A 144179-nucleotide genomic window follows, 5' to 3' on the forward strand; every position below is an offset into this window, starting at 1 on the left:
TTCACCTCAAAACAATGTCACATAAAAACTCGTTAATTGTTGGTGTCGTTGAAGGGATTGAGATCACGAATGTGAATTGGTGTTAAATTGCTGCGATAAGGATGAAAGGTAAGTAGCCGACAAATGGCGTCACAGGCTTAAAAGATGGCTATATTCCACTTTTCACAAATGGTCTCTTTCCACTCACAAACCATCCTGTTTCTCCAAAACGTTGACTTGAATATCCCTGGCCTGCATGTGTGAACCTCATCTTTTAGTCTTGTCCAGAGGTGTCCCATCCCCTCTGTGCTGTGACAGCTATGACGTTCCTCATTACTGTACCACACTCTTCTTTCCCCTCAGGGTCCTGTACTGCAGGTCCTTCACTGCTAAGTCCTGGGAGTTCTGGATGTGACATTCCACGTTGCCAACTAATGGTGACAGGAGTGTGGCCAAGTGTTTCTAAGTGTTGTACGTGTAGGAGTTTAGGATACAGCTGACCTGCCTGTATGAACACTAAGAAGATTCCCTAGAAAAAGAAGTGGAAGTCTCAGTCAGTAGATTTTTCGGGTAGCACTTCAGTAAATACACATGGCATGCAAATGACCTAAAGACCTCCTGAATGATATATTATGAGCTACGTGTATTCACTGAGAGGGAAGAGTGAGCCCAGGGGCCCTTGTGAAATTGTGACGTGGCCCCATGTGGGTCACAGGGATTATAGACCCAGTTTCAAGTCAGCTCATGTGAATGTAGATTCACTGTGGAATGTTTTTTAGGCAACTTCTTCTTGGGCACGTGATATTGACATTTCAGTCTGAAATTGTAAAGAGAGAAAAGTAAGTCACGCTTCTATATAGTGCATTTATTTTTTCATTTGTACGGAAACTGTTTAAGATTCAAGAGTTATAATTTTCCTTTTTGCCTGCGGAGAGGAGAGACAGTTTTAAAAAAAAATCACATTTATCATTCAAACACATGTCTTCTGGACTGGATATAAAATTTCCCCTCATAAAAACTGGATACTCTGTATATTCATATTCAGTTGTGGACGGATTTTGTTGCTGGTCAAGTAGAATACCTGTCAAAAGACAAAAATCAGCTATCTAGTTCAATGATTATCAGCATACAGAAACAAGTCAAATACTTGTTCCAGATTAAATACAAGACTAAAGCAAACAATAATGTATTTTTGTGATCACGGCATGCGTTTGTTTTTTTCTGTCGTTGTATGAATTTATGCACATTATTACCAATATCTTTAAGCACATTTCCAGATCTCGAGTTGTGGTTTGGACAGTTGAATTGCAATAAAAACATGTTGTGGTTGAAGTAACATTTGGCTTTTCACACAGTTTTCTGTTTTGCCTTAGACAAATTAATACATTTAATGGGTGAACAGAAAGCTTTAAATGTAAAACTTTTCTGTTACCGCTAATATTAAAATGGTCACATCAACCAAAGTTGATCTGGATTAAAACACATAGCTAAATAACATTTCTTTAAAAAAAAACTGAAATGAAATGAAAATTAATTAATGATATATATATATATATATATATATTTACGTATATATCATTAATTCATTAATTTTCATTAATTTTCAGTTAAGTTTTTTAAGTTATATTTTCTTTCAGCTTTATTTTAATCACTGAAAACAAATTTTAATACATTTCGTTTGCATCTCGTTGCATATTTTTAAACTGGTTAAAATGCTCAGATGCATTGTGAGAAACCTCGTCTTGTGAGTTGTGGAGATGATGGAGAGGCAAATGGCAGCTGTGCATGGAGGCATATGCATTGGTATTGTGACATCTGTGTCTGGGGAGCTGCCAAATGATTCAAGAGACACATGTTTTTCCCAAGAGGAGCTCAATGTAGATGTTAATTTTTTCCTCCAGGGATAATGTCTCTCTCTGACCAGGTTATTATCAACCACTCGGTCTCAGTTTGACTGACTCGAAGGAGTTACTTTTGCATGGATATTGGACAAATTGGTCAAATTCAAAACAGCACATACCCAAAACACTTAAGAATGTGAGCCGAAAGGTGAACGTCATTTCACCAAGCACCACATGTTCCTGGATCAACATCTTTGCTGATCCTGGAACAACTTTCAGATCAACCAATCAGATTTGAGGGACAAGTTTACAGTTTATGTCAAGTTTAGGCTTAGAACCAGGGTAAGGTGCATCAACATCAGTGTTATTCACCTATTATTTCCCTCTGATTTTAGGGAAAAGTTATGGGTAGGGATTTTGGGACAGGAATGTTGTTCCAGGATCAACAAAATATGTCTTACTTGGCAAAATCACGGTGACCGTGAGGGAAACATGTTGCTAATGAATGAATGAGGCATTTATATAGCACTTTACAACTGTACACCCAAAGCGGTTTACAATCAGATCGGGGTCTCTCCTCAACCACCACCAGTGTGCAGCATCCACTAGGATATTGTGGAACGGCGCTAGTGTGCTCACCACACACCAGCTAGATGGAGAGCAGAGAGAGTGATGGAGCCAATTCAGGGAGTGGATGGAGTTTATTAGGAGGCCATGATTGATAAGGGCAAATGGAGGGAATTTTGGCCAGGACACCAGGGCCCTACTCTTTATGAGAGGTGCCATGGGATTTTTAATGACCACAGAGAGTCAGGACCTCGGTTTAACGTCTCATCCGAAGGACGGTGCTTTCTCACAGTATAGTGTCCCCATCACTTTACTGGGGCATTAGGAGCCGGACCCTCACAGACCACAGGGTGAGCACCCCATGCTGGCCTCACGTACACCTCTTCCAGCAGCAACCTGGTTTTCTCAGGAGGTCTCATCCAGGTACTGGCCAGGCTCAACCCTGCTTTGCTTTAGTTTAGTGGGACCACTGCAACCATGCAGTCTTGGGCTACAGGGTGATATGGCTGTGGCACGCAGTGAAATGATAAACCAGTTAATCAATGTTTTGTTACTCAATTTCTAAACTATAAAATTTAACTTTTTGCATTTAGCAGACTCTTTTATCCAAAGTGACTTTACAATAGAGAAATATATTCAGCCAAAAAAACTATAACAGCAGTCACAAGAACAGCCTCAAAATCATATTTATTAGAACAGAAGTTGAATCTAGAATAACACAATCATTTTCAGTAACTGGTCAGTTTTGGTTATCATCAACTAAAACTAAACTATTAAAAAAAATGTTTGTCAACTGAAATAAAAGCACAACATAAATATTAGATAATAAAACTAAAAAGGTAAACTATAAAATGAAAAAAGTCTTATTTTGCTTTGGCAACTAACCGAAATATTAAACTAAGATGTACATACATAGTAATAAAATAACACTTACTGATGCCATTGCAGAAATGCGCTGTTCACAGTTAGCAATGATTATCCATGCTCAGTTATAGGTATTGAGTAAAAGCAGTATTTGATTGATCATGTGATCTCAAGAGGGCATCCTGGTTATAGCTTTCAGAGCTTCAGATATGAATGCTTCTCTGGTCTACTGCATGCATTATGAACTCTTTCTCCTTTTTGTTATGTTAAAGCGCACAGCATGCTGGGAGAATGTGATTTGTTGACTCCCACACTGTTATTCAAGGAAATTTACAGCAGCCTGACCAGGTGATTCAGTTCAACAGCTCAAAGAGAAACAGTGAGATGAGATGCAGGACAAGCAGTCCACTTGAATTTATATATAAGCTCTATGGTGGGTGTTCAGTCACTGGACTGCAGAACTCTCCAACTGGAGCTTCAATCCCTTTCCAGGTTGGTCTGGGACGAGAGACAATGACAGCAATTTTAGAAACACTAGAAAAATATTTTATATAATAAGGATACATAATAATAATGAACAAATCTAGATTATGTGCTAATGTTAATAAGATGTTGCATTCATAAAATGGTTGGATTTTATTTTTTAATAGTCTTTTATGCTCACCAAGGCCGAATTTATTTGATCTAAAATATAGTAAAAACAGAAATATTGTGAAATAATCTATGGTAAAATCTTTAAATCAAAAAGGGTACAATGAGGTGAAATGCTGACATCTAGTGGTGTGATCACACACAACAGCTATTCATCAAATACACGTCCAGGCTGGACAGTACTGACCTTAGCTTTGAGAAAATGTCAGATTGCCAATATTACAATCAGCAACACAAAGAAAAATATATTTTTTTAGATGCAGTGTTTGTGCTAAAACATTTATCAGTGGAATCTACACCTCTGCCTTTAAAACAGACTGAAATACGCATGACTCTTTTCAGATCAGTCGAGTAATTGAGAGACAGTACACATTTGAGAGCAGTCACTATACTTTATTTGAGGGGAGTAGTAGCATAAAATTTAATCTGTACATTATGTAACAATTACGTCTGATCAGGCCCTGAATGCGTTAAATACTCGAGAGTAAGGTGGACAAAAATGGCATGTCCAGCACAACAGTAATACAGCTGCTCGCACCTAAAATAGAGAGTTTTGGTAAAGTGGAGACATTCACTCAATGAGAAGAAACATTGTCACTGAAGTGTGTCTGAGTGAAAAGACAAAGAGAAGCTGCTGGTCGAATCCCAGGAGCAATTTTTGCAACGCTGCACCATGTTGTCAGTCGTGCTACACTGTTTGTTCAATCTTCTTAACGCTGTGAGTGGAAGTCTGAGGTAAAGGATTGATTCTTTTGTAGTGTTTTATCTGACCAGTTTTAAAAACAGGGAAAGCATCACTTCTCATTTATCCAGAAAAGAAGAATGACAGTTGGGCCATGATATAAATTAATAAAACTAAGATACAGATGTACAAAATTAACATTAAAATATTTAATAATAATATCAATAAAGGATTTCTTTCTTTGTGACAAAAAAACCTCATGCTCTTTTCACAATCTTAAACAACATTCATATGTACATACGGTGCATTTTAAATTGAGTCTTCTACTAAACAGGGGGCTTTTTTTTTTAAAGTTTGGCTTTTCACCTTATTCAACCTTCTTCCCAGATTCCCTAAATAAAACACCAAAAACAGACAAGGGTACAGGACAATACCTAGTGAAAACACTCTACAGGCCAGCAACAGTCACTCAGGCTTAGTGAATCTTCTGTAGTGTTTACAGTCAAAAAGTCAAATTGCAAGAACCTCACAGGAGATGCTCTCAGACCAAGAGCACTCGTCCTCCTAACCCTATAACCTGCAAAGAACTTCAGTTCGGGCTTATAACCACCTGGCCTTCAATTTTGCACCAACAGAGTCCAACGGAAGGCCTTTGAAAGATGGCATGGGCCCTTATTACTTACCATTCTGACAGCAGTCAGATGAAGAACAACAAAATGAGCTGGCTGAGAATGCTACAGTAGAGAGAGATAGAAAGCTTTCATTGAAAGGGCTTGATTGCATACGGTTGTATGAACCTGAACATTGTCAAATGCATCACATGGGGTATCACGAAAGGTAATGAACCAAAATGTCAGAATTTGTTCAGACAAGCAACAGAAATCCGATTTTGTATCATACTCGAATCCGTCTAGATATACGTAGTGTGAATGGGTGAAAAAAACAAACAAACAAACAAACAAACAAGAAACGCAATATTTACAAACCGGATTCAAACCACATCCACATGTGGTTTGAAATCAGATTTTTATGCGTCAAGTCTGAATGGTCAGATCAGATCTCAATTAATTTTTTCACCATTCAGGATTTGACGTTATTAATATCAAAAGCAAAATGAACAAAATCACTGAGCGACTGAATCATATTTCAAGTTTTGTTCAGACAGCAGAAATCTGAATTAGTGTTGTTAGGAAAAACAACCCCACATAAAAATAAGATTTTTTTACAAGCCTGATTCAAATCAGACCCATATGTGGTTTGAAATCAGATTAATTGTAAAAAGATTTCAGGCAGATTTTTCATCATCTGGGATGCAATGTGATAGTAATGAACGACTTACATTGGGACAGATATTGACTACAATATTGACAACAAATGGATCAGATTTCTTGCAAAATGACAGTTGATCCTAAAAATTGGATTTGATAATCAAAATGGATTTAAGTGCAGTGTGAACAAAGTCTTAAGAGCAGCGGCAGAGAAGCTATTCATTTGAAAGACTGTCAGCCAGTCGGCAGAGAGTTACTGCATGTGTTCGGTCCCCATTACAGCATATTATTATCTTAATACTCTCAGATAACCAGGCATCATAACATATGCATAGCATGTCGTAAGCTTGACGTCAACTTCAGTTCATGATGTACATTATGGTTTAAGCAACCCGCTAGGCGCTTATATTTTGACCACACTGGAAGTGGCCTGTGAGCTGTGAAACAGTCCCTGCTTAGGATGTTATTGCACATAATATGACCACACTAATAAGGTGTTATATATTAAGGGCCCTTGCATACATAATACAACAAGGGTAACCAGAATGGCACCAGAGGGCTCAAAGCAAAGGGAAACGCTTCCTGAGACATACTGAGATACAGTTCTTGTAGAAGTGTGTAGAAGGTCGCCTGGCTGCTGATCTGAAACCAGTTTGAAGTGACAGACAGTGATCATAGAAGACTAGGATTGGAGGATTCCAAATGAAAATGGAAATGAGTGATGCCCTGAAGACAGGAAATACTTCAGATTAACAACTAATGAAGGGATTTCCATGACTGCTAACGGGATCTCATGCACAAGCTCCACGTGATAAAGGTTTGAAAAACAAAGGAAAAAAAAAATAAAAGAAAAAAAAATAACACGAGGCATGCACATACGTCAATGTTGTGAGGACACCGCAAACCTATATTGGTAAGTGCTTCTGTATTATTTTCACAAAATTCATATTTTCAGGGATTTTTTTCTTCTCAACAGGTCTCGATAAAGGTCAAAACGGTCACAATGCTAAAACAAAACAAAAACAAAAGTATCACATTTTAAACAGCAGGGCAACACAGAGAACGACTAAAAGAAAGAAGGCAGAACACTGGTTTATGAATGGCCATCGTTTCTTGGCATAATCTGTCATATAAAAAAACGTTTCCCCGTATTTAAAAAGCTTCCGTGCCAAATGGAGGTCATCGAAAAGCCTCTTTTTTAATATCATATAGTGTTACAAAACAAACGTATTATTAGGATGAGAAACTGAGGTATACCTTGTCGAGAGGTTGGTGGTTATCTGACAGAAACTCTGAAAGCTTTCAGAGAAAACACGTGTTGATTTGGGTTGTATCGTCACCCTTTCTGTTGATATCTGTACAGCAGCGTCACACTACACATTCAAAAAGCTGTTTCTTATTGGCATTACAATAGTCATTCATATGAACACATTAAATGTGTTTTTTTACATGGACGTTGCCCTTTTTTATACTGAAATGACACTAGCGCTGTGCGGCGGAGTCTTGTTTACTCCTTGAACGGGAAAGTTTCTTCTCCAAGCAGAGAAACGACAACAACGTTTTTGATGCCGGCTTATAATCTTCCGTCCTTGCCGGAGCACCCCGTGGTACTAGTTTATATATACACACATACATTAACATAGCTGGCTCCAGGTGTACCTGTATTAAACCCAGATTCGGCGCAAAATGTATAGTCTGCATTTGCTCCAGCCGAAAGTACAGGACAATCCTCCAGCATGTCTGAAACCGGCTGTCAGAACAGCTGTCCACCAACATTCCAGACGCGTGTTTTCTGTTCAGTCAGCCCGCAATTCACATGCTGATATCCTCTAGTCATAGACTGGACTCCTTAGGGGGATAGTCCACGTTGGTCACCATGGTTACGACGGTGACTATTTCCTCTGGGGCAGAGATGCTGGTCTGCCGCTGCATTTGGACCACACGTTCCTCGACACATCCCGCGGAGAGACGCGCCTCGGCCTCGTGGTCCCAACACTCCTCTATAGTCTCGCACAGCATGGCCAGACCCTGTGAGACAAATGAACGCGTTATATATCAAGCATAATATTCACTCAATGAAAATTTTTGGTGAGGTTTTAGGATTGACGTTATGTACCGGATGTTTCTGCCAGCACTCCCTGAGAGTGGGCCGAAGCTTTTTGTGGACCACCACCTCCTGCATGTCCTCTAGAGAGGGATGTTGGCCCACCTCCTCCTCAAACGGAAGCATGTACTCGTCAACTGGACCTTCAGAAAAAATGAACAAACATCTGCTCAGATCAGGAAGTCCAATCACTGAGGGTGTTTTCAAACTTGGTTCAGGGAGCTACAAGGGGTACACAGAAAATTTGCAAGACAAAAACAAAAAGTGAATTTTTCAGGTATATGAACCTAAATCATCTGTTTGGTTTTGATTATTATCATCTCTATCGTGGTCATGCTCACGTGACATTGCAGTTCTTCATCATCATGAATGTTTATTAACTGCATGCATTTTTAAGCCATAGCAGTCTAAACATCTGATATATGGTTTTCTAAACGCACAAATCCGAAGAAAAAGCAGACAGTTGGTCGGTTTGCATAACGGAGTCGGTTATGTCTGTGAACGTAAACAGCAAGTGAAGAAATCACATGTGTATATTAGATTTTGTTGCACACGTGTAAACATAAAAATCATTATTTTTCCGATCTGAGCCACTTCCAAACGTAGTTTTAAATCAGATACATATCCGATATCTGGACATCTAAACGTCTAAACGCATGTCCGATTCCTCTTTGAATTCCAAGCCAATACAAGGCAAGGATGACACGTTTATTCACAAATATAGCTTTTTAATGTTGTCTTATGAGGCAGACGTGCCTGTATGTGCTCGCTCACAGCTTTTTATTGAGGTGGGAACTTTATATTTATCTTTGTAAAGAAAAGAAATTGCGTGAACACAGAAACATTCAAGAGCTGGTTTTCAACCTCTGCCCGTGACTTTTATAAATAAAACAGCTTCACTACTAAAAGCTACATATCTCAGCAATCAGGTGAGAACTTTGCTGTAATTAATTAAACCAACAAGCTTCACTATTAGGTTACTCACTCGTGTACGTGCGCACACTCTCTCTCGCTCGCTGTTTCTCGCTGGTTAATTCATTCGAATTCATTTAAAAAAAATATATATATATTGGGCTTTATTTCACTTCAGAATTCTAGATCTGACCTGTAGATAAATGCTGGCAAATAATCATGACCACCCGACATGAATTATGTAAATTATTTTAATAGCACGGCCATTCAAAACCAGGGTCTATCATGTGCGTATTAAAAAGATCACCGAAAATCATTTTGGGCGGGAATTAATGTAAACACAGATATCGGATACCAGTCCTGTCTAAAGTTAATGTAAACAGGGAGGCCAAAAAATCGGATATGGTCAAAAGATCGTTTTTGTGCATTAAGACTTGCAGTGTAAATGCAGACATAGTGAAAGCAACATACTATACAGTACCTTCTATGCTAATAGAGCAGAGTCCGTCAGCAATAGTGGGCGGGGCCACAGCATATGTGACGTCACTGCTAGAATCTGCAAACGGCTTATTCTGAGACACTGCTTATAATTTACAGGGATTTAAAAAAATGAGTGGGTGGACCATTTACCACACTACCGACATACATTTATGTTCAAGCACCACGTGAAAGTGAATTTTGCATAATAGGTTTAACTATTTTGAAATGCAGTTTTTAGGAAATATAGATTTTTGGGGAAAATGTGTTCAGCTCTCCTTCCCAGCAATGTACATTCGTTTAACAATTGTTTGAATTTGTGTTGTATATTTCTAGGTAGTTTCTCAACACTGTCGACTCTATCTTTCTAACCGAGGGTTGTAGCGCAACATTCTCTGTAAAGAAGCCTTTTAACAATATATATATATAACAAAAAGTGCCACGCAAGTAAATTTAAATATAAATTTTTTTTTCCCCAGGGTTTATACATTCTTTTATTATTATTTGCTTAGGCTTTACTAGATTTACAACATTAAAGGTAATAATTTAATTAGTGAAACAAGGCTTAATATGTTTCTCCTACATAATAAGTGTGTCTGTATACACAAACATATATAGCTGTATTTAAATTTTAGAAAAGGGATAGCTAACACAGGTATTCACTCTGGTGAGAAGAAAGTATTATTATATTTAATCAACATTCTTTAGTGTTATACACAGAAAAGCAAAATAAACCAGGGAAGAGCTTTGGAGAAGAGGAAGTTGAACAGAATGACGTTTAACCACCTGATCTGCCATCACACTATCATCCATTCAATCCCATCATGTACTGAACTTAATGAGGTCGTCACACATGACGACCACTGTCACAACAGTCCCAGTCTGCTTCACCATCCACACCTGATCAATACTGTTCCATTATACCAGACAGCAATAATCAATAATGGCGAGCATACTGCACTTACAATGACAGGGTTATTCAGGAGCTCCAGTGGCAGTAAAACATACAGAAAATGTGTGTGTGTGTGTGTGATCACGGCGTGCTGCCAGACTGTTACAACTGTAATATCAATGAAATTATGGTTATTTTCGTCAGTAATGATTTGTTTAATCTGGTGTTTTGCACAGACACAAGAGAGAAAATAATGGAGTTATATTACATTTATTTGAATGAAATTTAACATTTATTTGAAAGAATTATTGAGAGGGAGCAAGAGAAAGAGACTGTGCGTTTGTGAATTTCCTGCGTCTGTGCAACGTCTTTCTACTAATATTGAAGCTTTGAGTTTAATTAATTCTAAAACAGCTATGTTACCATAACCATATCACCTTGTTGCTGATAAATATGATGCAGCGATTCAGTAGCAAAACTAATTCATTAATAAAAGTCACAGGGCCTTATTGCCAACAAATTTCTGTGCACCTGAATGTTTCTGTGTGTGTGCTGCGCGATCTCCGATCTCTATGTGCGAGTGATGAGTGTTTGCATGCTTCAATGAAGGCAGCATCTTAATACAGAATGTGATTAAACTGACTAGAACAACCTGTCCATTACATAGGGCTGGGATAAACGATTATTTTTTTAAACGATTAATCTAGCGATTATTTTTTCGATGCATCGATTAATCTAACGATTCATTTTTCGGCCCGATTCGAATCGATTATCTCCCCATTAATTGACTAATAGCGATTTTTACATGTTGATTTACATATCTGAATGAAAAAAACATGAATTCCTTAACATTGCAGTATTTGTTTATTGCTCTTAAAATTCCAAAATAAAAGACTATGCAAGTGCAAAGTAATGCATTCTTAGCCAGAGGTAGCATTCAATAAAACCTTGAAGCCTTGAAAACACATAGGCCTAGTTTCCTGAAAAAAACTGCAATCTGTCACGACACATAAAGATTATGGTTTAATTTTCTTTTACTGACCAAATTTGAAAGTTGAGACTTTATTAAATGTTACCTTCTTGGTCCTGTCTGTAAGCGCGTTGTCAGTGTCCTCTATGTATTTTTCACGACATTAATAGCTATAAGCGCATACTTGCAGCAGTCTCGCACGCGCTTAGAGCTCGTGTCAATTGCACGTATAGGGATCTCCCAGTCACGTGACCCCTAGCCGCGTGTCAGCCATTTTGACGGACTACATCCGTCAGCTACTCAGTGGCAATGTATCTCTTATTAGGGGTGGGCCACCCCTAATAATAGATCCATTGCCGTGGGTAATATATATTATTAGTATATTATTATACTAATAATATAATTACATAAAACGTTTTGACATTGGGCTACAGTGTGTTAGGTAAATGCATTTACCAGTAACGTTACTGACTATGAAGCTAACTGAGCAGTTTCACGGCTCTCTTCTCTACTCTTTACTACTACTTTAATACTGTTTCTAGCTAATGTTGGTAGGTTTTTTTTTCACTGCAACAAAAAAAAACGTTGAAAAATGTAGTCAACCCATACACCGTTAGAACCGTGAAAAAAATGCACAATAGTTCTATCATAAAGGGCGACAGCTAAGCGTTTGATTAACAAATGATTTTCTGTTTAAAGCAAAATATATATATACATATATCTATCTCGTAAAATTGGGAACCTGATGTCCGGCTAAGACAAGCTTATGTTATGCTGGATGGTAGTGCACACACACATTGCGGATTTCTATGGCAACAGTGGATTTATAACATTTGATCCCGAACTCCGAGAAAATCATTCATTAGCCTTCAAGGGGACAACTTACCTGATCCAAAATGAAGACTGCAAAGCTGTGTTGAGTTGGACTGTGTTGAGTTGGAAGCCAAACAGAAACACCGCCATCAGTGTTTTGCCTGTTTATTGCCGCCAACCACTTGTTTCTCCGTTTTGTTTCTTCTGGGATATGGTATAAAGATATTCCTTTTGTATGATCACGTATCTGATCGCATCCAACTGCACAGCATCGTTCGGGCATGATAGAAATATTTCACGACGAGCTGTATTTTCACCGGCGGTATAGCATTTTCTATTCCGTCAAAATGGCTGCTCCAAATGGCGTGACGTGGCGCGGGACGTCCCTATAAAATGAAGTTAAGAAACGCCACAGGTCGCTGCATTTCACTGCGCTTCATGAAATTTTTCCTTTTGTGTGAAGAAGCCATTCGCCGGAGATGTGTTAAAAGATAGCGGAGTGCATTCATGATTAGGCTTTTACGGTATAATAATCATCCTGGCGCCGGGTCTGAGTGAGTAATTTACTCTTTAAAATAAAATACTTTATTTTACTCATTTAAGACTGCTCTTATGAGGACACTCGACAATACGGACAGTTTGGCATAATTTGTGTGTGTATGGTTCGTTCAAGCCCGAAAGAGAACTCGATACTGACGCACATTTTTCTGTGGGTTGTGTGTGTGTGTGTGTGTACTTTAGAGGAACGAGTGCGTGCCACCTTGCACTTCTGATAGTTTGAGGAGCCACTCGTGTTGCTACTACTCTCCGCGCCGCAATCTTTGTTTTGGGTCTGACGAATCGACCCGCATATTTTGCGTCAACGTATTTTTTGCGTCAACGTCATCGATGACGTCGACGCGTTGTCCCAGCCCTACATGGTTTGAATGTACACTTTCCTGCCAATAAGAATTGAGTATTCAGAAAGACTGTGGTGTAATAACTCATACAACTGTACAGCTGAACAGCAGCTCACGCATTCGTACCATCAGATGCAGTGCAGCGGGCCGCCAGCTCCCACAGCACCAGCCCGACCGCATACATGTCTATCCTGAGGAAAGAGTCTCGCTGGAAGTTGATGGCCCCCTCCAACACCTCCGGGGCCATGTAACGCCTGGTTCCCACCTGGAGCGCACAGAGAGACCACCTTCTGATTAGCACAACAGTCAAAACAGTACATGTAAATGCATATAGTCTGCCTGAATGAGTAAAGCATAAGGGAATTGTGGGCTAGGATGCAGCTGCCAGAGCAAATTTTACATTAAAGTATATCTATGTATATGTAGAGGGGAACTAACTGTACTTCAGTACCGGCAAGTCATTACAATAAAAACAGTATTGATACAAGTCCTTCTACAATCTTTCTGCCAGCTTTGCAGTCAATTCAGTCATGGTTTCAATATGGATGGTCCAGACAGCCTAATAAACACTACTAGTGAATATCTTAAGGGTTGTACGTCTTGTAGAACACAAAAAAATAGATTACTTTTTTAATTTTATTCAATGACTGAATGTTTAGCAATACATTTCTAACATTTATAATGTGTTTAGATTTTTTTTTTAGAATTGCCTTTACAGGGACTTTAATACTTCAGACTGCTCTTAAAAACCTGAAAAACATCAACCATAATTAATTTGTATCAATTTTTTCTTGTTTTTAATTGTTATATTTGTTCGTGATTTTATTACCAGCTATTTACTTGAATAATTTCTTGGAAAAACATCAAGATGCGTTTACTTCATCGAGAAAAACTCCTGCTAAATGCCATGGTTATAATTGAATTTGTTATCATTTATATTAACATTTATATTATAATTTAACCTTTTACATAAAAGAGTGTGTTCAATTGCATATGTTTTTGTTGTGATATTGATAATGTAATTTCACAGCTCATTCGATATCAACTACTGACATTTTGGTCTATTATGTGGACAGCTGAGATACAGCCTCTGATACACCTCCACAGAATCATATTCATATTTAAACACACTTCACACCACCAACCCTCGCACAAAGGGCGGCACTTCAATCAGCACTGGCTCCAACACTTACCTGCCCATGCGTGTCCCCAGCTGACTTCCCTGCCTCAAACTTCAGAGCCAGACCAAAATCAGCTATACAAGCCGTCAGGTTTGTCTTCAGCAGAACGTTCTTGCTCTTAATATCCCTGTGCACGTATAATACAAGTTTAAATATGTAAAAATTGCTTCAATTGATCACAACAAAGAAATTTTTAAGACTGCTTCAGCAGTTTGTGTCTATACAACAAAAGTCAGTGGGGTCAAAAACAACACTGGACCTCATTGACTTCCACTGTATGGACAAAAAAACAGAGACCCATTTAAAAAAAATATTTTGTGCAATTAAGTCATACAGGTTTGAAACAACATGCGAGACAAGATTTAGACCAAATGTCTACCGTTCAGTATATCTAAGAACCACAATGGTTTTTAGATGGTTGTATATTTCTAACCTGTGTGCGATGGCCGGTTTGTGGCCATCTCTGTGTCCTGGGAAGTCAGAGTGCAAGTAAGCCAGTCCTCGAGCCATGGTCTGAGCGATGTGACACAGCTCATTCCACGTCACCACGTTGGCCTTCAGGTAGTCTGTCAGGGAGCCCTGCACACAGACAGCAGAGACGCGTGGATCAATCATGGCTGTGCTTCAGCCTGCAGTATAAACAACTAAAACTTTTTAACTCGCAATAAAAAGTATAAACTCAGCAATAACACAAAGACTTAACTGCTGATAAAGTAACTCGCTTTGAGCACTATTATAACACATATTGACTCAAAAATATTGAATCATCTTTTTATGAAAATCATTTCTTTAGTATAATTGGATCCTACCGGGCATCAACATGACTAATGAAAAACGTTTCTTTTGTAATGAATCTTTTGTCACTTCATTCTTTCTACCCCTTAAGAACATCTCAAGTAGAATACCTTCATAACAAAATGTTTTATAGACATAGCAAATTTACTGCATCAATGGCGTTCAAAAAATAGCCATGTGATGTATTAATTCTCTTTTCATTTATCACTCTTTTTTTGTCATGTTTATTTGAGTGTTCAGCTACTGGGATTGGTAATTTTAATGAGAAAAACTCAAGTCTGTAGTCTAAAGTTTTTTATATATCAAATAAATAAAAGACTTTAAATTGAATTAGCAATATAATGTAATCCCTGCTGATAATGATGGCAGAGAGATTTGTAAACTTTGAGAAACTAAAATATGGATCTAGAAATGTTCCTCCTTTTAAGTGCAGGCCAATGCTGTCCAGTCCCATTCAGTTCCAGACCTTTTCATGGTAAGCTGTGATGAGCCACAATTCAATGTCCAGGTTGCTTCCTCTCTTCTCGGCCCCGATGAAATGTAGAACGTTTTCATGCCTCATGCCAGGGAGATTGTAAATGTCATACTCATTCTGCCAAGACAGCTTGTCCTGAGAAAGACGCAAAGTACACAGTTATTACGACATACTGGCATGATGGCCAAATCCCTAAACACTGATCCACTGGTCAGTCGACATCAGTAGGGCTGCTAACTGACTTTTAAAACAATTGACACATCAAGTCTTAGCTGACATTTACAATCAACTCAGATTATTTAAGTAAGCAGTCATTTACCAGAGCAAATTATTACATGGTTAATTGATAGATGGAACATGATTTCACCAAGCAGCAAGCACCAAACTCCAAGCTGTAACTCTAAAGGGGGTCGCACACCGGACGAGAAGCACAGCGCCGCGCCGTGTCTAGGACAACTCGAGGTATCACACACCGGACGCGCACTTTCTCAGTTTATGGCCAGCAATATTGTTATGATTAAGGACATTATGGAATTAAGATAATGTCTGTACTATGTAATGATTGTACTGTACAATTAAATACAATCGTTGCTAAGTCTGCAGTCTGAACACACTTTACCTCAGAGTGTCCGTTAATTGAATGAATTGAGAATCTCGTCTGAAAATCATATAACATCAGCAATTTTCATTCAAGCAGCTGATTTCTGTAAATGAATGTAAAACTAAATGTATATTGCAGCACAGGGTGAAGTCAGTATATACATTAATGACAATTTGAGACAAATAAATGTAAATTTAATATAAAACTATGTAAATGGCGCTCTGTGGCGCGGCAGGGTTTTGAAAAAGGTCCTGAGCCGTAGCTGGGCGTCGCCGGTGTGTGTACACTCATAGAGAATAACTGTACGTTCACACCGCCGCCGACTTGAGCGTCAAAGAAGCTCTGTCCGCTCTGTCAAGGACGCTTGTCAAAAAGCACGGGGAAGCTCGTTGACGCTTTGGACGCTCTGACGTAGCAGGGAGAAGAGAAGTGTCACAACATGAAATGTAATAAACAGAAAAAAACAAGCAATACATTGAAGAAACCTTTTATAATGACAGCATTTTTATAACTGTTTTGGTCACTTTTGGTCGGGGAAAAAAATAATAATTAGCTATTATTATTATTATTATTTGCATTAGGCTATTATTTGCATTAGTGCAATTGGTCAAATCTTTGTCACCGTGAGCAAATGAATTGCATTCCCATGCCTCGTTCTTTTGTAACTGGTCCCTGTAAGCAAACAACGTCATGTCATATATGTTAGGAAACCCAGCAACAGCGATTATCAGCTTCTCCTCCATTTTCTCGGAACTAATGTTTTGGTAGGAACGAAAGTTCACATCGTATGTTTCTCCGGAATCAGCCAGAGTGAAGGACGTCTTTATTCTGATTGGTTTCTGGCGTTTTGCCGCTGCTTGCCGCTGAACCGCGTCATAGCTAATTACCATAAAGTTGAGCTTCTTTCAACTTTCTGATTGACGCTGAAAACGCCGAAAACGCCCAAAACGCGACGCCGAGGGATTTGACGCTCCTTGCAGCTGAGAGAAGCCAGCTTCCATTGAAAATGAATGACTTCCGGCCGCTTTGGAAGCTCAAGTCGGCGGCGGTGTGAACGCACCTTAATGTGTTCGAATTTTAAAGACATGGCGCTGCTCGACGCGACGTTGCGCTTCTCGTCCGGTGTGGGAACCCCTTAAGAGAGAGACAGCTCCTGTTAGGTGTTTTCCACTAAGGAATTTTCATTTCATTTCAAGAAATACATATTTATCTTTACATCATTTATGTATTGTGATTTAATTCATGTATATTTAACACTTTTCTATTGGAATATATTGTAAAAATTTAATTTATTCCTGTGAATTTTCAGCAGTCCTTTCTTCAGTGTCACATCCTTCAAAAATCATTCTAATATGCCTAATTTCTAAGATTATTTGATGAACAGAAATTTCAAATCCGCATTTATTTGAAATAGAAATGCTTTGTAACAATGTAATGTGTGCTTCACAGGCTGACACATGGCTCAGCTTCACGTTTGGCTGAGTAATTGGTTAAGCAGGTTAGATTAACTCATCAGCTTTAGAAGCTGATTCCCTGGCCTCGGGTCCACGTGGTACCTGAATGGGGAATATCTTCACTGCCACATAGTCATTAAGCAGCTGAGCCTTCCACACACAGCCAAAGCGCCCTCTAGCTTTGATTTCCAACAACTGCAGTGGCTTCTGAACCAGGGTGGGAGACGGCGGCATGGGTCCAGGGTCCTATAAAGACAACAAATAAGGAAGTGTAAGCAATAGGGTTGGTTAAACAGACTATCTGTAGGTGTGATAACTGCTGAAGACTTCATCACTATGGTGACCATCCACAAACAGCATGTTTCACAGCGACTCTCTAAATAACACTCTGGCTGTGCTGATTTATAAACACCCTATGCAGGGTTATTAGAGTGACATCATTAACCACCAAGGTCATTTCAAAAAGATGTGTGTACAGGGAAGGGCCATTCAAAATGATCTTTACAGATGGACACTGTCCGGAATTCAGACCCTGAAATTAACCCATGACTCTTATTGAAAACATCATCTCCGTTTTGTTGATTACTGGTTCCACAGGTGAATTGTCATTCCCACTTTAAAGGAGTTCAGGGTCGGTTCATGCTAGATTTTATTTTCAATTTTATGTACATGCAAACGCAAGAGAATGGGTACACAAGCACATGCAAAGAATTTGTCTTGACTAAACCCTGACCTGTTAATTAGCATAGAGAAAATATGTTTGACAAATAAGATTTAAAACATCCAGATTGAATTCTTGGATTATATTCAATCACGGAGGAAACTCACATTTTGGTAGTTTTAGGTCATGTTTTACATACATGACCATCCGAACGTTTGGGAACAGTTATATTTTTTGAAATTAGTCTCTAATGCTCATCAAAACTCAAATTTTTTATACATAATGTAAAAAATAGGAAATATTTTGAAAATGTTTTAATGTTTTAAAATACAATTCATTCCTCTTATGGTAAAAGCTAAACCTTTGATCAATTTACTGTGTCCTTCCTGAATAAAAGTATTAATTTCTTTCAAAAATAGATACAATCTTACCAACCCTGAACCTTTTAATGTTTGTGTAAGAGAAGTGAATAACACAAGCAACAGTTCAGAAGAGAAACTGCATGAATTTATAGTTCTAAAGCCAGTAATCACCAATACATTTTTAATCGAATCGTGAACCCATGAATGTTTATTTGAATCGTGTGATTCCAAAAGATTCCCACCCCTACTATTGTGCCAGATACCTTATATGAAATAACACATGCAAATAATACTAGCTGATTGCGGTGATGTGGTGGGGTAAAGGTGGACCCATGCCATGCAGCTGAGCTGCATAAAGCTTTGACAGAAGGGGCTTATGGGAGTTGAAGTTCAGAGCTTGTTAAACATAATCCACAGCTTCTGTAAGTGGACCACAGATGTGATAATCAGCTGACCTAGTTTGTGCGTGCTGTGAAATGCACTGGCATGCCATTACACCTAGAAGGATTGAACCTTTCTAAATATGCCCTACGTAGGCAGAGACCATTTAGCAGTTCATCTAAATGCATGAGTGTGCGCTGTCTACACCCGACATGACCTTTTCTGACCAATTATACTTTGTCAGCAAAACACAATAGGCTGTTTCCCGCTTATCAAATAAGCTAATCCCAGTTATTCAAGTGAATCAGTGTAGGAAAGCAATATAGATGGCATCTGTAGGCACGAACCCAAACCCTGCCGCTGTGATGGCTGAGCCTGCCATACTGCTCCCCTAATTCTCAACAAATTTCACATAAATAAATAAATTAATACTAGGAATAAAAATGACCAAGGGACATTCTTTACAGGTCATCAGAACAACCTACTTCTCAGTAGCCGCTTTTCCAATCTCGGGCCAGTGCGAGCCAGGGCTTTCAATGGGCCGGGCTAGGCTAATAACTAGTAGCACAGAGCCCAAAACTATGCTGCGTTCCCACCGTCAGGCCAGAAACTCCGCAGCGCTTCACTAAAACCCGCCCATAACCTCTGGAGGAACGTCACACAAACCCATCATTTCACCAACAAATGGACATTTTATCAGAAAACTAATCAGAAAGAAATCACTGGAAACTAGTGAGATTGCAAAACGAACATGATAAAAATGACCGTTTGTTGGCATTTTTGTTGTTTACTTAAAGATTTAAAACCCAAGCATTGATGTTTTACCATAGTTTTACAATAATAAGTGATACATTGATCATAAGGAATTAATTTGCCAAGATTGCAAATTAGTCAGAAATAAAATTGTATTTACCGTTATCACAAAAGAAAGAGGAAACACGTACTTGATCAGTCGCATCTCTTTCTGTATATTTGTAGTCACTGGACAGTATGTTTACATCACATTCAGAAAGAATGATCATTTCTACAAATTTTCCACCAAAAATACGACCTGAGGAGCTTTAGCACTCTCTCCAGTGACAGTTATATTTTCAGTCAGAGAAACAGAGGAAGCTCCTGAAAAAAAGGAGTTGCTTTATGTTATGACATATACAGAACTAAATATGGATCAGAGACTCCGGTATAAAGAGACGATTAGTACTGACAGTTAAAAAAAAATACACGATTGTAATAGCCTATGTGATATGTCTTGATTTCTTCAAGCGGTTGTATTTACCATGTTTACTATGGTAATTGTTAGTGTGCATAGTCTTTTGCATCGCATATAAATATTTCTGCCTTATACGGTGACCAGAATCCACATCGGATCACAAACAGAAGTTATTTCAAACACTCGCTGCTGTCTGAAAGTGAGTTTTGAGCTAAAATGATTTTAAAAGTCTTTAATGCTGATGTTAGCTGGTATATGAAATCATCCGCGCACTGCCATCACAGGCAAACTCCACCCCTGTTCATGACCACTCCTCAAGCCCAAACTGGCCCGCTTTGGGCCAAGGTATTTGGCGGGCCAAAAAACCCTGGCCATTGGCAACACAGTTAGTGTTAGTCTTAAGTGCTTGAACAGGGAAAAAACAGCTTAATTTGGCCTCCCTTAGAAACAAATGCTCAATAAGTAGGTAGGATAAAGAAAGGCTGTCCACAGAGCACCTGCTGAAATGTGTTTTGGAGTTCAGGCAAAAGTAGGACAAATGGAGAACAGGCATGTTTTTATATGTGGCCTACATTTCTACCAACTGGGGTGGGGGTGGGGGGGTGGGGGGAGAAGGCACCGATTGTTCTGAACAGAGACTCCTTAGCATATGGATCTGGGTTGTTAACTAACTTTTCTCCAAGTCCTCAAGGAAACAAATGCCGAAGAAAAGTACATCACATGACTGTGGGTGGGAGGAGACGAGGTTAAAGAACAGAACATCCATCATGCATGCAGAGAAGAAAACAAAAAACGGTCAGGGTGCAGGCGAGAAAGAGAATACTTCTGAGATGGCAATGCTTTGCTTTTACACAAACCGAGAGAGCTGACAAGTAATGAGGGAATATATAGGTAAGGGAGGGACTGAGCTCCTAAGGGGGACGTAACCCTCACCCTGACCTCACACACCTACACCCACACAGGTCAGGGTCATGTTTACTTTTCCATTTGCCCAAACGTCAGTCACTAAACAGAGACCACTCATAAACATGATGACAGTAGGGAAGTGTCTGCCCCTGGGGCAGCAGAAGTAGATGGAGGAAAAGGCTGGCATTTTTAAAGCATTCCTTTTCCAAAATAAAGTAAAATAAAGAACAACACAGGTAATTTAAGAGGGCTATCCATCTACCCAGATGCCTGTGGCAGATATAGTATTTCAGTGAGCAGGTTACTGGAGTTGTTTGGTCTCTTTATTTTCAGACTTTGAACAACACAGTGGAAAAAGTCCAACGGACACTTGTTATACGGGTGAAGCATTCATACATGTATTAAGTCTCAGTGACCACAGATGTCCCTAATTTTTATATCGTAAGCACCCGACACTTTGCATAGCTAGTTTTAAAAAAGATAACTCTTTTCTTTCTCATTTTAAACACATACATTCTGTAAAAATTCAATCAGTCAGTTTGTTTTTGCATTCAGCCCACAAGGACAGCTCACAGAAACACTAACCTTCATTATTATGTGGTACATCACATTCTCATCACATTCAATTCAGATGTATTAGCTGATTGAAATTTTTGATTGTTACATCTTGTCGATGCATGTCTGAATAGTTTTAATAGATTAAATTAATCTGATGCAAATAATGTTTTTATTGCACTCAAATCTTTAAGCATTGTTATTAAGTCTACTGTAAATTTTCTGTGTGGAAAAAATATTTGGATTTCTATAACAAAAAAGCCTCCCCATAATGTCCATGACTGTTTACCAAGACTAAACTTTTTGAAGAAAGCAAGTGCATTTGGGGGCTTTTGATCTCTTGTGAATTATTTACATACAGTTGTTCATTAGGAAGACACATTTAGACCAAAGCAATACACAGTAGGAATGCACCGAAATTAAAATTCTTGGCCGAAGCCGAATAATAATGAAACGCTTGGCAGAAGCCGAATAATAATGAAACGCTTGGCCGAAGGCCAAAGGCCGAATACCGAACGAGGTGTTTCACATTTTTTTCCATTTATTTTGCCAATTTTTTCACCATTGGATTTAATTAAATAGTAAAAATATGCTTTTTTACTATTTTGTCTTGCTTTTCAGAGAAAAAAATCAAATTGCAAAAATACAATTTATGTAACACTGAATTTTTTTTAACATTCCAGCAGATATTATTTAAACAAAGCACAATATAGCTTTAAATAAATAAATTAGTAAAATGAAAAATATATTTTTATTTGGCCATCTTTGAAGCCCCCCTTCTTGAATAGCCTATGTTAGGCCTATAACTGACTGCTGAAAGAATGTAACCAAAAAAGTGAAAAGTTTGAAAAGTACAAAAAAATGTGGATGAACCCACAACAAATTAATAACTGTCCTAGACATAAGCCTTCATTTGTGGTTTACATACACTTTATCGTGGGCGTTAACAGGTTTGCATGGATTCCCTTAGATCATTTGGGTTTCAATATAGCGCGCGCTCTCCGTGGCGATTAGCAGATAAGGAGTTGCCATGAGAACGACTGACATCTCTCTCTTTTCATACAGATTACATAAACAGAGAATATTTGTTTTCGTTTTGAATTAGATCATTTAAAAGTAGACAATTAAATGATTAAAAAGATAGATTGCCTTTGCCTGTGTGACTAGTATTGCCTGAGTTTTGTTTAAGTTTAGAGACGTGCTCCAGAAAAAAAGTTAACTGAGACAGAGGCAGAAAGCACACCCTGTTTATTTTCTTTATTTTACAAAAGCACAGTTTTGTTTTGATTGTAAGTGGACACAAGTAGACATTTAACAGTTTATTTTTTCATATTTCTTAAGTCTGCATTTAAGGGACAATAATTGACGGAGTATTTAAGTCTATTTTGCTGCTATGTGAAAAAAATCCAGCAAAACGCGGCGGCGCTTTTGTCAACTACAGAGGGTTAAAATACGCTTTAGTGCAGCAAGTAAGGGTACAACGTCTGCCACAGATGCATCAGATGAGCTTCTCTTTTGTTATCTGCTCAAAGGGGGCATGTTGGCTCCATTTATAAAGCGCACGCCTCTCACTCTACGCTGGTTGCTATTTGATCGCGTCATCAAAAACGTCATTGTTCGGTCAAATTTATTCGGTCTTTTTACTTATTTTTCTGTCTTTTAACCGAATAATTTCGGTTGCCGAACATTCGGTGCATCCCTAGTACACAGCATATGTAATGTATACAATGTAATGTAATGCAAAGCAAAATCCTTACAGAACTAAATAGATATATAAGTGCCAGAGTGCATCTTATCAGTTCTGACACAAGGATGGATAAAAGCATCAATGTGATGTTTTGTAATAAATCTTCAGAATGGACTAAATCTGTGGGGGTGGGGTGGGGGTGGGATCCAGTTTTAAAAGCAAGGCGCTTTTAATATTTTGCCATTTAGGTTTTTTATTTAGCTCATGTACGAACATCTGTCATGAAGAAGAACATCCATACAAATGTAAATAAAGCTCAGGACTCATTAGGGAATAATCTTGGTTCATTCCAGTTTTTAAGAGTTTTGCCTCTCTGGGAAAAACTACCACACAGATTGGCAAACGAGTGTTGCACAGGCCCACAGCTTCATATCCATTAAACTGATCAAACCACAGATTTTTCACGTGCAAATTGTGTGCTGAAAGAGAGAATGTCCAAGGAGTGACGTTGATGCAATATGACAGTTTGCTATGAATATTTCAATATGACTGCAAATGTTTCATATGTTAAGTACAATAAAAACACTTTAAGCTGTTCCCCATTCCCACATTCATAACATTCATCTTTGCATACATTTGCTGCATGCTTGGAGACGTGCATTCATCAATCTCAGTATTGCCGTTTTACCATGCACCTAAATCAAGGGATCTCTGCCTGAATCCCCTGAATCAGAGGGGATTTCGTTTTTGTTATCCGTGCACTGAAATTCAGAACATCACAGATTGATGAGGCAATGTGCAGGGATAAACGCAAAATAAAACCAGTGGGATATTATAGGAGAATGTGCTAACGAAAACAAAGGGGTGCTTTTGATAGCAATGAAAAAAAGGTTTAAAATGAGGTTCCAACATAATCTTGAAAAAAAAGATGAATGAATCAGGCTTCTCTTACCTCTATCATTATATGAAAGGCGTGCTAGTTGAGGAAGGAAAGAGGAAATCAAGCGTTAGTTTTAGTTTAACTTATATGAGATGGGGAACTTCATGGTTTCTGGAAGAACGAGTAAATCTGTTTCACTATTTCAGTAGGAACTTTTACTTGCTGTCCAACACAATATATTTTTACAGGTTAACCCAATTTTGTCTGTCCAAAATATTTAAGATTTATGTCAAGCCAAAAGATAGGAACAGGATTTTATTATAGTCTAAAATTCATAAAAATTAGTATTTAAAAAACTTTACTGTACAGAAACTAAAAGTAAGCCATTCAGAGGTTGACTTGTCTGAAAACGGGCCAACATAGCAACACTGACTGAACCAATGTCTTATGTTTGGGATGGGACAATCTGTTTGTCCAACCAATGATTTGGGGATTTTGTATTTTTGCAATTCTGTTTGGTGCAGCTTGTGCTGCAAAAAGCACATATTTCATCTTTAAGATGAAAGGGAATATGCTGGTTCAGACATGGGCCTCAAGTAGATATTCTGATTAAAAATCTTGCTTTATGTAGAAGAATTTCTGGCTTGTGTGCAATTTTAACTTAATGTAAGTGAATATAACTGGAAAGAATGAACCTTCTGCCCCAAGGCCACCACTCAACAGTTGCTGCTCACACCTGAGGCCAAATCTGCATTTTACAGCAACTGCCAGACTTCCACAAGATACTGAGAGACTTCTCCAAATAAAACAGAAAACTAGGAAAGTTTCCGAATCTCAAAAAAGAAAACACCAAAGATATAGTTTAAAGAAAAGGGGGCATGAATCGTTGTTCAGGGAGTACAACAGATCTCCCAGGATTCTCATTCAGAGACTTAATATTGTACCACACTCTTCTCGAAACAACCAACACTTAGCATACATTTTTGAAACTTAAATAGAAAATTATAGAGAATATAGTGTTTTCAGAGTCATAATGCAACAGTAAGCACATCCTCCCTATCCATACCAAATAATACTTTTTAAAAAGCTGCGCAAAATTTAGATGAGGACAGAAGTGGCACATGTAAAATAGGGCTGAACGATTATGGAAAATAATCTAATTGCGATTTTTTTAACCAATATTGCGATTGCGATTTAATATGCGATTACTTTAAGTTCTTTACCTTCTGTATTAGTCGACAAAGACAAGCAATAAATCATTGTACAGTAGGGATGGGAATCTTTAGGCAGCTCATGATCCGATCTAATTTTTTTCTTATTAATTAATCTTAATAACACTTAAAATATGTATATAATTACATGTGTAAATATACATACTTTAAATATATATATATAAACACATTTAATTAAACCAATTACATGTTAAGAATTTTAAATGGGCTATAAACTAATATAGCTTCAAAATATAAAAGCTAGTAAAGAAAGAGGAACAAAAAAAAAACATTACAAGCAATAAACAAAGAGTGCTTTCAGTATTTAAAAGTAGGCTGTCTGAACGTTTTCCATTCAAGAGCTGGAGTGATTTTCCCCCTATACGATAAATTGCATTCACACTAATGCACATATCTCTTTTGAAATTGTAAATTTGGTTTGTCCTGTTGGTTTAAGATATACCTGACCGTGTTTACATTAATTTCGCGTCAAAAGCATTTTGAGATGCAAGTACATTTACCCAATGAGTCACTCACAGCCGCATGCACGAGCACTCTTCACAAAGCGCGCGTATTTTAAAATGAAAGCAGCTTTCTCAGTGATTTTCATATTTTTAATATATAAGCCAACTGCATTCCAAAAGACATAAATAATGCCTTTGTGGAGCATTTGTAAGGAAAATTCCGGCGGCCAAGACCGCGCACTGCAAGAGTAACATAAAAGCGGCAAAACCTGTGCAATGAAGCCCGCGACTGTCCTTGTAATTCGCTTAAACCCCGAACTTTATGAAAGCTTATTTATCGGAAGGTTCGAGCGGTGTCGTGTGTGTGTGTGTGTGTGTGTGTGTGAGAGAGAGATAGAGAGTGAGAGAGAGAGTGAGAGAGAGAGAGAGAGAGAGAGAGAGAGAGAGAGAGAGAGAGAGAGAGAGAGAGAGAGAGAGAGAGAGATTAGAAGCAAGCAAAATACGGTTGTTTCTAAAGCACGCGCAGAGTCATCACGCATCTGTGTTTAAAAACTAAGCTCAGACTCGATTCTGAAATTCTCTGAATCGATCTAGAATTGTTGGAGAGAGAATAAATAACACAATATCACATACATAAAAAATAAACAGTTCTTTCCTGTATGCCAGACCTATGCGTAGCGTGCCAAGTTGATGCTTGATTTGCAGACTGCTTTTCTCTCGTGTGTCACATGACCAGTGTAATCGCAGCTTTTGCGGTTACAAAATCGCATTTCATCATATCGCGATATTATCGCAAATGCAATTAATCGTTCAGCCCTAATGTAAAATATTATTTACTGCCATAAACAACACCAAAATAAGTTTGTAGAAGAACGGAGCATTGTAATGCACAAGAGCTGAAACCTGAATATAAAGAAATAGAAATATAAAGGAACCAAGGCAATGAGTTGCACATGAATGCAGGAGCTGACCTCATGGACTTAAACACTGCAAAAGTGTGCAGTTGCCTGAATCTCCGTTCTTTCCTGAAACAAGAAATTCCCTTCCTCACCATGAAGCCAAGCACTTAATGCGGTTAAAGCACACTGTGCTCTCTCTCTTGAGGGGCATGTTGGGTCTTGGGCCCTTGTAAGAAAACTGTTAAATAAGCGTCTCTCTGCCTTCTAAATAAGTACGAGACTCTAAAGTGGAGGCTGGGGGCCAAACGTTTCAAACGAAGACATTATTTTTAACTACATGCTTTAAAATGGCCTGAGAATTGATGGAGGAATGTTTCAATCAGAGCTATTCAAAATAATGTTGATGACAACTGATAAGGGCATTATAAAATTATTATCATGTATGTTGATGCATACAGCATGCATTACATCCCATGTAAATGCATACAACAACCACCATCAGGCTACCATACAAATTTAAAGGTGGACCCATTTAAATTTAAATAATACAGTGCATTTAGGAGTTTCAGTGTAGATGTTTATAGAGATAATATCAGTGAGTGAATGTACTGAACAAGTTACAGGGAGACAAGAGAGTAGTATTTGACAAAAAATATATATAGTCAAAGTCAGGCAAATCTCGTGTTACTTACATTTACATATTTAAAACATTGTGAAAGTTATGCTCAAAGCTTCATATAAAACTCTAAAAAGGAGGGATGCTCCGATCGATCAGCTGCAGATCGGTTTTGGCTGATAATCACATTGTACGACATGATCGGTAGTCACTAAATTTGGCTGATCTTACAAACCGATCCCAATTTGATGTTGTAAAACACACAATGACGTCAAACTTTAGCGCCGCAGTTACCTGTCATGTTCTAAAGAAATATCACGTGGAGGAACAGTTGTTAAAGGATTTTAACAACTTTAAGGACATAACATTTTAAGGACAGTGACAAGGAAACTGAGTGTGTATGATTACCTAAGTCTGTCAATCTCAAGGTCAAGTCTTTCGTGAAAAAAATAAATGTGCCATTGGTTGTCAGAAGATGAATCTATCTTTGTCGTAGTATTCTTTCAATGTTTAAGGGGATTTCCCATGACTGGCGTCAGCACTGTTCAATGCCATTAATTCTATGAAGTGAAACCTTAACTTCAGTGTTACCTAGGTGACACGTTGCTCGTCGATTGAGCCTTGTAAAGTGGCGCTCAAAGTTAAATTAATCTGAATGAATTGTTAATAGTTCATTAATAATAAATCAGCAATTTTAAGTGTATTAGTTGAATGAACGGTTTAATGACTCACTCATAGAGACCGTCCCTTGGCACAACCTACTAGTGTAACAACGTAACAGAACTGACTGGCAGCCTGCAATTGTTCAGTTTTAAAGTCTTGTAGGCTCTTTAATAAGCCAAAGTATCCTAATATAAATAGTGTTTTGGGTAAGCTCTGTTTTTAAAGGCCTGTTAAAAGGTTCACTGTAAAATAAATATCTAGATCAGTATGGGCCGATCAAGATGACAAGAAATCGGGAGTCGATATCAGTATTGGCAGCAAAAATTCTAATCGGTGCATCCCAACTAGAAAGGAAGGTTGTAGCAGCAATATAATGCATCAATATCAAAATAAAGCACAATGTTATTTATTAACAGAAACTGAGCAAACTTTTGGAAGGTAATGGTTTCATCACTGAAGAATAAAGAGAACTTTAAAGTAGAGATCGACCGATTCATCGGTTTTGCCGATTAATCGACACCGATAGTTGTTTGGTGTAACTATCGGTATCGGTAAATATCCACACCGATAGTTTTTCCGGGTTGCGTCCGTTGCTGCAGCGGCTGAGAAGTGTGCGGAGTCATTACACAGTACGAGAGCGCTGAGAAGAGACTGCTGGCATACAGAGCGAGAGCGACCTCTAGAGGACAAATAACAAACTATCACTAGCTGAGTTGTTTACGTTAGCACTTGAGGCGCGCAGCACGGAGAGAACTTGGAGGACAGAGAGCCCTGACACTTCAGACGCGCATTTGAAACACCGACAGCGAAACGGTATGAATACTTAACACTAAAGTATATTGCCATATTATTATAAAGTAATTAATTTGTTGACTAGATGCTGCATCAGCAGAGAAAGAACAGAAGTATGTTTGCCGTCGAGGCTGAGAGGACTCTAACATTAGTTCCTCAGTCAAGTGGTTTAAACAATGTGACAAAAACATACGCAGACCTGACCCAAATGTTTTATGTTGCAATTGTTACCACCTATTTGCATTATTTTATATCCAGCTGGTCACTTTTATGCATTCATTAGGCGACGAAGTTACATATTTAAAACTAGTGACGTGATTGCTTTCTCAACATTGATATGTTAAGTTAGTCGACAGATACAAACAAATCAGAAACGCGTTCGATCTTTTTTTATCACTACAATACATCTTGTTATTTTGATTAGATAATCATCAAGTGTTCTAAAATAGAAGCAAATAAAGTGAGAGACCATACATAGGCTATATTACGTATACGTAATATAGGTCTTTATTAAATTTGAATGGCCACCTTTAAGCATGACTCTCTAAAATTATATGAAATGGTAACACTTTACAGTAAGATTAAATTTTTAGCATTAACTAAGGTTAATAAAAGTTGTAGAAGTATTATTCATTGTTAGTTTGTTAATTTCAACATGTACTAATGCATTTGAAATTGAGTTTTAATTCTTATTTGATCTGTTATTACCTTAGTTAATGTACTATGAACTAACATGAATGATAAAGGTTCAATTGTATATCTCATATTAATACATGCAGTAAAAACGTATATTGCATAATGCATATAGTTCATGAAAGCTAGCTAATACATCCTTGTTAACAAATGTGACTTGCAAAGTGTTACTTATGAAATGTACGTATGTTTCTAGGTTATAGCTAACGAAACTTGTAATATTTTAATGTTTAAATTATTTTCTATAAAGAGTTTGTTCTGTAGAACTTCTAATTTTAATATATTCATATTTATATATTTATTTAATTTAGCACATTTCAGTTCAGCACTGTTTTACTTGTGAGTGTTATGTTTGTTTTTAATCGAGTATCCATTTTAAAAAATATCTGTTGAATTATCGGTTATCGGCATTTATGGTCAAACCTAAATATCGGTATCGGTAAAATCCACTATCGGTCGACCTCTACTTTAAAGCCTTTTTCTGCACTCAAATGCGTAATTCAATGAAACAGATTTTCAAAGAAATTACATTTCTGAGCAATTCAAAACAAGCAGATTTCTTTGTGGCATTTTGCGAAATGTCACACTTTCCATTACAAAATCATTTCTGGCAATCTCCCAACGTTTGTGACGCAGTAGAGTGACAGCTTTGAGGCTTTAGACAATTCTGGAGGAAATGATCGAGCAAAACAAAAAGTAAATGAATATACTACCATTAAAAAATGTGGATTAAGATTTATTTACTCACAAAGGCTGCATGTATTTCATCAAACAGTTAAAATTAAAATATTGTTAAATAATATTTCAAAATAAATATCTGTTATCTATTTTAAATTAATTTCAAATGTAATTTATTCCTTTGTTTGATCAACATTTGTGATGGCAAAGTTGAATTTTCAGCAACTATTCATGTCACATGAATCATGATCCTTCAGAAATCATTCTAATATGCTCAATATTTTCAGGTTTTGTTGATGAATAGAACGTTTAAAAGAACAGCATTTATTTAAAATAGAAATCCTTTGTAACAATGTAAAATATTCAATGTGTCCTTTCTTTCAAAAAAAAAATTATATATATATTACTGACCCTAAACCTTTAAACAGAAGTGTAAATAAATAAATACGAAATAAAACTTTCTTCGCCTCCAAAACTATTTTCTTTTTCATCTGACATCACCAAACCTTATTTTCAAACACGTCCACAACCACCTGTCATATACAGACTGCTTTTTACAATCCATTTAAGAATTAAATTCCAACCATTTTAGTAGTTACAGAAAGGTTACCGTAAGTATATACCATTATGGAAGTTGCAAACAGTTTTATATTGACTAAAGCCTGTTTTATGCTTCTGCGTCGAATCAACGGCGTACCCCCGCAGACCCCTCTGCGTCGCCGCGAACCCCTCCGCCGTAGCTCGACGTGCACCTCCAAAAAATTGTAACAACGCGTCGAGGCGAAGCAGACCACAAGGGCTGTGATTGGTCAGATGCACCGCGATGCAGCTCAACCTGACGCAGAACCATAAAACGGCCACGACGCCGTAGCTACGCCGTGGAGTTGGCGCAGAAGCATAATGAGGCCTTAAGTGTTGTAATAGTCCCCGAAGACTTCTGCCTGCTGCATTAAGAACTAAAAAAGCTTACAACAAATAAAAAACAAGTTTGGGCGGATTATGATATTTGATATAAGCAGTACTGTGTGGATGGTTTATCTGTCAGATCTGACCTACATAACACTGAAACTCAATCGGGGAATTCCAAATGCTCACCTGACTCAAAGGTAACCCTTTGTGCTACCATATGGTCCCATAAATCATCCCAGCACACGCTTGTTAATGCATCTATTCTGACCTGCCAAAGATGTCCTACAATGCTCAGCAGTGAGGATTTTTTCCCACTGGCCCAGTAGTTCAGATTTTCACTTCATTGGCTGAATCTATTAAGCTCTATTGTGTAGTTCAGAAGTAGATGTGAATCTTAACACTAGTCACACACAGGGTGTAAAGGTCACCTGATTGCTCATGTCTTGTGTAATGTCATTTTGTTATCTTTTGTTTATTGTAAGAGAAGAGGGCATCGAAACAACAGTGTCCTGACAGATCTCGTTTGATTTCAGCTGACAGTGTGTTTGAGCTTGAGCTGGTGTGACATTAGCACATTAGATCCCTGAATTCACTGTCATTCACGTCAACAGGAGGTTCTGCCCAGGGGAAATAACAGCTCCCCGAACACACACACACACACACACACACACACACACACACACACACACACACACACACACACACACGCATGCACACGCACACACACACACACACACACACACACACACACACACACACACACACACACACACACACACACGCACACACACACACACACACACACACACACACGCACACACGCACACACTCACACAAATTAGACTTTTATTCTCATTTTATTAAAAGTGAATCAAAATACATGCATTGTATACGAAAAGTATCAGGTTACCTGGGTAGGCACCAGAACAGGTGGATACGCCAGCTTGTGATGCCGATACATCCAGAAGGACAGCAGGACAATGGCAGCGATGCCCATGATGGGCACGATGGAGTACAGGAGGGTGCTGAACAGTGGTGGCTTTTGGGTAAAGGGGTTGGATGTTGCTGGGGAGATAAAAAGAACGAGAGACATCAGTACCAATCAATACTTTTTTTGTACTTTTAATGTACTCTACCACTCAAAAATTTGGGGTCTGCAATTTAAAAAAAACAATGTTTTTCAACCAAGTCTTTTATGCTCACCTTAAACTGCATTTATTTGATCCAAATAAAGTAAAAACAGTAATGTAGTGAAATATTATTAGAGTTTAAAATATACATTTTCTATTTTATTATATTTTAAAATGCAATTAATTCCTGATATATATATATATATATATATATATATATATATATATATATATATATATATATGACCTTACTGATCCCAAACTTTTGAACAATAGTGTAATCTGTGACCAAAACTTTACTAACTAACTAGGAAATGACTATTCACACATTCTGTCATGAGCTCCATTTACATGTAGTCCTTTAGAAGACGTTTTAGCCATTGTGACTTACAAATCAATCACAAAATTACAAAAAATAAGGTAACATATGAAACATTAAAAATTCTCAAGACCCCTGTGTTTAATTCAATGTGCTTGTGTAAAGGCCTCCTCATATGCAAATACGGTTACACTTTATTTTAAGGTGACCTTGTTACAGTGTAATTAAACATTGAATAAGTAATATTAATTAACAACATCTACTTACTTATGTTTGGTTTAGGGTTAGATGCATTTGGTTATGCAAAAATTACAGTTATTATTACTATAGTAACTACATGTAACAAGTACACTGTAAAATAAAGTGGACCACTAGGGATGCTCCGATCAGGATTTTTGCAGCCGATAACGATTACCAATTTTATTTTTGTCATCACTATCGACCGATACAGATCCCGATCATTCAAGCTTTATATAAGTAATAATTAAGCTATCTGCTGAATGTCAGTGTTTTTTCCAAATAAGTAATACCACAGACATTATTTATAGCAATGCTATATATTGTTGTATTAATTTAGAATAAAATACATTTATTTTACAATGAGCATTTTAATAGGCCGTTAAAAACAGGGCTTATGCAAAACATCCATATGAGGATACTCTGACTTATTAAAGAGCCTACAAGACTTTGTCAAAATGAACATAATTACAACCCATAAGGTGTAATTAAACATTGCTCAATACGTGACTGAGGACACTGCAAACTCCTAAATTAACAAAATGAGTTGTCTGATACAAAAATGATCAGGAATATTTATTCAGCAACTGCTGAGTATTTGAGTTATTTCTTCCTACGCCCTACTTAAGTAGGTAAGGCAGGATTCTCTTTATAAATTTGAGCTTTTCTGCATTTTGGGGAGAGAGTCTATTCTGTAGTTGTACTGAATTGTCGCTCACCATCAACTCTGTAGTGCTAAACTTCAAGCTCTAAAAAGAGAAATACGACATAAATTGCAAAAAGTAACCAAATGTACAAAAACAGTGCATAATCTTCACAAAAGTGATTTAGTTAAGAGCAATGGGAGATAGTTTGATTAACATGAATGGCAAAGACGGCAGCAGCTTTATTAGCCCACTATTAGGCATTTTGACACACAAGTGTGTGTATTTGACTGTTCAAGCCCAGTAAGATAAGCTGTATGAGCAGCAGCTTTATGTGCGTACGTTCCAGGTGTGTGCGCTCAGAACCAGTCTCTCAGACAGCGCGCGAACATATCAGATGAGCACTGTTTCGCTGCCTACTGCCCGTGAGTGTTCAAATCACTTGTTCTTTACTCACAAGGCTTAAAATGCATTGTTTATTGAAGACAGTGTAATAACTGGTGATGACTGCGCCGCTTATGTCACCAATTTTCAATCAGTTGGTGGAATCAGCCTATTTTAGTGACTACCGATCAAATCATAGAATGTGATTATCGGCCGATACCGATCTGTGGCCGATCGATCAGAGCATCCCTAGTTACCACAAATACTTATGAGAAACAAATATGCTTGTTGTATTCTACTAGTTAAGACTGTTACAATATAGGCTACTGATTTGATATAGGTCATTATATTTGTACAGATACCATTTATGATCATCATGATCATATTTCATAAATTGAGAAAGTTACCATTTATAATTTGTCTGTAAAAAAAAAAAAGAAAGAAGCAAAGAGTCGGATCTCATGTATGCATATCCACATTCTAAGCTTTTACTATTATTATAAGCCTATCAAATTAACGGTTTTTAAATTTAGTGAACTGCTCCCACTGAAAGGGCTAAAAATTCAATAGATAATAGATAAATACAAATTAATAATAAAAAAAGTATATCAAATAAAATAAACAAAGGAATATCAGCATTTCCTTCCTTTTTAAAAAGTATATGGTCTTTTAAAACAGCTGAATACCACACTTCATTATTATTGGTTTAATAAGAGATATGAATGTGAAAGGTGATGATATCAGCATTACTAAGCAGAATCTCAGATTCTAATTCCCTCAAGAGGAACAGCACACGAACACAAGACAGATGTGAAGTCTAACATTCACCTTCTATACGTTGCATTAGCGAGATTCACAGTGTGCGTTGAGAATCTCTCACTGCATACTTATCTTAAGTCCCGCACCTTTTAAACTTGCTAATTACAATACTTACACGCCAGCCTTGTAATTCAAGGGTGGTTTGATTCCCTGAAGGCTACTGACGGATCCTGCCTTGTGCAAACAGTTTTATTTCCAATGCACATGCGTCTATGCAAATGCACATTCACGTTAAAAACGGTTCAACAGAACTGCATGAGTGTGCGCTTGAGGGAGAATAGCGTGTGTACTTAAGAGCACAGGGTGGTCTTTGGTTTCTCTGCATCTAGTGCCAGAGATCGGACTGGGCCGTGGATGTTCGCCAGAGATGCAGTGATCCCTCACCCTTGTGTTATGGCAGAGCATTTCCCATTCGCCTGGGTTGACTGTGGGATCAAACCACCCGGTCGAACTTCGGCTGAACCTGTATTAGCTTTGGTCCAGCAGAGATCCCATTCGTGATGCCATTTCTTCCCTCTCGTGCCGGCTATGGACTTGGAAGTGGGTTAAGGACTCTGGATTAATCCACGAGCAGAGGACAAAACTCATCCCCCCCCAACAAACCCACTCTCATCCGACCCTACTTCACCCTTCCCCCACTCAGCAGGCAAAATGGCCACATGCAGCCGCGGGACAAAAAAGTACCCAGTCACAAGGTCATGAAAAGCACACAGCTCCATGCTCGCAGAAAGCGTGTTCTGAGAAACTCCAGTGCGCTTTGTGCAACTCTCCGCGTCCTTGTGGGTTTTTGCATTTCATATCAAGATCATTCCATATTGAGTGAGTCAGTGCTGGAAATATACCCATTACATAAGCACAAGTGAGACCCCCCAAGCCCACCTCTGCTACTGAAGTACTGAAGACTCTTCTACCCACCACATTTGCACTGATACAGACAGTTGTTGTTTCAAAACTCATCAGGCGGAGCTCAACCAGTGCTGTATGCAACTAAATCGTGAATCTTTTAAAGCGGCCGCGGGTAGATGATAAATCACGATTGCTGAAACGTACAACAGCCCTCCTGCAGGGAGCTGAGAGCAGTGGCTCGCTGACATGCCTCCACCCCTCATTTAGTTAAGAGGATGTTGATGTCAGTGTTTACTCAGAAGAGATAAAGCGACCAGATCAGCCCCGGTAATCTAAAAGACACGCTCATCTCTGAAAGTTAAAAGCCTAAAGACAGCAAGCAAACAGGTACAACGAAAGCTCTGATGTCTTTATTACAGAATCACTCAATAGTAGTTGTTCAGGTTGTTAAATTCATGTATTTTTAAGGATCTACTGCAGTGGAGGAAGAGCTACACAGGCTAAAACTCTGTAATGTTAAGCTTAGTGAAGTTACCATGTGAAACAGAACAGTGTAAAATGAAAGTAGTGCTATTTCTTTCATATATTTCCAAAGAACTTAATATAACAATTTTTTAAATTGTATTTAGCACCAATTTGTGTTCCAATGTGATGCTGTCAAATTGATTGTGATTGTATTTGTGCACATTATAGGTCACCCTGTTCCCAACTTCCCAAACACACATTATGTCCCACAACACAGCTGTTTTAGCCGCACAATTTGGTCTATGCTAAACAGTAACAAGTACTATTGGAACATATGAATGTTGCTTTTCTTTTTTATAGAAAAAGAAAACAAAAAAACCTGTTGTTAACAAAACCTGTTGTATATCTTTAACAACACATTTTGAAATGATCAATAGCTAGGCATTTAGACTGATGTAATTCTCACAACCCTAAAGCTCACATCACAGCAATGATTCTCTGTAATTAACTAACACCTGTGTTGACATGTAGTTGTAACACTTTATACACAACTACATATCCACAGAAAGTTTTCCCAGTTGTTACCAATGATGGTCCCTATTGTTTGTCACATCTGCAGCATTTACGTCTGTTTAGCCAATTTTACATCAGCCACACTTATTTATTATATACTCTACCATTCAAACACTACCATTTTCAAAAGGAAAAAGAAATGTTTATTGAGCACCAAATCAGCATATTAGAATGGTTACTGAAGGATCATGTGACACTGAAGACTGGAGTTGTCAGGGTTCTGCCCTGGCAGCTTTGTCTCTTGAATCTTTGTTTAATATTTCCATATTTGTTTTGTGCTTGAGCACATGGCTTTGTCCTTGTTTATGTTGGCCATGTTCCCCTTGTCTTTCCTCCAAGTTTCCCCTTACCACGCCCCCTCGTTTAGTCCTTGTCTAGTCCTCATTCACTGATTGTGTTCACCTGGTCCTCGTTTGCTCCACTCCCTATATATTGTGCTTCTTGTCTTTGCTGGATTGTTGTTTTGTGTTCATGTCCAAGACCTTTCTCAAGTATCGTGTCATATCCAGGTGTGATTATCCAAAGCTCTCTCTGTACAGTAGCTTTTTGTATCCTTGCAGTTTTTCTAATACCTAGTAGAGCCCGACCGATATGGATTTTTGGGGGCCAATGCTGATACCGATATTAGGGAGTAAAAAAAGCCCGATACCGATATATCGGCCGATATTATTTATGTGTTTATTATAATACAGTAGCAATATTATATATGTGTATTATAGTACAGTACCAGTCAAAAGTTTGGACACTTTCCTATTGGTGTGTACAAACTTTTGATGGGTACTTTACACAGTAGCTATAAACAGAATAAATATATTTTATAAACACGTTTTGCAATGATCACTCAAATGTGGTAATCAAACACTTGTGTGACACAGATATGTAATGGAGGCAGGGGGAATGATAGAATGAGAATTATACAGCTGAGCTGTAACCAAACTAGTTTGCATTGCATGTTATATTATATTGTATTCTAAATACTGTTGCATAATCTTCACTAACGACGACTTTGTCTTTTAATTTAGTCATAACTTGTATCAATAAATATATAAAAAGTGTCACTGACAAAACCTTATTATCTTCTATTTTTACTCTTAATTCCTCTAATCTCTACCAGTGGAGGAAGAACTCAGATCTTTTTACTAAAGTAAAATGAATAATATCATAATGAAAACGTTTTTAATTACATATGTACAGTACTTTTATACTATTTTAAATAATTAGTAAGCAAAATGTACTAAACGTGAAACTAGGCTACTCTTAATGCAAAATGGCCCTATATAAAGTGTTATAATTATATACATTTTTGGAATATTGCTTGATGTTGTAACGTAGCGTTATCAGGCAGAATGAGCTTTAACACTGTGTCTACACCGGACGCGGCCGTTACTGCTCGCGTCGCAACAGCTGTTTACCCTAGACAAAGCAGAATCAGTTTACTGTCGGAGATCGCTCGCACCACGCATTTTAATCAATGTTTCATCAACCAATTGCCTTAATAAATAAGAAGAAGGCCTAAATATAGCAGACAATATAATCAGGACTTCTCAGCTGCGCGCTTGCAATAGTCACAAGCTCACACAATACGTGACAGAGGCTTGTAGCAGAGAAATCAATTCTGTGAATTACACTGCGCAAATCACAAGTAGGCTACTACCCACCGGATGAAGAAGGGTTGGCTCTCAGTCTCCACAGGCTACATAAAATATTCATTTTATTTTATTTTATTTTTCGTGTTTGCATTTATGAGGAAAAAACAATGTTACAGACTACGGACGTGAGCGCTCTGAAAGCGGCACTAATGCTTTGAAACTTTCACATAGACATCAAACAGAAAGCACAAAACCTTTCGTTTCAAAGTGAATTTCGTTTTGTATTAATTGTATCTTAATTTTAATCAATGTTTCATCAGCCATTTGCCTGGATTTAATTTATAAGAAGTAAATTTAGCAGACGATAGATAATCTCGACACGGAGGCGGCTGCGGGTGAACTGGAGCTCGTCTCATGAACCGAAACTCAGCGTATAGACCTGAGAATTGAAATATATCTATATTGAAATGTCTACTTTTAAACAGAACAATTCAAAACGAAAGACAGACAGACTCATGTAATCGTATGAAATGTGCATTTCTCTCTGGCGCGCGCTCACTGAAGATCGCGAGTCAGCATCGTCAACTTCATCTTTGGCTGACACTGACTGAAAACACTTGTTTATTAATAAACTATTAAAATGTCTCCTTGCTATATTTGTTGTATTCATAATCATTATTTTTGCCAGTTCTTGTGACAGCTTTTAGGTGCTTTATTGGCAGCGCCACCCTTACATGAATCACCGTACCCGCATTTTTTAAAATATTCATTTATCGGCCATTATAAATGCCGATACCGATAGTTAGGAAAATGCCTAAAATCGGCCGATAATATCGGCCCGCCGATATATCGGTCGGGCTCTAATACCTAGCTTTCTCCAGATGTGGACTTGTTTTACTTTAGTCATTTACTTTAGAGTTTTGTTAGTTTTCTTTTCTTATATGTAAAGGTTTAGATTTTCAGTTACTTAACTACAGTGTTTGCCCTGCCTTGTACTTATCTAATGTTTTAGTGGTTTTGTTCTTGTCTTGTTTCTCCTGTGTTGTGTGTCTGTGTGTGTTTGAGTCCTGTAATGCTCAGCCGGAGACTGCACTGACTGCTGGTTAGTGGGCTGCTCAATCCTGTGCCCGAGTCTCCTGTCTAGACCTCTGTTGTGGACTGTCTCTGGACTGTGCAGCTGTTACACCCTATTATTAATAAAAATAACCATTCACTGCTCCTCTCTGTGCTTGGGTCCAGTTATGTCCAGTGGTTCCTGACAGGAGAACTGAAAATTCAACTTTGCCTTCACAGGACCAAATTACATTTTAAAATAGAGATTAAGGTTTTTGTAATTGAATTGTAGTAATTAAGAATATTACCGTTTTTACTGTATTTCAATTAAACAACTGCAGCATTGGTGAGCTTAAGAGACTTCTTTCAAAAACATATAAACAAATCTTACCGACCCCAAACTTTTTCTGGTATAAATATTAATAATTACATATAAATTGATCAATTCAAGACCAATGCAATCTTTCTGCCTCTAAATACAAATTTTGAGAAGTTTTAGAGCTACTTCTTTATATATATAAAAAAGCTTAAGCCAGAAATTGAATGTTCATTTCTTGCCACTGCTTCAGCTCCATCCAATGCGTCTTAGCTTGTTCACACAAGCATGCCAAGTTTTTTTTTTCTTTTTTTTTCTGATGTCAAAAATCACCTGAATTTATAAAAGCCTCCGGTAGCAGCAACATCACAACGATCAAATTAAATTTTACAGAGGAATCTGCTGCTCTGAAAAGAACTTAAACTCCACTAAAGCAAAGCAAAGGTTATGAAAAATGAAAAAGCCAGATGAGCTGCATCAATAAGGTGACATATGAGACAGACAACAAGCTCTTCATTCAAAAGCGGAATAATCCACAGCCATAAAGCTGTGCAGTAGTCACGAGAAATTAAGATGTGTATAAGAGCCAACGCATGCAGCAATTAACAGAGCTTTTGTCAGTGGAGTTTTGGTGGCTTGGTCAATAAGCATATCAAAGCATACCTTTTGATCAAAGAAATAGAGAATTATCTGAACAAATGAATAAACATTACCAACATTATAAAAGTCCCTAATATCTGTAGCTTAAAAGCACATCTGTAATTAATTATTTCAAAAATCAAATGTTAAAGCTGTATTTTCTGCATTAACAAGTAAGGGACAATGGATTCACTGGAACTGTACAATAATGCAAAAGCAAAATTACAAACTCACGAGAAACTATCAAATCCAAAAAGCTCACAGAAACTGCACCTCATCAATGTCACTTAGCTACGTTTACATGGACAACTTTTGATTTACTATTAATGAGTCCAAATGTAGTGTTTACATGAACTCTAAATAAAGTGATGGGGTTGATGTGCGCATTTATATGTCACACGCTTCAAATCAGAATTGATTTATTTGGCATGCATTATATTTTATCACTGTTTGTGCATATTCTCCTAAATTGCTTCTTTTCAGGTCCTAATTAGGAGACAATGAGCACATGAACCGTTGTGGCTTGTCGCTTTTATTAAAAAAGCAGTAAAAACGCCCATTCCTGCAACCAAAACAAGGCGTCTGTGGATGAGAGTTCTAAACAAGGACTGGTGGGATGGACGTTTGTCTTGCTCCACTTCACAGACAATGAGTGGAAGGAGAATTTTAGAATGTCACGACAGTCACTTATGCCACTATTCAACATCAACAGCTCATTCCTTGCGTCATGCGTCATTATGCCATTTCTAGACATGTGCCGGTATTCGGTAATGCAATAAATCGCAGAAGGAGGAACGCTGCCTTCGATTTATCCCCCTTCTAAAAGTCAGGGCTGCCAAGACTATAGCAATCGACACTTTTTACACGCTCTCACGCCACACATCCATTTTTTCACGCAGAGAAAAATCACGGAGCAAAGAGGACACTGACACCAACAGACTAGACAGAGCAGGTTACTTTTGATATGAAAAAAACTCTCAGCTCTCAGGTTCTGTGCATTTTATTACGAAATTCAGACAATAAATACCATTTTGGCGCTTGTAAATGTGACGTGACAGATCGTTGTAGCGCCATCATTTCATGTAAATCGATCATCTGTTACTTTTTATTTAAAGGTACAGTACAACTTACCGATTGGTATATGCCTCATACATAATATCGATCAATTAGTGTTTTTCAACCATGGAAAGGGGTCAATAAAACTGCAGGAGAACAATATTGTCACAGAACGTTACATTTACCCCAGGAAAGCCATTTAATGACCAGCACCGGGTTGCAGGGGCCCTTTGCCATCATTTAAGCCAAACTGACCTTCCATCTCGTGTTGAACTGGATGTCATTCAAACCTCTTTTTTCGGCGGGGTTTCCTCGAATAAGTGGTGTAATTGACGGCACACATGTCAGAATTCAGGCGCCACGCACGCACGAAGATCAGTATGTGAACAGAAAAAATTACCATTCTGTTAATGTGCAGTTAGTGTGTGATCATCTGTGCAGAATAAGAAATGTCGTTGCATCGTGGCCAGGGAGTACACATGACTCTAGGATTTTGGCAGAGAGCAAGATCGGGAGAGATTTTGAAGCTGGAATGCACGGTGGTCTTCTGCTAGGAGACAGTGGTTACCCCTGCCGACCATGGTTCATGACGCCCTTCATGAATTGCCTTAACGCTACGCAGGCATGTATTTAATAATGTTACAGACAACTTAGGGACGGTTCGTTATTTATTTAAAGGGCCACCAGAGGAGTTTTGAGATCTGTAGTCAAAAAAGACTTGACCCTACCTTCGCCAGTAATACATTTTTCTATGACCCTCCAAAATGATTGTGAAAAAAGGCATGACCCTCCCCTTGAAAAAGGCATGACATCTTTGCGTTTGGCAAAGATGTACAGATAGCCATTGTTTTTTTTACAACCATGACAAACGACTAAACTCCTGCTTTCTCATCTTACTAAGGCTGTCACGATAGACCAAACCTAAAATTCGGTTCGTATCATAATTTTTTATTTTAGATTAAAATAAAAAATAAAATCATGTTTTCGGCGCTGATGCAGTGGTGACGGGTTCATGTAACAAGGGTGGCGCTGCCAATAAAGTATCTTAAAGCTGCCACAAAGAACCGGTAAAAGTAATGATTATGAATATGTCAAATAGCAGGGAGAGATTTTAATTGTTTATTAATAAACAAGTTTTTTCTGTGTCAGTATGTCGGCTTCAAGATAAAGTTGACGATGCTGACTCGCGATCTTTACAGTAACGCGCCAGAGAGAAGACGCCTGAAGTCCCACACTTAAGGGAAAAACTTGTGCTTTATGCAACCGGGCACTGCACGTTAGTTGTCTAGAAAAAAATAGCTATAGAGAGGAGTATTTTGCACTATGTGCACTATATTACATATTTATTATTTTAGTTGTGTCATTACATTTAATTTGTTATTTTTAACCTTTAATAATACCAGCTGATAGGGCTTTCTGTATGTTTACAGCATTATGTGAGATATATTTTTTCTTGAGAAAAAATCACTTGTAGGCTATCTACTGTAGCCTACCTAATATGTATCCAAATGAGTCAATATTCAATCAAAATTGAAATCAAATCAAGAATTGAACTGAAATCGTGAAAAGTGTGTTAAGCAATAATACAAACAGTAGCCTACCAGTCATTGTACCATGTAACATTGTGTTGCAATGTTGTCTGTTTAGTTACCAAATGTTTTGACAATCACAATTACACCTATTGTGATGCAAGTTGCTGTTTTTTTTTTTTTACATCCCCCAATCCATCCGTTTCACTTGTGCAATTAAACTATCGTGATAATAACGCATATCGTAATAAAAGCTCAATCAATTAATCGCAGCATGAAAATTTGATACATGCCTAGCCATTTCTACGTCATTGCACATGCGCAGTACTTTCAAGTTTTGGTTTTCAATCCGATCAAGTGTTTACATGTCCTCTCGATTGGATTACAAAAAGGTTTCAACCACCCCTACCAATCTGAATGAAATTTTAATAGGATTTGGCCAATTCATTACGATTGATGTGGTTAGACTGGTAATGTGTGACTTTTTTTTTTTGGACTGTGTCCGATTACAATCAGATTATTAGGGTCCATGTAAACACAGTAACAAGATATTAAAAATACATGCCAAAAAGCTAGCAGAAAAGATCTTCAGTTGCACCATATGCTTCCAACAGGAACTAATAATGCACATTCACACCACTGACAACACTTTGAACATGTCGAAAATAAAATTAGGCACACTAAAAAAACAGCACCTTCAAGACATCCAGTTGATTTAATATAAACGTCATAACAGTTATATGTTATGATGTTCTGGCAAAAAAAGAAAGTGGATGTTTATATTACATGTGTATAAACTATTCACAATGTTGTCTTCCTAATATGCAATTTTTTTACGTCCATAAATAACATGAAGCACAAAACACTGATGTACAGACTATCAAAGTAAGTGTCCATTATAACGCAACAAAAAAACAGTCGTTACAAGGCAGGTATGCACTGGATTGTGGTGCTAAAACGTGGCTACACAAACACACCTTATAATTTAGGATATGAAACATGAAAAAAACAATAAAAACAAAACAAAAATGGATTGTATGAGGATACGAAAAACACAGCAAGCCTATTGTGACTTTTGACATGAATAGTCATGAAAAAATGTCTGAGAGTTGCTTTTGAGGTAATCTGATGGTTTTGATGATGTGGTTATGAGGGAAAATAGGCTATGATGAGACAAAGACAGAAAGGAGAGCTTCACACCGACAGAATCAAACACCAGCACAATTACATCAAAGGAAGAGGTATAACTAAAGAACTTCCAATACCCTTAAAGACTTTGCTGTTTGTGTCGCTGAAGGGAGCCTTACTCTGAACTGGCTGTGTGTCGGGGTTGTAGAAGAACTTTTCGTTACACATGTTGCCCTCACAGCAGCAGAAGAACACATCTGGGTCCTCCTTCTTCTCCACACACTCGGTGCTGTAAGATAAAGAACAAGCAGAGCTGTCAGTCCACAACTGATGTTTCTAGAACACAACAAATATCAATATTTCAATATCTAATCCGTTCACCAAACAACACAAAGGTGCACAACAGTACATACTGATTACATACAATTCATTTGATTAATTAATTACATTTAAATGTAATTAATTTGATTATAAAAAAATAGATTGGCAGCACTTTTTCCCCAAATTTTTCCCAATAAAATAAAGATTGCATCACATTTGGGGATTATTGAGACATGCGTGCTGCAAGGTTTATTTGGATTTCGCTCGGGTTAGAGAGCAAACAAACGAATAAATGCACATGGGCGGAAAAAATGCCTGAGCCAAAGAGATACTTTTTAAAATCTGGCAGCCCACATCAAAGCAGAGCTCTCAGGTTGGCTTAAAGAAGATAAACAAAGCTTAGCAGCACACCAATAATCCTTAAGATACACACACAGGTGCAAATGAAAAAATAAAAGGGCAATGGATGACATTCCAGAGGCATTTAGTCAGAAAAGTGATTCGGTTACTGTCTTGCGACGCACACGCGCCATTAAGCGGTCGCAATACTTGCTCAACTACTTAAGGACTTGACATGGCAGAGCAATGTGCATGAAAAAACAAAAAAAAAAACATAAATCCTTCCAGCAAGGGAGGTAAACGGGTTCAGCAGCATGTTAGTACAGGAAAAGGACTGCTTCCTTTGCACGCTATCAAAACAGCTTCGTTCAGGAGAAGTACTTCCTGATCTACCAGCAGTGCTACCTGTCGCATAGAGGCAGATGCATTGATAAACCTGTTTTTAATATCTCCCCTTTTATGGCCGGAGGTTACAAGGTTCACAACCAAGCCTAAACATGGAAACACGTTTACACAAGACTTTATCTGAAATACTGTGAAATCTTGAGAAGGAAGTATTTGGTTAAATGAATGTGTGGCGTCTTCTCTCTGTAATGTGTAGAGCATTGAGCATGGGCAATTTAGAAGAAGTTAAATAATGCTTGAAAATGAAAAAAAAAGAAAAGTATACACTACTGTTCAAAAGTTTGGGGTCGGTAAGATTTAGTTTCTAATGCTCACCAAGGCTGGATTGATTTGATCAAATATTTAAATGTCATTCCTGTTATGACAAAGATGAATTTTCAGCAGCCATTACTCCAGTCTTCAGTGTCACTTCAGAAAGCATTCTAATAGAAACATTTCTTATTATAACCAATGTCGAAAACAGTTGTGCTGCTTTATAAACAAAAATTCAGGATTCTTTGACAAATAAAAACTTCAAAAGAACAAAATTTTCAAATAGATATCTTTTGTAACTTTCTAAATGTCTACTGTTCATGTACAATGTAATGAATCCTTGATATATAATAAAATTACTGTTTCTTTAAAAAAAAAAAAACAATCATACTGAGCCCCAAATTTTGAATGGTAGTGCCCCACACTGCAATATTTTTACAAAATGACAATACTTGTACAAATGCTGACGCAAAACAAATGAAAAACTGCATGTGAGCAGCACAAAAAACAAATCTATACTACAGTTACAGTGTTGGAAACTATGATATAGGCAAAAATGAATTCTGATCGCATGGTCAGTGCAGGAGGGTTTGACCACGCCTCTATAAGTTAAGTTAAATCAAAACAATCGCTATTCGGAGGGGAAGGCTGTGAAATATGACTACAGTTAGCACTGAACGTGACACTTAAAATTATGCTGATTAAAACTGACGGACGCTACCAGTCAAAAAGCCTCACAAACTGCTGGGTTATCTGTTTGAATCATTTTAACAAATCATTCAGAGCGAGCACCGAATAAACATACAAGATTCACTTACTTAAGCACAAGTCAATGTCTCTTTCATTTATATTTGGCTCAAAACGATTACCTGTCATAGCAGTTGACATCATCAAGCCAGCAGCCTTGCTTTACTATTTCAACTGATCCTGACACATTTCGCCAAGTTGCGAAGCAATGACGCCTCTTGTCCTTTTCTCCCACGCAAGACTCAATACCGCTGCGGTTTCCTCGGTTCTCCAAGCTGGGGTTGTAGTTGTAAAGGACACACTCTTGTGTCTCTGAGCGGCCGAGAATGGCACCTGGGGAAAAAAACCACAGGGGAAGCTGGTTAAGACATGGACTGCCTGCAGTGGAAACAGACACCTGCTGTACTGATCTCTCAGAAGACTTTAACCACAACAACCCAAAGTGTAAAGCTCAAACCCCAAACATCAGTCCGTCACTGATTAGCAGCTGAAAATCAATTAAAAATGACAGACATTGGAGGCAAATAATCGACACACAACTGTTTTAAAATAACCACAGATAGAATAATCCACAGATGGGACTTTTGTTTTCAGAAGCTACTCATGAGTTACCATATGGTTAAAAAAAGAAAGCAAAACACTGTGTTAAAGCAAGACATTGTGGTTAACCAAAAAAACAAAAAGAATTATAAGGTAGTGAGTGTGATTAACACAGAAGGGCCACTTTGAAACAGGATGTGGCGGAGGGCGGTTTCCTAACTTTTTCCTAAAACAACCGCAACACAGATCGTGTTTGAATGTGGCAGTGATGTGATGGTGTTAAGAAATTATCCAAAACACACCCCTTGTCATCACCATCACTTAACACACAAGACAAAAATCCAGAGGATTACATGAACAAAATAAAGAGCAAATAGTGGATTGAGATTCGAATCTAATTATTTACTTGCTAATCCTGATCAAAGACACTTGGGATCTCGTGCAGGTTATGCAAGTCTCTGTCTGTAGTCTGGACATTTACATAAGATGCGTTCTTGCACTCAAAAATTTTTAGATGGAAAGTAACAGAATAGAATAGAACAGAAAGTCAGGTGTTAGAAGTACTAGTTTGGCGGCATTCTTGCATCTACGGGAACATTGGTGATCCAGACATTTGGCTAAATTGGCTTGAGCTAATGTTCATATATTGTGCCACGAGGAACAGTTTATGCTTTGGGCCAAGTATTTGAGGACTGGTAGCACAGGTTTAGTGGCAGCACCATGCTGGATATATTTGAATGGAACACATTGCGCATAAAAACACAGCAATAAAGTGATTACAGGAACATCCTTCAAATGTCACGAACTGCACTTTAATATGCTCCAAAAACACATACCACTTCTTACAGAAAAAACAATTAATCATTAAGTAAGTGCATTTCACAACTACATACAAGTAGGGGTGGGCAGTATACCAGCATATGTTATATGCTTGTAATTAGTTTCTTTCTTTCTTTATCACTTTTTAATTGTCTTCAGTGAGCTTGAGTTTTTTTTTAACTTATAGTATTAGTTGTTTTGTGAATTATGAAATTTCAATGGTAACAAAATATTGATGTTATAAAAACCTTTTTTAAAGCAAAATCAATTTTATTGTGATTTATCATTAGCTAATGATAATAAATGTTTCTTGAGCACCAAATCAGCATATTAGAATGATTTCAAAAGGATTATGTGAGATGTGAGACAGTGAAGATATTGATGCTTAAAATTCAGCTTTTCCATCCCAAGAATGAATTACATTTTAAAGTGTACTAAAATAGAAAACAATTTTAACAATATTACTGTTTTTACTGTATTTTTGGTCAAGTAAATCCAGCCTTGGTGAGCATAGAGACTTCTTTGTGAAAAAACATGAAAAAAATCTTACCCTCCTCAAACATTATTTTGAACAGTAGTAGGGCTGAACGATTAATTGCATTTGCGATAATATCGCGATATGATGAAATGCGATTTTGTAACCGCAAAAGCTGCGATTACACTGGTCATGTGACTCGCGAGAGAAAAGCAGTCTGCAAATCAAGCATCAACTTGGCACGCTACGCATAGGTCTGGCATACAGGAAAGAACAGTTTATTTTTTATGTATGTGATATTGTGTTATTTATTCTCTCTCCAACAATTCTGGATTGATTCAGAGAATTTCAGAATCGAATCTGAGTTTAGTTTTTAAACACACATGCTTGATGACTCTGCGCGTGCTTTAGAAACAACCGTATTCTGCTTGCTTCTAATTTCTCTCTCTCTCTCGCTCTCTCTCTCTCACACACACACACACACACACACACACACGACACCGCTCGAACCTCCCGAAAAATAAGCTTTCATAAAGTTCGTGGTTTAAGCGAATTACAAGGACAGTCGCGGGCTTCATTGCACAGGTTTTGCCGCTTTTATGTTACTCTTGCAGTGCGCGGTTTTGGCCGCCGGAATTTTCCTTACAAATGCTCCACAAAGGCATTATGTCTTTTGGAATGCAGTTGGCTTATATATTTAAATTATGAAAATCACTGAGAAAGCTGCTTTCATTTTAAAATACTTACGCGCGCTTTGTTAAGAGTGCTCGTGCATGCGGCTGTGAGCGACTCATTGGGTAAATGTACTTGCATCTCAAAATGCTTTTGACGCGAAATTAATGTAAACACGGTCAGGTATATCTTAAACCAATAGGACAAACTACATTTACAATTTCAAAAGAGATATGTGCATTAGTGTGAATGCAATTTATCGTATAGGGGGAAAATCACTCCAGCTCTTGAATGGAAAACGTTCAGACAGCCTACTTTTAAATACTGAAAGCACTCTTTGTTTATTGCTTGTAATGTTTTTTTTTGTTCCTCTTTATTTACTAGCTTTTATATGTTGAAGCTATCTTAACATGTAATTGGTTTAATTAATATATATATATAATGTATGTATATTTACACATGTAATTAAATACATAGTTTAAGTATTATTAAGATTAATTAATAAGAAAAAAATTAGATCGGATCATGAGCTGCCTAAAGATTCCCATCCCTACAGTACAATGATTTATTGCTTGTCTTTGTCGACTAATACAGAAGGTAAAGAACTTAAAGTAATCGCATATTAAATCGCAATCGCAATATTGGTTAAAAAAATCGCAATTAGATTATTTTCCATAATCGTTCAGCCCCAAACAGTAGCGTATCTATGTAAATACATGCAAAATCACAGAGAGCTCACTGTTTGTTCATATGACAATGTATGGTTAAACATATCTGCAACAGGTTTTGTTTTAATGAAAAGTATTTTAATAATAAAAATCTATGATAATTTGTTGGGAAAAAAATAGGTATTGTTACAGTTTATCACACTGCAAAAACAATATCCTGAAGGAAACATAGGAGTAAATTTTTTTTGTATTGGGAATTCATCTGCTAATTGCCATTCAGTGGGGATAAATCCTTAGGATTTGTTCCTGAGACACAAGTTACCATTATTGGGATTAGGAGGAAATCTTCTGGAATTACTGTCACATCCACATCAAGGCAGAGAAGAACGATGGTGCACAAGACCCACAATGATCAACAGAGGACGAATCACATTTACTCATCTTAAAGGTGCTCTAAGCGATGTCGGGTGACATCACTTCTTGTTGACGTTCAAAGTATTGTCAAACAAAACGAAGACCCTCCCTCCTCCTCATCCCGTCTCCTCCCCCTACCTTCCGTGCCCATACAAGGACGCAATAATAACAAGATAACTTTAGCTTCCCGTTTCCCAGTGAGCATAAACAACGGCTCCGTCGTAAACAAATTTAGTCAAAGTTGTCAATAGTCTATAAATGAACATTCAAAAAAAAGTCACACGTTACCAGTCTAACCACATCAATCGGAATGAATTGGCCAAATCCTATTAAAATTTCATTCAGATTGGTAGGGGTGGTTGAAACCTTTTTGTAATCCGATCGAGAGGACATGTAAACACTTGATCGGATTGAAAACCAAAACTCGAAAAGTACTGCATGTGCAATGATGTAGAAACAAAAAAACAGTGGGTGAAAACAATCATTCACACAAACTGTCGCCCTACTGTGAGTTTGCTTGATCATTTACATTAGAGAGCGATCGCTAGCTGCTAGAAACCTATATGTTGTATTCACCAAAGTTAGCGCTGACTAGAGATGCGCGGTTGGCGGTTATAGCTGCGGACTCCGCGGATAAAACGCGGATCGGTTGGATGACGTGACGAAAAAAAATATTTTAATTAAATTCGGGCGGTTGGGGGGCGGTTTCTAGTCTCGCGGCTATCATCAGCAGCGCCTTGTATCGCCCAATCAGCGGATGGCGGGCGGGTGCGGTTTTGAAAATTGGTCAAAAACGTTGGTGCGGATGGATGGCGGACGGATGATGAGTTTTGTGATGCGGTTGCGGATGAAATAATAGCCGATCCGCGCATCTCTAGCGCTGACTGCATAGTTCTGGCTAATTATATCCTTATGTTGGTTGGGCGAACATGAACGTCCTAAAAATTGATTTACCCACCTGTCCAGCAAAAACAGAGCTACCTTGTTGTCGGATTGGAAGCCATTCTGCCGGCGGAGTTCTTGCCACCTTTGGAAGGCTTCTCCGATATAAATTCGGGACTTCGCGCGTTTCTTATCCTTTTCCCTCTTGGCCGTTTGTTGATCGTAACTTCGTCTCTTTGGTCGTGTGTCGGCAATGTCAAACTTAAAGAGAATATAATTCAAACTTCCTTCTTCATGCTTCTCTCTCCTCCACACCCCCCTTCATTTGTACTTGCACTAACTCCCCAAACCCCACCCCCAAATCCTTCTTGTCGGTTATTGGCTGGAACAGTTTGTTATGTTTCGAGGCGTGCGTTGCTACAGTTTGTTTTTGTTACCGTTTGTGGAGCCTGGGGTGTCTACAGAGACCGCGTTTATTTACACTGTGTTCTAGGGCTGGGCGATATGGCCAAAAAATGATATCTCGGTAGTTTTTGGTTAAATGGTGATATACGATATATATCTCGGTACTTTCTACATTAATATCTCGGTACTTTCTACATTTTTCTATTTGGATAAAGAAAATGTATTTATTTTAAAAAAAATGTTATTTCACATCCTGCTCAATGATATCCAAACAATGTTGATATTGAAGGATATGGAAACAAATATAGGAAATGTAATGTAGGCTATGCAATATATTATGTGCAAAAAGGTGGTTAAAATCACATTACATTCTAACATTGTAACATTACAAACTAAAAACAAAAATAATGCTTTTGTTTTTAAAAATGACTAAAGGCTAAAGTAAAAATAAAAATAAAAACAAAAGCACGAACTAATTATATTAGCCTGCATTTGATTACCCCATTATAATGGTCACTCTCATAAAAAATATACTTGTATGTTTAAAATTCCACATATGGCACATTTATTGTCTCCAACAACAAATATTTTAGTACCGGTAATATGTATTTAGTCAGAATTATTGCGCTACTGTTCTATTGTGCTCGTCTGTTTGGCGCGCATGCGCGCGGCGGCGCTCATTCACGGAAGCTTGAATTTAAGCGAAGATTCATTGCAGAAGCTCGTCCTCTCCTGACAGTGAAATGGACATATTTGTTTGATTTGTTTGAACAATTACAGATGGAGAATATACCTGTGAAATGTAAGTTAAGCACTGAGGAAAGCACCACGTCTCAAACGCATTAAACAGCGCCAGTATTTATCTTTCAGTCACTAACAGTAGGCTATCTGTCCGAGCATCTGACAGGGCAAGTTGCTTTAAACTTGTTAACTATCTTACCAGTTATTTTGAAGCGCTTAATAAGCTTGTGTCATGTTTAGGACAAATTGTACTGTTCTTTCACTGCAGGAGCTCACACTGCGTACTCCACTATTTTTCAGATGTGCTCGTATCAAACTACTGTATCGATATAAACGGTATTGCCTCATTCCATATCGTTGGGAAAAAAAATATCGATATATTGTACAAACTCGATATACCTCCCAGCCCTAGTGTGTTCAGGGGACAGGCAGCTAGCGGATAGTGAGGAGATGTTTTCTGTATGTGACAAAAAAAATTTTGGCCTAAAAAACGCGTAACATCGCTTAGAGCACCTTTAAATGACAAAAGGAGCACCACAAATTGCTCCAATGCCTTGAGCATCTGTTAGAAAACATCTAGAATAAATAAAAAACTAATTACAAGTGGCAAACATAAGGGAATTACTCACCTGCCCTCTCCACTAACAAGTAGATGGCTCAATAAATCTTTGACCTATATTCTAGGAGTGCTCTTCCTGACAACAGCCCTTGCCCCTCCCTGAGCTGCTCTCAGTTTTTAATATGAGACGCTGGGATACACAGACTCCTCTGAGTCAGCAGGGTTACACGAGGTAAAATGGCAGAGAGCACTGTAAATATATGGAGCTGGTGGAAGAAGCTTAAAAACACTCCGAACACGGCCAATGAATGACAGCCAACGGTATGAGTGAAAAGACCACATGCCATAATGTTAATAATGGATCATGTATGGTGGTTTCCTACACAAAATAAACTTGATGACCAACACTTTGCCTGTACATTAAAAACAAGCTGCAACGTCTTTTAAAAGGTTTTGACTAGTAGAAGAAGTGGGCTGCTGATGGCATGTTTGGTGCTTCTCAAGCTTGCATTTTCTATCTCTGACATATTTAAACTCTTTGCATGGACAGAAAGAGATTATATGTTACACATAAAAATGCATTCATGTACATTTTTACTCATGAACATTTGTAATGTATATGCTATAGGGATGTAATGTCTGAGACCAATACTGAACATGCTTCAAATTTGCCTTTTTTATGGGTTAACACTTTAGTCTATGGTCCAGTTCTCACTATTAACTGGTTGCTTATTAGTTTATTAGTACTTATAAAGCACATATTAATGCCTTATTCTACATCCTTACACCGTGTCCTAACGACACGGGACGCGCGATAAAAGGTATCTTTTCCATGTTAATTCCATGAGTTTTTGTCCTAACCAGGCTCGACGGCGACACACGACGATTCTATTTTAGAAACGGTTTCTATTTTTCTGCGACGTCGCGGCTGGAGCAACAAACACAAAGTGTGGCAAGGATAATCTCAGGTACTGTTTATGTGCTTTATTTAATGCTAAAAGCATGCAATGTGACTTGTAATATCCTTTAGTGCTCCTAGCTTTGTAGCTGTAAAAGCAACAATGGATAATTCACCTCAAATCTTGAAATTAAACAAATGGAAACAAGAACGTTCAAACTGTGAACAGACAAGTGTATTATTTGACAAAGATTGTTTTAGTAACTCAGTAGCCTGTGTATTTTTAATAGGGATGGGCATTCGATTAAATTTAATTAGTCGATCGTCGGGAGAATTAACGATCGACTAGCGATTAATCATTAATATTTTTATATTCAAATTCATTATTTATTTAACCTTTTATAAATTAAAAATGCAATGAAAATACAAAAATACAGCGTGTTTTTCCTCGATTAGATCTTTATTACAAGATGATCAACTTGTGGCAGTAAAACTGGACGTTCGGTTAGGCTAAACTTGAAGATATATGCGCTGCGGTGTTCGAAAGCAACTGAACCTGCAACTGCGAGTTGGCGTTCTTAAACAGAGACCCTCGTTTGTTCCAAAATAATAAATAATAAAAAAAATCATGTTAAACAATAACTTAACCAAAAACTAGGGGTGGCACGATCCGCATTTTTTGCCTCCGATACCGATTCCGATACCTGGGACTCAGCATTGGTCGATACCGATCCGATCCAATACTAAAATAATAATTAAAAAAACAGTGCCAAATTACCTAATAAACTGTATCTGTATGCCTCACTGTGGGGAAGAGACTGTGATTATTCTTTTGTTAAAGGCATCAAAGCTTGACTTAAACATTATTTTCCTTACTTTGTAAAACAATACAGACAAAATATATACTATATAATTAAAAGACAATTATTTTTAAATTTTAAGCGCAACTTTTTAATGAAGCAGCAACATATGATAGATTGGACAGAACAACTAAGGCTATCAATAAACTGCCATTGCGCAAAAGTATTGTAATATGAAAACCTCCAATTCAGAGCGGCACGAAACGCTTATGCGCTTCCCGTGCGCAGAACGATACGCTCAAAGCAACATGGAGTCACGGCGCGCAGCGCCTCGCATTGAAAAGTTGAAAGCACAAAAGTAAGATATACTTCTTTATTTATTCATTAGTTTGAGCCTTTTAACAGTTTTAAATTTCAGTTAATGTGCGCGTGAAGAGCAATTATATCGCTCTCTACTCCAGTGTTGTGATCACTGATCAGTTGTGTTGTGATCTAACAGACACGCGGTAGAAAGTAACATGTGAAACTCCAGCACGTTAAAGTGCTTTTATGCAAACCATAGATCTTTATCTACAGATCTACAGTATAATAATAGGAACATTGACTCATCTTCCCGAGTGCTATTTGACGCTGAATGGAGAATGATTGACAGCCGCAGTGGAGGGAAGCACTTAGGTGAAGATTCATTTAACGATTTAAATCTGTACCTCACATTAAACTATATGTAATGGCTTCAGAAAACTTGGAATATAGTACATGGAAAAATTATAGCGCTTTATAATGTTTTTGTGCCTTTTGCGTTGTATAACAATAACATTCGTAGGCTACAATATCGGATCGGATTTGGATGGTCTCGTCTGGCGATACCCGATCCGGCAAATATTGCTAGTATCGGAGCAATACCCAGGGCTCTACAGTGCGACCATTTTGCTCGCATATGCCCCTAAAAATCGATCCGTGCGAACCGGAAAAATGATTTAGGAGCACAATGTGCGAGTAACTACAACCTACCATAATCGAAAACGAGAAGATAACTAAATAAAAATAGTTTTGAATGACAAAAACTATGACGAAAATATATTGACATTTTCGTCAACGAATAAAAACTAGACAAAAATGTTAGATAGTGACGATTTGGGAAGCGATCCAGTCAGACTGATGTCCTGCGTTTGTAGATGCGCATATTTGTCCTGTAGTATTAGGGACGTGCTGCTGATCTACCAGCGGCACACGGGTTCACATGCGCTGCATGTCTCATGAAATATAAAAAAATGTAAACGTTTGGGAGAATGAGTAGAGCAGCCATATAGATCTGAATGAGAGTGACTACGACGCATAGTTTTCTGTGCGCACACACTCGACTCGAAGCGTGCAGCCACACACACAAAACGCGCGAGGACTGCATTTAGCTCTCTTTCGTTTCTGAATGGACAAATACACAACATTATGTTGAAATGTTCGTTTTGGAGAGTATTCTATTTTCGAATACTATTTAGGACGGATAGTATGCGAATTGGGACGCAGCAGTAAACTGTGTCGGTTAAACAGTTTTGAGTGAATCGGATGTGCATCAATGCAATTGGATCCGCATGTCATTGGACATGATCCGATGTCTTAAAGTGACAGTGAGTAATAAACCTAATGCAGTCTGTGTCCTTAATATTTATCAAGCAAAAAAAGAAAAAGAGAAAAGCATTCACTGCTCGTTAATAGCTTTAATAAGGACTCATTATATTTCATTCATACAAATAAATATGTCTGTTGCTTGAAATAATAAAGAATGATGTATGCAAGTAGTTATAAAGAAAGCATATATCATTCATTGAAAGAAGACTATTCTACTTTAGGAAAAGTGGTTTTATTTAATCTGTATATGTATTGCATGTTCAAACTTTAAAATCATTCATATTAACAGGTTAATAGGTGTTTTCTCAGGGAGTATATGGGTTTGGACATTTTAGAGAAATTCTAAATGAATGCATTACAATTGAACTAAACCCATTATATTTTAGTCATCTAAATTGTTTTATTTTTAGTCTAGTTTTAGTTGACTAATACTAGTAAATACTAATACTCTCATTTAAACTAGTTTCTCCTTGTGGAAAAAGCCTCTGCAGTAAAAGATTCAGATTCACAGGTGTGCCGGTGTTCTCCTCCTCCTGAGAGCAACACGTTCCCCTTGTTCTGTTTTACTGAAGTGATTGTAAAGTGTGATTTATACTTCTGCATCAAAACGACGGTTTCACACCATAGTTGAACAGAAAGAGAAGGAGCTTATATATATATATATATATATATAATATTATATATATAATAAACAGTTTGTTAAACTCTGTTACTTGAACATTTTTCACTGCGCTCCAAAATGTCTTTGTGTGCTCCTAGATTTTTTCATTTAGGAGCACATGTGCTCCTTGGGAAAAACCTTAGCGTAGAACCCTGGCAATACCGATACTGAGAATCAGATCGGCGCACCCCTACCAAAAACATAATAATACTTAGATCTGACAGGTTTTGTCAAAATGTTACTCAAAACTATCCAAGAACGGAGTCGAGAAAGAGGGTGAGAGAGATTAGCCTACCTACTGTAACTATCAATTAGGCTAGGCTACTTAACAAAGCCTCATAAAATAACTAGTAACTCACATACAACTTCTACACCAGTCTACTGATTTTTGTTAAGAAAGATAAGCATGTTGATGACATTATCTGGGGTCAGACGCGACCGCAACCTGACCGTCAAGCCTCGTTTACACTTTCGCCTGCCTCTGTATTCGAGTCTCCGCAGACTGCGCGCTCACCTCCCCAAACTGACGAGGCGTTTATACTCGACGCGCTCGCCTGTGAAACACCGAATACCGCAATGACGTCATTTTTGTTGCGCTCACCTTCGCGCTCGTGCGGACGCGTCGAGTTATAACTTGACCAGCCCGGGGATCATGTTCACTTTCCACTCACACTACGGAACGCAGCAGCATTAGTTTAATGATAATCGATAACAAATTAACGTGATCGACGAAATTCTTAATGATCAATAATCGATCGTCGATTAATCATGCCCATCCCTAATTTTTAATAATGTTTAAATGGTTTAATATTTGTGAATTTGATTATTTAGCCTACTTATCCATTTTCTTGCAAGTGCCGTCAAGATTACTCTCCGGTGCTGTGCACTTGCCGCGGGACTCCCCCCAGACTTTCTGATTGGCTGTGGGTTTTGACGCATCTCGAGTCGAGTCTAGTGTGGACAGACAAATTATTTGTCGCTGGAATCTTATCGCATCCAGTCTGGTTAGGACACGGTGTTAATCCTGCCCAATTCGTAAACTTAACAACTACCTTACTAACTATTAATAAGCAGTAATTAGGAGTTAGTAAACAGTTAGTTAATAGTGAGAATTGGACCCTAATCTAAAGTGTGACCAAATAATGTTTTTTTCCTTATTACAAATTTATTATATAACCAGCATAAAAATTTGAAATTGAACTGAAAAATGATTTAGGGGAAGATCCAAAGAGCATGTCTTTCAATGGAAGAACACAATCTGACCATCCAAACAAAAGGTTCACATGATCAAAGTCACAAATTTGATTAAATTAAATTAAATTATAAGTGACCTAGAAGTGCAGAATGTGAAACATTACTGTATTGTACATAAAAACTTTTCTGTTTTAAACGTGCTGTGACAAATTAATCTCACTGAGAGCGAGACTGCACATCGACTTTCCTATCATACATTAACTGGGCTTACATGGACACTAATAATCTGCTTGTAATCAGACAAGGAGCACAGTTGGAATAAAAAAAAGTCACCGGAACCACGTCAACCGGAATGAATTGGCCAAATCTGATTAAAATTTAATTTGGATTGTAAGGGGTGGTTTAAACCTTTTCTAATCAATCGACAGGACATATAAACACTTGATACAGGGAAGTATATTATTTCATATTTTCTGTCAAATTTTCATTTTTAGCTGTCGGTCCATGGAGCATTAGAAAGAATTATGAACCATTTTAAACTACCACTGCAACAAATAAACTGCACATCTTAAATCCTAAATACCTATTTGTTTTTCTAAATGTGATCTATGAGACTGACTACCCACACATTTGCATGTGATCAGACTGAATCTGAATGCTTATTTTCAGTCATGCCTAGTAGTTCCTTTAGTAACGATGCAGACATCAGTACTCAACTACCATACCTGTGTGCAGAAAAAGACACATAGCGACTAGTGTTGTCTTGTCACGATACCAAAATTATTGCGATTTCTATACTTTTTCGATACTTTTCCTGAAAAGGGAGAAACACTCTCAAATTTCATTGCTGTGCTTTATTTTAAAACCGGGACAACTTTCTAATCATATAACACACTAGTGTTGTCATGATACCAAAATTATGACTTTGAAACGATACCAGACTAAAATACCTCGATACCATGGGGAAAAAAACGAAAACAGTAAAAGTAACTGAAAAATATGACAGAACTTACAATTAATTGTTTTATAAATTAATAATAAAAAAAACTTTTTTCTTACAAGTCCTTACAAAGATGTTTGCAACATTGACATTATTATCAATCATGGTAACATTTGCTAACCTTTCACAATTCTGAACAGGTTGGGATGACCAAAATCTTATTTCATGAAACGAGTTATTTAATATTTTTTAAATGTAATTTTATAATTACAATATATATATATATATATATATATATATATATATATATATATATATATATATTAATTGTATCTTTGTTATTAAAAATAAGCAAAAATCAAATTACAAACAATATGACAAATACTATAAGAAACAAATAAAGTGCTTGATTTCTTTTTTGAATGCTACTGTTAAAAAGACCTAGTACTGCAGCTGAAAAAAATAAGTCTTCACTCTATAAATTAACTATAGACTGATTCTTTATAAATAGATACATTTATTCAGTCAAGCATTGGGTGATTGTCTATTTTCTGTTGTTTCATTAACATTAATTACACAGAATATTAGGCTGCTGGTCCGGCCCTTTAAGACCTGCACGTAGCCTACCCAATGGAACAAATACGATTTATTTTTATCAACGGATTGACATTCACTAAAGACATACCCGACTCTGTTTACGTGAATACTTGACAGGGCATACATTTTTACCGAGAATTTTGATTATTCAATCCAAATAATCCACGAGAGAGAACTGAAGTCGCGATCGCATGCTGTGTGAAAGGCGTGTACGCGCGCTTCAGGTCTGAGCCAGGCAGCGCGAGCACGTTCCGCGCTTATTTTCTCATGCATGCATGTTTCGCTGTGTGTATATTTTACTGTTCTGCTTCCGTTGTTTAGTGAATAAAAACAGTGGAAGCAGAGCTCTGCCTCCGCAGACTCACATCCTGACTCCGGCTGTCACACAACGACGCAAATTAAAGAAATACTGCTCTTATTATTTAGAGTGCTGTCACTCTTAAAGTACCGGTAATAATAAAATTTAATATCATACTGATTTTAATAGCTGGGTATCGCGATACTTTTCTAGTACCTGTGTATCATGCAAAACTAATAGCGACTACATGTAGCCTACTCTCGTACTGCATCGGACACCAAGGGGCCTCATTACATTTGCCATTAAAAAGTGAGTTGAGTAATCAGATTTATTGGTTTAAAACACATAAAATCGTCCATGTAAACACACCAAAGTGCTTTTATGTGGTCTGGGACAATTGAATTGCAATCAGATAGCTATCCAATTACTTAAGATGCAGTTTCATGGCAAGAGTAAACGGGGCCCAAGCAGTGGAGGAGGGTGGCATGAGGAGCTCTCTATTACGCCACCCTCACAACAACTGCCGTTGCTGTGGTGTATGAAGAATAAATGCCAATGCTTCAATTGCTATATGAATTACAGATGCATCAGTCGACTGGCCATCGATTGTAACTGGATGTTTTTGCTCCAAACACAGGATTGTCAACCAGACGTTTTTTTTGTTTTATTTTGTCCGTTTGTTCCGGGCTTGTACCCAAAGTGCATTGCAATAATTTACCAAAATGCCATGGTTGTGAAAATTTGTCATTTGTGCCAGAGACGGGTCACACTGAAGCAACCCTCTATGCACACCTTGGCAATAGAATAGAATATATACAGTATATAAATATTGTTAACTGCGGGTCCTTGAGGTAATTGCAGTATATCGGGCAGGAAATCCAAACATTCACCTATCATCCATCGACCTCAAATATGGCAAGTAGTAACAATTTTACATTACTCTAATGTAAATACTGTAATTTCTGAAATTTCACTCCCTCATTGCATACAAAACAAAACAATTATACATCAACTAATAGAGTTTGAAAGAGTGCAAAAAATAAAATATATAGTGCACTGTCACTATAGTGTTTTTTTTAAAATAAAATCTTTGATCAGGTAAACAAACATGTCACTCAATTTAGCATGTAAAAATAATTCCAACAAATTAAAAAAAGAATAAAACATTCTAAACCGCATGAATAAAAAACATTACTACTTTAATGTATTTTATTAATCCAAGTTGCATCTTTTTAAATTACAACAATAGCATTAATGTTAACAACAGGCAAAATAAATGTACAAAGTATAATGTTTTCAAACAGAGAACATAATTAAATGACAGAGGAGTCTATCAACTGCCCATAAATATAAGCATTTGTTTTAAGCTTCTAAAAAGTTTATGTGTTGTTTGATATAAAGAGTGAGGGAATGGAACATGCTGGAATATTCACGGGAATACAAATATATTACGTATGCATTCGCTGGAATGCACAAACATTGCCAGAAAAAATTACATTTTCGAGTCCATCTCATCTGGGATGTTATCAGAATTATTAATAAATGTTTTGTTGGCCTAGATTATGAAATATCTGCTAACACAGCGCTGTTTTATCTGTGCATTTACACAGAACTTCTCTCGCGGAGATCATACTTGATTTCCACAGAGCTGTAATTATTTAGATGTTTATAAGTGAAATAAAGGTTATAAAGTAGATGTTTATGTATTTAGAGAGTTTTAAATGAGTGGATTTTGTTTAAAGTTACATACAGTGGCCATGCTGGAACACTCCTGATCATCAACCGGTGAATGGCACTATGAAAGCGACTTCACGAGACTAATGATGAGCATAGACAACAGAGAGAGAATTAAATTCAGCGGTTTTATTTACAATAATGCACTCATTCATGGCTGTTTTATTTAATTCATGTAAACCGATTATCGGCCTAGCAATATTATCTCTAGTAATAGATTTGAAAGCATAAGATCCCACCCTCTCTTCAGAGCCCTCCCCAGATGGTGTTATACTACCTCATAGGGATGGCGAAAACTAAAAATTTTCTTGACCCGACCACTGAGCCTCACTAGCCGGTTGAAGCCGGTTAACCGATTAGTTTAAAATATGCCACGATATTTGTAATAACAGCCATTATTTCAAATAGGAGGACAAATGGCTCCTTAGTTTCGAAATGGTTTGGGTACAAGGTGATCGCGTTGAAAATAAAGGCGTTAGTCTAGCGTTAGAAGCTCATTTGAAACATTGCAGCGGCTCATTTAAGAAAATGACAGCTCCGAAGAGACGCCGCTTTAGTTTGAGGTAGTGCTAACAATAATAAAGAAAGATGGTGATCATCATCACCTTATCTGTTACCACTGAAATGTAGATGTAATGTATTTCCAAATCTAAGCCCATCTTATGCGGAATGTTTCCTAATAGACTGCAACACGATAAAACCAATGGATAAAACAGGCACCTTCAGAATGCGTAAAAGACGAACCGGCCAAGGCAGGTCTAACTCACTGTGTGCCTTCTAATAACGGACAGAACAAGTCGCGTTTTTCACAGGTGATACATCATAGATGATGTAGGTCTACTGTATTTAAGCACTGTATCGAGGGCTGAACGATTATGGAAAATAATATATATATATAGATATAAACACATTTAATTAAACCAATTACATGTTAAGAATTTTAAATAGGCTATAAACTAAAAACCACTCCAAATATAACGTCACAGGTTTCCATCTCTTACAAATTACAGTAGTTATTGCATGAACGCAGCATAAGCTCATTGTTTTGGTTAAGGAGGAACTGTAAAAGGTGCCTGTTGCTTTGGTTGTGGTGCTCGCACTGACGTCTGTATAACTCTGCATAGCATGAAACACACTGAAGACGTGTCATGTCTGCGCTAGCAGGGACCGTGGAGGCATGGGAATACATATGTTGACAGGCAGGCAGGACATCGTATCATTGCATTTGGACCGAATTAAATGATTGGACAAACATTTTATGGTCCTATGCCTTCCACAGATGATATATAGCCTATACATATAAATACATTCAGACCACTTAACTTGGTGATTATTATCAGGATGTGAAGAGACTTTCAACCAGTATAACAAAAAATGTTTCTGTAACAAATTGCCTACTACCCTTCCTTTAAAGGGAGGCGTGACCAAAAAACTTTGAGAACCACTGGTCTAATGAGCTGCTGGGTTAATGAATCTTAATCAAGCAATATTCATTTTCTGCATTCACTCGAACTGATTTGCTGAAATCAAAACAGGGATGGTAATAGTTGAGCGCTTGGACATTAGTACTACCGGTATGTCAACTAGTGATATCAGCACAAGAACTGTTGAGGAATATGCAACATAATTTAGACAATTGTTTTGGTCATAATGTTATGATAACGGACAGACACTATAATTTCAGCCTGAACATAGGAGCTCGATCAGCTTCGCGGCTGAGACACGAAAAGACTATTAATTTAAAGCTTTTACTCTTAAACACACAAGGCACGTCCACTTTAATGAAAAAAGAATATTTATTAAACAAACCAGATCAAGACGAGAGCAGAAACGAAATAAAGTGCATAACTGAAAAATAAAGCATAGGCTCAAAACAAATACAAACGGCGGGCACAACGCAATTGCACATTAGGCTCAAAAAAAAAAAAATCCAATAAATAATACTAGAAATAAATGGTCACAATAATAAAAGTGAACCATAAAATGTTTCCAGCGTGGTATGGGTGTGTCTGGGGGATGCTACCGTCGTTGCGTGGGGGTGCACCTGCAGTTAACTTATAAAACGATTTCTAATTGGCATATTTCAATGTTTTATGCCAATTTTGATATGTTAATTCATATAGCAACTCAAAAGAGACGGGGCAACTAAACGCAGACAAGATAGCTTACCGTTTTTAGGTGATATGCCATGTTTAATGTTGAACTGTGATATGCAAACTTTGCCTTCGACTTTTTTTCTATTTTCATAAAATACTGCCACACTCCCGATGTCTTTGACATGGTAGATTACTCTGACAGTAAATTAAACGCTAAATTCAGCAAACCACCATGGATGATGCAGACCAATGCCTTAGTAGCCTTAGTGGTTCTTTCTTCAATCTGACTCCAGTGGGTTGGGCTAATCCAAAAAAGTTAAAACAAAGGGGGTGTTCTGAAGACAGACTGTTACCTGTGAAACAGGGGGGCTCTGAAAACACCCCCATTAGCAATTAGTGATGAAATGAATGTAATGAAATTAACGCGGCAAAAAGTCGACCAATCTGAATTTTAGTCGAGCCAGAAGGTATCCACCAATTAATCGACTAGTCGACTGGGAGATTACAGCCCTAGAAAAATTCCAAATGAATTACATTTTGACAGGAAAAACCACAAAGAAAATTATTTATGCAGCACGTCAATTCTACGTTGCATGTAAGACTCTCTCTATTTTTATATGTGTGAGAGAAACACAGAGCGCTCTTAGCTAAGCGACTGCGAGTCAGGCGCCTTCACACTACAGTTTATGGTGCATCAAATGTGCTGCCATTGAGATAAATTGCAATAGTGCTTTAAAGACAGAGAGCAAATCTCTCGTAAGCGCTCAATCAGAATGTTTAAGATGAATGCGAGTGGAAAATATATCTGTGCTAAACTTAGCCTCTAACTCAAACACTAGCGAGTTAAATCTAACAATTTATTAGCCAGTGGCTATATTAGACATTCGCTAGTCACCAATAGCATGAAAATCTAGTTGCATATGTGAGGGATTTACTCTCATTGTAGAGGGTTGTGAAGACAGAGCAAATACTGTACCAGGCACAGCAAACTCATTGTTCGTGAAGCTTGAAATATTGGAAGAAAAATATCAATATTGAATTGGGAGTGTGGGTTTATATAAATGTATCCTTGAAGGGAACTGACTGCTTTCAGAAAAGTTGATGGAATTTTATTTTCCTCTTCACTCCGTATAAATGTGTATTAGTGTTTACAGCGATAGTAGTTACAGCTTTGTGTACAGCGGTAATCTAAGAAACGCTATATTGCTGCTGTTCCATAAGCGCCACCAAACTGTCAGAGAGTGAATTTGCATTTTCATTCAGTCTGTCTGCTGTTTTTGCTTTTTGCAGTTATTTTATGTAGCATAATTTCACAAAGCTAAAGTCAGACCATGTTGTTTTTATTTTCAATCTTGGAATTATACAAACTAATTTAAATAAAAATCAACTGCTCACACTAGAAGTAGCATTTTTGTTTGGATTGATTCAAATGGAGTGGTTGCATCTAAGTGGTTGATTTCAAACATTTTATTTGTGCTGTTTAGACCACATTCAAATATTCATTTGACTGAGATATTCAAAAACTGATTTTCACTGCCAAATTAGTCTGGGTCTACTGTAAGCTGAATATAAATTTATGAATATAATGTATAAATAAATATGCAATGTTGTATATAAATGCTGAACCTTAGTTATAAACCCTCTCAAATAAACAGAACAACAATAAATGTGCTTTAAAGAACGTGCTGCATAATTGGGCATCTTAGGCTGTGCTACTATTGAGAAGCTCAGACAAAAGCCCTCTCAGGCAGTGTGAGACCTTGCACTTTACCATTACAAACACACTTCCTGGCATTCACGTCTCTAAAGTTCCTTCCAAGAAATGTTCAAACCCGGATACTAATAGAATGAAGAAAATATTTAAGGAATTGTTGCAAATTTTTAGGGATGGCCCGATACCGATACTGTCATCGGGGATCGGGTCGATACTGTCCTCATATACTCGTACTCGTACTCATAAAAATTCGCCGATACCACGCCCCGATACCACGTACATTTTGCGAAACGAAACTGGCCGCCGCGAGTGCTTTGTCGAGGTGAACTGAGGCATAGGGACGTGCACTCCCAACGCAAAAGAGTGCGGCGCGGCACTAGATCTGATGGCCGAGCTCGGGCGCGGGCGGTAATGCACTCACTCTGTGTGTGCGGGTTCCGGGAGAATAAAACGATTCGCGGGACTCCCGCAAACTAGAAATATCTATGAATACAACATATTAAAACTAATAGATTTTCATTCATTTGTTGCAGAAAAGCAAGAAGAACAACTAAAACAAAATAGAAACGATTTACAGGCCAGAGTTTCTATTTGTAACATGTTTGCAGCGTTGAGCGATTTAGCCAATCACAGACATGTGTGTTGATTTCTTGAACGCAATGACCAATCAGAAGCATTTAAGATAGACTCCCCTCATCGCTCAAAACTTTTTTGTTCAGTGCTGAATTCTGTATGCTGGCAAATCCTCTAATTATAACAAACAAAGTGTGGATATTATGAAAGATTCATTGTGCAGTCAGCTTCATTGATAATAACAGATGTGTGAGATCGCGATGAACTGTCAGCTTTTTAGGAATTAGACTATTAAGGGAGTGCACTTTGGGCGCATTCAGTCATGTCAGACCATGCACGCAGTAACTGCTTGCTTTTATGTTAAATTAAAAGTGGTTTGTGTGTTAATACATTTATTATTTTACTCATTATTTATTTTTAGACTTGTTAAAACAAGCAGAGAAGAAAATAAAAACAACTTCTAATCTGTCTTCTAACCTGTGTTCTAAAATAGTCTTCTGTCTTCTTTTCTGGGAGCCTATAGTTACTTTTGCGGTAGAAACATCGGTATCGGTACTCGATATCGGCAAGTACAGAAATGTAAATACTCGTACTCGTATCGGTTTGAAAAAAAAATGGTATCGGGCCATCCCTACAAATTTTAAAACTAAACTCCTCCCAGATTCAACAGGCTAGTCTTCAGACCCAAAATGATTTTGTCTGCATTTTAAAAAAAGAAAATAGTGAGTCATATTTAGTTCCTGGGCATAAAAAGATAAAGCTGAATGTACACTCATTTAATATTTGAATAAATATATTTCTCAAACAACAAATACATTTTATAAAAAGTTTCATATCATTAATTTCTGAATCATGAATATCATGAATGGGAGTCATCCAATTAAAAAGGTCAGATTAGGCTATTTGACTTTAAGAAACAAATAGACTTTGAAAAACAGTCGATAAGGTCAACAAGATTCAAGCCTTTCTGATATGTCCATATATATATATATATATATAAAAATTTGGGTTCTGTATACTGTAAAACACATTCCATAGCTTCCAGTTCAGGTCATTTGCATACTAGGCTACATTACATACATGTTACTCAAGATACCTTCAGGAGCTAGAAATGACTGTTAGGATTATAACATTTTTACAACTAAATTGCTTTAATACTTCTTTATAAATATATACATATATATATATATATATATATATATATATATATATATATATATATATATATACACACAAACACACATATAGGATATAACCAAAAAACAAAAGTTTTGCGCCGAGGAAACATATCACACATTAAACAACACGTATCTGTCAAAGCACCTGACGCGCAAGCCATGTTAAACATTACGCTTATGCATTAGCTTGAAGCTTAAAATAGAGAATTCTCATGTTTTGGCCAGCTTGGATCACACACCTGTCCCTCAACAGCTCACTCTATTTCCACCACTATTTTTAGATGTATTTTGTCCATAGAAATGTGTTATTTAGTACTGTAATTTGACGTGACTGGCGGAAATTTTCAGTGCACGGTGGGCAGACGCGACTAATCGATAACAACATTTTGGTTGTCGATTTTCATTAGGGCCCGAGCACCGATGGTGTGAGGACCCTATTGGAATTGTTATATAGGGCTAATATATAGGGCTACAACAACTAATCGATAATAATCGATAAGCAATTCCAATAGAGTCTAATGAAAATCATCGACAACGAAAATGTCATTATCTATTATAGTTATATATATATATATATATATATATATATATAAACAGCTTAACTATTTTGTCAAGATTTTCAGGCTTTTGAAACTTTTTATTTTTCATCATTACAATGTAACTTTTATTTTTTATATATTTTTGAATAAGTGATTAGATACGGACACCACTAATCTGCCAATATATACAATTTTTGCATTCAAGTCAATCAGCTGTCAATCATGTTTAACATACTTTTTGCTCCAAATCCCTTTAATCTGCTTTGATTCACCTTCACCACCAAAGGACTGTCTGAAAGCTCATGACATGACATGAACGATCACACTCAAAAAGCTTCAGAAAGCAACTAGACTTTGTGTCGCACTGAAAGTTCAAACAGTGAAATTCATGTACAGAAATGTTTGAAAACACATGGAAATCTTGTTCAGGGGTTGCAAATGTGTTGAGCGATGACAGGTTTAATCTGTGAAAAACCTTTGAAAAACCATTTCTTATACAGAATATTTAGGCCAAGCAGACTTTTAATGCTAAAAGCCCTAAACATGTCTGCAGTTACAGTGAGAAACTGATGGGTTGATATATAATTGCTCGATCATGATTTTAATATCTGTCAACAAGAAACAAGAAAACTATGGCACGGGTCAAAGCAGAATGTTAGAGGACAAAGGCAGCACATTTGATTTCAAATAGCCCTTCCGTCAGCAGTGGTCAACCGTGGTTGTAAATTATTCACAGAGGCATCTGCATCTTGGGCAACAGTGGCTGCAACCTGCCTATGTCATGGAAGTCCAGTTGGCGAGGATCAAAATACACTGCAAAGCAACACAAGGTCAAGCTATCAATCACACATTAGCGCTTTAGGTGGAAAACAAAAGAGGGAAGAAACAAATTATAATGTGTTTGTATCATCAAGATTGCATTGATCAATAAGAATAACTTTAAACAAAAGACTTTCCATTTTTAAACTCTCTTCCTGCATACGGAAAGTTCATTCTTCTTTTGTAGTCCATCTGTTTGAATATTAGCGCTGTGACTTTACTTAACGGGGTGATTGAGAATTGTTTTATAACAGTGCGACAAACTGCACAGCACACGGGTTCATACAGACATTTGATACTGGGATGAAAACATCCATCCGACTGGCATTAAAGAAACATGGTGCAGCCGAGAAAACTGATTACTAGGGCTGAGCGATTTTATCAATTCTGCGATATAAATCGATATTTTTTTCCCAAGAAAGTATGGATTTTTAGGCCGCGAGTATCGATACATAAGTCCCATTCAAATCCCGTGTTAAACCGTTCGCGTTGCATGAAGTGATTTGGTCAGACAGCCGCTAGTAGCCAGCTGCGCGCGTGCATCGATATTGACGAAAATCCAGCTGTATTCAAACAACAACTTAGCTCTCCTTGTTGGCTAGGCTCCTTGCATGCTGGCTAGTAGCTTTTTTAAAAGCTGGGTCTCCGAAATTGACAGCGCTGTGTTGGACAGATTTGTGCATCGGTGTTCCGTGAGTGAGAAAGTGCGCGAGGTACGGATGAGTGTGTGTGTGAGAGAGAGAGAGAGAGAGAGAGAGAGAGCGAGAGCGAGGTAGTGCTGCGCGAATGCGCTACGGCGCTCTGCGATCAAATACGATTTTAAATAGGCTTAGTAAAAAAAAGGTATGGTATGGTATGGTTTAGGCGCATGGTGAACGCGATGGAGCCCCGCTATCCTATTCCAACCCGCGAACATCTCATCAAGGTTTGCATTCCCAGGCTGTACACAGACAAGAGCACACGTCAAAGCCTGCCTGGCCAGCGCGGAGAGAGTTTCCCTGACGTGCGACGGCTGGACCTCGCGCACAACTGAAGCACATGTCACATGTTCAGTGTCAAGCTAAAAAAGCTGTCAAAGCTGTCAATTAATTCAATCCAAGTAAATGGAAGACTCACAAGATGTCACCAAAATCACTCTGTCCCCTTTAAATCTTTCAGAAAATTATGTAAGTGTATCGAATTATATCGAATCGTATCTAATCGTATCGTTGGCTGAATATCGTAATATATATCGTATCGTCAGCCGAATATCGGGTATCGTATCGTATCGTGAGATTAGTGTATCGCTACAGCCCTACTGATTACATCTGGGTAAAGATACTTTACTGAGATAAACCAACTAAGGAAGACTAAGGTCAAGTACAGTAAGGCAGAAGTTGTAAAAACTGCTTATTTTGTATGTTTTTTCCTAATGCTACAAGAATGCACACATGATGTACAGTGTGCCCACTAGAGATGCAGCGATTACCGGATTTCACAATTAACCGCGCTTTAAAACGTCACGGTTAATTAATCGTAAAGACTATGCTACACCGAGTGTTCTGCACGGAACGGAACTTTTGCACCAAACGAAAACAAGGTTACACCAGCGGTGCACCAGCTTAAAGCCGTGCTCGTCAACCACTATGGCAGGGGGACTAGCAGCGACGCTCTATTTCCACCGAAAAAACGCCTTAAGGGCCTGTTCACAGATCGCGTCTTTTGCGCGCTCAAGTTCGTTATTTCAAATGTAAGCGTGCGGCATGCGCGCTCATAAGGGAAGCGGCGCGCTCGTTTTTTCCAAGCGCGTGCGTGCCGCATCGAGATAAAAACATCTCTACTTTTCAAAATGCCGCAAGCACACCTTAGGTCAAGTGACAAGAACCAACACAGCAACGACAGACGCCTCCGGAGCGCAACCGCCCTAGCGCTTTGGAAAAAGGAGAACGTGGCGTGCAACTTTCAGCTTTCAGTGCAACGTAAAAAAACAACAACCAAAAAACAGCGGAATGTTTTGGTTACCCAAGTCTGTGGAAAACAGAATGTGACGTGCTCTCAAGAGTTTCAGTCAGTGAACATTTAACTTAATATCCTATTGCTTTCTCCTGTAAATGTTAGGCTTTGTAGTTTTAATATGCCCGGTGTAAAACACTAACATAAGATCAGGGCCGTGTAGACTTCTAGGACTACCAATTAACTGCATTTCAGTTATTAATAACACTACAAGAGAGATGTTCTCAGTTTCTTTCTATAATTTTTACTTAAACTTCAAACAAACAAACCAAAATAATGAGATTATAATAGATGATTTTCTAAAGGCACATGTAAAATTTGGATTAATAATTTAAAAAAGAGTATTAAAATAAGTACAATAATATTGGAGTGGATAACATGTGGACTATATTTGTTTTCTTTTAAAAGAAATACATAGTTAATATTTAGCTTACATTTAATTCAATAGAGCCAAATACTTTGTTTATTCTTATTTCATTGGGATTTATTATCCCTTTATTTGTTTTTAAGTCAAATACCAACAAGATATTGTTTTCATGTTATCAAGTTTTCTACCTCAGGTTGAAAATAAATTTAGAACAAACTAAACACTTAATCATCTTGTGATCTATTTCAATCAAAGAGCCCTGCAGCCATTGACTTAATTTGTTATTTTAAAAGAAAAATGCTGGATGTTTACAAAGCACTTCTCTTTAATTCCAAAGGAAGAGATTGATTATCGTTTGTCATTTTATAATTTTGTACTGTGTTGTGGCAAATAACACATGAAAATCTAGTGTTGAGTGTTCATGTGATATTATACATATAGTGTTGTGAAATTAATTGATGCATAATAATCGTGATAATCGTTAAATCGTGATTATTTCTCAGACAATAATCGTACTTACAAAATCTTTAATCGTTGCATCCCTAGTGCCCACAGTAAACCACTATATTTGAGCAGATAAGAACGAGACAAAGAAAAAAGCATATTGCACTGTAAAATAAGAGATCACATATTTAATAATAAGAATCAGTATAATAATAGTAATTATTATTAAGAATAGCCTAATTGTATAGAATAGCAGTGAAATTACAGTATATGATTCAAATATTTCAAACCATAGGGCTTTTATTTTGGTGGAAAACCACAGGTAGAACTACATTTTCTCATTTTTGATTTAGAAACCAATTTGGGAAGATCATAATTGATCATAACAGATGATACAAAATAAACACACTAAAACACATACAATTCACAGATCTAATGCGTTCATTCATACAGCGTTTTGTTTTTTACGAGCATGACAATTCCATTCTATAACCCAACTGACACCTGCACATTTTCAGGACTCTCAACCGCATTCTCAAAACAAACACGCGCTAAATGAACGAAACTGCACTGGACAACTAGTTGTCTGCCACTTCATTTAATGGGTGTGAGCTGTGAGGCCCGGCTCAAACGTAGACCTACTCTCCCCACTCGGTTACTAGTAGGGGTCGGAATCTTTTGGAATCTCACGATTTTCGATTTTGAATCTAATTTTGATTCGATATATGCATAGATTTGATTCTAAACTTGTTTTTGAATATTATTTAATTTATTTTCCCTCCTCAAATATAACAAAACCTGTGCCCCTAATTGTAATTGTGTAATTAAACTTTAATTAAAGTTTTGTTGAATCTTTATTTTTCAATCTCATGTTATTGTTTTACTTCATCAATCAATTTATAATATCTAAATATTTAATATTGAACTATTTTATTTTATAAATTATGAATTATTTCATGCATTATTTATGCTATAAATAAGTGATTTCCTGCCTTTTCATTTTTTTAGGATATTGGTATTATAGGATATTGGTATTATTGGATATTTTTTTCCCTCTGGTACAGTTTTTTCAATGTCTGTTTATTATTTTGAGTAAAGGGGCTTGTTTTGGTTTTTTGTGATATCTGGCAACCTTTCACCTGAAGCTTTAATGAAGAGAGGGAAGAGATGTGAGTGAAGCCACTAGAAGGATAGCAGCAGTATGCAAACTGAACAGCAGCTACTGTCAGTGTAGTTATTTAATAAGGTAGTTTAAATGACATGTTACACGACAACAAACTATCCCCGTTCACACGGATCTGCGAAAATGATTAAAAAGGCTGTATTATGCATGCCAGGTCAGTAGGTGGCAATGTCCCTTTGTCAAGATACACCCTGTAAATACGTAACCCGCATGTGCATTACGTCACCGTTTTCACAAATTCACATTTTTGTCGTTTACACAGAGACGGTAAACCTTGCACTTTGAAACCCATTTTCAAAAGCCCCCAAAACGCGGGTGTCGTGTAAATGAGCCAAAATTCATAAAAAGTTTTCAGTTGAAAACAGTAGTGTAAATATTCTCTAAATTGTACACACCTTTGTAACCGCATTATTAATTTACTTAAGCCCCCTGGAAACTGAGAAGTCATTGTTGCTCTCACGGCGTGAGCATGCGCGCATCTTTGCATCATTCAAATATGTGAATATCAGATGGTTCTTATCAGTGGCCGATCATTTGAAGTTAGAAAAATATAATACGTGCTGTTGCATTCTCAATATTTAGTGATTTAGCCTCAGAAACAGGATATGTTCATTGGCTTTTACAAGCAGGTACTGTTTCTTACAACGTCACCCACTTGCACGTCCACTGTGAACGTGCATCTTGTGTATAAAAAATACAAAAAAGCTTGCCGTGCCAGACTGCCAGTAAATATACATAATTTGAAGGTGTTGTACGTAACTTTTTGACTGTACTAAAGCATAAAAGTACCATAATATGTTTTCACATATTTAGGAAACATGCTAAGTTCAATTACGTGTTTCTCTGAAAATCAATGGTACAGCCAGTCATTTTACTTTGAAATGTGCGTTCTGTGTCGGAATGTCTGTTTTTGTTTCGGTCTGTGTGATCTCGTTTGTAGGCTACTGTATCTAGGGGTGGGAGATATTGACAAAAATGAATATCTCGATATTTTTTTTTGATATATCTCGATATCAATATTCAGACGATATTTTTGCAATCCTTCAAAGAAATGTGTGCAAACTGGTAAAGAAGGTCCAGTTGGTCTTTTGACTTGCTGCATTTGACCTATTATTGTATAGAATTACTAGTACATAAAGATATGAGACATTATTGATTTAAAGACTCCTAAACTTTTTTAAATAATAAAATATTATTCAATAGTCATTTATTATTCAAAGTCTTTATTGTTCTTTTATATTTTTAATAGGGGTGTAACGGTTCACAAAATTCACGTTTTTTTTGATGCGATACAGTGGTGTCACGGTTCGGTACGTTTACGATACAGCAAAAATAAAGAAATGCCATAGAAATTTCCTATTTATTAATAGAAAAAATATTTTTAAATAATTGTGAGTTTTCCTACATCTTGAAACTTTTAGTTTTATAAATGGGGGTAATCTTTGAAGGATGAACAAATAATGTTTTGGTCATCACATTAAAAATAAAATTTAAATAACATATAACATTTGAGTTTTGAAGTCCTGGAAAAAGGTGTGTGACGTACTTGAAAGCATTTTACTATTTCTGCCAAACTTCCATGGTTACAAGTTAGTGTTACTACATTAAATCCATGGTGAATGATCTGTGGACTTAAAACCTATAACTAGTTCATTCATGGAACAATGTTTCTCCTGGTTTCCACATCAGCGCTGTTTGATCAGTTAATAATGGAGAAATTGTAATGCTTCTCACTAGATCTCGTAGCGATGTTATTACTTAAGTGGCGAATTCAAATGCTTTGTTTACTGGATCTCTTATGTAGTAACGGTGTTGCTTCAAGATCGGATCGCGCTGCACTGATATTTGTCCGAAATGATAAATGGTCCGTAAAGCACAAAATAATGAGTTTCGTTCCGCTTTCATTACATTTGCCAGTTGATGTTGCGCAACATTGTGGTGTTCGCTCCAGCGCGGATTTTGGTCGGCAGGAAAAATGGTCCAACCACCGGAATGATTCGGTTTGTAATGCGTACGGAACCGATCTCTTGGGAAAATGTATTCCATCTTTTGGACTCATACAACGTAATTTTCCAATGATGCAATCACGAAGCTCGCCACTCGAGGACGCCACAGACATTTAAGAAAAACTTTTTAACTTAAGATCATTTTTCCACAAACAACGCATATTTTGCCTTCTCTTTACGATTTTGGATTGTTGCTTCAACCTAAACGTCATAACACACAGGTAAGAACTTCGTAGTTGTATATTGCAAATTAGCAGCTTAATCTCGTGTAATTGAGGAACGATTGTGATTTTGTACAAAAAATAAAATACGGTCAAACAAACCCCTACAGTATTAAACTCGCTACATATGATTGTTTAGAAGGTTATAGTGTGCGTTATTTGTTTTCTCTTTAACTTCCTTCAGTTCATTTCATGTTTGGGGGGTCGGATTGTACAAATTATGAAATATTCGATATCCCAATTTTGCATATCGTCCAGACAACAATTTGGATATTATCGTCTAAACGATATATCGCCCACCTATAACTGTATCACGTGCCGTTTGAACTGACACGCTACAGCGATCTGTCACATTTAAAAGCGCCAAAACGTTGGAAATATTGACAGAATCTGACAGCTGAGAATTTGTTCCATATCAAAAGTAACCTTCTCTGTCTAGTCTGTCGGTGTCAGTGTCCTCTTTGTCCGCGATTTTTCTCTGCGTGAGAAAATGCAGTGGTAGTTAAGTAGTCAAGTAGTTATGAGCCTGAACTTGCTTATAGTAATTCGGAAATTAGTGCACATGAGTGAAAAAAATACAGCACAGAAGAATGTCTAATTTAGCGTGAGATTTCTTTGTTGAGCGTGAGACCGTGAGATTGAGGCTGAATGCGTGAGTGTCACGCCAGATGCGTGAAAGTTGGCAACCCTGCCGGTCGACCGGATGTGATGTATTCTAATCAAAACTATGAGCGTGAGGCTAGAATTACGTTATTACATCTACATGATCATTAGAAAGGTGTTTAAACGACAAAACACATTCACACATATTTGAGAATCTGAATATGTCAGCGAGCCTAAACAAGTTTATGAATATTTTGAATCTAAAAGGAAAAACGAAATAAAAGCTATACATCTGTCATACAGCACTATAGACCTTATTCATATAAGAGCCATTGGTTTTTAATGTGAATGAAAGCGAGGCTGTAAGGGATAGACATGTCTTTAGCGGGTTACTGTTATTTAATGTGTTTGTTAGTTCGTGTGGATTGTTCTATTAATGAAACACTGCAGAAATATCTTTCCAAGAAGTTTCAGTAAAAAAAAAAAAAAAACTCCAGACAACACAAGCTGTGAAAAATTATATGTAACCAGGGAGCTCTATACAGCTTTTTACAGCGGATGCCATTGAAAACACGGCAAGTCGATCTCTCACACCCTCGCTTTCATACCTGTCATGGCGCTGCTCTGAATAAGGTCTATTGTGGCTGCGGTGTGTCACGTGACAAACACCATTGAGATAAAAAGGTGATGAAGTTTGGGTTCCTTGTAGGGATGGCGAAAACTAAAAATGTTCTTGACCGACCACCGAGCCTTGTTAGCCGGTTGAAACCGGTTAACCGATTAGTTTAAAATATGCCACGCTATTTGAAATAACAGCCATTTCGAGCCGCGCCTGCAATTTCGCAACTCTGTCGCATCTCTCTCTGTCTCTGCCTCCCGCTCACACACACACAGACACACACACTCCCCCGGCGCCGCGCTTCCACTCACGTCACTTTTTTAAAATCCCCTACAGCGCGAAACATGAGTCCCGCAAACGCGGCGCCGAGGAGCTTGTATGTAATCGGAGGACAAATGGCTCCTTAGTTTCGAAATGGTTTGGGTACAAGGTGATCGCGTTGAAAATAAAGGCGTTAGTCTAGCGTTAGAAGCTCATTTGAAACATTGCAGCGGCTCATTTAAGAAAATGACAGCTCCGAAGAGACGCCGCTTTAGTTTGAGGTAGTGCTAACAATAATAAAGAAAGATGATGATCATCATCACCTTATCTGTTACCACTGAAATGTAGATTTAATGTATTTCTACAGTATTACTACTGTATCTAAGCTCTGTATCACACAAGTTGCAACTTACTGTGTCATTATTTTTGGTGAAATGGTCCCACACACTACGTTTCTTTGCACGCTTCATCCTGTCGTCTGCACTGGCTCTAACCTCGAGTGTTTTAGCCTGTAGCCTTTACTTTTCGCAAACCTTGTGAGCGCGCAAACCCAAACGCTGTGACCTCGCGCCAAATGTTTTTATTGGTTTATTAAGTACAAACAGGCGAGTTATGAAAAATTGAGTGTGAGGGATTTGTTCACTTCACACAAAAATATCTTGGAATGAGATGGCTAACTGTAGTAGCGTTTAGTCCACTGTCTATAATAGCCGACGATTCTGAATCGATTTACAAATGTCAAAAATAGATTTTCTAAATGTTTTTGGGTTTTTTCTAATAACATTATATTGACGTAACGCATAAGGCGGAACTCTGAAGTGCGGAAGTGCAGTGCCCGGCCAGTCTGTGGCGTGCACATAACAGAGAGACACATGATGGCTGAGCGTGAAATCTGAACGGCTAAAAGCTAACATATGAAATATTGGCATAATTTCATTGTGGACTATTATGTATGAAAGCTGCTTTCTGTATTGTTTAGTTTATGCTGTAAACAGATATGTTATACGTACGTTATACGTAGGTTTACTGTACTGCCCTCCACAGTCACAGAGTGTATCAGTGCAATGCCAGTCACAAAAAGTTAAATTTTGACTGTGCTCTCTGCAGATATTCATTTACTTTTTTTGTATAAGCTGTTTTTGATTGTGGTATACACAATCAAGTCATCATAAGTCTATAACAATTTCAAGTCATCATAAGTCTTATTATTTATTTGTGTATAAGAGCAGCTTTGTATTACTAATTATTCAGAATATGCGGTAGTCACAAGCATTATAATTGTATGAGAGCTGCTGGTACACCATTCTATATTTTTTGAATGAAAGCTGTTTGTGATTTTGCTAAAGCAAAATGTTTTGTTTTGTCTGAAGGATTAAATTGCTCATTGCACATAACAGGAGGATGTCGGATAGAAGTATATTATTTTATGTTAGAGATTCAGAATATGCTGAAGTTTGAATTCATTTACTTCAAGTATGCTGCTAGTACAGGCACACATTTCTTTTCCTGTTGGTTCTTTGCAATGTTGGGACATATGCTGGCAAATGTAACCTTACAGTTTACTTGCCAAATCACTGATTTGCTTTATTAATACAATATATGGGAAGTACATTTTTTATGGGTCATTAGAAATACTTTGCTTTTAAAGTACCAAGTAGTCACACACACACAAAACAAAAAGATGCATCTATAATCGTTTAAGCATCGCAGATTCGCAGCCCTCTGAATCGTAATCGAATCGTGAGGTGCCTAGAGATTCCCACCCCTAGATAAAACTTCCTATTCTTATGGACATCGCCATTTTTGATACTGTCGCTGAATGCGGTTGCGAGTCCTAAAAAAATTAGCAGGCTCGTATAAAGCGACTCTGTCATACTAACCATTAGCATCTGCTTAACAAAAATGTATTTATTCAACAATTTCTTCTCTTCTGTGTCAGATCTCCTACACTATTCGCGGAGTAACCGCAGTGCAGCGCTTCCAGGTTCTACGCCAGAATGCCGGCACTGTTCATGTGAGAACCGCGACACATACATGTGATGCTAATGCAGGAGCTGGCCAATGGTGAGCCGCCCTTCTGACGCAGAAACCGGAAGGGCTGATTCTTATACTACACGAATAACATAGATCTGACACCGAAGAGAAGAAATTGTTGAATAAAGTAATTATTTTTATTTTGTTTTGTGCACAAAAAGGATTCTTGTCGCTACATAAAATTTAGGTTGAACCACTCTAGTCACATGGGACTATTTTAAGAATATCTTTACTACCTTTCTGGGCCTTGAAAGTTGCAATGACGTTGCTGTCTATATGGAGGGGTCAGAAACCTCTCGGATTTCATCAAAAATATCTTAATTTGTGTTACGAAGAGGAGGGTGAGTAATTAATGACAGAATTTTCATTTCTGGGTAAACTAACCCTTTAAAAAAACTCACGCTGGGGGCTCAACTAGATTTTTTTTAAACTTGTGTATGAAGGGGTTAATCCAAATGACCATGTAGGGCTGGGCGATAAATCAATTTTATCGATTAACTCGAATGTGTAGTTTACGCCGATTTTTTTTTAATGAAAATCGTTTTTCTCTTTAACAACCGCCGACGCTCCCATCTGGTCTCCCGTAGTTCCGACCGGGCTCAGCGCTTCCCATGATAGAGATACACAAACAACATGGCAAATGAACAAGACCGCGGCAGCAGAAGCACACCTGCCGAAAACATTTACAAGCTGAATCTGCAGGGCTCCCAACTCTCACAAGTTCACTGTGAGAGACGCAATTTTGTCACTTTTTACGTGCTCTCACGCCACACATCCATTTTCTCACGCAGAGAAAAATCACGAAGCAAAGAGGACACTGATAACGACAGACAAGACAGAGCAGGTTACTATCGATATGAAACAGATTCTCAGTTCTCAGATTCTGTAAATTTTATTACGAAATTCAAACAATAAACACCGTTTTGGCGCTTGTAAATGTGACGTGAAAACGCTGGCAGATCTCAGTTCAAGCGGCACGTGAACCGATCATCTGTTACTCTTTACTACCAACTTACCGAAATGTAATAAAATCGATCGATCAGTGTTTTTCAATCGCGGAAAGATGTCCATAAAACAGCTGGAGAACAACATATGTCACGTAACCTTACATTTACCTCAGGATGGCTTTTAATGACCCATAGCACGCATGTGGACTTAAAATAATTGCTATAGAGAGGAGTATTTTGCTAAATATGATAACTATCTTACACATTTATTATATTTTTACCTATATCATTAAAATAGCATAACGTTGTTATTATAATAAAATGCATTATATTTAATTTGAGTTAGTTTTAACCTTTAATAATACCAGCTGACAGGGCTCTCTGTATGTTTACAGCATTAGGTGATTTTTTTTTTTTGAGAACAATTAACACATTAACGTATCTACTGTACCTATTTATCCAAAGGAATTTATATTGAATCAAGATCAGAATCAAATTGAAGTTGAAATTGTGAAATTTGTGTTAAGCAATAATAAAAACAGTAGCATACCAGTAAACTTAATAAAATTATGTTTAGTTACCAAATAATTTGAAGCAAGTTTTTTGTTTTTTTACACATCCCCCCAATCCCACTCCACCCATTTTATTTTATGTTACATTTTCATTGTTTTCAAAGACAGGGCCTGCCCTCTTGTCTTTTTGGCTTGGTGTTTCTGATTGCACTTTAATCGAGATCAAATCCCAGAAGGAATATTAAAACAAAATAAAGTTAAAACTTGTTTTGAACAATTTCTTTGTCATCTGCAGATTGATTTTAAGTAGGGAGAGAAAAAAATCGATTTAAATCGTAAATCGGATTTTTTGTGAAAAAATCTGGGATTTTTTTTTTAGGCCATATCGCCCAACCCTATGACCATGTATAAATTAAGTTAACACATGATTCCAGAAATTGCAAGAAATTTTAAATAAAAGGAAGAGAGCAACCAACAGTTTATGATTATTTTCCTCTGCACGTACACAAACAATAGCCTTGTAGCCTACAAGTACGTTAACACATCACATACAAAGAACTAAGCAAGTAAGATGATGGTGAACATACTTTTTGACTGAAAATCTTTCTTTTTTTTTGTCTCACAACAAAAACCAGCCACTGTATAATCCAAATGCTCATTTATCGATTTGCCCATCAGAAACCCTGTTGTGGCTGTAAAAAAGAGGATTTCTGGAGTAAATGAATGTTATCCACAGCACTGAAAGATCTTTGTTTTAGGGATTTGTTTTAGAAGTTGTGTTGCTGTACAATGAGCCCAGTTAAGCTGTCCGGGTGTTATACAAGGGAAATAAATCTAACCCCTCTTACCCACAACAGCTGTGCTGACAGATTACAGTGAATAAAACAGTGGAAGAGCAACCACCATTACTTCTATTCTGCACACCAGTCAGTATGTAGCTAGTCTAAAACAGTAACACAAACACAAGCGTACATAATGTTGTGCATAAATGTGTCATTTTAATGCACACTGCCAAATAAGGATGCATTCTGGAAGGCACACACACTTTTTTGTTTGCTTTAAATGTTAAACTTGCAAGGCACTCAATTCCATCAAAGTTCCTGAAAAACAGCTGACCATGTCATTTACTTATAATAGTTAGTAAATATTCACAAGAAAAACAGATACAGCAAACAGAAGCCACTAAATGAAGTTTGGAAGTTCCACTAAGAAGTAGGTTATGTGGTCAACATTATATCATAAAATAAAGTGCATTACTTCTAAGGGTGTCACGATTTCGATTTTAAATCGAAATCGATCGAAATGAATTCACAAACTCAAAAATCGAAATAAAAAATGGAATCGTCGATACTGCCACGCCCCCATGTCGCGCCCGTGATGGAAAGTTCGGATCGTTTTACTGACTCTATTGTTCAATCTCGTTCATCAAAATTAACTAATCTTTTTTCTAGTCATTTCAGGGGCTTTAAATGTTATACTTTTAACAGGCAAATTCCCCGAACACATCCAACGCAATCTTGATCATATTCTGAATTAAGAAATCATTATAATGCAGTCAAAGGTAATTTACAGGGAACATTAATACTTGACCTTCCGAGTCTTTTGTTCATTTGTCGCGTGACAGAGGCAATGAACGGATCGTTCATGAACGACTCACGGCGCGGGACAAAACACACGTGTTGAAAGGCTGTGAGTCCTCTAACTTGGATTCTATGCCCGAGCCCGAACTTGGCCGATATTTCCCGTCACTATCCTCGGGCCGGGCTCTTGATCTATAGACGTGCACTCCCAACGCAATAGAGTGTGGCGGGGGACTAGATTTGATGGCCGAGTGCGAGCACAGGCGGTAATGCACTCACTCTGTGTGTGCGGGAGGATAAAAAGATTCGCGGGACTCCCGCAAACTAGAAATATCTATGAATAAAACATAAAAACTAATACATTTTTTTCATCTGTTGCAAAAAAGCAACAAGAACAACTAAAACAAAATAGAAACGATTTACAGGCCAGAGTTTCTATTTATAACATGTTTGCAGCGTTGAGCGATTTAGCCAATCACAGACATATGTGTTGATTTCTTGAACGCAATGACCAATCAGAAGCATTTAAGATAGACTCTCCTCACCGTTCAAAACAGACTTTTTGTTCAGTGCTGAATTCTGTACGCTGGCAAATCCTCTAATTATAACAAACAAAGTGTAGGCTATATATTATGAAAGATTCATTGTGCAGTCAGCTTCACTGATAATAACAGAGATGTGTGAGATTGCGATGAACTGATGTCAGCTTTTTAGGAGCAACAGCAACCTGTGCTTAAAAAAAAAATTGAGAATCGAATCTAACCGTGACCTTAGAATCGAAAATGTCATCGAATCGAGGATTTGGAGAATCGTGACACCCCTAATTACCTCATACTTAAGGTATGTTATCATTAGGGCTGCCCCTAGGGATGGGGCTGATCCGATCCAGTATCGATATCGGGACCGATACCAGCGCAATTCACGTATCGGATTTTCCCGAATTTTTTTTAGTTATGGAAATAGTTGGGAGAAAATATAGTGCATCAGTAGACTCCTTCTTAAAGGGGAAGCAGTCTAATAAACATGCTGACGATTGCACCATTACTGCGAATCAAACAACAAAAGGCAAAGAGAAAATCACTCACGGCTCTTGAATGAATAACTTTAGCTTTAATAAGCATAGATAAATCTATCTATGATAAACTTTGCATTGCTATTTTACTTTTGATTACTTTATTAAAATTATTTTTAGACCATGCATAAATAGTAATGTTAGTAGACCTTCCTGAAATTAAAGCACTGTGTAGGCCTGTATAATGTGTATCTTTGTTTAATTGTCTATCTTTTGTTTATCTATTGTTTAATATATATATATATATATATATATATATATATATATATATATATATATATATATATATATATATTGTGACATACATGCATATATATATACGTACATATCATACTTGCCTGTAGAGAGGAGTTTATTTCAGCATCATATAAAATCAACAATAATGATAATAATAATATTAAAGCAAACACAGCTCTGGTATCGGAATAGTATCGGTATCAGCCGATATCCAAATTCAGGTATCGGGATCAGATCGGAAGTGAAAAAATGTGGATCGGTGCATCCCTAGCTGCCCCCATCTAAAGATTTTTCATTTAAGCCATTAGTCGACTAATTCCACGCATACGTTCAATTACTTAAATATACTGGGGGGGGTAATTAACCTATAATATAATATACCTATTCCACGCTCAAGCGAAGGCGTACCTTGCCGCAAAGCATCGGTAAAAGTAATGATTATAAATGTGTTGGAAAAAATAGTGAAGAAACATTTTAATTATTTGATAAACTAGTGTTTTCTGAGTCAGTGTCGGTTGCAAAGATGCTGACTCGCCATCTCGACTGTATAGTGAACGTGCCTTTAGAGAGAAATGCACCTTTCATACAGATTAGCCTACATAATTAAATTTTTATTTGAATTGGTTCAAATGTTTGTGAGGCAAATAGCCTATAAGTGGAGTTTCGGTTCATTTTTGTGACGCACTCCAGTTCACAGATAACGAGATGGCAGAAAGAGCATCCTGTTTGTTATCTTTATTTTACAAAAGCAAAGTTGTGGTTATTGTGAGTTTACACAAATAAAAATAGTTTCGAATGATGTATTACTCTTATCTGTATGACCAAAAATGATGGACTCTTCTAAATTGTTTCCGCTGTTATCAGGACAAAACGCATGAGATTGCGCCGGCTAATACTTTAGCTTCCACACTCCACACAAACACTTGGATATGTGCCTAATTATAGCGCTCATTTATCTAGACTAATATTAGAGCAAGCGGTCAAGTAAAGTTGTTACTACTTACATGTTTTAAATAAGGCATATTTGAGGTCGATGGATATAGGCGAACGTTTGGATTTCCTGCCCGACATACTGTAATTACCACAAGGACCTGCCGATAATGATCTGTCCCTCACGGACTGCGTGACTTCGCTACTTCAACTGGAGTTACTAACTAACCAACTAATAAAATCTTGGTCGACTAAGCCTCTTCTCGTCAACTAACGTTTAGTCGACTATTACGGGGCAGCCCTAGTTATCATCCATCAGATCTGAGGCACTGTAACCACCACTCACAAAGTTAAACTGTTATTATGATTATTAGTGTTTTTATTAGAAACAACAACAACAAATGTGTATTATTGAAACTTTTAGGTTGTAGGTTTACTACAACTTCAGGGTAACAGGTACCAGCGGTTTTATACTTCTGACATGTACTGGCATGGATGCATTAAGTGTGTTTGCTAACGGCTATTGCTACTGTCAACAAAATGTAACCATGCAAAAACTCAAGTGCAGATTTAGAAGCTCACTCTAATGCTTTGATTTCATCCAGCACATAGTTTCATCTGATAGCTTATAAAAGTACTAGACTAGAAATTGAAAATAAATAAATAAAATCATACAATTCATGTTATCCCGTCAAACGGACATAAAACAATCCATTTGGAAACAATAACAAATAATACAGCATTGCGCCTACTACATAAATATATATATCTATATTAGAAAAACTCTTTTTCTGTCATTCTGCATTGATAAATCTATAGGATCCCCATTAAATAAATTCCCTAATTCCTCTTTAATCTTCCCGTTTTTCTGTGTGTTTTTGGTCAGATGTTCCCAGTTGTGATTTATTTTAAGAGTTGTGGCTTTTAAGGCATAATTTACATTCGCCTGGGCAAGCGCTTAGACTTGATTCTCTCAGCAGGCATTAACTTGTGTCTTGGCAAAACGTCTGTGAAAACTTACATGCAGCACACAGAATCTAACTTTTCAATTGGTATCTGAACAGTAGCAAGAATGGTCCAAATACAGACAAAACAACCAGTAACATCCATAAGTAAGTCTAATAGGCATTCATTTATGTAACACAAGTATACAACACAAATCCATAAACACGATTCAAACAACAATCAGGTGAAAGGTTCCTCATATCACTACAAGCAGGTCTATAATGGTTTATATGCTCATCCCATAGTTTACACCAATTCCTCTGAGAGAGCATACGCAATGTGACCCATAAGATACAATTTCTTATGTTACCTAGATGCTCATGAATATTTCTGCCTTTAGACTGATATAAATACAGAAGCGATGCGCTCAAATATAACATTGTATTGATTAATTGTCTCTGTAGCCAAAAGAGTGCAGTGCTGTGTGGGCAAGTGCGATCCAGGATGAGGGATGTAGTGGTAACACAGAGTACAGGCACAGATTGTGCCTCTTTTTTCAATAAAACCAAAATTCAAACCATGAACACAGAGTCTGTATAGAAACATCCCCCCGTTTGCCTTGCTATTCCTTAAATATATTTCTGAATAAATAGAACCATAAAGGTGCACATTAAGTAAATATGCTCATGTAACTTCAGCCATATCTTATCTAATGTTCTCACATGCAAATATGACCTTTGGCCAAGCCGGCTTTATCAAATGATTTTATTCCTTTTTAAACCACTCATGAACTAATATACATAAATTGAACGGTCCTTATCCATGAATAATTAAAAAAATAAGAGCTACCAGTAGAGGGGGTTTACATGCAACATATAAAACATGCATGCATGCATGAGCAGCAGCCAGCACAATGATATTGGTCAATATTATATGAACATACACTAGTTCAATACACCACTAGTTTTCTAAACTTTACTGAACAGGTCTTCATGTTGGAAACTTGTCAGACCAGTCACTGAAAAAATAAGCTGCACAATCCTGGCATTAATCGCTGCTCCTGTATAGTGCATGCTCAGATTATATTCAGATGGTGATATGTAGCTATTTTACGAGAAACCAGTGAATTCGATCTCAATGCGGAGTAACACGAGAAACAGCCTCCGGTGGCGCGCGCAAACACACACACACACACACGCACGCACACACACACACACACACACACACACACGTCATGATACAACCGAACACTCTGTATGCATATTGCATTTAGAGTTGTTACAACATATTAGGCTAATACCCACCTGAGGAGCAGGAGATGAGGAACACTCCAAACGCCAGCTTTGTTGCAGGTCCCATTTTTCAATCTTCTGTCTTGTCCTACAAAATCCAAGAGTCTCTGCATTCAAGTTTCCCCTCGAACTACTGATCAGCAGTCAGTGAAACACATCCATGTAACCGAGTCAGTGATATATGGCAGTGCACAAATCCAAAGGCAGATTATAGTCCTCAGATTCAGCAATTGGGAAACGGCATCAAAGTGTCCACTAGTGACAGTTCATTTAAAACAGACGAGCTTTTAGAAATAAAGTGATCTATGATTATGCATGCAGTTTTCCTGAAAACCCATATTAATAACGAGGAAATTCCAACGCGTACGAATACTATCTATACAATGTTGCCCTGTCGAGCGCTCAGAATAAACGAGCCCGTTCAATAAGATCTTTCAGTAAATGGGTCAGCTCCCATTTCCAATGAAGAACTGGACAACCTATGCATAGAACCCACCAAAAAATATATATAAAATATTGTTATTAATGCAAAGGAACTAATATTTCAAGCAGAGCAATGCCTCTAAATCACACCCACCTGAAAAGGCAGTTCACTAAATGCATGCATATTTACGGGGATAAAAATGGAATTAACATTCCTGAACGGTATTTCCACATCACGCTTACTTTGCTTCTTTAAAAATATATATATATATATATATATATATATATATATGTAGCACAACTGGTCATATATAAATGGGGTCACGCGCACGATTCAGCGCACGCGCGAGCTCAAGTTGACAGTGAAGGACTTAAATATGGCCAAACGCGCTATATTCACATTCCATTCGGGTGTTAATGACTCAAACCTGCAATTACCAACCTCACAAAGCTTTTCGAGAACTGCTCAGGTGGGTAGTTAAAACAAACACTCGTTTTAAACTAAGACATGTCGACGGCTGAATAAAGCTTAGCATGTACAGCCTCCGAAATAACTTCATCAGCCCCGTCGGGAATATGACGCCAAAAATGAGACAGAATTGACAGATAACGTCACTAATTGTAATCCTTCAATATGTAATTTCCCGGTTATCGCAGTCGGTTGACTTTTTAAAGCGGTCGGAACTCAATTTATCGCGATTTCACTCTCCGTTGCTGTCAGTCACCGTTGGCTTACTGTATTCAAGATGGACGCCCGGGCGGATTGTTTTTGTTTTTTTCTGTCTTCCACTGCCTTTACCCGCCCATTTTCCACGTAGGCTCAGCACCGTAGCGATTGACAAGCTTTTTACCCAATCAGAATCGCATATGTAAATAATTGAAACCAATCATAGTGCTGGGTTCACATAAACCCAGCCCTCTCTATGAGGGGCTTGTATGTGGCAGTAGAGTGTCGAAGGTAGGCAGTAAATATTCACTGTATTTTAATAGTAGTGTAGGTATACTATCGTACCTGTGATGTAAAACCCTCTAATTTCTGTAAAGGCGAATTCAAATGCAGAATTCTCTGTTTTTATTTTATCTTGCACTTTGGTAGACATTGGGATCTCACATGGGGAAGTTGTCACCATTGTTATATCATAATAACACTCAAGGTTTTGAGTCTAAAGTCTAAAGCTTATAATCCAGTTGTTAAATTTGGCATCCCTGTTTCTGTGTTCAAATGCTCTAACAACATACGTGCTATGCACTTATTGTGTGCGGTACTGAAACATACTTTATCTCCATTGCAAAATCTCAGTTGGCCAGACATTGATTAATCTTTTCTGAATCTCTAAAATATTGGTATCCAGACATTGTGAGTCTGGAGACTGTATCTTGTTATAAATGTGTTATAAATTAATACTGCTCTTACACAGTAGAGGCTTGTACACCGAAACAGTTTTCGATATGTCACAATTTAAAAAGCAGATAGGCTGTTTGATGCCACGTTTCCTTATGACAACTTACCCCATAGTGTAATTCCCGCTGACATGTCCAATAACAGTGATGATGTTTAAACGCTTTTTAGAAGACTAAGATATCAGCACAATCATTTGTTTGCACAGGAATCATATGAAAGGGAAACAATCACAGAAATACATAGAGAGGTGTAATGAGTCATTTATTGTTTTACTCTTACTAAAAACCATTAAATGTCTGCATGGTTGATGAGAAATCATTTGTCATTGTTGTTGATGAAAGAACAAAAGCTTGTGGATATTTCGCCTTAATAGCATAGTTGCCTTTAAATAAAATATAATTAATTTTTTTTTGCTTAATAATCCCAATGATTTTATTTACAGTCACATGTTGACTAGGAATTCTGAATTCATAACAGAGGTTGAAGTGCACTTATACTTCAACTTTATCTTGCATTATAAAGCAGATTCATCTTCATATGAGCTGTAATACTAATTTTTACACCTCTGTGCTAACCAGTTGTTAATTTTAATATGCTTTTGTACATAAATGTGTGTTGTCATGATCATGAGTGGCCATTGTGTGAAGCAGCTTTGTGCATTTTAATTTAATTAATTTAAAGTAATGCACACACACAAAAAATAAAATAAAATGAATCAGACATTTAAATGTACTATAACAAATCTAGCAGCATACGATAGGTAACCAGACCATTTTTAAATGAAAAGCATCATAAATCTACACAAGGTCTCCACAGAGGACTGTTCTTAGTGATTTGTGTGCTGCTTTCATTGTAACATAATAGCAACTCCCAACCTGGCCCAATGCAGCCTATGTAATCGGATCCACAAATATTCACACATAATCCTGATGCCCTATTTAACCATAAGCATTTTTTTCCATTGCTGCAGTGATCTGAACCTTTGTTGAAGTCTTTCTGTTTCTTGATTCAGTGTATGCAATGAAAGAGCTGAAAGCTTTGGAACTAAATGTGAAGAGAGCACTCTGGAGCATATTTCACAAGTGAAATGTCAATTTTCCACCAACCTGAGGTGACTTTGGAAAATTCAAACTAAGCTAGTGTGAAGGTTAAAGACATATGATCAATGACAGTGCCCACCGCACTTTGTTTCCCTCTCCTGATATTTCAAACCCGAGAGAATGCTGAAGAACGCTCTTTTCTACCAACCTCCACACCTCTTCTTTCCCTTTTAAAATGAACCAATGCAGTTCCACAGATAGATAGAGATGGATGGATGGATATATAGATAGATAGATAGATAGATAGATTGCATGTTATTTTTAGTGAGTTTATACTTAAAACAAGAACCGATATCTGTCAATGAGTTATGAAAACTCTCCTTTGAATTTAATTGGATTTTTCATAGCCCATTTGACAGATTTTTTTTTTAATCATAAAACACTTCATTTTGATAATTTTAACAGAAATCAAGACTTCATATTTCAAACTTTCCCTGCAGTGTGATCAGTGGGACAGTAAAGGTGATGATACACATGGCAACTTTTTGAGCAAGGTTGCTGGGCAATCTTGCCGAGCGATTGTTGTTTGGGCACTTTCCCATTGAAAATGGGCAATATATTTCTATCTGAATAATTTAGATCGGTCATGGGCCCTGTGTCTCATCTGGCTGCCCGTTGACGGCAACATTGCCCAGCAACATTGCTCAAAAAGCTGCCCTGTGTATCATCACCTTAAAGGATATTTCCATATTCTAATGATTGGGAGCAGAGCGAATATTATTATTTATTTATTTATTTATTTATTTTGTAAAATGAATTAGACGTAATCAAGATTTATTGAAGTTGTATTTTCCAAACTTGTGTTGCTAATACAACTCATTGTGTTTCTCCCTAGACATTTACATTTAAAGGACATATTGACATGTTGTTTTTACTTCAGTTTATTCTTTAAATTGTCCTTACTTGGTCATAAGAGGATTATTATTAGTTGTAGTAGTTGTATAACATAATTTTTGGGGTTTATATTTCAGGCATGTCCTTTCACAGTAATGTAAAACAGTTGTGAAAAGGTAATTGACATCATGTACAGACTACAGAACATATTTTCTTCCATTTCGCCACAGATAGCAGTTCACTAGGCCATCATCTGCTCTGTGCTGATCAACAGGAATTGTTTCTCTATTGCTCAATGCCAGAACAGTGTTGTCAAGCAATTACAAAGATTCCTTGCCATTGTCATTACCAGGAAACCTCATTGGTCCATATTGTGCAGCAAATGATTTTGAACGTTTGGTCTAGAATGGAATTACTCTTTTGTGGCCTTTGAGGGACTGTCAACTTGACCGTGAGTGGCTGTTAAGTGTTTATCTCCTTTCCAGCTCATCGTAATTAAGAGCTAGAAAATCGTAATTTATTATAGCTGTGCGTTCCCATGGAAGGTCATTACAATAACCCATTGAAATTACCCATTTTATCGACCTTGTGACACACAGGAACCTCTTTGCTAAGTCAATCACACGCACCGCACAATGCTTGAGTGGATATTTAACACATACTTTGACTGACATGTTGTCAGCACAGTGTCTCAGTGACATCATGCACACATGCTCTCTACTGGACCACAAATAATATTCTGCCTTGCAGGTTGACTGCAGGAATTCTGCAGATGCCTAACATATCTCTTCCCGTGTGAGTTCATTAACTTTTAATCAAAGTTCTAAACGTGCCAGGGATTATCCTGATATATTTCAAAGGGAGCATGTGAGATGGCAGCGCATCTGTCAGTGCTCGTCATACCCGTCGGACCGGGCGTCCTTGGGCCGATGGACATGTGGCTCTTCTGTGTGGCTAATTGACCCTTCGCAGGGAGTTTGATTGACAGGCGATCTGACCAATCATAATCCGCCGAATACGCCATTTTTGTCCGACAAAGCAGTCAGTAGAGTCAATGTTAGTAGATTAACGTTGGAGGATTTGAACTTGAAAAACAAAGTGTACTGACGTCTTTCCGCGGTTGAAATAACATTACTTCTTATGTTCATTCATGTTTATTTTATGCTATAAATTAACTAGAGCAGCTTTTAACGAGGCACTACAGCGATCTGTCAGAGCCACAAAACGGTATTTATTGTTTAAACTTCTTTAAAAAATTACCAAATTTTTAAGTTGAGACATTGTTTCATATCAAAAGTAACCTGGTCTGTCCTGTCTGTCAGCGTGTTGTCACTGTCCTCTCTGCTCCACGAGGTATTTATCACTGCGTGAGAACATAGTGTGTCGTGAGAGCAGCGTAGCTTGTCGGACATAGCAACAGTAACTAAAGGGGGCGGGTCTTTGCGAACCGTCAATTAACATTTTCTTTGGTGCTTTATCTGCCACTGCTGCATGCCCAATAATTATGCATAACCTAGGGTCAGGCCCCAATCACAGTGGACCTCGGTCTTTGTATTTGTACTAACATCAGGCTAAATCAATGAATTAGTATGTCAAAGATGAAATCAGATGATTGCGTATTTGATGCAAACATAACCCCAGCCTGGAAAATGAGCTCTCAAAAACTAAGCCACATTCTTGCGTCTTATATTACCTCTTCCTGCTCATGGCTAAGCGCACAGTCTAAGCACTGGCAAATCACATTACACCCTGTTCTTTTAAAGCACATTAATGCTGAGCCTTGACACGTGACAAGAATACCCCTATTCATTCACCATAACAGCAAATCAAGGCATCATCTTCCACTTCCCTTTCATTTCCTTTGATTTAATTATTTTATGGCAGCCTTAACGATGGCCTATCATTTATCTCTGAAAGCTGTAATCAAGTCTCAAATGCTAAATTACAGCTATTCCACTGACCGACGTTCTACAATAATAGCTAGAAAGATCTGAAAACAGTCCTGAAATGTATTCTGGGAAAAATACTGGATGTATGCTTGAGATGTCCATGGTGATGTGGGTTAAACCATGCATAACATACTGTGGTGAATGCACTGCGCACAACAGAGTCTCTCAGAGCATAGGCTACATTCTGTCCCCACCTCTGTATTATACAGTAACCTTTAAAAATGCATGCATCTTAGGAAGAACGTTTAGATGCTTTGAAGAACATTTAGACTTATCATTTCCGTTTTACACTATAGGCCATTGACACACAGAATAGGTTGTTTTTAGAACACTGTTTCATGTGCGAGATAATGCAAGAGACACGAGCGCAACTGTCAAACGCGTCCGTCTAGCACGTTTACATAGAAAAACAATGAAAAGCAGACCATTGGAATGTAAAACAGCTCTGTGTTAATGGCCACTTAGTCTATTTTTATCTCAGTTTTAGCTCTTCTCTTGTTTCTCTTTTATTTTTTTATTTCTTGTTTCTTGCTAATTGTTTTTCGAATTCTTTCATTTTAAAACTGTTGAAACATTCTTCAAAACATATTCTTTTATATTCCACAGAAGAAAGAAAGTCATACAAGTTGGGAACAACATTAGGGTGAGTGAGTAAATAAGTGAGTAATTCTTGAGTGAACTATCCCTATATTCTCAGTAAACAAATCTTTATGTCTTGAATATATTTTGCCCTTCAAGTTTGTTTATTTTATTTGAAAGATGTTTACTAGAAAACAGGACAAAATACTGATTAAGAAAATTATTTATTGCAGTACTGCAGTTTTACTGCACCACCAATATAAACCATTGGACGATTATAGGCTCATTTCACAGCAGTGGCTTTCTTCTTAATGTTATGATGATATAAACATAAAGAGATACACAGCAAACTCAAGGCAATGGCAGAGCTAATTGACCAACATTTATTAGATGAAACAATCGCTGTTATTACTGCATAGTGCTATGTAAGAGTAGATATTAACATGTACATGAAACAGAGTTGTTTAAAGGCGGAGACTGTGACTATCTCAGAGACTAAAGGTGACTGGAGATTACCTGAGTGACCCAGGCCAAAATGACACATGCCTAATTAGCTTTAAAGGGAAAGTTCACCTGAAAATTAGCCCATGATTTACTCACCCTCAAGCCATCCTAGGTGTATAGGCCTTTCTTCTTTCAGACGAATACAATCTGAGTTATATTAAAAAATGTCCTGGCTCTTCCAAGCTTTATAATGGCAGTGAATGGAGGATGATATTTTGAAGGCCAATTAAGAGCATCCATCCATGGTAAAAGTAATCCATACGGCTTCAGGGGTTTAATAAAGGCCGTCTGAAACAAAGCGTTGGGTTTGTGTAAGAAAAATATCCATATTTAAAACTTTATCAACTAAAATAACTAGCTTCCAACAGACGGCCTACGCAAGTTGACTTACGCCAAAAGAGTAGCCTAACCCCTGACGCGATGTATGACGTAGGATGTAGGAGTAGCGTAAGCTTTGACGCCCCCTCGCAGTTCAAACTAATAGGGCTGGGCAACAAACTAAAGCTCCTCCGACATTTCTCTTCAAACATTCTCGTTTAAGACTTTTAATTTGTGACCAGTGTTTTGTTTTGCTCTATCCTCTGCGCTTCCGCGTTTGTCAATACTTGCGTCAGGTCATGGGTTACTCTTTCACCGTAAATCGATGCGTAGGCCGTCTGTTGGAAGCTAGTTATTTTAGTTGATAAAGTTTTAAACATTGATATATTTCTTACACAAACGCAACGCTTTGCTTCAGATGGCCTTTATTAACCCCCTGGAGACATATGGATTACTTTTATCATGGATGGATGCTCGTAGTTGGGCTTTAAAATATCATCCTCCATTCACTGCCATTATAAAGCTTGGAAGAGCCAGGACATTTTTTTATATAACTCAGATTGTATTTGTCTGAAAGAAGAAAGTCATATGCACCTATGGCTTGAGGGTGAATAAATCATGGGGTAAATTTCATTTTTGGATGAACTATCCCTTTAATCTCACTAATGTACTGCTCTGCATGTAAAATAGAATATTTAAAGAATTTAAAAAAACCTAAACATATCATATCAATCTTCAAACCCTAAGACATTAAAACGCAGCTGGGTCTTTCAATTGAAAGCAGAGTTTCAGTCTTTTCATTATCTGACTGCCATCCTGTTTTTTCAAATATCACTGACCTTGTCATTGTCCTGCTGTCTACGTCAGGCTCTACAGTGTGGTAAATAAATCTGAAAAGCATATGGAGAAGCTAGTGCCTTACTGCAAACACAGCTCTTAATTATTTTTCAGTTCCTTAAATGGAATCAGTGCCTCTGGGCCACAGACACAAGAGGAGGAATAAATGACTTTCCCCTTGAGAATAAAACTGCTCGTGAAAAGGTAGGAAAATAGTCACAGCATATGGTGAAATAAGAGCCTGCACGCCCCACAGTTTGATTTCAAACATACTCTCACATTACATACTGCCTCTCTGTTTTTGGTATGAGAGCTCATATTGTGTCATAGAGACCCATGGCCTACTGGTTAGGGCATATGCTCTGTACACCTTATTCTCTCCATCATTTCTTCTTTGTATCAATACAAATACATTAAACTGTACTGGTACCTTCCATTCGTCCCAATAGTGCCCTGCAAAGTGGTTGTCACAAGGTATTCGGCTGTCATAATTGAGAATAGCAGGAAGCATATATGTTCAGTCCAGATCAGGGCTGCGTTTTCCAAAAGCAATGTGAGCTAAGTTGATCATAAAGACCATTGGTGGCAATGTCTGTACTATCTACTTAGGCTTACGATGCTTTTCGTGGACGAAAGGTCGACAGAAGTTAAGGTACGGTCATGATAGCAAAATTTTGGTGGAACAAAGATCCATTGTCTATTGAAGCAACACACACAGAAGTAAAATTAGCACTAAAATTAGCAGAACAGTGCTAGTTAATGTGACCACAACTTTACATACACATTTTATAATTTAAACAACTCACAATTATTTTCATATTAAACTAACAACAGTCAGCTGCAACAAGTACAAAACTAGGCAGGATCCTTACTGTGACCAGGACATGTAGTCGCATTGCTATTTTGGAGTCTTTGCACTGGCTCCGTTTCTGTGTTGATTTCAAAATCATGATGCTGACATGTAAAGCATTGCATGTCTGGGCCCAACATTATTTCATTATTTCAACATTTATAACATTAGTTATTTATTTCTGATATTCCAAATCATTGACTGCGCTCTTCACAATCTAATTTGTTGGCTGTTCCTCAAACCCGCTTATAACCTATGGGTGACAGGGCTTTTTCTTCTTATGCTCCTATCAATTGGAACTTTCTTCCTCCAGAACTTAGGGAAGCTCACACTTTTTTAGACTAATGTTTGCTGTTGACTTTTGCTCTTTTATTTTATTGCCTGGGTTTTTATCGAAAATTTTTTCTTTTAATTTATCATTTGATTATCTTGTGTACAGCAGTTTGAGAAGCTCTAAAGTTTTTAATTTAGTTTTAATTTATTATTATTATTATTATTTATCACTAAATTTAGTGGTTTCAAGAATGACAAAATATATTAATTTGAATATATAATAATATGCAATGATGTACATTTAAATACAATAAATTGTTTAATATATGAATAAAATATATTATTCCATGAATTTTTTACATAATCAATTGATTTGAACTCTCTCTGTGTTTGATGCCGTTCAAAATGAACACCTTTCGACAAGCAAACTTCTAAAGATGTCCTCTTCTGAATGTGTAGGGAGCAGAGAAGGGACCCCACAGATTATGTTTTCTACCATTTTTTTTTTAAACTGCTTTGTGTTTCATTCCGTCCGTGGCTAAAATGAAAATCTAGTGGCCGTTGCCAAGTGGGGTTTCATCCAAAGACTGGCAGCTTGGCTGGGCAGAGACTGATGGAGCCATAGTGATAAATTCCTCACAGCACGAATGCGTCTCTCACTAGACATGCTGTTCCACTGGACATCTTCACTTTATTGTTATCTTGACCACTACTGACAAACAGTGAAGGACTGAAACATTTGTTTCATAAGAGCCAAGGCATAATTGATTATCCATGTATGTGACAGTATTTTCACAGCGCTATCTCCATCTGTCCATCTATCTATAAAAAAACTATATATAATTTCCCCCCAAATTATAATCTATATATATATATAGCATTTAATCATTATATTAGTAATATATATAACAGTTATCATAGCATGTAAATGGTAGCTTTAGATTTTGTAAAGTGATGTTTTCCTAAAACTCTCATAAACAGTTCACATTGGGAATCAAAATGGTTTTGACAGCATGACTTTCAAGGAAAGCTTGCCTGCATCTAGCCCTGCTTTAAAGGTTGTGAGTTGCCCCCCTGCTGTGGTGTCGCCCCACACTTGGACAAACAGGCAGGGGGTTTCTTTTGTGTTTGTCTTTACCTGGTGGTTGTGGGGTTGAAGGCTGTATTGTGACTACATGACCTGAGAAAGTGTTCCTGGCTGTGCCTCTTGACATCCACTAGACCCAACACAGCTAAACACTTCAGACACAGAAGCGTTCTGCCCTCATCTTCACTATTTCAACTCTTCGAGAAGGTTGAAAGAACATTGAAAAATGTTCAGACATATACAAGACATGTATAACAGTACACGATCTGTAAGTCAATAAAACATGGGATTATATTAATATTTGCATTTATATTAATTTATTTAGCAGACTTTTATCCAAAGTGCCTTATAATTAATATCCTGATAAATTAATACATTTATTTGCAGTTAATTTTTAACTATGTAAATATTAGTATTATTATTAAATTATATAATTAATTGTACCAAATTAAGTCGTCAAATTGACAACCCTATACATATACTACACAAAATGATAGTAACAAATAAGGTTGTAAAAAAAGGATGTGGTGTCTGTGAGTATCAAACAGGATATAGTGAAATGCAAAATATATTAATATCTAGGTCAGCATCTGTGGAGTTTAAGTGTGAAGTTAGTTGTTGCTTGAAAACATGAGCATTTGAGACCAGTATGAGATTATTATATTCATGCATTTATTGCTGGTGCTTTCTTTTTTGAAACTTCATAGAGAGCACTAATGACAAATATAGCATTATGGATTATAAAATTGTCATTGCACCTCATGACTCAAATGGTCATCAAGGTTTCTTTAGTGAATATCTTGTGATTCGGTGAAGAACATACAAATTTGGGAATTTTACAAAGGCAAGGATTTTATTTTACATGTATATTTACATTCCTATTACATACTTTCTCCAGCATGTGATGGCTTATAACCATCTTTTATTTTCTTTCTGCATTGTTTTTGGAAACTGCACATAGTTCTGTAGAATGTGGTAAAATGTGTTGAATGGAGATGAGAGTACTACACTCTTATTGGTAGCTGAAAGCATTTCAACACACAAACATGCGGTAGAACTCTGTAAAAGACGGATGTTCCAATTCTGTGGAAATCTGCAGAGTGTTGTGCGCACAGATTCCATGTGGACCTGCTAATGACCTTCAAAAGCACAGCACAGATGGTACTGCACATCCCCCAATACAGTACTGCTGCACTACACATTTAGATATAAAACATCAAAAAAAAAGATCATATGAAATGCTCATTGTAAATTACAAGAAAGAAAGAATACATTAGTAAAAAGGTAAACTTAGCGAGCCATTGAGGACTTGGACTTTTTGTTATCACTCTTTAAATAGTAAACAAAGGGAAACTTTTGAAAATGCCACATGCTGACACATAACGGATAACATCAGAGTAAACTCTTCAGGAACATTTTGTGTATCCTCCTTCACCTTGATCTTTGTTTAGTTTTCTGACCCCATTCCACGTCGTGTTGTCCTCAAAGTTAATCTTGCCCTTTTCTGTAATTATCATATCTACTGTCTGTGAGTGAATATTCCTGCTGCTTTTTATCGTCCTTCTTGCCTTTTCTAAGTTTTAATTATTTATATACATTAATTTGCAGGGAAATGTGGTAGCAATGGCCGAGCAGAGCTGGTTCTGCGTGGGCACTTCACTAATAGCCTCTCTCTTGCAATTAAAAAACCACTTCATTTGATCTCCCTCAGTTATTGTAATCTGTTGTGAGGACAGAACCTTTTCTGAATGGCTGGAAAATGGCTGTCCTTCACTGCTCTTCCTCTAGTGTCTGTACATTTTACACTGGGCACAAAATTAACAACGTAATCTCAAGACAAAATGTCATTATTTTACAAGGTCACAATTTCGTATTAATCTGTGCGATGTGATTCAAACGGAAATGTACGATGCCGATAATTTGCCAAAACATTAAGAATTGCCATAAGGTCATGTTGGCTTCATCAGTGTTCATCAGAGTTAGTGGACTTTGTTTCTTCAAGCAATGGAAAATGCAAGGAGATTTCAAGTAAACAAAGTCAAAAATGTTTTTCTTTAATGAATAATTATATTGATATCAAAGTCGCGGTGTCATGAGAAAGGCTAACCAAGATAGATCCATTTTTTAAATACATTTATGTACATAGCATGAATACTGTAGGTAAATTCCTGTGATGAATTCATTCTCTGCTGAATTTCCAGTCATATACGAACAGGAAAATGCCTAATTCTTGAAGCACAAAAAGAGATTGCTCAACTCATTAATATTGCTGTGCAGAATGCTTCTTGAGATGCCACACAAGAAATTGACACACATATTTTAAAGGCCCACTGAAGTACCTTGTAAGTGCCTTATGGGCCGTCTCGCGATCCACTCTGCTATTGTGTCTCTGGACCAGACTAACATGAAATTCATTCGTGACTTAATTCGCCCCAATGGAAAGCATATTTACCTCGTCTGACCCGTTCCCTATCCCCTATATAGTGCACTATGTGCCATTCACCATGCAGAAAATAGTAAATGTGTGAACAAGTGACCGATTTCAGCCGCAGCCTAAGCGTCTATTTATAATGTAAGGAGCGGGACACTTTAGATTCTAGAGAGCATTTGATTGGACAGAAAATCTGATGAGATGTTGAAGTGCAGCGTGATGTCATCAAAATCGTTGATCCATATTGGCAGAAGTGAGAGACTTGTACGTTTTGAACGCTCATATTTTGTGAATTTTGTCATTGTTTTGGAGCACACTAGCTCATAGATAACAGTAAGGCTAACATATTCATACTAAACGCCAAAAAACTAAAAATGTATTTCATGGCGACTTTAATCAAATTTTTTCATATAGGCAGTAGGCACAATCAAATTTTGTTTTCAATCTGAATAAATGTTTGAGACTATAAATGATAGTTACAAAAAACTCTAAGAAAACCTGTTGGTTCACCAATAGTGCTGAGTAGATGGCGAGCACATATGTGCACTTTGGGACTGTATCCTCAAAATGGAGATTCTTTTCCTTCGGGCCAACCTGATCGTGTCTCTCCAGCGGAATGTTCTGGCCTGAATCCCAATGCTACTCCTGTCCTCAGCTGAACCCAGTTACCAAATCGGCTATACGCTTACTCGCATAAACACACTTCTGAGAAACTTGTCCTGGCAGGCTCTCCTGATGTCTCTCTCAAGCATGGCCAGCATCAGAGTCTCTTTAATCTCGGCCCATCGATCAACCAGCACTTTAGTGCTGATAAAAGAGCCATTTCTCAAGTTCCTGCTGTTCCCTCCCCTCCTTGTACCTTCCTGCCGAAGTGGTTTTGTCCAAGGTAGTTGATCTAAATCATACTGAATGTATCAAAGTGCTCAATGTGAGAGCAAGTGCCAAGGGGGACTGGTGGGGTTGACAGGCCTCAACCATTTCAGCCATAGGTTGAAAAAGATATTGTTTAAGATGTCAGAGAGAGGAGCTTTGAAAATCACATATGCCTCCTCTGTGTTGATTCATTTAAGTTGTTGCTGTCAGCCATGGCCACATTCTGGAAAAGTGATATTGTCAAGTCTGAAGGGATGCCAGATGGGTTTCAATTCCCTGTAGTTGTCCACTACAGACTGTTTTCTCGAATTCACACCTGTTTTATTTAAATGATAGAATTCACTGTGCATAACACACCAAAATGATAAAAATAATATTGATTATAAAACGTTATCCTACAATGCTATCATGGGTTAGGATATGTTGAGCCGTTGAAAGAACTGATTTCTTGTTTAAAGTGCTATCAGAGAGTACGAAGCCCATAATGGGACATTGTGATGGTAAAAAATAAAAAATAAAAAATTAGATTTTTAATCTATTAGAATAGAATAGAAATTTTATTTCAATACGTTTTGCATTACCTTGTACAACTTGTGCATCCCCCCAAAAAACTTTGCACTCACTCACAAAACTTTTGTGAGGTGAGAGGAAAACCTATATTTCAGTGCTTTTGTAAATTAACATAAAGCTTCTCATATAGGAACAATACTTTAACGAGCTAACAAAAAAGCATTTTTCCTCCCTTCTCAATTTCCCCCCCATTCATTAACCCTTTTTTAAAAATCATTACATATTTAACATTTTTGTCATGTAGTATTTTTTCTAACATAAATGTATGTAGGCTATTTATTGATATTACAATTTTATATTAAATATTTACAAAACAATCAATCTTGTCATGTTATGGGAAAACATCTCCAGTATTCAGTAAAAAAAAAAAAAAGTATAGGCTTTATTCTGAAAAACATTCAATCTAAAAAAAAATTTCAAAGAAAAAAAGAATGCATTGAAACCTAGAATGCTGATACTAGATTACTATTTGCAAATTTCCCCGCATGATAAACAGAATTATAAGACTGCAAAAAGCTCATCAGAGATCAGCTCTATTTAGAATTTTTTTTTAATACTGCATTCAAAAACCGCAAATTACAAGAACTGTACTGACAGATCTGAAACAATAGAAATCATTGTATAGTGTGAAATATGCTGTATGCCTGCCCAGTTGTTCCTGAAAATGACACATTGGAAACAACTTTGGGGTGCATTTTAATTGCATGTCTGCGTGGTAATGATTTTGAATAATGAGTCAACAGTTATGAATAATGTGATTTGCCAGAGGACATCAATGCAAAGTCAGTTACCAGACCCGAAAAAAGGAAAAAAATTCAATTGTCAGATTTATTGGTGTTTTGTTTTGTTTCTTGGCAGAAGAACAAGCACTTCGCTGTAAGCTCGTCAGACAATGAAACATTGGCATTGACAATTACAACAGAATCTTGGAGCAGATGCTGTGAAATCAAGGCCTGTTCTCATGAGCTCTGCAAGTTATGAAATCTGATGTTATAACTTATAACCTAAAGCAAGTGTGTCATTTTAGGTTGATTTTCTTTACCCTTATATTTCCATTGTGAGTTTCTTACTGTAACCACAATTTTGCCTTAAAAAATGGCAAATCAAATTTTTTTTTTTTGTCAACCAACATTATGGCATGTTAAGCCAGAACTTCTCTTGAACCGGGAAGTCTCCTTTAATAATTCAGTTCTGCCCTGTAACCACATATAATCCCTTCTAGAGAGATAAAGTCCTAAAATCTGCACAGCTCTTCGTCCCGAGGGGACCGACAGCAAAGACGACACACTGACAGCTCCTTATGTCATGGGTAAACACTTATTCTGTGGCAGGCTTTTTGATGCCTGTCTCTTTTTACAAGATCCTCTGATATCAGATTCTCACTGCGCTTGAGATCAAAGACGCAGACCAGGAGACGAGATGGCGTCTGCACATAATTTGTAGATAAAATCCTGATCAGAGATGCAAATGAAACTTGAGCTTGGGGCCTGTGTTCCTGGCTGCTGAAGCTGTCTGCAGTAAATGTGGTGATATATGGAATGATATATGGTTTATGAGGATGACTCAAGGGTATTTTGAGATGTACAGAAACCCTTCAGATCAACCAGAACCTTCTGTTATCAGATATCACTTGCATTTTCTCATTGCACTGAACATGCATCGTATGATGAAGATTATTAGCAGTATTTATTTTTTTAATGCACATCATAATATTTATATACAATATATCTGAGTTACGTGTTACTAAGCAAAAACGTATCAGTTTCCAGCTGGGCAGGAGATTTTCTCAGTGTCAAATTACGGTTTAAATCTTTAAACAAATGTACTAATAGATAAAGAAGAAGAAAAAAAGAAAGAAAAGAAAACATTTTAAAGAGTTCAATAAACAAGATGTTAATATTGAGTACTGCCACTTTAAATGCTCAAGCTGTTTAAAGCAGGATGGATTCTGATTAGCTGTCAATGTTTTTCTCACTTATCAGCTGGAAAAAAATAATTCTGAAAGTGATTATTATTGTTCCTCTGTTACTTTGCTATTATGTGGTGTGGACTTCCCTGTTATCATTAGAATGATTAAGAAAACTATATAGTTATGGTCCTTGATGTGAACAGACCTTTTACTTTTTGCACTTTTGCTCTGCCAAACAAAAATAGTTTAAAAAAATTCACAAAAAAATTGACCGTTGCTTGTCTTTGGATTTATTTTACAATCTCTTTATGAACATTTTGAACCATGAAGAGTTTTGGGTGAATAGACTTTCAATTAAGATGACAGAAATCTCTCAAATTTCATTAAAAATGTCTTAATTTGTGTTTTGAAGATGAACGAAAGTCTTATGGGTTTGGAAAAACACAAGATGAGTAATTGATTCATTTTTGGGTGAACTATCCATTTAAGTGGATTCGAGACTAGATGGAGCTGCAGGGGCAGCATGAGGCAAAACAGAAAACACTGAAAATATAAATGTAATCGCCATAACAATAAATGCTGAATTGTTTTAAAACGCCGTGATATTAGTTTAACTACTTAATTTTGAATCTCTCCATCGAAACCCAGGAGATGGATTTCCTCACACCTCTAAACTTCTCACTTCACTTCGAGCTTCAATTTCTCACTCCAGTCACCTCATTTTCATTTCGCTCTGCTCGCAGTCACCCCGAAGCTGGCAAAACCCCTTTTGAAAATGTGCTTATTCAAATCTCACTGAAATTATTCAAAGCAGCAAACTGTTGTTGCTTGGCGAGAACTCCAGCGTGACAGCTGCTGCGGATCTTTGAGGTGGCGTGCGTGGGCCCCTCTGATGGACGGACCTCTTTGTGGCTTGTCCCTGGGAAACCCTTTCAGTCTGCGAGGTCGAGAGGCACTCTCCCACACTGCGCCGCTTGCGCTGGCCAAACCTACTGTAGAAACCCGTCACCAAAAGTGTGCAAGAGAGCTGTAGTGAGCTCTAACAATATTTTTTGCGTTCACATAGCTGCCTCTCACCGTGTCTTTGTCTAGAGCCGTTGTTTTGCCATTGAAAAGATGTAAAGCTAACTGTATTGACAACACATAAATAAAACCCTTTTATTTCGAAGGTGCTGTGGTGGTCATGCATTATGTGGGTGCCACATTTTAAATAGTGGCGCACGTTTTGTTGTTGTTGCTCAGCCGTCACCCCCCTGATGTGCCGGTCGATTTGCATCATGGCTTCGCCATCACCTTGACGTTCCTATTTGTCCCATTAAATAAACCGCCATGTGTGAGGACAGTGTCATGAAATGAAAAATTATAGTGTGGCACCTGCGCAAGGCCTTCTCAGAGAAACCTTAGAAAACACAACTTGTATATCTAAAAAAAGTTCCTTAGCGGTTCCCAACTGTCATATATAAAATGAATTTCATAAAACTTGAAAACAGAAACTCTTATTTCAGCATGAGGTCAAAGATGATACAAGGAAATAGGAAAGTGTGGGAGGAGAATGAAGATGGTGTACCAACAGGCAAACATACAAAAATACTTCCATTCAGCAGATAAGTGATACAGTAAAAGCCCAGCAGGCTATGGTTGTTTATTTAAAGGTGGGGTATGTGATTCTCTTTTTTGTCCATTTTTTCAAAATAACTTGAAACCGTATTCCTAACCCACTTACAGCCACTGAGTTAGAAGCACTGAAATGAAAATTAAGCAATTTAATCATCTGTGGAACGGGCAGGACTCGAAAAACTCCAGCCAATCATTTCCAAGACCACCTAGAATCATTGGACAGTAAGTTCGTCAATCAAACTGTCGTACCACATCCCCCTCCCCCCAGCGCGCGTGACCCCCTTCATGCGCATACTCAAAGCTCGTGACGCATGCGCATCTCGTCAGTTAAGCTGGTTCCATGATTAGTAGTAAATCGTCAACATGACATTATGACTTTGCGTAAACATACATGCCACTTTCAAGTCAAGTGGCGTGTTATCTATACGCATTTTGAGCTATCCGTGTGTTTGTCCTTGCCTAAACGAACCGTCATCTTCCGCGTGTATGTCTACGCCGTTAAATGTCCGAGTGATTCCGCTACTATGTGTACGCCGTTAAATGTCCGAGCGAAACGAAACAAAATGTATATCTACATCTGGGGAGCGATATTTTTTTTCCTAGGATGGTAGGGGAAGACTCATAAATGGTCTTAACCCCAATGACGGTTAGGATTTGAGGTGGCGTGCGTGGGCCCCTCTGATGGGGTTGGGGTAGGTCATATATTTATATATACATATATTTATATATACAGTAATGTAACGTTAAGTCAACAGCGTTGATAAACACGCTGAAAATCGATTATGCGTGTTGATAGCACGCCAAAAATGGAAATACGGATTTTATGTGTGACACACCATTTCATGAGATCAGTCTGAAATTGTCATTACAATCTCTCGCGCAAGCGAGTTTTCGCTCATGCATGATTGCGCATCCCTGTTCTTCGAATGGGTGGAGTCAGAGCCAGCGTTGGAGGAAAGAAGGTAGGACCATTTGAATCGTGTATTTTTAAAATCACATACCCCACCTTTAAGTGAAACTGAAAAATGGCAATTTTCTTCTTGTCAGTCAAACATCTGCACTATTATTTTCTGTCTCAAAGGACTCATCTCCCACCCATTTTATGCATCCTCTTATCTCAGCAGTTCCCAGAGCTAATAGACATCAACTGATGTGATTTGGCACTCAGCGCTAATGTAACTGAGCAATAAACCTGATATTATTTGATATCCCACCACTGCCACCATGTGTGATAAAAACCGAGTAGTCACAAGGAGAATTGGACCAAGATGTAAACACGGGAGTGATGTTGCAGTACAAAAAGGTGCTTATTAAAGCAAATGTGCAAATACACATGGTTAAGAGAAATAAAACAGGATATCAATAAAAACAAACTCTCCTCTTCATCTATTGAGGACAGTTTCAGTGCTCTCAAGCAACGCTACAATAACCTTGTTATACAACAAGTCAATAAATACAATAAATAGGGTGGATAAAACCAACATATACATTTGCACAAATATTTCCATAAATGGTTAAAATGAGCGCTCCCGTGCAGTTCGCGCTTTCTATAAGGCCACACCCACTTAGATAAAACAGGATATATAAACCAGCGAACCTCACGTAAATATTATAAAATGCATAAGAACAGTGAGACCACAATAAAAACAGTGATGGGAGACAACGTCAAGGTCTCTCCATCACACACACTAAACGTACAACTGGTCTATGACAGCCGTTTTGTAGCATGCATAGATTAAGTCTCTGATGTGACTGACATGATGGTTGCGTCCGATATCGCATACTCTCTTGAGAAGGTACTTATTTTGAATAAGTAATTACTTTATGGCCGCCGAAAAGTATGTTCTATATTGTATGAGTGCGTGTGTAGTATGAATGTATTCTGGACGTACTGCATTCACCAAGTTGTCATTATCATGTAACCTATCAACGTCAGTTGCGTCGCTTCACTGTCATTCAAAAATCCTCTCCCGTGGCCTCAATGGATACTAAAGTGTCCATCATATGCACACTTCAGAATCTGGAGTGTAAGTAATTTAGTACGTAATTTTAGGAGTGGGGCCCCGGAGTGGGGCCGGATGTGTTAAATTATTTTATTTGTGTTATCTTAATATTGTTAATGTGCAAAATAACATGAATTAGGCTGTATTCAGATTATATTTACTATATTATATTTATATTAATTCATTTATAGTTACTACATATTTACAAGTGTAACTGACATTTAACTTTTCAGATTTGGATAGTTTTAAAACTTTATATTAAGAATTATGTGATTTGTTTTCTGGTGGGTCACCTTTGAAGGTGCAATTTGTAATTTTTAGTGACATCTAGTGGGGAGGTTGTGAATTGCAACCAACAGAAGTTACGGTGGCAGACAGGAAAATACGTCGTCGTCTGAGACAGCAGAGAGTAGCCAGTTAAGCAACGAGGTTTCTTTACAAAGATAAATTAAGACATTAGGTTAACTTAATTATTCAATAAAATGATATGTTATTGCGGATGTTATTGTTACTTGTTCATCATTGTGTCAGTGTTTTATTTACTGACTTTAGTTTGCCCCTTTGCACGAAGAACAACATAGTGACGAAACGTGTTTGTCCGTTTAGGGCTACTGTAGAAACATGTCGGCGCATTTCAATGTAAGGGGACCTGCAGCCGTGGTGTATGTAGATAGAAATGGCTAATTCTAAGGTAATAAAAACATAACGGTTCATTAAGTAAGGTCTTTATATACCACTGAAAACATAGTTATGTATATTATATTGCATTTTTGCCAACAGATCCTCCTAAATATTACACAATGCACCTGTAAGTATGCCTAAATGTCCTAATATGCATAAATCATGAACATAAATATAACCACACTGGATTCCAGTAGACAGAGGAACCAATCTCTTAATGTCTTAATGCCACATTATCCTGAAAGCACTTCAGCTGTCATGGGACTCCAATTTTCTTCCTTTGTGAAATATTTTAATCTTTTTTAACTAAGTACGTTCTAAACACATATGAAGAACTCTAGACTTCTGGACTTCTTCTGGAGAAAAAAATACAGTGTATACATCGCATAGGCCTCTTTGCTTGGAAGCCATCATTTCAGGGCAGTTGGCCTACATTTCTAAATCAATTACCAGTATTTGTTCAAAGTGAGAGGGGAGATTAAGCAGGAATGTTTTACTGGAACATAACAAACGCAATCAGAAAATGGGGGTTGTCTGTAAATTACAGAGATTAGTTTTCCAGAATCTACCTTTCAGTGTCAGCAGTGGCCAGCTGTTGTCTTGTAAGTAATTGTGTGTATCTGCTGTTCTGGCTATCTCATTTGTCATCCAAAGTGTATTTGTTTGTCAATAAAAATGGTTGGATGGTTCACCAATCTAATGCTCATATAAACTGAAGAGGTGTAATAATAGTTACACTGGAGTGGGTAGGGGGTTAACCCTCCCTCTGGGGTAGCTCATTATTGACTGGTTGTAATTAAGGAGCAATTTATACAAAGATTACTTTAATTAGCCAATTAGCTGATCATTTGCAACATGAGAGTGCTGGAGCGAGAGCCATTTGCAGAGCTTTGGTCTCGTCAGAGGCGCTTACTCTTACCAACTCTCTTCTGAGATCCCTTTGATCGAGTGAACGGCTGTGGAATTGATGAAAGCAGCGCGGTGACATTGTCACGATCCCGGCAAATGGCTTGAGGACATATCCAAGGCCGTTAGCAGAAGGGTCGCTGAGTTTAAATCTATGCTTTTAACGTGGGTTCGATTTATTAGTGTACATGTTTCTCTTGACTTACAAGTTCATTGCATTATAAGTGACACAGTTGTATGCATTGGTCTACAGTATATAAATGACCCTATAATGACAGGGTTAAGCTACCTGTTTGACATGAAATGCAATTTATATGTGTGTATAAAATATATAGTAAAGATGTACATAACATCCCATGTTCCTGCAAATTACTGTGGTAGTTTTTGTAAATTTAGTGTTTACTGTTTTTCTTTCTACTAATGACAATATTTTTCTGTAATGGTTGTTGTGCTTGATTAGAGTGCATTTTCCCATTAATTATGTAGTTTTGAGGGTTACACTCATTGTGTGGAAAGCATTTCAGTTTGTGTCTGCAATGCTAAAAAACATTGAATACATTGGTTAGAAACCTCTCAAACATTTATCGTTGTGATTTTATTTGAATCAAGTAGACCTTGTTCTGAAAACAAAAACTGCTCAGCTTGCCTGATGCACATCCGACACACACATAATGAGTCACGAAAAATCCAGCGCTGACCAGATTAACTACTTGGATGCTTCAAAATGTAGGCTACTTCCAAATAGTGAAACAATCACATTGTCTGTTTACGCCCACAGGTTTTTTTTTCTTCTCAAAATCGAAACCGCAGACGGTGATTATAATGGTTGATATACGCAAATTATACAATAAGCTCTTTTTATACAAGTTGTCATGTATGTTAACTTAACCCATATACAGAAAGGGAAGAGTGGATCATTTAGCTGAGTTTAACTTTGAATCTCGTTCAGCACAATTGTCAAATCATTAGTGAAGTAATTTTGTTAATTTGAGTGGAGTTAAGTGTTATATTTTCAATAGCCAAATTCCCAGAACATGTTCATGCAATCTTTGATCAGAATGCAGCCAAAGATAAATTATGAGAAACATAAATGATTAGTTTGTCATTCACTTGTCATGTTTATGTCAGTTTATGTAATTCATTTTCAACACTGTCGTCTTTCAAGTTCAATGAAACATTTTGTTTTCAAAACATAAATCTAAAAGAACCAGCCATTGGCAAACATATGTCAAGACCATTTTACTATACCCTCACACACAGGTCTGTAAAATATATTTCATCATATACTGTAACTGCAGTTCACAGAGGATTGAAGAAGACTAGTAATGGGTGCCAGTGCCAGTGCTCAACTACTCTTCAAGCACTGCAATGTGTGGGAGAGGAGAGAGTGATCTGATGAACTCATGCATAACAGATCTAATAATAGTTTCTGAACCAACACACACATATAATTATTACATATTTATTTGCTTTAATCATAAATAAAAATCCACTATTTAATATAAATATGTTTGTTTTGTCAGCATTCTATGTTTATTTGTGTGTATGTGTGTTTCAGGTGGTTCCCTTTATGTTGTGGGTACGAAATTTGGTTTTTGGTCCCCATGAGGAAAACGGCTTGAAAATCATACTAAATTATGTTTTGAGGGTTGTGTTGAGGGGATAAAATATACAGTTTGTACAGGCTAAAAATCATTATATGGAAAGTCCCCATAAAACATGGAAACCCAACATGTGTGTCTGTATGCACACATAAATCTTGTTTATCAGTAAAAAATGAATAAAAGCACTTTTCTTTGTGCCTTCTTAACAGCAAATTTATTTCTAATCTCATTATAATATTTATAATAAGCTCAACATGTGAAATATCATCAGTGCGTGAAACATGCAGTTAATGAGAAGGCCAGCAATGGTGCTGCAGGCTAGTAGCAAAAATATATTCTATTTATTATTCAGGAACTGAATCCACTACATTTGGAAAAGAAAATATGTATTTATTGGCACATTTCAGCAAGTCCATAGCAAGCAGGACATCATTTGTGCCATGCTATCAGGGGGTTTATGATACACTAAATGCAATATATTGTTGTTACTAGCCTGCAGTGCAGTTTGCGGTTTAGTGGGTTGTTCAAATTATTTCTCAGCGCAGTGCAATTCTGTTGATTAGCACATATTAATCACACTTCACTATTGTTTTTATTCCAGTTCAGCTCATAACTAAATAAAATAAGCTTTATGACTATAGGGTTAATGCATAATAAAAGACTCTCTTTCACTCATGTGCCATGTAAGTTTGCTGATCCCTGGTCTATGGCAAACTAAAGTAACATTTTCACAGTAAAATCAGCGGGATACTATTTATTCATCAGCCCCTTGGTTTCCTTGGTTCTGTACCTCCATGGGGATGGAATCCGATGCTAGCGATACACTCAGCCACAACCTGGCAAGGCCTTGCGTGGGCATTCTTACAAAGACCATGCTGCTCTCTCAACAATATTTTATCTGAAAACAGGGCTCAAGAGCTACTAAACAGGTCAAAGCATGTGCGCTACGGCTGTTCAGGACAGCAGGGGTGGAAATAGGTAAGCAGCGTGACATCTCCACAGCTGTAAGATTGATGTTGTTTCCCTCCTACACGGCTGCGCTTTCCCCGTGTAACAGATTAAGCTTGAATTGCAAAGACTAGGTGCAACAAGGATATCTAAGGACAACCTTGGCAGTAACAAATCTAGTCAGCTGACCAAGCTGAAAAAAAACTCTCCAAACAAAGAGTAAATAATCAGGAATATGCAGCACAGTATGCCGAATTTACCAGGGGATGAGGGGAATGTGATCCTACCCTTATAAAGAAGGAAAAAAGCATGGAGGCAGTAAAAAGACTAATAGCTTTTGGTGGAAGTTAAATCCAGTTCTACCTGCCTTAACTTGTAACCAACAGCTGCAGAAACCACCAATCAGCATCAGGCCATCTGTTAAGATCATGTAGCTAGAGATCAGTGTGCCAGCAATCAATTATTAATGCAGTCATTTACATCACCACTGATGAACACAACAGATGACTGGGAGCGCTAATTAAGAAGATTACAATTCAGAAACGCGTCCTCATATGATAATCATCATTAACACCATCACAGAATCAGCAGAACGATTGTAATCCTTAAAATGTGACATTAATATTTGAACAAATATCCAGTTCTGCTGTGTTGCTGAACACAAAAAATATATACTTTGAAGAATGTCTGGCCCCATATTTTTTTCCAACTTGCAGGTTGCGCAAAGGATCTGCAATCAAGTTTAACCTTACGCTAAATCCATTGAAATTGTGCTGTTCTGTGATTATTTTAATGAAGTCACTGTTTTAACACACCTCCTTTATATGTAAATTCAGCCCATTATAGATTGTGCTTCAGAGCAATCTGCAAGATCAAGAATTGTAGCGTGCAAATTGCATTCAAGACAGATTTTGGTTTCTACAGCTATGTTCTCCCATAAAGTGAGTATGTAAAGAGCACTGTCTGTGCCCATTTCAGAAAGGAATATATTTCCAACACTAGCATGTTCATGCTAACAGAACAGATCTGTTCTCTTTTAACACTGGGCGGTTTTGTGAGGAGCGTCCCGCTGGGTTGCGTGTCCATGCTGGCTCCACAAGCCACTTCAGCTATGCAGCCTGGGCGAGATGGTCCAGGCAGCATGCCAGGCGAGGGTGGTTCAGGCCTTGGCACAGGATGCACTTCCACAACAACGACGGGAAGGGATGATTAGCAGCCACTAAACGCACAGACCATGAAGTCACTCAGCTCGGCCAAGAACAGTGGGAAAATTCACACGCATTCTCACTCTTTCCGATGATCTTTCTCTTCTAGGCCGGAGAAAAAAAAAGTGCCAAAGATGACAAGACAACAGTTGTCTTTGGTTCCCAGGGCTATGCTGGACCGTGCAGTATATGGTTTGCTGTTTTCCCTCTTACCTTTTGTGTGTGTGAAGAAAATGTTGAGAAATTGATTGGGATTCTTATTCTGAGCTGAATATGTTAATGGTTCATGAATGTTTACATTCTTGTGAACTAGTTATTTTTCATCTTTCAGAGCAATTCAAATGAGTCATCGGGAAAACTTGTTGGTCTAAATTGACTCACTCACTCACTGAATCAGTCAGAGTTGTTAATATCTGATTGAACCACTTAAACTGAACCGCAAGTCATTACTTATGGTCATATATATGTTGTACTAAGACTTGAGAGTCTTAAATCAGTGCAATTGGAACCTGATTCAATTTCTTGTGATTCTCATCCCTAAGGAACTTCTTACACTACCTTTACTGCTGATATAGTCCTCATCACTCAGGTGACTGGGGCGGTAACATGTCTGTGAAACTGTTAAATATTGTTGAACCGTCCTCTTTTATGTAATTTATAAAAATAAACTACAGGACACTGCTGATTTTCATGAATGTCTGACTGGCCATTTAGAAAGATAGTGAGCTAGTTCCCATTAATGAGGTTTATTTTTTTCCACTTTAACAATCACTCTTTAGCATTTGAACAGCTGATCGATTCCAAACGGGGCTGCAGTGTTACTGCTGCATATGAAATCAATAGCGATCCCTATTCCTCTGGCAAGGCAAAAAAAAAAAAGAAAAAGAAAAAGGAAACTACACCCGTTATGCTTAGCTTTTGAAAGGTACTTGATTAGGTTTACCAAACTGACACTGAGAAAGATTGAGCGCCACCATCTGGTGATGTCCATGTCCAGTTCCGTATGTTATAGATCATAACTGTGTCAAATTAATTTCATGAAATGCTAATGAATGAAATAAATCACAATCAATTGCATATCTGCTGCAAAAAAACCCATATCAAGATAATTTAATGTTAAAATAATAAGAACATCATTTATCACACCGTACATAAAAATCTGTCGGTTTAATTTGGCTGGGGCTTCCAATGTTCCTCTGCAAATTATAATTGTATGTTTCAACCACAGATGTCAATAGAGAGAATTAGAGTAATTAGATAACATTAGTTAGAGCGCTTTTTATATTTTCAATAGCACTTACTCTAATTACAAAATCAATTTATTGTTTATTTTATTTCCATATTATTGAACAGATCTACCACTGGTCTACAGTCCTATCATTCACATTCAATCTGCATTAAAATTTGGTGTATGCATATGTGCAGACAAACAGTCTTCGCTCAGTCTTTCACGCTACTGGGTCTCGCTATTCTTTTCAATGTCTCTAACAACTGAAGACAAGTAGTGTGTTTAATTAAAAACAATTACGACCGAAAAATCTGTGTTTTGTTCCACCCCTTCCAGCATCAGTGGGTGTTGTACATTGCATTAATTTTTTTTAAACATTTTTTGTATAAGCAATTGTATTAAATTGACACCCTTGTGACTAAACATAAATTAGAACTGTTTTCTCTGTTTTTAATAATAAAATGATGGAGCCATTCTTTCCCTTCCTTTAAAAGCAAAGCCATTGTAGTTGTTCACTTAATTCTTAGCTTTATACAATTACCAATGAATTAAAGCTCAACAAATCATAATCTTCACCACAATTAGGACATCTAAATGCTGGTCTCAGATCAGTGCAGAAGGCTTTTAAGTTATGTGGCTTTTTCCAGATTCGTACAGTACAATGCAGCACTCAAACAACTTGAGCTCCGCCAACAAAGAATCAGCTCTTTACTGATTGTGCAAGTACTTACGGGTGTGATATCTGATTGAGGCTTACATGTGTTACTCAAATACACAATAGTATCTCATTTGATTGTGTTTGCATTAGTTGCATGATCACTGTACTGTTGGTTAGCCTTTGTTCTTGTCAGATGCAATCTACCAACCTTATCACACGATACATTGCTTTAGAGGTCACTTCTTGTATTACCTATTGTGCACAATACAATACATTAATTGTCAATAAATAACAGAATGTGCAAAGGATGGTGGTTGATTACTAACAAAGAGCTGGACTAGCTAGCTAATCCTTCTAGCTGTTACAGCTATACAGTACAAGCTACATATCTAAAATAGGTTGTTACTTTTAAGCAACTTTTTTGTAGAGTTGTACACAAAGTATTTGTGTAATGTAAAATTTTTGATACTCTTGATATACAGGTGCTGGTCATATAATTAGAATATCATCAAAAAGTTGATTTATTTCAAGAATTCAACTTAACAGGTGAAACTAATATATTATATAGACTCATTACATGCAAAGTGAGATATTTCAAGCCTTTATTTGTTATAATTTTGATGATTATGGCTTACAGCTTATGAAACCCACAAATCAAAATCCCAGAAAATTAGAATATTACATGAAATCACACAGTAATTACACAGGAATACCATGGTCATTGAACCAGGTTTTGTTAATTTGGCAGTGTGGGCAGGTGCAAATCATGCTGGAAAATGAAGGAAGCATCTCCATAAAGCTTGTCTGCTGAAGGAAGCATGAAGTGCTCTGAAAATGTCCTGGTAGACGGCTGCGTTGAGTGGACAGCACAGTGGACCAACTCCAGCCGATGACATGGCTCCCCAAACCAACACAGACTGTGGAAACTTCACACTGGACTTCAAGCATCTTGGATTGTGTGCCTCTCCATTCTTCCTCCAGACTCTGGGACCTTGGTTTCCAAATGAGATGCAAAATTTGCTCTCATCAGAAAGAGGACTTTGGTCCACTGTGCTTTATTGAATCCAGAGTCAACCCAGCTGTCTACCAGGACATTTTCAGAGCACTTCATGCTTCCTTCATTTTCCAGCAGGATTTGCACCTGCCCACACTGCCAAAAGAACCAAAACCTGGTTCAATGACCATGGTATTTCTGTGTAATTACTGTGTGATTTCATGTGATATTCTAATTTTCTGGGATTTTGATTTTGTGGGTTTCATAAGCTGTAAGCCATAATCATCAAAATTATAACAAATAAAGGCTTGAAATATCTCACTTTGCATGTAATGAGTCTATACAATATATTAGTTTCACCTGTTAAGTTGAATTCTTGAAATAATCAACTTTTTGATGATTTTCTAATTATATGACCAGCACCTGTACTGGCTTGGCTACTAAATTTGCATATTTACACTACATGCTCTAATTTTCATCAATTGTAATGAATCCAATCTAATGTCAGATTCTGAAAGTGCTGTTTAAATGAACCCTAAACACTGGAATCCAATTTACACATTCCTATACATGTTCATTATGTATTCTGAACAAAACTTAAGTGCATGTGTAGTGGCCCAGTCACCACATTCAGAACCGGAGAAAACTGATAATGTCAATAGAGCTACCATGAGTATAATTTCAGATTTTGATTTGATGACATATATTGCAGGTTTTGCCTTGAAGACATACATGTATCTAAAAAGAAAGCTGACATGTAGCAATGTTCAGGAAAGAAGGAGGCGGGAACCGGCGAACATTCAAATAAACTTTATTAAAATAAAACAAACCATACTAAAATACCGCCAGCAGCCCCTCGCGGACGACTGCTGGCTTACCTAAAATAAACATAACTGCCGGCAGCCCCTTGCGGACGACTGCTGGCTAAAATAAAACTCAACTATAATACAGGCCTGTTCCTCTCTCAATCATCAACGTCGTCGCTCCTCCTTTATGCTTCCGCTCCTCCGTGAGAGATGCGAGACCGGTGTGCTTCACAGGTGTTGATCATTAGCAATCGCACCACCGGCCTCGCACCGTTCTCTCACGTCCCTCGGCCGTCCTGTTCGCCACAGACATATACAGCTGTTTTTTTTTAGCCAAAAAAAAAGAAGTATTTTAGCATAAAAAGTCTCCTTTTAGCAATTTTATAGCAATTTAAGTATCCTCAACTGAGCAGTTTGAACACAAACATACTCATCACAGCACTGTAGCCTACACAAGGTTATTTTGAATCCATTTGAGAAAAAAAAACACAGAGGATTCAGGCGTTTACATGCTTAATTTTCATGTTGATCAGATTATTTCAGGTCTTCACCACCCCTTTCAGTCCATTCGAAATTTCATTTGGATTGAGTTTATTCTGCTCGAAAGAATACACGAAGGCTTTACAATCAGGATGAGTCATCAATCCAAATACTAATGGAATATTTGGGTGCATGTAAACGTAGCTATTGATAGGATAGATTTTCAGGTTTCAATTCATTTAATTTCAATGAATTGTAGTTAACTGAGCAAGTGTAATGTGCTGAGTGATTCATATGTTTCAGAATCACTAACTGATTCACTCTGCATTCCTAACCAATGTGGCCAATTCAAAAGGAACCAAGTGATCCATTCGGGAAACAGGCAATAGCCAACAGAAAATATTGGCTGGGACAATACCTAATTAGATGAATAAATGTAAAAGTACAATCTACTCAACTATCTTGCAAAGCTGCAAATCTCACCTTTAAAGTTTGTATTCTTCTAATTCAGATGAGAAGTCACGTAGTGACATTGATCTTGTATTAGTTACACATCTTCACACTATAAAATATTTGCAGGTCAGAGTTCACCAAAATGACAAATGCCAAACTTCTTTGCATGAGCGTTTCCAGTCTCCAGTATTTTCAAGCATGTGAATGCACAAAAAGTGTAGTGTGACTGGCCTTAACATGCCTAAAATGCTAATATTAATATATGCCTAGGTAAATTAATAGTTTTGTGTCATTATAGATCTGTTTTTTGATCATTTTGATAATGTTTAACATTTTTGATATTTTGGCAGTTAAACACTTCATGGTGAACAGGTTTTCATTATGATATGGGTAATGCAATAAAACTCCACCTTTTGTCACAGGCCTATTTCAACTGTGTTCTCAGAAATGGAAATGTCTTTTCTGCCATCAGACAGAACAGCATGTCCTCCTCCTGCAGTTGACACCAATCTAGCCTATCCACCTATCTAATGTAGATGACTCGCATCCCTATATATCAGTTTGTTTTCTATCCCTGCTTCAGCGGGTAGATGCGCTCTTGTTATCCTGTTACTTCAACTCATTGCTTTTCTGTAACTTTATACAGTGAGTCAGATTCTGTGGCTACAGGTTCACTTTTTCTGCTATCGATTAGCCAGTAGGCTTTCAGTCTGGTTTGCATCTGTTGTAAAACCATAGGTCGCGGAGAGCAAAAATAGATGCACAAGCTCTTGATTTCCCTTATGTGTATGTGTGCTCTTGCGTGTATGGATTACTGCACTCGCTGAGTTCCGCTCTGCCTCTCGCTGAAGGAATCTGCTGCTCGGGCATTTTGCGCTCCCGTGAGTTAACCGATTGAATGATTAGTGACAGTCGACTCATGCTGGAAGAATTATTCTCTGATAGAACAGCTAGAGTTGGAGCTTAGGGAGATTAGCACGCATTTACTGAGGATGCGCTGTGTTGTGGATGTGTGTTTTAGCTGTCATATTGAATAGTGTGGCATGGTGTTGTCATTGATACTGGAGTTTGGTGTCAGTGGCGCTTGGTCTGTAAAACACCAGTCATTATTTCATTCAAAATGATTGTTCACTTTTAATTTGGTTTTACAGATTTCACACACATCTGTGAATAAAATCCAACTCTTGAATATTTAAAGACATATTCTGGGGTTTAGTAGGCCTACTACAAGTTAAAGGAATAGTTCACTTAAAAATGAAAATTCTGTCATTTACTCACTCTCAAGTTGTTTCAAACCTGTATGAGTTTCTTTCTTCTGCTGAACACAAAGGAAGATATTTTGAAGAATGTCAGTAAACAGTTGATGTACCCCCATTGACTTCCATATAGAAACTACTAAGTCAGTGGGGTACATCAACTGTTTAGTTACTGACATTCTTCAAAATATCTTCTTTTGTGTTCAACAGAATTTTTTTAATAACTTAAGGGTGAGTAAATGATGACAGAATTTTCATTTTTAAGTTAACCTATCCTTTAAGCTCAATCCATAGCATCTGTGCCATAATGTTGATTTAACAAGGCAAAAAACAAGGTGACAGTGGATGAGGCATTTACAGTGGAAAACAATTTTGGAGGGTTTAAATTCAAGATAATTTTTTTAGAAATGCACTAACATTAATTCTGTTAAAACTTGTGTATTTAAGCAGAAAAGCTGTTTAAATTATTGACATAGGATATTGGGTTCATAGTGGAAAAATGGATATAACAGAAAAAGTTGAAGTATTTTTTCCACAATTAATTAATGTTAACATGCATATTGTTTATGTTTTTGTTTTACATACCATTCCCCTCCATTGTAAGTTCCTAACTGTTACCCCAAAAAACTTTGTGAAGAAAAAGTGGAATTTGATTTTTATGCCACAAATGCAGTCGATTGAGCTTAATTTGTACTGAACCCAGAATTATAAGAAATATTCTTTAACCTGACAATTCTCCATCCATGTAAAATGCACTAATCATCTTTGCAAGATGTGACAATACAAAACAACACACAAAAATATGTAAGTACACAACTTTTGTTCATTTAAAACGTGGCGCTGAGTCCTATTGTGTTTTTTCTGTACATCAGCAGTGAGCAGGTGGTCAGGAAAAGTGCAATCTCTTTCCGACAAATGTATTAGCGAACCCAAATCGTGTGATCTTCTTAATGCATGCATGAAGATCTTTCTATAGTGTTTCTGTAATGTTCCTCGTATGTTAAGAAACTGGATTTCTGCTGGGTGGAAATTGCATAATCTCTCTATGAAAAGAGCGCGTGGGCTGCAGGAAGCACAGCATGGATAATAGATGACTCTCATAGCAGCAGAATTTAGATGCAATGTGTTAGGTCACGCCGACCCTCCCCATTTCAACAGAAAGCTGCGGTCAGCATCTCTGATCCGCGATGAAAGAAACACCAAAACCTAAATAAACAGTCACAATTGCGCACCTTCCATTTTATTGTTCTGTCAAATAAGCTTATTTCCAGTATTCTGGATTGTGGACTGATCATACATATTCAATATCCTTAGCGCTGAAGTGTTTCCATTTGAACTTTAGACAAAAACATGGCTTCATTTTACTAGATCAAAAACAACAAAATGTGTATATGATGAACATTTGAAGTGTCAAGATTAGGACATGTGAAACATTTACAGGTTTGAGTGTGAATTATTTTGAGGACATCTGCTGCATGAATGTTTTATGTCTGCTGCTTTAAACAGTCTTGTCTTCAATAAGGAACATTTTAGTTTTTTACCATGACTACAGTGACCCCCACATCAATACTGACTGTTCTTTTGCACCAGATACTGTCGGACACCTAAATGATGCATTATTTGTTTGATCTAAACCTAAAGAGGCACGCAAAAATTAAGGCCTGTAATGAATAATTCATCAAGCTCCTGACAACATCACGCATGGATGAGTCAGACACATTCTGCATGCTCCCAAGGATATGAATATCAACTCCTTAAATAAGATGAAGTAAAAATAGAACTGCCACCACATCTCTGAAGCTCAGCATGTCATTTTGTTTGTATTTTGCTGCAGTTTGATAATAAAATGTCTCTTTTTTTGGGCATGAACTTTTGAGTATTTAATTACAAATATTTCAGAGTGTGATGGAGCATTTGTTTTTTCCTCAAATCATGGCTTTTTTAAGTAACATGTGGGCACAATTTAGTTGTTGCCTTTTGGCTTGTGACTTGGGGCCCATTCTCAATGCATGGATTACTCAGTTATCTGGATTTTACTGTTGACGTTAAAAAGCCCTTGCAAATACTACAAATCATGAACTAATGGAAATAATTGGGAAACATGTCATACACATTTCATTTACTGTTATTACTTTTATTACATTTTGGTCGCTGGCTGTGTCCTTATAAAGGTCCAGAAATTCAGCAAGTTTTTCGTCAGGTGTGTTGTTCTTTTTTGATCTGATGTCATTACTTTGTATCCTTTTACTTTCTGATCCTTTCACCAGCCCTTCGCCTTCTACTCACCCACCTCCAAAGCCCCCACCATCCCTTCCTCATCTCTTCTGTTTTGGTGAGAGGCCTATGTCACGTAGATGTAATGTCCGTTTCATTATCATGGACTTGTAGTTTGTTTTCATCAGTCACATGTGTTCCTTTGTTTGATTCTCCCGCCACTCTTTAGTTACCATGGTTACATGGTTATTTAAGAAAAATACCACAGAAACAAAAAACAATTAGAACATTGAATCAAATGATATTTTTAAAATCAAAGACCCTATTGTGTGTTTAAATATTGACCTTTTTTCATCATTTTAAATGCAGTCAACACTGCTGAATGGACCAGATTATGTCAGCGTAAATGCTGATTCAGGCTAGTTTATGCTTATTTCGTACAAGTCAAGGTGGTGTATCCATAGCATAGTTCTAAGTAGCTTGAGAAATAATGTCGTAAAGGTTAAGATGGAAGCCTGAACGTATGCTGATAAGCAGCATGTGATGTGAAAAGATTAATGATCCACCATCATGCTCATCCAGGTGTGAGTCTCACATGTCACACTGTTAATGGCTGTTGATTATACACTTCACAACTCTATTAAGTTTTGTGAGCCACAGTGACCTACATGTCACATCAGAGTGATTACAAAAGCAAGGGGGACACAGAGAAGGATGCCATTTTCCACCCACCCTTCATATTTCTGGAAAGAGTGTTGAAGCTGTTGATCACAGCTATTTTTGTCATCTCAGACCTCATGCTGAAATAAAGGAAAAGCTACAGGGATACTTTCATATACAGACAATTTGTAGAAATATTTTATGTAAAAGTCTTTATGCCACTTTTTGATCAAGTGAATCCATCCTTACTGAATAAAAATGTTTAAAGTCATATGAATCCAAGCTTTAGAACCTTTTTAATAAAGCTTTAAGTGAAATATACCGTAAGACTATAATTTCAACTCAATAATTTCGACTCTATAATTTCAACATAATTATATTACATTTATTAATTTATTTGGTAAGTAGCCATATAATAATTGTGATAATGTGCAGTTAGCTGGTCATTATCTCAAAATAAACCCATTTACTGTAGGGTGATACAGGACTCTTCCAATTTACCATGGGGGTCCTAATCACCCTGTCAAGAGTTCATTTTGCAGTAATCACTTACTGACTGCACATTACCGCTTACGTAGTTCCTTGTGAGAATTCACTGTTCTTGTATTTCTCATGGAATTCAAGGTTTGGTCACACGACTGGTATTAACAAGCACATAGTATTTGGTCTTTAGTGGGTCACTGACACAGATTATGTGATTGTACAGTGCCGCTGACTCACCCACTGCTGTAAGTCCTGCTGCATGTAGTTCAGATTGTATTAAATATGGTTCATATCACGTGACCAGAAACCCCAGTCCCATCCCCCCCTCAGCCCGGCAGGACTAAGCCATTGTGTAGTTAACCACATTTCATCCTGGAGCTTACAGCTATGCGTGAGAGGGCAGCTGTTTCACTAACTGAAGATGTGAGGAAAGCAAACACTTGTGAAAAACACAAACACAACACAAAGCTGGTGGTTGATTCTCGGACGCAGACACATGACTGCATGTTGGACTGACGCAGAAAATGAAGATAGTGAGATAGTGTGCCCCCCCCCTCTCTCTCTCACACACACACACACACACACACACACACACACACACACACACACACACACACACACACACACACACACACACACACACACACACACACACACACACACACAAGCATTCCCTCCATCCTGCTCTCTCACACGTACGCCAGCAGTCACGCTAATTATCCTACACTCCCATGCACATACTAACCCTACAACTGGAATGTCCACGCACACAAACATGTAAAACCATAAAGATTTTGCATTTAAAAGATGAAAATATGTAGGAGAGTTCACCCTTCCAAACCTGTAGGCTACGACTTTCTATTGTGGAACATTGAAAAATGTCCATTTTTTGTCTATACAATGAAATAAATCGGGTCCAGTGTGGTTTTGGGCCCCATCGACTTCCATTGTAAGGACGAAAACATTGTTAAAAATGTTTTATTTGTGTTCTGCTAAAGAAATAAAGAAAGGTCACACACTCTTAAAAAGGTTCACTGGGTTTCTATATGGTTCTTGACTCAATTTTAAAGAACCCTTTATGCCAAAAAAGGATCTAAGGAGAAATGTCTTAAAATGATTGCATAATACTTTCATGTTTAACGGTTATTTCAGTTTGTTTCTAGTGATAAAGTATGTTTATGAGCTGTTTAATTAAAAAACATTAGTCCATATTTAAAATGAATTAAAACTAAATTAATTAATTGATGGGAACCCCTAAAAGGTTATATATATATAAAGTGCCTAATAGAACCTTTTTTTAAGAGTGCAGGTATTGAATGACGTGAAGGATGAGAGAATTTGAATTTTTGGGTGAACTATCCTTTGGTGTGTTCACACTTGGCAGGTCTGGCTCGATTAAAACGAACCCTTGTGAATTTGCTCTGTTAGAGCAGTTCATTATGTGAACGCTGCCATTCCAAACCTTGGTGCACACCAAACAAGTGGACCGGGGAAAGCTGAAAAGGTTTTCTCTGTCCCCTTTCAAACCAACTCTGGTGCCGTGTGACAGAAATATGAACGCAACACGGACCAAAATCATCTAAACTAACCAAAAACAGGATGTGATGTCAGAACACGTGACCCTAAAAGAGTGTTTTTTCTCGTCAAAGGAGCTACGCTGCCGATTACAGTTTGTTACAGGCATCAGAAATGCCGTCTCCTTGCAGCAGATCTTTGTTTGTGTGCAACGGAGGGATTCCTGGTGCTGATTTGACTCCTTTACACATTTGATAAACATTTAGCCCTATAAATAAGTCTGTCCTGCGTGTTAAGCAAGTTGCACTTAGGTGTCAGCCAGCCAATATAGCTGGATCAACCACAGCTAAAAAAGCAAACCATGCCTCAGAGAGACGGCTGCTCTTATCCCATCCTCACCTTCCTCTTTGGTTTGAGGCTTAGAGGGAACGTGGCTGGACAAACACATGTCTCCCATCATCTTACCGCACATTCTGCCATTTATAAATAGCCCAATAACACCAACACATGCTCTGGGACACATTGACACGTTATCGACACCACATTGTCCCAGTCAATGGATTATAATTCTTCTATGTTTAAGGTAGAGCCACTGAAATGGTTTAAAAGGATCTACTATGCACAGAAGCGGTTCGAATATTTAGTTATCAGGATTTAGTGGTTGGCAGTTTTCTTTTTGTTGCTGCGGTCAATCACGAAAGGGTCTCATAAGTGCCAAAATTCAGTTGAAATTATATAGGAAGATTTTTTTTTTGTCTGAAAATCTGAGACCACAAGTAAAAAGATTAGCATTTTTCTAATTTACTATTTTTGTTCATTATAAATGAGTTTATGAATGAAGAACGAATGAGGCATTTACATATATATATTTATCATAGCAATTTGAGTGGAAGGTTTGATTGAACAAAATATTTTCAAATGTCTTTGTTTCCCTTTTGCTTTAATGGCAGCAGCACTGAATCTACATGAACTCCACAAGTTTGTGTCAAACCTGATGTTGTCCAGCATGACTTGAGAAGATACTTGAGAAGATACTCTGGATCTTGAGCCTTAATGGAAAAAATAAGATCTGACCACCTGTAAAAAGAAATTCACATGATCATTGTCACAAATTTGATTATTCGATAAGTGACCTAGAAGTGCCTAATGTAGAATCTGGTATAAGGTCATCATAACTTTGTTCTGCTATTTTAATGGCAAACGTTTCTGTTCATTTCCAGGTTTAAACTACATTTCGAATATTTTAATAAATCTGTGTATGTGTGTGTATGTCTACATAGATATATGCAACTGTAAACTTAAAAACAATTTAGTCTCTGAAAAACCGGATTCATATCTTTGATCCTGTGGTGCCAGCCTTTATGTGTGGTTACATGAAGTAAAACGGCACATAAAAGAAAGGTTTAAAATGGCACATGGCTTCAGAGCTTTTCATCCCCCCAAACACACAGTTCAATCATAGAGGACAACAGTATTTATAGCAACAGGCAGCTCAATAAACCACAATTTAACGATAGAGCGAACCAAAACAACATTTGATGATTTGATTATGTCTTAAATTGTATTAGTTGCAAAGTGGCCTCTTTATAAATTCAGATATCAAAAGGTTTCTTAATCACAATGAAAGCAGAATGCCAACAATGAGTATTTGTAGACTGCTGTTACTGAACATAGATGAGCTATACTTTCTCAGATCCACTTTTTTACTTTATATAAAAGCTGTATAAGCTTGTTCTTTTCTAACGGCATGACTTTCCACCAATATCCCTCGGCCTCATCTTTTATATAATCTGGTCAAAGTCTTACAGACGGTTGCATCATGTATTACATCATCAGGCATCAATAGGGGGTCTTACGTTCAAAATTATCTTGCATTAGATGGAGCTATAAGCGCTGCCAAGAAAATCTCATTAAGGTGGTGGTGGAAACTTACTCAGACATTACACAAATCTGACATCAGTGTTGTGGTTTCACTTCTAAAGGGTGAAGCAAGGGTTTTAGTTATAGAGATGGCTCTAGCGTAGCTTTACTAAAAAAAAAAAAAAAACTCATTTAGATCTTCATTCTTGAAGTGCTGTGCTCCAATGGAGATCTCTTGTTGAAAGGAAATAACATTGCCATCTTATGATAATTCATCATTATATTTAATTGAATGAGAGATCAATTAGTCACTGTTGTCATATTATGTTTCTGGATTAGTATATCTGGTTAAATTAACATTTGTGTATAGGCTATGTATCTCTCTTTTTTGCTGTGTTTGTTTAAATATGTGCAGAAAGTCAGAAGATGATGGACTCCCCCTGCTGAGTATTAGTTCCTCACAAGATTTTTTTCCGTGTCTATCTAAACATCTCAGAAGGAGCCACAGTTGACATTAACTCAATGTTGGTATTTAAAAAAGACAAAATATAACTTTCTTTCTACTGTGGAACACAAAAGGAGCAGTCAGGCAGAATGAGTCTCAGTTACTATTCTGTGTGGGGAAAAAAGATTAAATGCAAGTAGCCTAAATGGTGTCTTGGGCTGTGGCTATAGCCTACCTAACATTTTGCCTATAGCACCTCCTTTTGAATTTCACGGGTTAAAGAATATTTGGAACGACATGATGACATGAATTTTCATTTTTTTAATGTGCACTGATGTAGAAATATGGCATGAAATAAACTATCAAGTTTTCGTTGTTTAATTCTAAGCATTTTGAACATTTATTTAACTAACTATATACTGTGTGTGTGTGTGTGTGTGTGTGTGTGTGTGTGTGTGTGTCAGTTCCACAAATGGCTAAAAGAATCAAAACAGAAGCTACCATGTGACATGAATGGAGACATAAGGTAGCCTATAGACAATCTTTTGCTGCCATCTGGTGGCACATTTTTGTTTCACTACTGCTGTTTCTCAGGAATAGTTCGTCCCAATATCCACACAATAATTTACGAGGCACACCAAATCTCAGGGATTTTAAGTACGACATTTTTCATATCCTCTTTTACAAAAGTTTCGAATGAAAGGAAATAATCTTCTTCAATTCTGAAAACAGTTTCTTGCATATAACCTTATCAGCCTGGACCTGCTGAAACATCTCCTTTTGATTTCCACAGAAAATATAAACATGTTTTTTTTTTATATATAAATAGGCTAGTTCTTAAAGTTTCCATTAATAGTTATTCATTTGATAGCATTTGTTCAAATACGTCATTTTTTGACGTATTATTGCCATGGTTTAGTCAAATAAACTTGAATTTTATGTTTTCATGTTTAGGCCTATATTAAACTTCTATCTCATTATATTTGGTCATATCAATTGAACTTATTATTGTAATTAGTTTCGACATTTTAATTAAAATGAAAATGGGTATGAAGTTTTTTGATTTATTTCTTGTAGCCTATTTATTTTATTTCTGCTGGAAATGTTTCCATCCACATTAAGGTGTCTTTTGAACACTAGAGGGCGGTATGTTGACATTAACACTATATTTCAGTGGCTAGACTATGCTGGTTTTCACTTTTCAGAATTTTGATGTATTGCCTAGTGACAGACTGAGCATACAATAACATGTTAGGAATGTAATTTAAATGCACATCAGTAATTTCAGTTTGACCGTGTGTAATTGAATGTTTTCAGAACTGTTTTTTTTTTCTAATAAAAAGAAAAAGAAGGTGGTTATCAAGTGGATGGCTAAGTACAAGCCACTTCCTGTCTTTTGGCCCAGTATGAGCATTTCACAGTATGTTAACAGCTGCAGGGTATTGGACAGGCCAAATTGGTCTACAATTGAAACATTAAGTAAGCACTTAGACATGTTTTTCAGTTCTACACCGATCATGGTCACTCCGTGCATGTGCTTAAGATTTAATAATCCACAAGGGTCAATCAAAAGTGATCAAATTCACACGGTGGACAAATTCTCCTTAATATAAATGTTTAGTTAAGCAGCTCCTACCCGGCTGCTTCAAGTATTCGTTATGTCATCTACTAATGTGAAATGGGTGTAGCATGTTGTCAGTAACTAGATCTTCCAAACGAAGAGAGTCATAGCTGTGGAAATAACTCAAATATTTATATAAATGCAGGTGACATTATTTATTTTAAGTGTTAATATGTACCAAAAATTTAACCAATTAAAAAGGCATAAAAAAGTATATTAACATTATTTTATTTTATTTCATATTTTAATACTGTGTCCACTTTTTTGTGCCAGGTATTAATTATTGCTCAACAAACAATTTTTTTCACAGCATTTATAACAAAGCAGCCTGTATAATAATATCTCAGCACAAGGGCAATTGTGCAACAATTTTCAACATTTCAACATTTAGGCCAGAACTATATAAGTATTAAAGAGGTTTCTATTTCTGTCTGGGTGACTTGCACTTGTGAACTTGTCTAAATGCTGGCCAGTGCCCGTAATGTGATCTGGTAATACTTCAGGTTTAAACAATCTCTAATTGCCGACTAATAGTCCTGATCCCATTTTACTCCTAGAAAAGCACAGGTGTGCTTCAGTAGAGATGGCTTCAGGTCACTAAATTACCATTCTGAGTGGCTTTTAATGGAAGCAGATGTTAGAAGTAAATAGTGACAGCAATTTCTGTAGGAAACCATGCACTGGACAAAATCACCTCAGATACTGTATAGTAAATACTGGCCTTTACTTAAACCCTGCACAAAAGGAGCTTTTTTTTTTTTTAAGAGAACAAGTGCAAATTAGTATTTTTTGTTCTATCTTTCTCTTCTGTTTTAAAAAGGTCTCATATGTTGACAAGACCGAGCAATACACAGAAGAATGCTATCAATTAATATAATTAAAACCCTGTATGTAACATTTGAAACTATTGGTGACATTTACCATATAACAAAAAACAGAATTGTGTATATGGAAAACAATCAGGCAGATATTTTCCTCCTCCTCTTTTAGTGGTGAAGCTTTCAAAGCTTTGCAAATCTTGGCTTGGGCACATCTTCTAAGCCTGGCATTATTCATCATAGGCGGATGCCTCAGTACCACTGTATAATGCCACGGTATCCCCCACCTCACTGGCACTCCACTGATAACACACACACAAGACCACTATGGACCATGGATTGTTGGCATTTTGGTATTTTCTTTTTCACTTTCACAGGCCGAAAAGCATCTAATCCAGTTCTTACAGTTCCCAAGCCACAAGCCAACAGCTTTACTCCAATATCCACTTCATAAATCACTCTGATGGTCTGCACAATCACACAAAGAAATAAAAATGCAGTTGTAATATCCATTCAGTATTTTTAAATAAATTCTCATCTTCAATAAATAAAACTCACACATAATTACAGGGAACAAAATAAAAAAAGTATAATAAATCAGACATTTTATTATGATACTAAACTGCAGATCCATATACAGTTCTGTCATCTTTGAAATATCAAGTGCAGAATAATCATAAATAACTGTAACGTGTCAGAAGTCAAATGAAAATTCCAGATCCAAATTGTTTGTACGATTTAAACGAACGGCCAACAACACTCATCGTGCTTTGTTACTATATCAATGAGAGCCTGGCTGGAATTCATGCGAGTGCGATTTATAGGACCAGTCCGAGTCCAACTGTTGACACGATCCTACTATCAAAAAAGAAAGGAGGTAAAAATAAGGTTGAGATTGAACAATGCAATTGTTTATGCAAAAACTAAACAGTAGTTTGAAACCCTAAAATGAAGGATTGTTGCCAACCCAAACTAACTAAACCTCCTGAGCTACTACAATAGTCCCAATCTCAAACACAAAGGCTGCTGGGATCCGTCATATAAACAGTCACCAGACATCCTGCACTGTTAAATAAAAGGTAAAATTGGTATACAACTGTGTTACTGATGAGAGATGATTAGATGTAATCATAATGTACACAACACAAATGAAGACAATTATTGCATGACTCGGTCAGTCTTGCACCTGCAGATATGACTAAGGATATGTTTACACGACAACTATGTACTAAAAACGGAAAGTTTTTTCCTTTGAGATTTTTGCGTGCGGACGAAAACGCTGTCAAATTGCTTCCTGTTCACATGGCTCTGTGAAAGCTACCATGCTGTATTGTGCATGTTAGGACAGTAGTTGGCGATATCACTTTGTAAAGAAACACTTTACGTCTATATACTGAATATGTAATACGCATGACATCACCGATTTCAAGTTTCAACTTGGATTTGTTTTTTAAGTTTTCACGGAGATGATAATGGTATCGTTTTCAAAAACCTGCACGTTGAAACCCATTATCAAAAGTTTGCATTTTCAGGACCCAATTGAACGCCCAGAATGCATAACATGTTTTTAGTTGAAAATGGTATTGTGTAAACGGCCCCTAAACTGTCACATCACATCATAATTGTTTTTTCTTTTTTATGTTCTTCTTATGTTCTTGCATATTTTAAAGCATATTTTATATGTATATTTTTAATATTTTTAATTTGAACTTAATATATATTTTTTTAATAATTTGAACTAATATTATTAGTTAATATAGCGTGAATTCTGCCACTACCTATCAAACATGTCTTTTTTTCTATCTTTATTTGATAAAAAAACATGACGAAATTGTTAATTTTAGGGGATTTCAGATATCTCTAAACCAGTCAAATAGTAAAAAAACAAACCTGTTCCAATATACTTTCAATGGAACTATGTAACTTCAAGTCAGGCAATGCACTAAAATACATAAACAGTTAATACTGCTCTCTCTCAATAAAAGGAAATGGCAGCCAATTATTATTATGTGTATCAGTGGTGTATTCTGTATAGTGGCATTGTACTACAGAGCCAGTACTACAGTAGTTTATTCTTTTTTTTTTTTTTGAGAAAGAGGTGTGTATGTGTGTGTGTGTGTGTTTGTGTGTGTGTGTGTGATACTCTGGGTCTCAGTATATCAAGTTCTGCAGTAGTGTACTGCCCATAATTCATGATTATATCCACCTTTGGAAGGGAAAAGCTGGATTGGAATCACTGAGCACACTTTATAAATGTCAAAAAAGCAATTTGGATGCCAGATAAATTAAGATCTGACTGATAGTTTGATCCAGAATGATATATCGTCATTGTGATGTTTGATGACTCGGGATTGGTTTGGATTTGTTATATTCAGTAAGCGAAATGTGTCAGAGGCAGAGCTCTTAAAGGGTTCCCCTCAACTTTATTCCAAAAGGTGAGGAGAGGCTGACAAACATGTATGAGGTCAAATGATTTTGTTTAAAAGTAGCATATCAAGTAAAGCATGACTCATAAACCTTCACTTAATAGACAATCCTGCTCAACTGATATTGTGACATCATTGGACAAAAGTTAAATAAAACAACAACAAGAACGCCAGGCAATAATCCAACATCTGAATCATGAGATTCCATTTATAAAACATTTTGTGAGGAATAATGGTAAATCAGTTTTTTTTAAATATACTTTAGATTTTTTCTAAAACATTCGATTCCTGGTATGAGGGGGCGGTCACAGAACAATTTTAAATTTCATTGACCCATGCGTCTCATGTTTTTAAAAGCAGAAATGTGCTCTGTGTGATCGGCCCATGACACTCAGAAGTAAACATTTTTTTTTGTGCCAAATTGGACTGACAGGCTACATCCGAAAATGCTTATACTGCCCTATATAGTAAGATGTGAAAAGAGTAGCATGTCCAAATTCACAGTTTTCATAACAACAAGCAAAAATGATCTAGATGACTTACTTCCGTCAAGATTCTGAAGTTGCATCCACTTAATAAGAAGATGGAAATTAGTTGCTTTACCAGGAAAGTCAATCTCAGATTTAAATGTGTGAAAGTATATGGTCCAGTCAGAGACACAAAGTAAAAGTGCAAATATAGGGTTCATTAGAAGCGTCCAGACAGAGTCATTTCTGTGATTTCTTATTAGGAGTCAATAAATGTTTATGGGAACTACAGTGGACCAGTTTAACATTATTAGCCAGTGACAGCAGACTCTCGGGTGATGCCTGAGATCAGATTGACATTTCCCTCTGTTACGGTCAAGATTGGAGACTAGTGGATCTAATTTAAAACTTAAATTATGACTTCCAACCAGAATGTCCGAAACACCTAAAATCTTCCACTGTCTTCTTTTGGGAAACATGGCACAGGGCGTTTCATATGACCTCAGCAGTAAAACGACATGATGTCACTTGGTTAGATTTAGGACACAATTCACTTCACTGTTTAGATGTTGCCTTTCCCATGAGCAACCTTATTATACACAGTATTAATCGACTGAAGAACAGGCTGATGTTGAACGTGATAAAACAGCAATAATCAAATCCACTGCGAAAGGCAGCTTAGCACACTGCACATTCGTAATGCAATGTGGCTGATTGATTAAAAATGTCTTTTTGTTCTCTGCTGGAATTGCTAACTATAGACTCATTAAACATCCCATGAGTGATTGTTAAACAGATTTCCTGATGCTCTATTTATAGCTGCAGCGCCACATAAACCCGTTTTTCCCACAAGTCCTCTCTCTCACAGCCACACGGACACACTGTAAAGGTCTCCGAACACCCCCTACACAGATCTCTGCGGATGAAAACTCAGACGCTCACAGCACTAATCACTAAGTGACCATTCCCAGCAGCCGAAGGAGAGGGTCAAGCACAGGCCAAATGGGCATGGGAAAAATGCAACAATTATATCATTTCCTGCTCTGCTTTCACTATGAAAAAAACGGAGAGCGTTTACTGCTGGGTGGAGCCATTGAGTTGAGTGAGACTGTTGTGTGTGAGGCTTGTGACAGTTATGTTGAAAGTTTTGTGCTCTTCCGCCGAACTACAGAAATAACGTTCTGCTGAAGGGTCTCAACCCAACCGCTAATATTTAGTTTAAAACATTATATATATTTATTTCATTATTTTTAATTTTATTGTAATTATTTGTCATTTAAAATATTATATATATATAGTTACTGTTGACACTTCAGAAAATCTTAAGACACTTAGTTGATAAATGTTAAAATCATTAACATTTGGTTTTATCATGTGTAAATTAAAAAAAGAATAAAAACAATAATATATGTTACTTAAATCTATATTTATCGTTTTAGCATTAAGTCAAAATTAATTATGATTGCTGTTTGTAGCAAGCTTGTATTTGAATAAGCTTTCAAGATATTTTTTTATTTGTAAGCCTTTTCGAAAAAAAACAACTTTTAGTCAATGTCTGAATGTGTGAATGAATCACCTACAATGTCATTACAATCTCTAAACATGTAGGCTAATAATAATAAAAAATAATAATAATAATAATAATAATAATAAAAGGCCTGGGTGGGCCTATATCGTGGGAAATACATACATTTTTTAAAACAATTTTCTTAACGTTTGACAATTCAGCAATCATTTTATATATCTAAATTTCAAACCGATTTCAACTAGAAGCACCATTACCTTATCACAAAAATGGCTAAACAGCTATCTTTAACACATTTAAGAAAAAAACAATGTCTTGACAATGATGACAGGACGAGCATGCCTCAACAACTTGACAATTTAAGAGAACTAACAGATAATTCAATTATGACAATATTAACATCTTAAATTTAAAACCCGACCGACTCTGACTTGTTTAGACCAGACATCAGCCATAGAAGGTAAGCTATTGGTATGTTTTTAGTCTGGCCCGCTGTGGCATGATTATGCAATGTTTGCAAACAATATGTATGAGCAAAGGGATTTCTGAACTGTACATACAGTAGGCCACATATACTGTATTAGCAATGGTAGGTAGTCGATACAGGACTCAGATATTGTGATTTCTCTTCGGACTTGTTTGTCAGGACTTGGGTTACCTATCTCTCCTGCTTTGTTTTTGTTTTTCATGTGGCGACCGCTACTTGTTCGCCCTGTGCAATCTGAGCAGGCGCTTTATGCCTACACACTGTACGAGTTTGGGCTGTTCCAGACGAAAGATCAATCGTGGCTATTTCTGTAGTTGTGGCTCCTAAACGGTGGTCCTACGTCATACAGTGAGAGAGGTTCAAAGATGGCCTTGATCACGATCACAGTGTGTTTACAACCTACGTCTACTGACTAGGCAATAAAATGCAACACGAAATGGCGTATTGATCAACGCGACATGGTGATAAAACGTAAAACTACTTAACTCAAGCTCCATTTGCAAAATTGGAATGGCAAGTTGGCCTTTTCCAATTTTTGAGACGCAACCACTAATACTTGAAAAGAACTGTAAACAAATGGAGAACCAAAGATTTTTCCTAATAAAAAGTAAATAAATTAAATAAAAAAAACTAAAACTAAAACAAAAAGGATAAGAGGCGATGGATAATGCACATTCGCCTAACTATTTTGAGCAATATGGAGTATAACAAGCTGATGACCTGCTATAGATGACTGGTATAACTAGCTGATGATACCTTGCTGATGAGATGCCATTTCTTGAGATTTTAACCTGGCATTCACTTGCCATAATACTACATTAAGTGCGGCAGAAAACATCCTGGATTGCACCAATGCCCAAATTAAGAAATTCTAGCAACTTGAGACAGTTTCTGAGTTTCTTTCTTATGTTGAACACAAAAAGATATTTTGAAGAATGTTGGTACAGTTGATGGTAGGAATTGACTTCCATAGTAGGAAAAATATACAATGGAAGTCAACGGCTAGCGTCAACTGTCTGGTTACCAACATTCTTCAAAATATCTTCTTTTGTGTTCTCATACAGGTTTCTCATTCCATATTAAGTTGATAAATATGGAGTGATGTGAATTATTCTGACTTTTAAAGGCCCACCCATCATTCACTTTCTGTATCCGCCACTGGTGTGAATAGTTTGAAACGAAACTTCCCAGACATCCTAGGTTGTTTATGAAAGTCTGTAGACTGATTTTTATGTGAAGGACTCGGGACGTTTTTGCTGGAAAATCAAAAAAATCTTTCTGTACTACAAACAAATGCTACAAACAAATATACAATGTTCAGGATCATTCCTGGTTTAATATAAGCCCTATTTGTGAAACCAGGCCTAGATGTCTCAAATATACTCAAACTATCATAACAGTGTAAGAATTTTAATTACCTCATCTGTTGACATGATGTCGGTGAATTGCAGGGCCTGTGCAAACATATCCACATCACTAAGATCAGGTGCTTTCTTTCTGCTGCTTTCTCACCGCTGACATTTTTGTTGTGTGTTTGTTTTGTTATTGAGAGAAAAACACGCAGCATTTATTTACATATCTAACCTTCATTCTCAGCAGTGTGGACGGAGTCTGGATGAACTTTTTTTTACTTCTAAGCAAAAAAAAATTGGTGAGTGTATCAGGGCCCTGAATCACGTTCAGTTTCTTGTAGGTTACGTGTGCACGAGCGCGAGTAATAAGTTGATGGCTGTAGTTCACTTAATGGCCACCGGTGTTGCTAATAACAAGGATTTCTGAATTCTCCATATTGCCCCTTTAACTCTTATTTCACAAAGAAAATGTTGCATTGGCAAGTATATTTTGTCGGGAATAGGTTTGGTTTCGGCAGACCTGCCTATGATTTTCAAGACTTTGATTAGCTGTTTCAGGTGTGTTTGATTGGAGTTGGACCTCAATTCTGCAGGTAGGTAGGTCTCAGGTACAACCCTGGTTTAAACAATTGAAGGCTGTAATGAAAAAGGCATGTGGAATGTTTGGATAATGAACTGTTGAAAAGGTATCAGGTGTTCTAGTCAGTTCAGGTGTGGCACCCCGCCATAAACATACCTGCATAATATTAATGACCTGCTGATCAAAAGAAATATGGACCTCTGAAAAAATATTTTAAAGGAGCTGAAAATATGACATTTTGGATTGATAGACTTGAGAGTCATTGAATATTCAATGAATGGATATACCATAAAATAATCAGAATTCAAAGAAATACTAGCAGTAGGGATTTGGAGAACCATCTTGATTTACCACCCGGTAACCAGTCCCCGTTGGCCCCTCACTCCTCTGTCACACCGCAGCTGGTGGAGCTCCCCACTGAACGTGCTGGTCCCTCTGTAGTGGACCGACCAGCCATTTCATTCGGGGCTCCTCCTGAGGATAGGATGTCGATTGCTGCATCGGAAGGGGAGCTGGACTCTGGAGATGACAACTCGGCTGCGCTACCTCCTTCTGGGAGAGTAGCGTTGCCCGAGCCGGATCCAGAAATGTCAGCTTTGCTAAAACGGGCCGCTGAGACGGTCGGGCTCGTGTGGAACCCTCTACCGTGTCCAGTTTCGGTTGGATGATTGTATCCCGGGGCGGGCCGTGGTGGTCCTCAGCGCGCTGCCCTGGTGCCTTTCTTTCCCGAAGTGCATGAGGCGGTTACTAGGTTGTGGACGGCACCTTTTTATGCCAGAAACCAACTTAGTTCCTCCTTCCCCCTCACTACCCTTGATGGAGGAACAGCGAAGGGTTACGAGGCTATCCCTCCAGTGGAGCGGTTTGTCGCGATGCAGATGTGTCCAGCAACTGCTACCTCTTGGAAGGGTGATCCTCGTCTCCCCTCTAAGGCCTGTAAGTTCTCGTCAGTTTTCACTGGCAAGGCTTACAAAGCCTGTGGGCTAGCTGCTTCCTCCCAGCATGCCATGCCGTTGCTGCAGGTCCACCAGCCCATAGCACTGATGGGCATGCAAGAGGGAATCCAGGCCGTGAGCTCATGGGTGAGCTCCACACTGCAACCGACCTCGCCCTCCGGGGCACGAAGGTGTCACGGTTCACACTTTCATTGACTCGTTCTGATGCTGTGTTTTTGTATGCACGTGGGCGGAGCCACTGATCAGTCTCTGATTATCATCAGCGCCAGCTGTGACTGATCAGCGGTTCCTATTTAAGCACTTAGTCTTTCGTCTTGTGTTTGTCAGATCGTTGTTGGATGTACCCGTTCCTGGTGTTTGCTTCCCTTCGTGTCGCTGTGTTCCTGCCTGTGTCCTCGTGCGTTTGTGGAGTCGCTGGATGTCATTCTGTCAGCCCTCGTGAGTCTCTGTCTGCTCTCGTCTGTCTTCCCTGGATCACTTGACTCTTTCGCCGTCTCGAGGACTGGGTTGCCTACCTGTACGCCTGCGTCACCAAGGATTCCATCTTTTTACCACACCAGTATTCTGAGACTGTTTCCCGAGTTCATCCTTTTGCCTCTCTGGTTACTGACCAATAAACGGAGTTTACTTGCTATTGTCTCCGCTATTTTCTGTGCCATTACCAGTGTCATCCACGGGTCTATCTCCGTTTGAGTGTAGTTTAGGGTACCAACCACCAATTTTTTCTGACCTGGAATCCGAAGTCGCGGTCCCCTCCGCTCACGCCTTTATCCAGAGGTGTCACCGCACCTGGACCAGAGCCCGTGAGACTCTGCTCCAGGTGAGGGCGCGCACCAAGGTCTGGGCCGATCGCCACCGGTCAAGACCTCCCGTATACGTCGTCGGTCAAAAAGTGTGGCTTTCTACCAAGAACATTCCGCTCCGCTCCGTATCCAATAAATTAGCTCCCAAATTCATTGGCCCGTTTACTGTCACCAAGATCCTCAATCCGGTGACAGCCCGCCTCAAACTTCCTCCCGCGTACAGGAGAATCCATCCCGTGTTCCATGTTTCCAAATTAAAGCCCGTATTTCGTTCTCCCCTTAACCCGCCAGCCCCGGTTCCCCCACCGCCGCGACTCGTAGATGGGGAACTCACTTATTCGGTCAACCGTATTCTGGACCCTAGACGGAGAGGACGCGGATTCCAGTATTTGGTGGACTGGGAGGGTTACGGTCCGGAGGAGAGAAGTTGGGTTCCTGCTAGGGACACCCTGGATCAATCCCTTATTGATGATTACAATCGACAGGTAGGTCCCTCTGGGAGCGCCGGGAGGCGCTCTTAGGGGGAGGGGTACTGTCACGGTTCACACTTTCATTGACTCGTTCTGATGCTGTGTTTTTGTATGCACGTGGTCGGAGCCGCTGATCAGTCCCTGATTATCATCAGCGCCAGCTGTGACTGATCAGCGGTTCCTAGCGGCACTTAGTCTTTCGTCTTGTGTTTGTCAGATCGTTGTTGGATGTACCCGTTCCTGGTGTTTGCTTCCCTTCGTGTCGCTGTGTTCCTGCCTGTGTCCTCGTGCGTTTGTGGAGTCGCTGGATGTCATTCTGTCAGCCCTCGTGAGTCTCTGTCTGCTCCCGTCTGTCTTCCCTGGATCACTTCACTCTTTCGCCGTCTCGAGGACTGGGTTGCCTACCTGCACGCCTGGGTCACCAAGGATTCCATCTGTTTACCACACCAGTATTCTGAGACTGTTTCCCGAGTTCATCCTTTTGCCTCTCTAGTTACTGACCAATAAACTGAGTTTACTTGCTATTGTCTCCGCTATTTTCTGTGCCATTACAGAAGGTGGCGGCTCGTGCGGTTGGTCTGGCGATGTCCACACTAGTGGTCCAGTAGCGACATCTCTGGCTCAACCTGGTGGAAATGAAGGATACCGACAAGTCTCGGTTCCTGGACTCCCCCATTTTCCAGGTTAGGCTCTTCGGCGACGCAGTGGAGAATATCACCCAACAGTTCTCCGCCGCCCAGAAGCAGACGGAGGCGATCCGACACATCCTGCCCCGGCAGCCCGCTGCCACCTCCACCCATCCGCCGGTGGCAGATCCTCCTGCTGCTGCTGACTCCGCTCCTGTTAGGCTATAGCAGCAGCCTTCACCCAGGCCGGGTGGAGAATCTTTGTTTTGTGTCTGTCTCTGTTCCGCCGCTGTTTCCCAGTTTCCCAAATTTTCAAAAAAGAGCGAAAAGAACATTCCTCTGTTCCAGGGTCCCAAGAGGGCCCAAGAGGGCCAAAAATGGCGATGTGCGACCCTGTAAAGCCTTGCCACCCCCAGCCCTCTCTTGTATCCCCAGCCGGCAGCCAGGTGCTGTTCGAGGACCCAATTTTAAGGCTATGTCGAACGTAACCGAACTGAAAGTGAACGTCTCGGTTATGTATGTAACCCTCGTTCCCTGAAGGAGGGAACAGAGATGTAGTCCCGTAGTCACTAGTTCTGGATCACCGCTGATCCTGGGGTCCCCTCCTCAGCGGAAAACAAGTGGTGCGTGCATCCGCTTCCGTATTTATACCCACGCTATTTAAATCTCGCACGCCAATGTGCATTGGCTCGTTTTTTCAGTGCTCGAAGATGACAGGCTCCCTAAGTGTGATCCCAATCAGTACGATAGGTCCGACTACCTCTTCGTATGAGGGTTACATACGTAACCGAGACGTTTTCATGTCTGTGGTTCATTAAATGATATGGTTTTATTGATTTTAACCAGCTGAAGTTTTATAGCAAATGTTTAAGCAGAAATCCAGAGAGTTAATACGTTTATATGTATACAATAGCTACCGTTCAGAAGTTTGAAGTTCGAAACCTGTGGGATTTTTTAAATTGTTTTTAGACTTTTATTAAAAAAATAAAATAAAAAAAAATACTTAAAATAAAATGTCTATTTGAACATGCTTTTAAAATGTAATTTATTCCAGCGATGGCAAAGCTGAATTTTCAGTGTCACACGATCCTTCAGAAATAATTCTAATATACTGATTTGGTGTTCTAGAAACATTATTATCAATGTTAAAACAATTGTGCTCATAATATGTTTGCTAGTATGTTTTTTCTAGATATAATATAAAATTTTAACCTAATAGAGATTTATTCTGACCAAATCAAGACCAGCACTAACTCATCCAAACCTCCGGATTCTCCACCCTGATTTTCATAGAGGGCTTAAATGAGCGTACACCCACTGTCTTCCGGACTTTTTCCATTGCGCCAGTCATTGTCTGTCTCTTGTCAATTGATAATTTGCTCACTCATCATGGATATTCATTTGACAAGTCACAATTCTGAAAGGAAGGCATTCCACGCAAACCACAGATTAGCACAGCCAGCATCTGCATCTAACTTTGTCTTCTTCTTCTTTTTTTAACAATAACTAAAGTTTGATTATACAAGCTGAAGTAAAAAAAAAACTCCTAATGTCAAATCTAACAGAACAATTATATGGCAAATTCTAGAGGAATCAATTCAAACTCATCTATCTTGTCGGGAAAAGGCTGTGTACCAGTAAACTAATTCTGACACCCAAAACACAAGCTGAAAGGTATAGCTGTAAAAGCTTGAGGTAATGACTGACTGGCCTGAATTGTACATTATAGCTTTTTTTTTTTACACCCATAATTCACCCCCCCCTGACTTTTATATCCAGTATTTCCATGTTATATATGTTTGTTACCTATGAGTCAGTGTGTGGAAGGCAGAGTCGGTGAGCTATTTGGATAAGTGTTTGGATACCACTATGAAAGCATTTATTTAATTTGGCATGAACTGAGATGGAATTACATCCTCTTATGAGGTAAGAACGGTTGTGACAAGGTACTGATGCCAGACCCATTGTGCTCGCAAACTCAATTATTTCTGTTGCTATGAAACATGGAAGAATCTAACACAGTGTCTGAAAAATAAGATTTATACTGGGAAAAGAGAGTAAGGTAGTGACTGTTAGTTAATAATTCTGTAAAAGAAATCCACATAAAATAGCGTACATAACATGTCCAAATAAAATAGTAAACATCACAGTTTGGATTGACTTTAAAAATACCAGTCTGAACACTGTGAATCACATATAAATAATAATGCATCAAGGGATTTTATATTTTTTTTCTTAATAAATAATGGCCACTGTGAGGGCTCCTTGCTTACTCTAAACTTTCTTTTGTCCCTCATATATGCTTATAAAAGCTGTGTCCAATGGGCAAAAAAGTTTCTGTTTCAGAACAGTGTAGCACTCTAACGACCAGGCAGCACATTATCCTCAAAACGGCTCTTCTCTTTCTCTTCTGTGGGCTAGTTTGAGAGAGGACAAGTGTTTTTTTTTATCCCCTTCCTCCCTTGGCCTTCTTAGTCTTTTCAATGTCACACAAAAGCTGTGATAATCAAGGCTCAATTTCCCTCTCTTTCTCAATGAGTTTGGTCTGAATTTATTACGATGCCAGAGACTTACTCTTTGATGTCATTAAATCCATGAGGGAGTTCATTTTCTCTCAAAGCACTTTATCAAAGCACTTCAGATGCGTCCTCAAGCCTTCTTGTGCAGAAACGCTCTACCAGAGGGCTGTTCACTACAGATGCAGTGTGTCCTTCCTACGAGCCCTTTAAGAATGAGCTGCCGTGGCTATGTCGCACTCAGTCACTTTACAACCCAGAGAAGCAGGAAGGGTCAAAGGTTAGATATCATTCTATCAACCTCTCTGTTTTTTTTAAAGGTTAAAATGTAGGGATGCACCGATACCGATACCAGTATCGGTATCGGGCCCGATACCAAGCTCATGTACTTGTACTCGTACTCGTAAAAATACCCCGATACCAAAGACCGATACCTCACGTATATCCTCAGCTTATATTTCTTAATCCTTATAAACACTCTTCCTGCAGTTATAGTGTTGCTAGATTTAATAGTACACTCTAATATTTCACTTTACACTTTCGGCTGTGATTACATTGTTACTCAGTGTTATTTTAAACATTTGTTCTGTGATTTCTTTGGCACTTTATGACAAATTTGATTGTCTTGTTGTCTGTGATTTCTTTAGCATTTTGACAACTTTGTGACAGGCAGGTAAAATTTACATTCATTATGTCCTTGGTTTTGCCCTCTGGAGGTTATTGGACTCTGTGAAATTTGGGCTTTGAAAATTTGTGATAAGCACAATAAGAATGAATTATTTTTTTAAGTTTATTTAAGTTGTTGAAAATAAAGATGCTGATATGTTCATTAGTCTCATTGTGTTGTTCTTAGAAAATTGCCACATAAAACGAGAACCCCCCAGTACAACAGGCATCGGTATCGGTATCGGCGAGTACCAGGAAAAAAATATCGGTACTCGTACTCGACCCTTAAAAAGTGGTATCGGTGCATCCCTATTAAAATGTTTGCGGTTTAAGGGTTTTTGATCGCTTTTCCCCCTGCTCTACTTAAAACTCAAATTTTCTTTAAACATTTCTTAGAATATTTTGAGAGAACAACATGTAAATAAGATTTGTCTTTGTGTTTGAGTTCAAGGTAAAAAAAAAAAAATTCCTTTGGACTTTCTAGAAACCTCTTCGTTAGGATACCTAATGTGCATGGTTTTTCCATGTAGAAATAAGCCACAAGCTAGGGCCATCTTACAGTTTGTTCCTCTCACAATAGTAAATTAATCTATATTAACTTTAAAAACTTGCATCGGTATCTACAGCATGTCATCTGCAATCATTTTACCTCTCAAGGCAGACAAAGATTAACCACAATTTATTATGAATATTCATTTATCTGCTTAATTTATTCGGCAGCGTCCCTACGAGTGGGACACAATGAGAGGCAGATTTGAATCACTATTTTGTCACAATGTCATTTCATATTTGAAAAGAGGAAGAGATGGTCATTTAACTCACAAATATAGTGCCATCTAATTAGATCAGACAAGGACAATGAGTTGCAATACTTAAACTCGGATAAAACAGAGAGACTACGGATATCTCAGAAAGGTCTGTGATAAGACTGAATGGTCAATTCAGCACTACCAAATGAGGTCTCCTTAGGTTATCTTGGATAAATTACTTTACTCTGCTGACACAAACAATACAGAACTGCCAAATCGCTCATATGCGCCATTGTCTGCGGTGGAGCGCAACCTTTTTCAGGCCGTGGTGAGTGACTTAAAATGGGGCAGCGCTCTTTTTTTGTGAAATCTGCAAAGTTTAGATGTGAAATCTGCAAAGTTTATGTTGTACGGCCAAGGCACTGAGATAGTTTTCTTTATGTGAGTATTTAAAATCCTACTTAAAACAAATTTGTGCCCTCCCATGTGGCATGGCTTCTAAGACCCAAAAGATGAGATGCATCTGTACTCTAAATAAGGCTCCTTGAGGGCGCGATGAATCTCTGCATGGAGCAAAAACAGAGTGGCTTACATCCAAACACTAACGCAAGACAGTTATGCAGTATTCCCCTTTTCTTTTTCACACACTACACTAAATAGTATGCTACAGTACGGCTTAACATCAACACTCTCATTGATATCAAATAAGTTATTGTTCTGCGTGGGGAACTGATTTGTTTTTCCACCGAGGATTCTGTAGTGCAAACAAACAAGAATAGCACAAAAAAAAATGTTTGAATACAAAAATAAAGTTATGATAAAAAGTATTGTGATTAATAAGGCCTCCACATACCCCACAGCCATTGAATGTCATCACTTAGTACTGCATGTGACTGCTGTTGTTGAAACAGTTTCATTTTCTCATGGGACCTCCATTCCGTTGGTTTAAATGCAGTAAGCCAGCTGTTAACTAATGGTGATTGTAAATTCACTGTATATTCTCACTATATAACAGCACTGGGGAGCTATTAAGACTTGGCCGATAAAAGCTGACTTTGAGAGATATCTGTCTCATACATTGATACGAAACACACCTGCCAGTCACTCCAAATATCCTCTGAAACAAAATAGACTTGAAAAAAAAAAAGATTAAAATAGGATTCAATAAAGTAGATGTAAAAAGTGACAGATTTCTACTGTCAACACTAATAAACCACTCTTTTTGATCAAATATCTGTTTATGTGATTTCTGAGAACTTTGGCATACTTCCTTTCACTTTTTGTACAACTCAACGGGGTTTCACTACAGGCTATAATGGCCCATGGAGATATTCTTCCACATTAAAATCATATTGTTATGGTGCTCAAAAATCTGCCAAAATCTCCATGATGTCCCTAGAGTTTTTATTTGAGTCACTTCTTCTCCTTTCTCTGCTGGAAACCCCGTGATCAGAGGAAACCCAGACACATCGATCCAAACTGAAACAAAATGTTTATTGTAAGGCTCTGTATTGAAAAAAGGGTTTACATGGTGGAGTGTTGTCTATAAACGTCATAAAAACAAAGGAGGGATGTGGCTCCCAGAGCGCTTGGACATTAGCGCAGGAAATGGAACAAGGTCAGAAAATTAAAAGTGCAATTTTCCGGTTCTCATTTTCCTAATTCATTGCAGCTTAAGCTGTTCTCTGCTAAGGCTGGTCGGAAGGAAGGAAGAGGTTTTGGCTTCGATCAGTGGTCTCTTAGCAATAGCACAAATCCGTTTGAACCAACGTGCTGGTGTCCTTGTGGCATCCTCCTTTTTTTCTTTTTTTTTGAAGAATGGAGGCTTCAAGTTGTTGATGAACACACAATGAACCATGTTAGTTTAGAGCTGCTACTGCTGAGAAACTTACAATAAACAACAAGTCTGTAGTTACAATAAAACTCAAAGGATGAATGTAAATTTGAGGTTCTTATTTACTTATTTACAGGGCTCTGAACTTCCTCGAAATGACTGTTGATGGCTGGGATGCATTGTGGCTGGGAATACATAAGTATAACATAAGTAGGCCTAAGTAAAAATAGTAACACAGTAACATAACGGGTTAGGATGTTAGTACTTTCGGTACCATCATCCCAAAGTCAAAGGGTTTTTTGAATGGGATTTTGGTTAAAAGCCTGTCTGTGGTTAACACAAGGTCAAGTTAATTTCAAGTTTTATTCTATGACATAAAACACCAGTAATAGCTCACTCTTGACTTTTTAATGCTTCTATGTATCTTGAAAAAGGCAGTAGCTAACAAGTTGCTAAATGGAACTAAAGATGTTGTGTCAGGGACATTAAACATCATCAAGCTGAACATATAAACATATCTACTTTCACAGCCTTGTTGTGTTTATAATCATGCTCTTGCAAACTATTCTAACTCACACTTTTAGGGAAAATGTGTTTTAATAAAGACTGAAAGAGTTGTCTTGGAATCTTGGTGATGGTGAAAGTGAAGTCGAGAGACCGTGATGTAGCTCCAACTATTGTTCAGTGGCATCATTTCAAAAATTATTTCTCATCAAATAAAGTAAACATTTTCCTCAATTATACATGCATTTTAAGTATTTGGAAACTTAAGTTTAGTGAGTATTATTTTAGGATAACCGTGTCATACTCACTGAAAATGAATTTTATCACACTCTGCATTTAGGCCATGTTTCCCAGGAAATCTATAAAAACCACTGAAATGTCAAACTTCAATGCTACCTTAGTCAGAGCATGAAATCTCCAACACTTCTCAATAAACAGACTCTCCAGGAGTCATTACCATAATTTTCTTAATTTTTATTTATCAAAATTTTTTTTTTATTGTACAATGGTAATAAACCTTCCCTGATTGCGTAACCCTGAAAAGTTTGGAACTATTTATCTTAATTTTTTAGTGGAGCAAAAAATAATAACAAATCTAGCAACTGTCTTTAAATGTAAGTTTTTCAATATTAACCTCTTGTTAATTGAACTGTTGTATAAGAAGCGACATCACCCCCCACCCCCCACCCCCGTTTCATCTGTCTGGTGCTTGTATATAGTAGTTTCCTCCTGTATAGTCAACTAAATTAAGAAAGAGCTCTTATCAGCAGCTATCAAGATTTCCACTCTGTAAAGACCCCCCAACTTCACTAACATGTTACATATGGCACATATGTTTGCTATTACAGCCATTTTCCTAAGCCACACACTTCTGTGCTCTTGCAAATGAGAGGTTCACAGCCCCGCTTCGTCACCACTTGCCTCCGATTCGTAGACTCCTGTTGGCAAAAAGCTGGATGGGATGCGAATACTGTTTTTTTCCCTCCCCATCTGATATACATTGGAGGTAATAGAACTTGCGTAGATCAAGCAGTGATTATTCCAGTAGAAATCACTAATGGAGCTTTGAGGTCAATTGTGTCATCTTTGATTGCGTGTTAATTTTGAACTACTTTTGTACGTCTCTTTAAGTCAATTCTTTTCTTTTTTGCTAAAATATGTTAGAGACAGCAAATCTACAAATTAGAGTCTAAATGGAAAAGGAAGTTGCGATATATAATGAAAAATTCACTGTTATTTTAATTAAAGATTACGGGGGCACACAAATTTAAAAGAAATTATGTGCATGGATAAATCATTTATAATAAATACCATTACATTTTATTTTTATTTTTTGGGGGACTTTAAACAATGGCACTTGCATGGATGATGACTGTTTTTTCCGAACTTTGTTCAGGTGATTCCAATGCAGGACATAAAATATGGTGAACATTAAAATATCCCAGTCCAAGACAAAATGTAATGCCACAATTGTTGAAACTTTCCAGTTGCTTACAGCTTGGAGATGAGATGGGCCCTCTTGGCACCCTCCCTCTGGCAGTGTCTTTGCACACAAGTATCTGAGCTATCCTGTGCCAGCTCTTAAACACAATCCTCCAATGCTACTCTGGGTTTGGCACGGGCCTGGAATTGGGGACCAGAGCTAAATAACTCCAGACTCTCTAAGCATTTGAAGGGCAACATTTCTGATGTACGGAGCGAGAATCGGGGGCCTGTGTTTTCCAACCAGACTGATAAGACTATTAAAGATGTTTTTGAGGCGCTGTTTCTGTGGTGAAACAGAACGTGGCCAGCTAGTGGGAGAAAAAGCAATCCTTTTGTTATAGAGAGGACAGAAGGATTTCTTGAGGCCTTTGGCTCTTTTGTAATCGCATCCAGACTCTGTTTGATTATGATATGTGAGTTATCGCATAACTGAAATCCCTAAAGTGGCTTAAGGTCTTATAGGTGACATTTGAGGTTGTATTGGCCTGTGTATTGTCAATACACTGCCTACGCACCAACAGTTATTTAATGTGATGATATGTTACATGCATAAAAGAGATGGTTTAGTTTAGAGTATCAATTGGCCCCAGCAACCATAAAACCCTATATTATTATTTTTTAGTAATTGCACAGCTAAACAACTTGGTGGTTTGGGGGAAACTCTTTTATGCACCTTACAGTACATTTAATTTGAATATATAATTTTACAATGCATATTATTTCTATAAAATGCTGAGCCACAATTCCTAAAAAAAAAAAAAAAAAAAATACCAGAGACTATACTAAACCTATTGACATAACAGTTTATGACTTTATTTAGAGGCAAGTATGAGTTTATGGATGTTGTTTTTGAAAGGATTCTACATTGGCCAAAATCCCCCTTTAGAACAGGCGTTCAATTCAGCGGACCCTGCGCATGTGATCTGGCCCCTGCCACACAATACTGTCCCTTAGGGTAAATAGCTGTCATTCAGTCATGTTCAAAATGACAGACAACACAGCCATGCACTGGGGTGAAAAGTCGTGACTCTCTCAACCCTGTCCCAGCAAGACACTATGTTAGTCACATGACCTCAGAAGGTTCATTTAAGTTTAAGTGGCTTGCATCATATTAATCATTCAAACAGGATGTATTTAGATGATTTTCAAGTCTGTAATAGTGGATCTACTGAAGGGATGTATTGTACTCGAAAAAAATACATTCTTTGTTACATGAAATAGTGTAATGAATTTGATTTTATGTCTATTTTTATTTTTATTTTTTATTTGCTTGCTTGCGCAATGAATTCAGTCTTATCAATAAAGCAAGTCATTTGAGTCTTTTATTTCTGAAATTACAGGCTTCTCAGTGCCCTGTTATATATAACCTTTTACAATTTTTACTATTAATTAAATTGCATGTCATTCCTCCCAGGTATTCTTGATTTGCAGTGTGACAAGAAGAGAGGACAGTTTCATGAGCTCAGAGA

General features: G+C 37.6%; 1 protein-coding gene and 1 long non-coding RNA gene across 4 annotated transcripts in view; both read right to left on the minus strand.

The window, feature by feature from the left end:
• Positions 1–4274: 4274 nt before the first annotated feature.
• acvr2aa (activin A receptor type 2Aa) lies at positions 4275–86949 on the minus strand. 2 transcript variants are annotated; one of them, XM_077216421.1, is made up of 11 exons: positions 84883–86949; positions 45906–46116; positions 43899–44008; positions 31903–32057; positions 17528–17671; positions 15362–15505; positions 14534–14679; positions 14113–14227; positions 13046–13184; positions 7969–8099; positions 4275–7880 (listed from the first exon to the last, which is right to left on the minus strand). In XM_077216421.1, the coding sequence occupies exons 1-11, from the start codon at positions 84935–84937 to the stop codon at positions 7686–7688; spliced, it is 1545 nt and encodes a 514-aa protein (XP_077072536.1). In that variant the 5' UTR covers positions 84938–86949; the 3' UTR covers positions 4275–7685. The 2 variants fall into 2 exon arrangements, with proteins under 2 accessions (XP_077072536.1, XP_077072535.1); XM_077216420.1 differs by having other exon boundaries at positions 43857–44008.
• A 57066-nt stretch (positions 86950–144015) lies between these two features.
• Positions 144016–144179, minus strand: part of LOC143723705 (uncharacterized) — a 3468-nt gene continuing 3304 nt past the window's right edge. For both annotated transcript variants that reach the window (XR_013197168.1, XR_013197167.1), the window contains exon 4: positions 144016–144179. This exon is cut by the window's right edge and continues 1806 nt beyond it. This is a non-coding gene — a long non-coding RNA (uncharacterized LOC143723705).

This window comes from Siphateles boraxobius, unplaced genomic scaffold (assembly GCF_051911475.1).
Source record: "Siphateles boraxobius isolate OS27281-9 unplaced genomic scaffold, OSU_SipBor_1 7, whole genome shotgun sequence".
NCBI lineage: Eukaryota > Metazoa > Chordata > Actinopteri > Cypriniformes > Leuciscidae > Siphateles > Siphateles boraxobius.

Excerpts from the sequence above, each read along its gene's own strand:
- acvr2aa (XM_077216420.1), bottom strand. The coding sequence starts at position 84,937 with ATGGGACCTGCAACAAAGCTGGCGTTTGGAGTGTTCCTCATCTCCTGC. Across the intron at positions 17,672-31,902 it reads CTGTTCTGGTGCCTACCCAG|GACCCTGGACCCATGCCGCC; the intron begins GTAACCTGATAC and ends TTGTCTTTATAG. Across the intron at positions 7,881-7,968 it reads AGTGCTGGCAGAAACATCCG|GGTCTGGCCATGCTGTGCGA; the intron begins GTACATAACGTC and ends TTTGTCTCACAG.